This window comes from Elephantulus edwardii, unplaced genomic scaffold (genome assembly GCF_000299155.1).
Source record: "Elephantulus edwardii isolate Elephantulus edwardi_28Jun2011 unplaced genomic scaffold, EleEdw1.0 scaffold00048, whole genome shotgun sequence".
In the NCBI taxonomy this organism is placed as follows: domain Eukaryota; kingdom Metazoa; phylum Chordata; class Mammalia; order Macroscelidea; family Macroscelididae; genus Elephantulus; species Elephantulus edwardii.
The window spans coordinates 3153512-3256058 of NW_006399798.1; the positions used below are offsets into that span (position 1 = coordinate 3153512).

General features: G+C 56.4%; 3 protein-coding genes and 1 pseudogene across 3 annotated transcripts; 2 read left to right on the forward strand and 2 right to left on the reverse strand.

The window, feature by feature from the left end:
- The first annotated feature begins 24170 nt into the window (after positions 1-24170).
- Positions 24171-47532, forward strand: RBFOX3 (RNA binding protein, fox-1 homolog (C. elegans) 3). The gene is made up of 11 exons (XM_006886338.1): positions 24171-24392; positions 29764-29901; positions 31876-31929; positions 32516-32608; positions 34056-34116; positions 38389-38442; positions 39120-39252; positions 39800-39839; positions 40967-41025; positions 41834-41912; positions 47398-47532. Exons 1-11 carry the CDS (start codon positions 24171-24173, stop codon positions 47530-47532), a joined length of 1068 nt encoding a protein of 355 aa, XP_006886400.1.
- A 2825-nt stretch (positions 47533-50357) lies between these two features.
- ENGASE (endo-beta-N-acetylglucosaminidase) lies at positions 50358-58414 on the reverse strand. The gene is made up of 13 exons (XM_006886339.1): positions 58354-58414; positions 58048-58249; positions 57194-57342; positions 56424-56581; positions 55822-55970; positions 55290-55455; positions 52944-53047; positions 52531-52639; positions 52167-52357; positions 51794-51939; positions 51246-51354; positions 50927-51041; positions 50358-50789 (listed from the first exon to the last, which is right to left on the reverse strand). Exons 1-13 carry the CDS (start codon positions 58412-58414, stop codon positions 50358-50360), a joined length of 2091 nt encoding a protein of 696 aa, XP_006886401.1.
- Positions 58415-60656: 2242 nt separating this feature from the next.
- On the forward strand, positions 60657-76969 carry LOC102869426 (annotated as a pseudogene).
- A 5283-nt stretch (positions 76970-82252) lies between these two features.
- C1QTNF1 (C1q and tumor necrosis factor related protein 1) lies at positions 82253-89041 on the reverse strand. Its single transcript, XM_006886340.1, has 3 exons — positions 88860-89041; positions 86641-86780; positions 82253-82803 (listed from the first exon to the last, which is right to left on the reverse strand). The coding sequence occupies exons 1-3, from the start codon at positions 89039-89041 to the stop codon at positions 82253-82255; spliced, it is 873 nt and encodes a 290-aa protein (XP_006886402.1).
- Between the last annotated feature and the right edge of the window lie 13506 nt (positions 89042-102547).

Consider the following 102547-nt stretch of genomic DNA (forward strand, 5'->3'; position numbering starts at 1 on the left):
GACTGTCCAGTTGCCCAGGCCCCTCCAGGCATCTGCAGACTGTCCACTTGCCCAGGCCTCTCCAGGCATCTGCAGACTGTCCAGTTGCCCAGGCCTCTCCAGGCATCTGCAGACTGTCCAGCTGCCCAGGCCTCTCCAGCCAGCTGCAGGCCGCCGGAGCTCCGCAGTCCTGCTTTGTATGGGAAGCACAGCGTTGTGCGTAATGAAATATTCACAGGTCAGTGATTCCGTGAGAAATGACGGGGATCAGTCAATTCCTTTTCAGGGAGTAATTTTCTTCCCCTTCACAGCCTGTTTCATGTTGACAATCATTAGCATGAGAGAGAGCCTGGATCGAAGGTGCTTGTCAGAGCCCAGGCGGCCACCCCCCCCCTCGGGCACAGGGACAGCCGGCAGCTGGTGGCAGGTGGGTGGCCAGCTCAGGTCTTCGGTGCCTCAGTGGTCCCAGCCCCAGACCTTGGTCCTGGTGGTCTGGGCTGGCCTTGCCCCCTGGCATCTGCTTGGGACTTGACAGGATGTGAAGAGGCCCAGGAGAGCGTCACCTGGGAGAGGAGGCCCAGGTGTCCTCAGGTGGCATCAAGTCAAGTCAGGCTGCACAGTACAGTGCAGGAGCCCAGCACGCAACCTCAGGGGGCCACAGGCACGAGAAGGTTTCCAGGGGTTGGGGGACCAGCCTCCTTCACCTCCCACGACTGGGCCCAGGTCTCCCAGGGCTGCCAGCCGCCCACAGAGGGGAGACGGCTGAAGGCAAAAATGTCATCTCTCCAGGCTCTGGAGGTCGGAGCTGATGTACTGTCCCTCTGAAGCCCAGCCCCTTCAAGAGGCTGTTTCTCTCTGTTTTCTGTCCGTTTCTTACTCTCTGTCGGGCTGTGTGTGTGCGTCTGTCTCTCTCCCCTTCTTTATTATCATTCTTGTTCTGTTTCAGGATCGCCCTGCTTCAGTGTCCCCTCATGTCACTCCGTAACATCTTCAGAGACCCTGTTTTCCCAAGGCCTGACTCAGCCGCATCCTTTGGGGGAGATGGTGCGGTCCACAAGCCATTCCCAGAGGCTGGGATCAGATCCCAGCACTAATGCATGCCGGGCCCTTCCCTTTCCACGCCGTGGTTTCCCCTCCTGTGACATGAGCGTGGCAGCCAGGGCGGGGTGAGGGTCGTGGACATGGCAGCGTAGCTGGAGTGTCCGTCAGGCTGGGCGGAGTGCGTCGTCTGCCTTGGGGAAGCCGACACTGCCTGTACTCGGGCCCCCACGGCCAGCACGCCCACCAGCACGTAGATCCGGGTCATCTGTGTCACCATAGACCTGCGCGGCTGCTGAAGGGAGACTGCCAGGCCTTTCTTCTGAGGCACCTCCTGGTGAATAGAACCCAGCAGCCTTTCAGTTAGAAGCCGAGAGCATTCACCAGTGCGTGACTCAGGGAACCCTGGGGTCTGACTTTCCTGCCAATCCTGGGGCATGACCGGCACCCCCATGACCACAGCTGTCTGCTGATTTGGGGTGTCCTGTCTCCATGGAGAACATGTGGCTAGACAGGAGGGGACTGGAAGGAACCCTGGGGGACATGTGTGTGGACAGGTGTGGGTATTGGCATCTGTACAACGGCCTGGGCAGCAGGACCCCTGGATGAGTCTGTAGGTCCAGATGACTGGGTTTTGTGTTTTGTCTGTTAAGAGCAGAAGCAGAGGCGCTGACTGTGTCCCCACAAACCAGCCAGGGTCCCCGGGGTGTCACTAAACCAGGTGGGAACACCCAGCTGATGGGTCATGGGTAGCATAACCCACCCTCCCTGCCCTTCTGGTGGGAGGGAGCCTGTGGGGAGGACCGGCCACCTTCAGAACCAGTCGCCCTGAGACATGCTGGCATCCAGCAGTCAGTCCCATGCTGACCCGCAGACGCCTGGTCCCCAGCCCTTTGGACAGCCTTTCCTGACACCAAGGCAGACATCGCCTGGGCTCTGAGTCTGTGGGGGTGGCAGACCTTGGCCAGGAGGGGCTGAGACACCACAGCCATTGGCAGAGATCCCATCTGTGCACTGATGTCACATGCTTCCCTGACCGCTGTCACACGAGAACCGTCTCCCACTCTCAGGCATGGGCCCTGGAGTTCCTTCTTGGAAAGTGTCCTCAGCTGAGCCCCGAGTGGGTTCAGGCCTTGTCAGTCGGCTCTGCACACACCAGTGAGCTGCGGGCTTTGCTGGACGCGGAACCAGCACCTGAGTGCAGACTGGGTGGGACAGGGACAGCAGAACGAGGTCGTGGTCAGGGGCCTCCAGACCCCTGAAGCCTGGTCAGGAGGCAGTGTCCAGTGGAACCGCATCATAGGATTGGGGCATGCACCTGCCTGGACTCAGCTCACTGCCCCTGTGAGGGAGGGGGAGCTGGCCCGTCTGGCCGTGTGTGGTTCCGTGGTGAGCGTGTGTCACCATGATGCTGGGAGCAGCAGCACAGGCGTTCCAAATCCCAGCAGGGTTCCAGTGTGGACAGGTCAAGGGAGCTTCTATACCAGGATAGAGTAGGAAGAAAGGCCAGGCAATTGACTTCAAAATTCAGCCAGTGGGAGCCCTTTCCATGAATCACTGCAGTATGTTGTCCTATGAAGTGTTGGCGGCAAGCCTCCAGGTTGGACGGCTCTGGAAATGCACCGTGACAGCGTGTGGATGGCACAGGACCTGGTAGTGTCTCTGTGGTGCCCAGGGTCCCCGTGCGTCAGTGTTGAGACCTCCACAGCTTCCCGGGGGGGACACCCGCGTTATGGAGGCCGAGCCGTCCTTGTCCAGCTGGGTGCACGTGGGGAACGTGCACTAAGGCCTGGCCCTCAGCGGGATGGCTGTGCCCTGGGGTCAGTGGAAGCCTGGGGATGTCCTCAGGGAAGGAGGTGGGCGGAGCAGTGCCAAGCTCTGAACGTACAGTTCACATTTCAGGGTGCATGTGTGGAAGTAGGGTGCAGAGCCAGGCTCCTGACCTCGGACTTGACTCTTGGCGAAAGTAAAGTCGTGGGGTGAGGATCTGAAGCAGTGAAGCCCCTCCTGGAGGACAGCTCCCCAGCAGCACCTCTTCCCAAATCCAGACGTCATTTCTGGGGAGCCCCTGGCAGGACTGGGAGGGCAGACACAGTTTTGAGTTTAGAACCCAGGTGGATACCTAGCCCAGCCAGGCAGAGTGGGGGGACAGATCCCCACAGCTCACCCTCCTCACCACACTCAGGGGTGGTCTCCACCTCTGTGCCCTGGGGTCAGGTGGGGTCCGAGCCTCAGGATGGGGCAGTCTAGTCCTGACCAGCCCCTGCAGAGTCAGCAGGAGGGGGTAGCAAGACTAGAAATCCCATTAGTGTTCAGCCATGGGCAACAGGTCTGTTCAAAGAACACATTCAATTAAAAATTGATTTTTCAGTTTAATCTCGGTCGTGATGAGCCACACGCGGCCCCTCCGGCCTTGCCCAGTGGGGCCTGGGCCCCAGACGCTGGCCCTCACCCCCCCCCAGCCTGCAGGCCCACTCCACAGCCTGCCCCAGGCCAGGTGCCGCCCACAGGGGCCAGGGCCACGCTCGACGCTGTGGGAATGATTGCAGGTGGGCGCACGTTAGACAGCGGGCCAGGACCCTAAATCCTGCTTTTATTTACTGAGCTTGTACTGACGGTGTGGCTCGGTTAAAAGCGGCAATATTTAATTTCCCTCGATCCAGACAGTATTTCAGATGCATCGTAAAGTGAGAACAGCACCAACTTTCCCCTCTGTCTTCTCATGAGCAATAAGACCTTGTCCAGATCCCAGGCGCCCAGGCCCCAAGGAAGCAGCGTATGGCGGTGGGGAGGTGGGCGTGCTCCCCACGCCTCCCAGGACGCAGAAATGGAGCCTTTTCCATCTCAGCCATCCCCACTCACGGCCCCTCAGCCCCACCCTGTGTGCCTGGATGCCTGTGTGAACACCTTCCGCCCAGGTGGGCTCTGTTAGGACACCTACTTTCCAGGTGAGGAGGGGGTGTGTCACGGAAGCAAAGGGCCCCGCAGCCTGGCGTGACACCCAGAGCTGTGGTTCTGTCATAAGTGGATTCATCTCACTTACTCTGTGTCGTTAAGTGAGGCTGTTCTTTGGAAAGGGACATCATGTTTGGAAAGGCAGAGGGTCTGCGAGGGAGAGGAAGACCCTCCCCTGGTGGATTGGCACAATAACTGCAGCAGTGGGCTGAGTGTGTCAGAGATTACGAGGATGGCACAGATTAGGGCAAGGCTTGGAACTGTTGTTTGTAGGGTCACAATGGGTCATGGTCAACAACACCTAATAGCAGTCCTCTCTCATCCCCACTCAGGGACTTGCTGTGTGACCTTGAGCCACAGACTCACCCTCTCTGAATCAAGCTTCAGCATCAGCTGCCCAGGGGTGACATGCAGGCCATGGACAGTGCTCCATCTCTGTCCTACCCACTCACCCTCTGAGCCTTGACCCACAGCTTAGCCTTCTGTGGTCCCTCCATGAGACCCCCAGAGAAGACGGGGCCCCGTCTAGCCTCAGACAGTTCCTGATGAAGCAGGCACTGGCCCCAGTTCCCAGTGCTCCGAGTCTTTAACTGATTTCAGCTGTAGTGGTCAGTCCCCTCTGAGTGAATCCCAACCCACCGCGACCCCGTGGACATCAGAAGCAGAAGACTCGGTCTGGCCCTGCACCGTCCTCACAGCCTGACCCCATCGGCAGCCACTGTGTTCATTCATCGAGTGGAAGGTCTTCCTCTTCTGCTGACCCTCTACTGTACGAACCAGGGTCCTTCTCCAGGACTGACCCTTCCTGATCACATGCTCAGAGTACCGAGACCAAGTTTCGCCATCGTGGCCTCTGAGGGGCACGCTGGTGGCACGTCCTTCAAGACAGCCTTGTCCGTTCTTTTCCCGGTCTGTGGGATATTGGGCCGTCTTTGCCAACACTACAGATACAGGACATGAGCTCTTCACTCTGCGTTAGTCATGATCCCGCTTTCACATCCAGCTGAATCAGTTGTAGACATCACACCGCAGCTTGGGTCAGGTGCACCTTAGTCTTGAAAACAACTCCCTTGCTCGTTAGAACTTTAAAGAGTTCCTTGACAGCAGATTTGCCCAGTGTTCACATCTTTTTGTTTGTTTGTTTACCTTTTATATTGGTTTGCTTACGGAGTTTGTATCCATAGTATCTCACAATATTCATTTATTTTGCATTTACTATTTCATACAATCATTCCCATGTATTATGTTTTATAAAATCAGTCACCGTTGGCCCTTGCCCATCTTTACCCAGTCTTTTCAGGTCCTCTCCAGATCCTTCCCGTTTCCTTTTCCCTCACCCTCTAAAACCACAGGGCTGTTCGCATCTCTTGCTTTCTTGACTGTTGCTTTCCTGAGTATGTATCGTGTATCCAGGTAAAAGAAAGCCCGTGGCAACCTCGGTCTCCATGTAGCATGATGTTGTTTCTCGGTCCAATTGTGAGGATTTTTTTCATTTTCTTAATGTTGAAGCATAATCCAAAATAAGGCGGTAGTATTTGATCTTCCTTTTTTTTGTTTTTATTTATTTTAGTGAAAGTTTACATAGACTTTGGATTCCCATTCCTTCATTGCAGCACACTTTCCTCCCTGCCCACCCCTCCCCTCCAGTTTGATTTTCTCTTTGAAAAGTAAAAAAAAAAAAAATTCATTGTAATACAATCCTCCCCTGCCCCCGTCCATTCCACTATGCAGCTTTCATTCTGGACTCTTGTCCTGACAATAATACCTAGTCATATATCCCTCCTAAACAATTCTCTCCCTCATCTGTTTCAATGCAGTACACATTATTTATCCTCTCTTAGTTTTCCCCTAACATCAGTCCTGCTTTACAACAGTGGCACTATGCAGTATTTGTCCTTTTGTGACTGAGATACTTTACTCAGCATAGTGTCCTCCAGGGTCACCTACTTTGTATATTTCATGAGTTCCTTGTTTTTCAGTGCAGCATACTATTCCACTGTGTAAATAAACCAGAGCTTCTCTGTCCATTCGTTTGTTGATGTCTTTGATCTTCTTAAGTCAGTGCTTTGAGTGTTCCTTGTTGTGTTGGTGGTGGTGATGGTGCCATCGTATCGACTACACCGCGTCCAACTCTGAACAACAGACCGTGGCTTCCTGTATCCCATCCTCCCTCTTCTGACAAGCTCGAGTGTTGGTACAGTCACTGTGTCAGTCCGTCTGACTAAAGGTCTTCCAGGCTTTTTCTGACCTTCCACCTTTCCCATTGTGATGTCTTTTTCAAAGGACTTGCCAAAAAAAAAAAAAGTGTCATCTGCATATGGCCAGCCGTTGATGAGTCTTCCTCCAATCCTTCATATAATCCGGGTTCTCAGATTACTTGTTGGTCGTGTAGATTGAATCAGTGTGGAGAAAGCGACTCAGATTATTTGCTGGGCGTATAGATTGACTAGGAATGGAGGAAGGATACCACCTTGAGACGCACACTGTTCCAGTCACTCTCAGGTAGTAGATTAGTCCACTCCTTGTTTAGAACTCCTCAGCTGTTACAGAAGGTCCCCTCCCTCCCCTCCCCTCACCCCTGGTGGTCTCAGCTCTGAGGTTCCATTCAGGTCTCCTCACCTGCACAGAGTCACCCAGCATGCTGCAGAATGGGGTGCTTTGGCCCCAAGTGGATAAAATGGTCCCTGAATTTGGTGTCTGTCACTGGGGAGGCAGCCGGAGGCTTTGCACGCAGCATCCACTCAAGACGTCCTTCTGTCCTGCCCCACTCGCAGCTCTGCCTCCCGGGTCTGGGAACACTGCTCACTCCTCCCAGCAAGGACCCCTCTGCCGGCAGTGAGCAGCTGCGTGAGAGAGCTCTCCCTGCTGGCTCGGTGTCCTGCCTGCTCCCCACGCCTCGCAGTAGAAGCAGGCCTGCGGAAGGGCAGGGCCACGCAGATGCTGTGTCACTGCTGGACCTCTGCGGGGCTGCCCAGCACCTGTAATGTGCGACATGCCCTCTGCGTCCCTGGAGGACAGGGTGTTTCCCAGAGAAGAATGCCCCCAGGAGATTGGTCCAGAACATCCCAGGAGCCCAGGGCCTCGCACCACAGGGGAGGCTTGGTCCAGGGGAGTGCGGGGAGCGGGCTCCTGCATGCTGGGGGCCTGGGGCGCCAACTCCTTGGGCCTCACTTTCCCTCTCAGCAAACACAAGGGACGGTGCCAACCCCCGGGGCCATGGTGGAGGGGCAGGTGGCATAGGTGACAGTGCTGTGTGTGGAAGGTGGTCAGCACAGAGATACCAGGTGTGGAGGGACACGGAAGTGCTGATGTGAGCCGAGTCTTGGTTCCAGGTACCCAGACCTGCCCTGCAGGGGCTAGACTTTGCGTGACTCTGACTTTGTCCCCCACATCCAGGAAGTGCTTTCTGTCCACCCGAGGGCCGGCGTGGGGTTGAGTGTGCTCAGAGCACAGCTACTGCCCAGCCCAACTGTCAGGGCCAAGCTGCCTGGCTCTGAGAGGAGAGAGGCCTCAGTTTCCACATCTGTAAAATGGATGCAGCACATGCTAGAAGCTGTAATGGATCGATTTCTAAGAAAACAGGCAGGAAGTCCGGTCGTGAGGGGTAGATGGCAGCCACCCCTGGGGGTGGTGGGACCCTCTCTGAGGCTCTTTGCTGAGTGATTAGGTGGGACTGTCACACTGAGAATGAGGTGCGGAGCCAGGTGGACTGAGACCCGGCCATTCACTCTGTTTCCTTGTCTCCATCAGTAATGACACCCCCTTGCCCGACTGGGATAAGAGTCTGGGAGATCCTGCCAGTGTTGTGGTGGCAGATAATTTCAAACAGGTTCATCCGGCAGAGGGTGAAGCCGGGCTGCTCCTTGGAGTCAAGGATTCTGAAGCTTCATCTGACATACTTTGGACAAATTGCAAGGAGGGACTGGTCCTTGGAGAGGGACATCATGCTTGGGAGGGTGGAGGGACGGCGCAGGAGGGCAAGACCCTCGATGAGATGGATCGATTCTGTGACTCGGGTATTGGGGAGGTAGGTGTGTTGGAGACAGTGAGATTGGCACAGGATAGAGCAGGGTTTGGGGCTGTTGTACATAGGGTCGCTGTGAGTCGCGATGGCACATAACAACAATGTGTTCTACTACGTGGCAGCCCCCTCTCCAGACTGGCTCCTTGACCTGGAGGTTCCATTTCTGACCCCTTCCCCTCCGGCAGGCCCTCAGTCTCGGACCACTTCCCTCCTATGGGAATGTCTGCCTCTCTCACCTGTTGTCAGGTGTGGGACCCTAGTCACATTCTATCCCCTCCCCTTCCCTGAATCAGGGAAGCGTGTCCTCCTGGCTTCCGGACCATGGCCCTGACTGCCCCACCTCTTCCAGCCTGTGGGGACAGAGGCCAGTGTCCTCGTCAGCAGGGGGAGATGAATGTCTTTAATTCCAACTGTGTTCTTGCACCAATGAAGGGAGTAAATCACCCTCCAGCCCCGGGAGTCAGGCTGCATCCCAGTCAGGGCGGGCTGAGCTCAGGGGGCCAAGCAGTCCCACCCGGGCCTCAGGTGAGCGGGGACAGGGCCAGCAGGCACACAGGGTGCCCACAGCAAGTTCGTCTCCTGGGTGGTGCCTGTCCTCCCTGTGTCCCTCTGTGACTGCCCCCAGCTGGTGAAGGTGCTGTGTGCGTGCGGACTAGGGGGCGGGTTCTTAGTGAACACAGGTTGTATGTGTGAGAGCTGTGCCCTAGAGGTGGGCCTGGGTAGGACAGAGTGTGAACGTGTGTGTGTGTGTGTGTGTGTGTGTCTGTGGGTGTGAGAAAGAGTGTGTGTGCCTGTGGATTGGAGGTGAAGGTGGCACATGCCAGCACAAGTGTGACTAGGTGTGCATGACTGTGTACTGTGTCCGTGTCCACAGCACCTGTGTGTGTGAACATGCCATCTGCGTACATCTGTTCCGGAGTGAGTGTGTCCTGTGTGGGGGTTTGTACACAGCACCTACCTGTGAGCGAGCCGTGTGAAGGGGAGGTGATGCGTGTCTGTGAGTGTGTCCACCTGGATGTGAAGTGTGTGTGTGAGAGTAGACAGTGAGCAGGCTGTGTGCGTGTGGGTGTTGCACACGTGGGTGCCTGCCTCGTGGAAGCGAGTGTGCACGGTGTGTGTCACCTGAGCGGGCAGGGGTGGGCTGCACACAAGCGGAGGGGCCTCTGCCATGTGCACCGCCCGTGCTGGGAGCGGGCCCTGCTGCAGGACCAGCTGTGGGTGGTGCGTGTCCTGCCCCGGCTGTGCGCGCACGTGGATGCCAGGAGCGTGTCCCGCGTGCGCCCACGCGCGTGCGTGTGGCTCTCCGAGAGGAGGGTGTGTAAAATGGAGCTGTCAGCTGGCTGACAGGCGCAGTGGTAAAGTGCAGCGTCGGCAGGAAGTGGCTCCGCCGTCACCCGGAGGGAACAGCCTCACTTTGTGCTGAGGAGGCAGCCAGGCCGGAGCAAGCAAGTGGAGCAGACCCAAAACCTCCATTAATTAAAGAAACTCATTAATGAGGGACATTTAATCAGCCCAAGATTAGATCCTTGCTCGCCTCGGCCAGGAGCTGGCGCCAAATGGGAGAGGAGGCGTCCTCCCCGCCCGGCCCTTCCGCCCAGTGCATAGCTGGAGACGAGGCGTGGAGAGCTGGGGGCAGTGCCCTGTCCTGGGGGCAGCAGGACTGGAGCAGGACAGGTGTGGGGCTGTGGCGTGACAGGGTGGCTTCCAGCCTGTGGTTCAGGGTGAAGGGCCTGTGAGGGGGACCTAGGCCAGCCGTTCTCAGCACAGTGCCCCCCAAGATGTTTGACTATGTACAGGAGATGGGGAGGGTGCTACTGGCATCGAGTGGAGGGAACCAGGGCCACTGCTCGGGACCCTCGAAGACCCAGGACAGCCTCCAGCAGAGAGAGGGGCCCTGCCCGAGTGCATCCAGCTACAGACTCTGAAAGAGAGGGGCCCCTTCGCGTGTGCACCCGGCTACAGCCTCCAGCAGAGAGAGGGGGAGAGGGACCCTTGCCTTTGTGTACCCAGCTATACCCTCCAGCAGAGAGCGGGAGAGGGGCCCTGCCCCAGTGCACCTGGCTGTCAGCTCTTCCAGGGCTGAGAGATCCTGGGCTGGGCTGGTGGGGGGAGGGCATGAGGTTGGGGGTGTGTGTGAGCGTAAGTGTGATGTGAGTCAGTGTGTCTGCATCTGAGTGTGTACTTATGTGTTGGTGTGAGTGTGCCTGTTATGTATGTGAAGTGAACTTGAGAGTGCATGGGTGTACACATCTAGGAGTGTGGGAGGGTTGTGAGGAAGTACACGTGATGCATGTGTGTGTGACATGATCACATGTATATGTGTGTGTGTGTGTGTGTGTGAGAGAGAGAGAGAGAGAATGAGTGTGTTTATATGTCTGGATGGGATCACGTGTGTGAAACTGCATAGGCATCCGTGTGCACTGTGTTAGAATGTGTGTGTACTCGTGTATAAGGGAGCTCTGCTGGCCTTGTGTGTAGGGAGTTGTGCGGCCAGCCCAAAGGCAGGTGGTTTGAATCTGTCTGCCGGTCAGAGGGAGCGAGGTGGAAGAAGACACCTCCTGTGTGGTTGACGGTCCTTGAACACCCTGGAGGGTCAGTTGGGCATCTGTTCCTCCTCAACAGCAGTGGGGCGTGTGAGTGTGTGTGAATGTGATGTGTGGGTTTGAGTGTGTGAGACGGGTGCACATGTGTGTGCATGAGTGTGTGTGCTGGGAATGAGATGCATTTGTGTGTATGCACAGAGGTGCACTTGTGTGTAAGGGTGTGTGTGAATCTGGTGTGTGATGGTGAGCATGTTGTTGTCAAGTGCCATCGAGTCGTCAACAACTCATAGCGACCCTGTGAATGAAAGACCTGGACACTTGGATGACTTTCATCGTTTCTCCAGGTTCATAGAGTTTCCGGAGGCAAGGCATTTTGGAAGTGGACGCCACTCCTGCTTCCAAGCTTGTTTTAATCAGGAAGCTCCACCCAGCACTGCCCACCATGGGTAACCATTATCGCATTTGACACATCAGTGTCACAGTGTTCAGCTTCACAGCCACCACCAGTTACCTCTGTACAGCAATGCCCAGACCAGTGCTGTACCACTTAGAAGAATGTTTGATAAAAAACAATTTAGACCAGGCCTGAGGGCCGCAGATTAAAATCAGCCACCTTGGGCTTGATAGCGTAACTCTGTGCACGAGGCCAACATAACTCTCTCTGTGTGCAGTTGTGTTTTATGGGGTAGGAGTCTCTCGGTGTTGTGTGGGTGTTTATGAATGTGTGTGAGCCTGTGTTGGGCGGTGTCTGTGTGTTGTGGAGGGTGGTGTGAATGTGTACTCTGTGTGTGAGTGTGATCGTGTGCGCTGGGGGTTTGTGTGAGCCTGTGTTTTATGGGGGGAGGTGTGTCCTCTGTAGATGTGATTGTAACCACACGTGTGTGTTGGGGGCCGAGTCCGTGTGTGTGTGTGTGCATCTCAGGAGTGTCCCTGAAGCTGTGCCAGCCACACAGCACAGGATGTGCAAGCCCCTGTGAGATGTGGGCCTGGGGCTGGGGGAGACCAGGGCCCTAGCAGGATGGAGGAGCAGGCTCTGTGGGGTCAGGGCCCCCAGGAGGGCTCTGCATTGAAATGTCGTGAATGGAGAATTCCCGCTGAGGCTGCAGCTGGGAGAGGACTTGGTCCTGGCCGTGGTCCCAGCCATCAAGGTGGGAGGAGGCCTGATTCGGAGACCACCTCAACCTTTGAAGGTCACTAAGACCCCGCCCCACACACAGTCCATACTCCGCACAAGCTGTTGGCCTGTGGCGGGCCAGCCCTGATGCCCAGTCCCTGCAGGCGGCCCAGCACCCTCCTCCCTCCACCCCTGCCAGACACTCCCAGGCACTGCCCGTGTCCAGCACTGGCCCAGTGACTCAGGACTTCTAGAGTGACAGGGACAGACACACCCTGGCAGGACCCAGCTTCTCCCCATTGACCTCACACACCGGAAGTCCAGTTCTTCTTCTGGGGAGGGGGGACCTCTTTCTTCTGCCCTGTCCGGGCCCCCCCTTCCCTCTCCTCCCTCTGCCGTCCTCTCCCTCCTCCCCTCCCTCTCCACAGCCCCAGGCCGCCATCAGCACCAGGGACAGCATCATGGTGTCTTTGTACCCGAAGCTGATGTAACAAAGTGCCACCAGTGATAATTTCAAACAGAAGTTTATTCTCCCATGTTCAGAGGAGGTGGGGGGAGGCTGGAGTCTGAAACGAGGGTGTGGGTGGGCCTAGCTCCTTGAGGGGCGGGGGCGGGGGAGCAGTCCTTGTCCCCTGCTCTGGGGTGGCCGGCCACCCTGGTGTTCCTCAGCTTGTGGACAGTCCACCCCGTCACTGCCTCCATCAGCCATGGCCCTCTCCCTGCCCCTGTGCCCCTTTTTTGGGCGGGGGGGGGCTTGCTTCTCTTCTCTTAAAGACCCCAGTCTTACTGGACAACTTAACCCAGGTAGTTTTATCCCCAGCCACCAGGCCCCCAAGGCCTCACAGTTCCTGGGGAGCATCCGTCCACGCTGGCTGTACTGCCCCCTGCAGAGGAAGGATGCAGAGCTGCAGGTGCCCATCCGTCTCCACCTCCCCCAGGGTGGGCCCCCTCCCTCCTCCCAGGTGTCTGCCCACCTGCAGGCCCCAGGTGGATCCCGGTCCCCTCTGGGGATTAGACTTGGCCGAGCACCCACAGGGCTTCAGGGCGCACCTCAGCATCTGCTGGCTTGTGCCCAGGGTTCCCTCACCTCTGGGGGTGCTCTGGCTAGGATGTGCGTCTGCATTTGGGGTGGGGCTGCATCTCTAACGTGCCTCTGTGGACCCCGCTTTGGGGAGGGAGTCTCAGAGCTCACCTCACAACATGTAGAGGGTCACTTCACACACTGTACCCCTGAGCCAAGTGCACCACCCAGACGTAGTGTGAGGGGCTGTGTCCCCCCCAGACACCCTGCCTGGGGGCCTGGATGTCCCTGGAGAGCAGGGGAGTTATCCCAGGACAGGGACTCACCCAGCCCTCCAGCCTGACTCGCTGGTGGGTGTCTGTCTGCAGGACGCTTACGTAATCTCCCTTTCCAGGAGATTTACCTTCCTAATTACATTTTGCTAATTTTCACCCCAGCCGCCTTCCCAGCCAGCAAGCCCAGGGTGGCTGCAGCAGCTTGGGGGCCACCGTGGGAGGGAGAGCACCCTCTGGGACCTGGGGCTGCCCGGGGCGGGTTCTGCCGCCACCCTCCCCAACCCCCACCCCCACCCACCTTCTGTCTCAGGCTCTGTGCTCACTATCCTGTCCCATTTGCTAAATGAAGCCCACGGGCCATTAATAATGCTAATATCTCTTAATGAATATGCAGGCAGCAAGCAGAGGAGTCCACTGTGGATGGCAGAGCGTGCCTGGGGGACATCGGGCAGCCAGGAGCCCTGGACAGTGGCACCAAGCCAAGGCTTGTCTGAGGTCATCATGGGGGACTTAATGTGGCAGAGTTTCTTTGGGGACTTGCCCTGACAGCCGTCCCCTAGTGTGACCTCACACCGTCTGAGGGATGAGAGCCATTAGCCATGTAGTCAGCCAGCCCTCCCACAAAGAGGAACCTGTGTCCACCCGTCCCCACCCCAGGACGCCCACATGAACCTGCACGTGCTTGAGTTCACAACATCCCCACAGCCTCTTCAAGGGGTGGGAGAGGAGCCAAAGTGGAGGCCACACCGATGTGGAATGGCCTGGACGTCTCCCTGGAGAAGGTGTCCGAGTACCTCTGAGATGGAGAGAGGGATTGGAGACGGGAGCAGAGGCTCAGTCCAAGGCTTTGTTTATCACTGCAGTATCCCTGGAGGTTGGAGTGTTCCACAGACTGAAGGGGTGCTTGGCAAACCTTAGAGGTTCCCAACCAGCAGTTGCTAGCTGACACAGTGGAAAGGTGAAGGTCTGACGTGGGCGAAGGTGAAGCTACAGTGAGGTGTTGCTGGGAGTCTGCAGTGACCAGGTCACTTTCCACGAGGCCTGGACCTGCTCGGGGACCCTCCTTCTGATTTCTCAGCACCATGAACACCTTCGGCCTCATCCTCTTGGTCCTCGCTGGCCCTGCCTGGTGACCCTCAGGCTTCTCTGGTCTCCGATCCCCTCTCTTCCACCACGGCAGCTCCGACCCGCATGAGCAGAGAGGAGCAGGGGCCTACACTGAGCCCCTCTGTCTCTGGGGGTCGGGAGGAGCCTTCAGTTAGTTACCTGTCTGCTGGAGTCTGAAGTCTGCCCAGCCTCGGTCCACTCCCTGTAGCCTCAGGCAAGTTGCTAAGCTCAAGAAGCCGTATTGTCCTCATCTGTAAAATGGGAGAATGGAGAAATGCATGTTGTGAGGTGAAGGAGATAATGGGCAGGGTCACTCCCCACTCAGCGCCATTTCCCAGAGCTGCGTAGCCAGCACCTCCCCGACCCCAGGGGACAGGGTGCTCTCTTCCCAACCCTGAAGCTCCCCTGTCCCCCACACTCCTGTCCCCCTCTTCATTTGCTGCATTCTCCCCAGCTTCGTTGGCCCCCCCAGAAAGAAAGCCAGTGAGCATGCCCGCCAGGGTCTTTTGTGGGGTCACCCGAGTTCACCCAGTTCTGTAGTGGGGAACAGGAGAGTGAGCCCACCAGGTGACTTGGGGCTTGTCCTACTGAGGCAGCAGAGGGGACCTCCTCTCATCCCTTACCTCCTGGCCCCCCAGGGACTCTCCTCCCAACCTGAGTCCTCTACCTGTCCCCCAGCTCCACCCCCACTCAGCGTTTCTGGTGGCTTCCAGGGACACAAACCTGTTTGAACTCTGTCCTACCTGTCCGGGGAAACTGGCTATGCTGGTAGCGCTCACGCGGTGCCTACACGGGACAGACCCTGGCCCCCCGTTACCTCTCTCCTGTCTGAACTTCCACGGACCGCAGCCCACACCCCCTCTAGCCCAGGGCCCCAGGGGGCTTCCAGAGGCCCGGCGTGCCCTCCTGACGGGTATTATGAGCCCAAATCTCAGCTCTCCAGCCCCTCGGCCGCACACCCCCTGCCCACCTCGAGCTAGACGTCCCTGCAGGACCGGAGCCTGGGGAAGGAAGCTGCCCAGGAGGAGGATTTACGGAGCCACAGTATTTATGATGTGTATGTGCTGAGCTTGGAGGGAATTATGGCTTAATCGTGCGAAAATCCGTCCTGCAGCTCCAGGGCTTTTCAGCTGAGATGGCGCCGGCCTGAGGTGGGAGGGGCTGGGGGCCGTGGCAGGTTCTCTTGGGGGTGCAGCACTGTCCATGGAGACCAGAGATTCTTGCTATGACTTGTACCCTGAACCCCTGTAAAATCTGGGGGAACATACGGACTCAGCTCAGAGTGATGGCTTTAAATGTGTAAAGTAAAATTCAGAGGATGAAGAAACCCAATTACACTGAAATACTGTTATCAGAGCAGCGAGTGTCTGCGTGCCATCCTCAGTGGCCGACGTCCTCCCTGACCACCGTCCTCACTGACCAGAATCCTCACCGACCCCCTCACTGTATACTCACTGAACGGCGTCCTCACCGACTGGTGTCCTCCCTGACCACCGTCCTCACCGACTGGTGTCCTCCCTGACCACCATCCTCACCGACCAATGTCCTCACTGACCGACGTCCTCCCCAGACACTGACACCACCCAGTGTGGGGGCTGGTGTCCGGCAGTGGGCTGGGTCAGTGTGAGCATCCCCAGGTTTGTGGGGGCCATGGTGTGACAGGAAGGCCCGAGGCCCCTGGGGAGCTGCTGGGGGGATTCTGCTGTGGGGTGTACAGCCCTTGTCCCCAAGGGAAAGAAACATTAGCTTTTCATGTGAGGAAAGAGGTCAGAAGTCACAGAGACCCCAAGTCCTTCCTGGCACCCCAGCTTCTGCCCAAGTGCAGGGCTTCACCAGGGAGCTGCAAATCCCAGGAGACACACGGACGGACGTAGAGGGAGGGTATGCGGAGCACACGCAGAGGTACGTGGGAGGTGCAGGGGTTCACACAGCATGCACCCAGAGAGTACACACAGGCCACAGACAGCTCACACTGGGTGCCTGTGGAATTGCACGGGGTGTACACACAGTGAGCAGACTCGAGCACACACACAAGACGTGCGCGCAGTGACAGTGGGCACCGGGGTCCTACAGAGCTCAGAGGGCACCGAGCAGCCCAGGGGGCGGACACAGAATGCATGCAGAGCACACATCCAGGGTGCACAGGCACATGTGAAGATCACGCGGGATGTGGGTGCAACACACAGGAGTACACGTACACACACACACACACACACACACACACACACACACACACACACACTCACTCTCCCTGGGCCCTGTGGCCCCCCCCCATCCATGAGGGGCTTCCAGGTCTTCAGGGTCTGGGCGGTGGGTAGTCACTCAAGCTGGCCCATGTCCTCTGAAATGTGCACACTGCCCAGCTCGAGTCCTCCCAGAAACAGAGGGACAAGGGGCGGAAAGATCAGGACCCTCAAACCCAGGGCCATAATGGTCGCCGGATGAAGTCATAAGCGGTGTGACAGGCTGCCTGACAGCCTTCGTCAATAAAGGATATTGAGGTGGCTGGCGGGGCCGGATGGGTGGGAGGGGTGGGCTGGAGGAGAAAGCAGCTCAGATGAGACCTCTAAGCCTGGAGCCCAGGCCTCCCTCCCAGCAGGCCCTGCAGCCCTTCCCCAGCCTCCGTCCCTGGGTTCCCTGCCTCCCAGCCCCCACCTCACAGGTGTGTGCACCTCCAGCTCCCCGGCTGTGGGAGTCCCACCCCAGCGGGCTCTCAGAACGCAGCACTCACTGCTGGTTGTGGTGGGATCCACTCGGAGTCTCCCACGTGTGCAGAGAACAGCTGCCTGGCGGGACCTTCAAGGCTGAGACCTGGAAGCAGAAGGTCTGGGCTGTCTGTGAGGTGCTTCTGGGTAGGTTTGAACCACCCACCGTTTGGGTGACCATTTGCATCACTTAGAACTGTTGTTCATAGAGTCACTGTGAGTCGTCGTGGACTTGATGACACCTAACAACTGACTTCACACTAGCAGCTTGGAACTGGCAGGGCCGGCAGTGTTGACATCCCAGGAATTGACAAACCTCGAGTTTTCCACGGAGCTCACTGCTGCCCCAGGTGGCAGGACCCCTGCATGGCAGGTGGAGAAGGTCAGGGTCAGCCTGGCGGGACCACAGCATCCTCTGTAGACCACACAAAGGCGCCCCATGCACAAGTGAGCAAGTACCCCCTTTCTACTGCTGGCCAGCCCAGCGTCCTGGAGTGACCTGGAGGAAGCCCGGAGACCTCTTCCGTGGCCTCTGAGAACTTGGTGGGGCCTGGGAGTTACCGTTGCTTGTGTGTGTGTGCTTTCATGCACCAGGGAGGAGGAAGATGTGCCGCTCTCCTCGACCCTCTGTGATGAAGTCTCTGTGAATGTCAGTGCCAGGTGGACTTGACTGAGTGGACAAGTGTGCACCCTCCCCACCGGTCAGCAGCCCAGGGACTCACAGGACCCTGAGCCAGCCAGTCCGTGGACGCCTGGAAACCGTGTCCCATGTTTGAAGTCTGTGCTTGTGGGTGGCTGCTGACGTGTGCTCTTCCTGAGGACGGAGCCTCTGTGGTCGTGGCTGTCACAGAAGACTGACTGGCCCCCAGATGTGCACGCAGATGGACGGGCCTCTGCGTGCCCTCGTGTTCCAGGTTGCTGTGTCTGTGTACATGCGAGGAATAGTCACCTCTCTCCTGGACAAGCTCTGACCACGCTGTCCCAGCACACACAGGCCAGCCGGGCAGAAGCCCCACCCTGGACTTGCTCCACGGAGGCTGCAGAGGAGACAGGCCAGGCCATCCTGGAAGCGGCTTGGGTGTCTTTGCGGTCACCTCCGGCTCGGAGACTCGGGAATGGAGGAGGGTTTGGTTTGCTGAAATTGCAGCCGGAGGTGAGGATGTAGACTCAGTGGCGTCCAGGGATGCAGCCTCAGCCACATGGGCTTGGAGCCGGTACAGGAGGTGGTGCGGGGCCACCCCTGGTCCAGGCTGGGGAGGGCCTGCAGTGGGGTCCCCTGATGCGGCCACCACAGGGGCTCCAGCCTGCTGGGTGGGTGAGGAGGATGTCACAGGCTAGGACAGGGTTCAGATCTGTTGTTTGTAGGGTCACTATTAATTGTACTCGACTTAGTGACCCCTCACCACAGTGACTCCTGGTGGACCTTCCTTTGGGGTCCCAGGGCCCCTCTTCTTCATTGCCAGTGAGATAGAAGGTATTTCAGGCCACACACTAGGGGAACCGCGTGTTCGGGGTCAGGGCTCTGCTGGGGTGACATTAAGGGTGTCACATTCTACCCTTAATCTGTTACAAGTACTTGGTTTACCTGTCTTGGGGTCATTATGTAGCTTCTACACCTAATCATTCCATGTTTTTAGAGACACAGTTCAATCCATGGCAAAGCCCCTCAAACACGGGGAACCCTGTCCATGAGCCCTCAGCCCCGTGGTCCCCGGTGAGACTCTGGACCTCCATTCAGTCCCTGGAGGCTCTACGTTTGCAGGACCCAGGGGTCAGTACTTGGACCTCAGAGGTCCGCAGGAGCCCCACCTGTCTGCTCACCTCGTGCACGTTGTGAAAACAGACTGCGGATGCGGTGACGCTGGGCAGCGTTTGGATGGCGGTGGGCAGGGGTGGGGGTGAGTTTGCTCCTGGGATGGACAGGCTGAGTGTTCCCAGGCCATGCCTGGGAAGGGTGGTAGGAAGAGGGCAGGTGCCCAGTGCACCTCTGCGGGTGTGTGGGCTCCCCTCCGAGAGCAGGTGTCCAAGGTGGCGGGGACGTCACACTGCAGCATGATTGGGACCTGACTCCTCTTCCTCCTTCCGCTCTGCCCAGTGGTGGTGGAGAAATGGCCCAGTGCCCAAGCTCTGCTACCAGCTGCCCTCCACTGCAGCCTGGCCTGGGGACCTGGGGCTGTGTGCGGGGCCCTCAGGGACGAGTGAGTCTGAGAGGCAATTAGCTTAATTGTCCTACCGCTTGAGGGGCTGAGAGGCCTGAGGGCATGTGATCTGGGACTGAAGCCAAACAGGGCTCAAGGTTTGGGGCCTGGACAGGTCCCTGAACCTGGGCAGTGGCCAGGCAGGTGCTATCTGCTTGCTGGAGTTCCACTTCCCACTCCCCAAATTCCACATGACCCCCCACCTCACAAACAAGCTGTGGAGACCTCCCCCAGACAGGAATAGGGAGCTGCTAGCCACAGAGCACAGAATCCAGGCCTGGGGGAGACCCTGCCTCTGTGAGGTCACCTGTAGGAGGCAGGTGTGCTGGAGGACGTTTAACACCTGCTCCTGGGAGAGCAGGGAGCATTGGTGGCCTGGCAGTAAGGAGCTGTGCTTCCAATCACAAGTACATGGTTCGAACCTACCACCCGCTCTACAGGAGAAAGATGCCCGGTTCCCTCTCGTGTGGTTTACCGCCTCTGCAGCCCCACTGGAGGGTCAGCTAGGGGTCAGCTCCAGCTCAACAGTGCACGGTGTCAGCACAACCCAGAGGAGAGGGGGCTAATATGTGCGGCACTGACCAGTCCTCAGGGGTCTGTACCCCAGCATGGCTTATTTCACTGAGAATGTGGGGGAAGAGACCCCCCACACCCACCACCTACACTGCAGCCACCGCAAACCCTTTCCAGGTAGATGGCACCTGCTGTCAACGTGCGCCAGCTCCGTCTCAGAACTGAGACCTGCTTCGGAGGGCTTTCTTGGTGTCATCTTGAAGGCTGAAGGGTGCCAGGTCTTTGTTCCACAGCACCTCTGGGTGAGCTTGAACTGCCGACCTTTAGGTTACCATCCAGAAGCGGCTGTGTGCGACTCCCAGGGACCCACTGCCAACGTGTATTGATGACAGTTAGCTGTTGGGTCTGCTCGCCCCGCCCAGCCTGCTAACTGCAGGGTTTGTGCTCCGTTTCACTAGCTGTGAAATGAGGGACGTGGCAGTCCCCGCCTGGCTGGGCTGGAGTGGCGTTAGGAGGACGTCCCGTGGGCTCTGAGGCCTGTGTTCCCTCTGCTGTGTGTGCTCTGAAAGGGGCCCTGAGCACCGTGGCTGCAGGGCTGGGGTGCTCAACAGGAAGTTGATTTGAACCCACTCCATGCTCCAAGGAGGGGCGCTGGTGGCCTAGTGGTAAGGAAATGTGCTGTCAACTCAAAGGCACACGATTCGAATCCACCAACTGCACCGTGGGAGAAAGATGGACAGTCCATTCCCATGTGATTTACTGCTTCTGAACACAACTGGAGGGTCAGCTGTGAGGGCCCAGACTCGATGGCACAACCACAGGAGCAAGAGACGCTTCGAGGGACGAGGACGAGCTGTCTGCGTCCATCAGGGTCACGGCCGCGGAGGCCCTGTGGGGCTGTCCCACCCAAAACTGGAATTGACTTGAGGGCAGTACGTTTGGGGTGTGTTCCTAAAGCCCCACGTCTCACAGCTGCCTCGCTGCCCACTGCAGATCCTCTCAGGTTCTCAGATTTCTTACCGCCCCTCCCCAAGCCCACTGCCTGGCACCTCATTTCATGCCACAGGCACCCCAGTGTTTACCTGGGAGCTGAGCAGTCCTCAGTACCCCAGGGGGAGGGCATGTGTGCCCACGGGAGAGCTGGGGTCAGCGGAGAAGAAAGTGAGGGAAGAGGAGCCTGCCTTTCCTGGGGCCCCGGAGGGGGGCAGAGGGGCGCCAAAGATGGTGTAATTTGGAGAAGCGCTAATCAAATATTTATCAAGTAATTGATCTGAGTGCGGAGGGGCTGACAGCGCTCCTGCCTGCCCTGCTTCTCCGCACAGTCCCCCACCTGCCCTGTGTCTCCACACCGCCCCCCACCACATCTCCACACTGTCCCCCGCATCTCCATACTGTCCCCCAAGCCCACACTGAAGCCCCTTGCTTTGCCTCCACCCCTCCTCGCTCTGCGTCCTGAGTGCTCCCACCTCCACTTCTCCCTCCTCTTCCTCCTCCCCACTTCAAGCCCCTCCCACTCTCACTGGAGCTGGGCTGGACCCTCAACCCCACACCTGCTGATGATGGACAGGGGTTTCTGGGGTGGCGTGGAACAAGGTGGGGAGGGTGTCCAGGTGATGTACTCGTGTGTGATTATCCAGTGTGGAGTGGATGTTTGTGTTTCTGAGCGTGTTACGACTGTGTGTGTTAATTTGTGTGTAGGTGTGTGTCTTTGTGAGTCTGTGAATGAATGTATCGGTGTATGTCTTTGCACACACACATGCGTCTGTGTGTATGTGAGTCTATATGTGAATGTGTGTCTGTGCACATGTGTGAATGTGTACATGTGTGATTATGTAGCTGAGTGGGTGTGCATGAGTGTGAGTCTGTAAAGGTATGTGAACATGTGTGTGTGTGTGTGTGTTCTCACCCACAGGCCTTCCTCACCCTCCTGTGGCCTGAAGTCCGAGTGCAGCCCCGTGTTAGCCTGGAAGAGACCAGGGCTTTGTGGAGGAGAAGGGTTCTGCCCCGGGGTACCTGGCTCATGCTGTTGGGGTGTTGGGGGTCCCCCTCTGTGTCCATTCATGATCTACCCTGCTCACCCATCAATAAGGAAATGCCCCCCACGTGTGTTGTGAGCTCTGTCCACTGCTGCTGAGGCCCTTCCACTGGACACAGGGTGAGGGGGTCCCTGCTCTTTCTGGTGAGGAAAGGGCACCCCTTGAATGCAAACAAGCAGCCTGCCCCAGATCATGCAGGGAAGGACAGATGGACAGGCCCAGAGCCCCTGCCCTCTGCCCTCCAACTCCAACTCCTCCTGGGGCAGGACTTTCCCCTGAGCTGCCTGCTGTAACCCGGTCAGTGGTTCTCAGAATCACCCCAAAAACCATTACCACTGAATCAGTGCTGGCTGTGGTGGCCACGCGTGTCTAAGCAGACTGTGGGCATGGGGTCCTCCCTGGCTCGTTTCTGGGGTGTAGTTCACCAAGCCTTTCTTCTGAGGCATCTCTGGATATACGGGTGTCCCCAAACCCACAGCCATGCTATAGTTAGCCTCTTTCACCCCAGGTCACCCCAGGGGCTGCTTCTGGCTTGAGCTGCTGCTCTCTCATGCCCAGAGCTAGGTCCCAGGGGGTGCAGATGCTGTGGTTTGGGGTGTCACTCTGCGCACCGCTGTCCTGGCGCACTGAGAGACCATACAGGCCCGGGAGTCACTGCAGTCAGGTGCCAGGACATGCTTCTCCTGACTGGATGGATTTTGGAGGCAGCGTCCGTAAGCAGAAGCAAAGCCGAGCTGGCCTGTGCCCCGGCCGCCAGCACCTCCCACTGCTGGCCCTCGCTGGAGGCCATGTTGCATTTTCTGTTTGTTTTGGTTCGGTGTCAGGGTGAGGCTCTGCCCGGTCACCTGGCTGGGTCCACCCTGCAGGAAGCCGCTCTGTTATCCCAGGCTCGCCAACATCAGACTCACCACGACCCTGTAGAGCAGACGGGATCGAGCTGACCTGAGGGTTTCCTACACTGTGGGCTCCCAGGGTCAGATGGCCACATCTGTCCCCCAAGGAAGGAGTGGCTGGAACCATGCACTTCACCCCTGCACCACCAGGGCTCCTTCCAATAAGAGTCTCATGGCCATTGCTGATGAGTCCAGCCACAGTGACCTTGTAGGGTACAAACGGTTCTGTGGGGTCTCCAGGGTGCACATCTTTATGGGGGCAAATGGTCACCCCTTTCTCTCGCAGAGAAACTGGTCTCTTGAACAACTGACCTTTTGCTCAGCACCTGAGCACTTAACCACTGTACCACCAGATGAGAAAACTGGTTTAAAACTTTAAGCAAGGCAGGTGGCGAGTGAGTGTGGTTGTGAAGGGCTGCGGGGGTGGCGGGGAAGGTGTCTCGATACTGATGCGGGCTCTGCTCTGCGTCCCGACTGTAGCCGTGTCAGCATCCCGGTGTGACTGCCGACGGTTTGGTAAGATGTTACCTCTGTGGGGCAGAGCTAAACGATCCCATCTTCTTTCTGCTCTTAAATGCAGAGTCTTTTAGGACAGAAGGCTTTTTTTAAAAAAAATTTTCTTTTTGGGAGGTCTCGAGAAGCTGTCTGCTGGGCACAGAGTTGAACTTGGGGTGATGGAAATGTTTGGGGTTCGACAGTTGGCGTCACCTTTCCAGCCGCGTTCTCGGAGCTGCTGAACTGAAGACTGAGTGTGTGTGAAGTTCAGAAGAACAGTTTTTAACTTGTATTGCAGTTGGTGTGAATGTTTGGGGGTTTTTTAATTTTTTTTAAATTTATTTTATTTCATTATTTTTTGTGTGTACTGTCAAATCGGATCTGACTAGTACAGGAGGAGATTGTCCCTCCTTCTCCAGCAGAGCATCTGGTGGATTTGAACCGTGTATCTCTGAGATTGCAGTTGCAGCTTCTTGCCGCTAGGCCACCAGAGCTCGCCAAGGTGTGAATGTTTGTAAGGACAACACGCATGTCCTCTGGTGGCACTGGTGACCGTCCCCTTGGCTCAGTAGCGCACCCCCCACCTCCTCCTGGGTCCCCACTTCTGCACATCCTTCCTACCTGCACCCTCTTGCCTTCTGAGCTTTGTTTTCAGGCAGAGGCCACCCTTTCAATATCGTGTGGTTTGTGGCTGATTTCTTCTAACAAGTGCTTGTCTCTTGACGTTACTGTCCAGCTGTGGGCCTGTCTGGCTTTGGCCATAGGGAGTGAGTTCAGTGCCAGAGGTGATTGGTGTCTAAGGGCATCTCAGACTTGGGGGTCCATAAGAAGCTATCAAACTTTTAAGTCTGGTGTTTTTTATTATCTTGAGTTCTGTGTCACGTTTTTCTGTGTCCAGGACCTTCTGGCATGGTCCCTCCTGAAGCAGCTGGTGGGCTGGGAGGGCACCATTTAGTTTTTCTGGTCTCAGGGTTGTGGAGAACAGTAAGTTTTCTTGAAACCACTTTGCATTATATACGCAAGGTCTGAGAATTGGTCTTCTTCCTGGACCTTGAGTTGTGCGGGGCTCCCCAGTACCTCCTCCAGCTCCATTTGCCCCACAGTGGAGGCCTCCCCACATTAAGGTAAGGTCCTACCTCCGTCAGCTGGAGCTTCGAGGAGAACCCTGTCACTTGAGATGATGACATCCATGTCCGAGTCAAGACTGGATGTTAATCAGGGCTCTCTCTCTCTCTCCGCAGGGCAATCAGGACGCCACGGCTCCCCCTGAAGCGATGGCCCAGCCCTACCCCCCAGCCCAGTACCCCCCTCCACCACAGAATGGCATCCCCGCCGAGTACGCCCCACCCCCGCCACACCCCGCACAGGACTACTCGGGCCAGACCCCGGTGCCCCCTGAGCACGGCATGGCCTTGTTCACGCCAGCACAGAGCCACCCAGAGCAGCCAGGCACCGACGCCAGCACGCAGGCCATCGCAGGGACACAAACCGTGCCGGTAAGGGCGCCGCGGCCCAGCCAGCCAGGCGCCGGAGGTGGGGGGCCGGACGCTGCTGGGACGTTGTGCCTGGAGGGCTGGTCCACACTGGTCCTCTCCTCCGAATGGTGTGTCCACCCCTGCCTTTCAGCTCCTCCTTATCCAGGCCCAGAATGGTCGAGGGAGGCTGGGCACAGCGAGCTGGGTGGTGACCCCTGCCCCGAGACGCTGTCACCCACTGCCCCCACCTCCTTGAGAGGTGAGAGAGGTCAGATGCGGTGGAATCAGCTGTGACTCCCAGCAGCTGCGTCTCCCAGAACACGGCCCACCTGCTCCTGCTCCAGCTTCACGGCCTCTGATGTGCTTAAGCCTCTGGTTGAACTGTGTCCGGCCGCCTTCCTGAGGGGCTTCATTGCCCTCCGCTTTGCAGAGGACGGTGTCCTTCCCCAGGACCCGGCCTCTCCCAATAAGATGCCCCAAGTCCACGGGACAGAGTCCACCGTCCCTGACTGTTAGCATCCTGGCTGCACTTCTTAGTTTTGTTTGTCCTGCCGGTCACGGTGTATTTCATTTCATTCACCAGCATCACAATTCAAAGGCATCGAGTCCACATCCCCTCATGTGGGAGTGAGGAGTGGCCTTCAGCTGCCCCCTGGTGACCTGTTAGTGGAGAAAGGGACCCAGCCACCAGGACCTGGTGTCCGGGGCAAGCCGGAGGGCTGGTGAGAGGAGACTGACCAGCCCGAAAGCCTCTCCGGTTGCAAGCCTCCTATCATTTCTAATCACTTGTAATCTACCTGCTTGGCTGCCCTCCAATCAGATAGCTTCAATTATGTGGTTGTAATGTAGCTCAGGGAAAGTGCTGAGCCCAGATTCCCCCACATCTCCTGACAGCGGAGAGAGCTCTCCTGAGGATGGATGGACAGACAGACAGGGTGGGTTCTCAGGAAGGCCCCACCCGGGGCCCCACTGCCAGCCCAGCCCCACCTCACCCCCCAGATCTCAGCTGCACCACCTCATCCCCCCACCTCCCCTCCTCTCTGCACATCTCTGCCTCCCCCTCCCTGCTGGCTCTGTCCCAGAAGCTGGCTGCACCGCTGGCAGGCGCTGGGCAGGAGGCCAGCTCGCTCTGCACTGCCCAGGCGTGGCACCACCCTGGCGGCTCCTGGGACTCAGTGTCATTCTCTCACGCAGCATCCCCATGTCATGCCAGGCTGGCCTGAGGCTTCACAGAGCTCCCACCCAGCCCTTCCTCTTGTCCAGAGCCCTGTCCCCAAGCCTGGTGCTGGGACTCTTGCATCCCGTCCCTAAGGAAGCGGGATGCCCGTTGACACCGTGGGGTCCCCACAGGAGAAGGCAAGGCCCACGGGATCCTACAGGGGAGTGGGTCACACTGCCTGGAAGACAGCTCCCCATCCTGGTTCATCAGAGCCGGGGCTGGTTGCTGGGTGTTTAGAAAATAAAGACACCCTGAAACCCACAGCGTCCCTTTTCAGCAGGAAGTAGCTAAGAGAATACGCCATCCCCTTTTCCTTATGACTCAGGGGGAAGTCTCTCTCAGGGAGGAGTGATAGGGAATGGCAAAGGACACACTGACAAAGGAGATTAATCAGAACTGGCTTTGACAAGCACTGTGGCAATTGGACAATTAAAACAGACATGGGGGGAAAGAAGAACGAACTGGGGAGGAGGGTGGAGAAAACAGTGCAACAATGAATGAATGAAAACCCAAAATCTCTGTAAATGTTCATTAAAACTAAAAAAATTTAATAATGAAAAATTTAAAAAAAAAGAAAATAAAGAGGTGACAGGAGCTGCGTGGCCACGTGGTGGCAGACAGCCTCTTCTTCTGATGGAGCGAGTGGCCAGAGGCTCTGTCACACCTCTGAGCACCTCCTAACGGTCAGACGAGGGGCCTCCCGTGGGGCCACAGGGGGACCTGTTCTGAGAAGAAGCAGGAATGATGGTGTGATCCGACTGGCACATGACACCATGTGGAGACAGACAGTGATGAACAGAAGGACAGAAACACATCTGGAGGCCTTCTAGACCCGGTGAGGCCACCGGCGCCGCCACGCTGGGACAAACCGCATCTTCCTCCACTGGGCAGGTGGCCCCCAGCACCCCTGGGTCCTCAGAGCTGAGCTGCTCAGGGGAGGCCGGTGCTGCCCTCTGGTGGCTGCCGTTCCCACATAGCAAGGACATCGGCCGCACACGTGAGTGTCCAGGCCTCGGACAGGATCCAGGACGGAGCCACCGCGGCTGAGGAAGCTGATACTGTGACCGAGAGGCCAAGCGCCGTCGTGAGGCCCAGGTCAAAGGCTGGAGTGTCTACAGGGAGGAGGCCCGCGGCCTGGGGACAGAATGGTCTTGCACTCCTCTTCTGGCCGTTCCCAAGTTTTAAGGAGGGGACAGCGTGGTCTGCAGCCCTTCTCCCCAGGACACCCAGGAGGGTTCTGACCCAGGACCAGAGAGAGGCTGCAAATGGAGGCGCTTGGAGGAAGACGCGAAGACAGGAGCTGTGGGCAAGGGGCCGGCTGCCCTTGGAGACCTTCGACTCTGACCCTGGAGGGCTGTCCACCACAGAGGCCCAGGCCCCATCCGGCTGAGATCCCACCTGAAGATGGGCTGGCACCATCTCTGCAAGGACCTGCCCAGCCTATGAGCGCCTCCTCACGGCCGACTCCATGCAGCCTGCTGTGAAGATTAGGGACCGGACGGGGCAGCAGGCCACTTGACCCGGGGCCCATGTCCAGCTCACTTGCTGGCTCAGCACATGGTGAAGTCTGAGTGCTGCTCTGTTTGGGCCCCTGGACCCTGCCCTCCCTCCAGGGACCCCACTGCAAGCCAAGTCTGGGTGTCGGCCCCCTGAGGACCTGGGATACTGCTCTCTGACCAAAGTCCTGCCTATAACCCTTCAGTGTCCACTCCACTCAGGCTATCCAAGTCATGGGACCATCAGCAGTGCTGTCCTGTCAGAGACCCCACTCCATCACCCTGCAGGCCTCTCAGCCCAACCCCCTGTGGCCAGCAACCACTGCCTTTGCCAGACCCACCAGGAGCTCAAGTCGCTGACAAGAGTGTTCTTGGCTCAAAGAGTTTCAGAGAAGGGACAGAGTGGCCTGTGGCTGGAGTGAGTGAGAGGGCAGAACGATCAGATGCAGACACCACGGAATCTACCGCGGGACCCAGCTGGGACGTGCTGCAGGGACAGAGGCAGAGCCGGCAGGGCAGCTGGGCTCCTGCGCTCTGAGCCCACAGAGGGACCTAACGTGTATCACGTCCCGAGCGCTGTCCAGCTTGTAAAGAAGGCGTTCCTGGTAGAAGATGTGGGCCACACCAGAGACCCTCCCCTGGCAGTCTCCCCACCCGCCATGGGTGATTCTAGGGGAAGACGGCCACAGTGGAGTGGACACAGCCATGTCCAGAGGCTCTTTGTGGGGACCTGATAGAATTCCCTCCTTCTCTTGGATGTGGAAGACCACAGGAAAGGTCTCTGAGAGCCAGGTCATTGTCTGCCACAATGCAGCACTGTCCCTCAGTGGGGGGCCTTGTCCACCAGGACCTAGAACAGTGGTCCCCAGGTCCCAGGGCAGCTCGCCCAGCCCATCTGCATTGGTCTCAGCGAGGCCCAGGGACAGACTGCCAGCTACTCAGAGAAGGGCCACCATCTGGACAGCTCAGGCCGCCAGGGACCAGCTCCAGCCTTGAGTGGTGTGACAGACACAATGACAAAAACAAGGAAAGAATGAAGAAGCTACTGAGATGGGGGGTGTGGAGGGAGCTGCATCTATGACCCAGCGTTGAAGCACTGCGGGCGAAGACGGCTGATTATTGGGAAGGGAGGGGCCCAGGGAATGCCTGGACCGCTGACCACGGGGCAGGACAGCCTAGTCCCCTCCAGCAGCCGGCTCGCTCAGTGGCCTTCCTCAGCGCATCCTATGACCTTACAGAACTCTAACCCGTTTATTGGCCTCTGTCCACAGCTGAGGACACAGGGGGGCTCTCAGCCTGCCGTGTGCATTCCCCCACCAGCCCCGTCACCCCCATGGCTCCCTCTTGAAGGATTTTGGGGTGGGGTACAAGGTGTACAAGGAAGTCTTTAATCCTGGTAACTGCGGACTGCAGCCCTGCTTTTGGGATAGGTCCTGAGCTCCGGCTTCACCACCCACAGCTGGGGGCCCTGCCTCACGCTCCACATGTGGGGGTCTCCTGACCCCTCCTGATGAGCGAGGGTCAGCGCACACAGTCCTGGTCTCCCGGCTGGGCTGACTGACACCCTCTGCTGCTCTGAGGCCAACATTGCATGCCCACTCCCACCTGTATTCCCTAATGAGGCTGATATGTACCAGGACCCCTCTCAGGGGACCCCGTCTAGAGAGCTCACTGTGCCCAGCTCCATCCCTGCACAGATCCCACCAGGGGAGGAGGCCACACTGGGTCTGGTCAAGGGCAGGGGACCGACTGACGGCAGAGTCACCTGGCACGGTGGTCTGGTATGGACTTCTCCCTGTGTGTCACGTGTTGAGTTACCAGTTGAAAGGTAGGCAGTTCGAATCCACCAGCTTCTCCTCTGTAGACAGCCTTGGACTCCTGGTGGACATTCACTGCTGTGGGGAGACCCACACACACTCTGGAAACCTCACCCAAACTCCTGCAAAGTCTACTGGTACCAATTAAAGGGGCTGGTAGAACTGGGCTGCCTAACATTTCCAGGTCTTGCACTCAAGGGGGATTCATCAGAGTCCCACCTCAAGTCTCTCTCTCTCTGGCTCTGGGGGTCAGCTGAGCCCAGTTGGGCCACTGCCAGTGTCAAGCCAGGGTCACAGCCCAGGCCTGTAGGACACACATGGGTGAGCTGTGGACATACACCTTTTGGCGTGTCTGCTAGCCAGCTTGTCGTCCAGAGCAGGGAGAGGCCGCAAGGACTGGGCTGGAGCCCCCCCTGCAGGAGGGGTCTATGAGGTCTGAGTGGTGCCCAGTGGGGCCCAGTGGCGGAGCCTGGGCCTGGACAGTGTCCACCACCCACAGTTGGTTCTAAGGTCTTGATCCGCTTGTCAATCCTAGAAGATTAGGAACTTCTGCCACCAAGCCATCAGGACAGAGAACAAGGGGACTGTGTGGACATGAGGCCCAGTGGCTGGCCCCTCGGAGCTGAGGGGAGGGCCTGATGGCCTCGGGCTGGGCATGTGTCTCAGCCCAGCCTGCACAGAGGGACCCAGGGCCCAGCCAGGACCCGTCTCCTGGGATCCTCAGTGAGTGACAGGAGGGTCCAGTGGTCTGGGGACACCTGGCTTTAGTCCTTCTGGTGGCAAGCATGGGCAGGACCTGGAAAACAGGAAGGGGCGTGGACCCAGGCCCCGACACCTCACAACCTCGGGCCCTCTCCCAGCAGACAGATGAGGCAGCGCAGACGGACAGCCAGACACTGCACCCCAGCGACCCTTCAGAGAAGCAGCAGCCCAAGCGGTTACACGTCTCCAACATCCCCTTCCGGTTCAGGGACCCCGACCTGCGGCAAATGTTCGGGGTGAGTGTGCCTGCCACACCCTGGGGTCCCCATCTTCTTCACAGAGCTTCCTGCTCCTTCTGGGAGGAACAGACCCTCCAGCACCCCCTCCCCAGTCAGGACTCTGGCCTGGACTTGGGGGAGATGGGAGGTAGCTTCAAGCTCAGCGTGGCCTGGTCAGCCCGGCCTCCAGACCCCCGCCCCCCACCTGCTCCCAGCCCTGCCTCCCGCCTGCAGGGGCTTCATGGTCACCACAAACTGAATTACTGCTCTCCTGATCTTCTCTCTGGACAGACTCCAAGCAGCACTGGACCCATCTCAGGGGCGCCCCAGACTTCTAGCCCCACCCCAGCTGCATGCCACCCTCCTGGGTTCCTGGGCCAGGGACTCGGTCCCTCCTGGGTCTTCTGGCTCCATGGTAGGGTGAACCAGCATGAGAGGCAGCAGCAAAGGGGCGCAGGGTGTGGAGGCCCTTGTCCATATTCCCACGGTCCCTAGATTGCTGCTAAATGCAGTGTTTGTGTCAGGATTTTGGGACCTCGCTTCAGTTTCCCTACTGGATTCCAAGTTCTAAAGCAACAAACAGCAGACTGGGTCTCCACCCACATGTCCGGGGTGCCACAGAGTTGGCGGGGGCCCTGACCACTAAGGTCAACATCCGTTTTCCTGTCTGTGTTCACCCACTGGAGGTCTCAGACTCCAAGACCTCTTCGCTGTCCCCAGGTGGGATTTCTCAGTCCAACAGGATGTGGCTCCAGGGTGCCCCCAGATAGTTGAGCCACACACCCACCCAGAGCCTTGCTCCAGGCACGGCCCACCTTCCAGTCCCAGGTGTCCACGATGTGCACCTTAAGAAGCCTGCCCAGGGGACTGATGGTGGTACAGGCACTGAAGGCAGACAGGGGTCATCACCATACCCCTGAGCCACGCTGCCAGGGTCCTGCTGAGCAGCTGGTATCAGGACCCTCTGGTCTCAGCCCCTGACCCTGTCCAGACCCTCAGTAGGCAGGGCTGTCCCACTCCACTCAGTCAGCACAGGGGATATGTGGTCACTGTCCCTGCCGCCCTCAGACACTGCAGAAAGAGGGGCTGACAGTGACAAGGCCTGGAGTCCTCACAGGCTCTGGACAGGATGGGCATCTGCTGTCCGGTGTGGAGGGCGGGGCCAGCGAGGGAGCCGGGCAGGTCCTGCGACCCAAGGGCCCAGGTCACTGTCACCTTCCCAGCTCTGGTCTCAGTGCCCAGGGTACAGGACTCACCCAACTGTCCCTGGCCCTCTCCCCCTGTCCTGCCCCTCCCCTCCTGCTTTCTCCGAGGCCTGGACCCTGGCCTGAGGCCCCGACCTCCAGGACCCCCACATGGCCCTCATCCCCTCCCCACTCATGGTGGACCTGCCTGTGGACCATCCCTCTTCAGTGTGAATGGGGGTTGTCAGGTCTCAGGGTTCCCACCACCTACCTGTAACTGAGTCCTGTCTCCTGTAGATGGGGCTGGGACCAAGAACAAGCCCTCCCCATTTCCAGAGGGCTGAGGTGGGAGGGATGGCCCCCGGATGACACCCTCATCCTACATCAGGACCCTCCGCCCCTGCCACCGTACCTCTGGGTGGGTCAGGAAGGGCGGGTGCCACACTATCCTAAAGCTTATCCCCTCCCACCTGTCTCTGGCCCTCTATTTCCTTCCCTCACCTGCCTCCTTCCCTGTCCCCCATCTCTGGCTCTGCCTCCCACCCTCCCCGCTCCCATCTGCTCCCCCACATCTCCCATTGCCCCCCACACACATCTCCCCCTTATCCACCTCCAACATCTGCTCGCTCCCAACTCCCACTGCCCGCTACCCACCCTCCACCTCCCACCTTCTGCACCCCACCCCGTCCCTCTGTCCTCTTAACACCTGCCTCCTCCCCTCCCACCTCTGCCCTCCCCTACCCCACCTGCCTCCCCCCTCCCCCCGTCTTTCACCCGCCCCCAATCTCTGCCCTCTCTGTCTCTGCAGCAATTCGGAAAAATTTTAGACGTGGAGATCATTTTTAACGAGCGGGGCTCCAAGGTGGGTGCCGCGAGAGGCTGCCCGCGGCTGTAGGCCCCGCCCACCCGGCTAACTGTGAAATGTGCGTCTCCTCCTCCCGGAGCTTCGCGCCCACCCGAGGACCCTGGCGACACGGGTGCTTGTACCCCCGCTCCCCTCCCCAGCTGTCTGTTGTGGCCGCTGCACGGCTTTCTCTGACCTTCCAGGACCTCAGCCTGCACCTGGAGCCCAGGCCGGGGGTCCCCCTCTGCCCGCCAGCCTGGGACGCTGGAACCAGCCTGGGAGACGCTGGGTGGTGGGTGGCCAGGGGAGTGTCAGGTGTAGACACGCCCGGCAGTGCCAGCTCCTGGGGTGAAAGTGTGCTCCTGGGGGGTCCTGAACCCCCAGAGGTCTGGTGTCCAGGTAAGGGACTCGGGTAGCTCCTGCTGTCCCCTCGAGTGGCTGGTGGTCAGCGGCTGGGCTCACTGTCCCCTGCGTTGAGCCGGCACCAGGGCAGAGCTCTGTCCCCCTCTCCTCTCTCTGTCTCCCTCCTGTGCCTGCCCCCCACCCCACGCCTCCCTCTTTGTCCTCCGCTCATCTCTTTCTCTGTCTGTCCTTCCACACACAGGGCTTTGGGTTTGTAACTTTTGAAACTAGCTCGGACGCTGACCGAGCCCGGGAGAAGCTCAACGGGACCATCGTAGAGGGCCGGAAAATCGAGGTGCTCAGATACGCGAAGGGCTCCCCACACCACCCTGACCCTCAGGGCCAGGCCAGGTCTCCTGGGGAGCAAGGCATGGGGGGTGGATGGGAAGGGTCACTAGGGATGTGTCCACCCACGTCCTGTCTCAGCCGAGCCCTCACCCACCACCCCACGTGGGACAAGGTGTCAAATCATGAAGTGGTCTCCTCCTCTGCAGAGAGGGAAGGAGGTGAGGGATGCACCTGACCCTGTACCCCTGTGCTCACCAGGAGCCTCCACGCCAGGTGCCCTGCACTGAGAGGGCCCAGAAATTGGCTTGAGGCACTGCCAACTTCTGAGACTAGTCTGTCTCCAGCCGGCCGCCCCTGGCCCCCTTCACTGCCCAGTACCCCGAGTTTTCCCAGCTCCCACTCTGGGCCAGGTAAGGTGGGAGCAGCAACAGCTAGTGTCCGGGCCATCGAGTGTCCCCCTTCCCTGCTCAGAGGCCCACGTCCCAGAGGGCAGGTGCATCCTGGGCCCAGGGCTAGCCAGCGCTGGCCCACCACAGCAGGGCAGTAGGTGGCTGGAGGGGAGGACAGCTCAGCAGCTGGTGCAGGGGCAGCCGACCAAATGGTGGACCCAGGCTTCAGCCCAGCACCAGATGACCGGTCACCTGAGGCTTCAGCCCAGGGCCTGCTGGACAGATCGTGGACGTAGGCTACAGCGCGGTCCACACTTGTGCTCTCATCCCTCCCTCCTGCGCCCCTCTGCATCTGCCTGGCCTCAACTGCCCTCAAGTGCACAGACCAGGTCTCCCCTCGTGGACTCTCTCATTGTCATCAGAGCTGCCCCTCCCGAGTCTGTAAATCCCACGGGAAGAGATGGTGTATCTTCCTTCCTTGTGGTCACTGGTGGATTTGAACCATCAAAGTGGCTCAGCCTTGGGGCCAGCAGTCCCACTCCTTGTAGACACCACCACCAGAGCTCTCTGGCTCTCTTCTCGGGTGTCTGAAAATAGTCCCCTCAGGGCTCCCCCAGCATGCTTTCTGAGTGCACAGCAGTGGAGGACTTGCCTCTGGGAAGTGGGGCGCACCCACAGGAGTGAAAGCCACCTGCATCCTGTGAGAGCTGGCTCCTGGACAGCCTGTTAGCCAGACTGAGGGCATGGGAAGACCCACCAGGTCCTCCACCGTCCCGGGAGAGGCCGAGCTCACTTCCAGTGAGCAATGCCAGCAGAGCTGGATATAAAGGCTTCTGCTGAAAATCAGGGGTCGGATGTCTGGGTGGGTGTTGACCAACAGGGGGTATATAGCCAAGACTTCGTGGGAGAAGGACACTAGGCGGAGACCCAGGTGGCAGACCATGGAGCCAGGCTGGGTAGCAGAGGCCTTTCTGGAATTTTCCACCCCTCCATGGTGACCAGTAGAGGGATAGCAGCAGGGAAGGAAGGTAAAGGTACCCTCATTCGCACCATCTCTCTGTGCAGGTCAATAACGCCACGGCCCGCGTCATGACCAATAAGAAGACAGTGAACCCCTACACCAATGGTAAGAGCCCTGTCACACATGATTGTCCCTCCTTCATGTCCCAACCTGCACCTGGTCACCTTGCTTCATGTCCCAGCCTATACCTGACCAGAAGAGATAGGGAACTTCTTTATGTCCCAGCCTGCACCTGATCAGGGGAGTTGGGGCTCCCTTCATGTTCCAGTCTTCTCCTGGTCAGGGGAAATAGGACACCCCCTCATGTCCCAGCCTGCACCAGGTCGGGAGAGATGGGACCCCCTCCCTAATATCCCAGCCGTACCTGGAGCAGAGGATAGCTGAGGCTACTTTCCGCGTACTCATAGTGGATTTGTCCTGCCTTGGGGCTCCTCAGTACCCAGAGAGGTCACAGCTGTGGCTATGGAACAGAAAACCAAAAGGCATCCTTGACCTTGATCTCTTTCTCCGTGGACTCCTGTTGGTGGATGCTGGGGTCAGAAGCTGTGCTGGCTTATAGCCAGGAAGGCGAGTGCAGTCAACTTTTAGCCTCTGGCTCCCCTGGGACTCCTCCGGGGCTCAGTCCTCTCATCTGCAAACAGGACAGTGCTTCCCACCTTTCAGGAAAGGACCTGGTGTCCCTGAGTGCCATGCACGGGCCTGAGATGTAGGCTACCTAGGGCATGAGCAGGACAGTGGTGAAAAGGAAGACTTCCCTCAGGCTCTGGAAACGGGAAGAATGCCTCCTTCCTGGTCCCTCAGTCTCGGGGTGCACTCAGCTGACACTCAGTGTCTCACTGAAAGGCTAGAGGTGGATGTCCACCCTGAAGCACTTCAGAAGAAAGGCCTGGAAATCCGCCTTCAGGATCTCATCCAGAGGGCACTATGTGGTGTGGCTCCTCTTGACCACTGGGGTGCTGTGGGACGTGACTCTGCCCAGCCACTGGGGGCCCCTTTGCTCAGCACACAGGCTCGCAGCAGGCCTGAGTTGACTTGAAGGAGGCTGGTTGTGACCGGCTGGATGACCCCTGCCCCCTAACATGCTCGCACTGGTGGACAGAGCTATCTGGAAGCCGGTGGCCGTTCTTCGAAGGTGAAGCTTGCATGGAGCTGACAGTATGTTGGGCATCTTTTCCAGAATGTTCCTTCCCACAGCTTCTCAAGTTGTTATTGTTGTTAGGCCCATCAAGTTGACTAACTCCCAGCAACCCTGTGCACAACAGAGCTTGACCTTCGTGGCCTGCACCCTCCTCTCTGACAGGCCCCAGCATCGCTCCAGTCACGGGGTCAGCCCTTTCTCTCCACAGTCTGTCTCTTCTCGGACCCTTCACCTTTCCCAGCAAGATGCCTTTTGCCATGGGCTGGCCGCTCTTAACAGCACCCCCAAAGTGTGTGAGCTCGAGTTTCACTATCCTTGCCTCTAGGGAACAACCGATTGTACTTCCTCCAGGACAGACTTGTTCTTTTCACGGTCCACGGTATATGCACTACTCTGCCGGCACCACAATTCAGAGGCATCAGTTCTTTAGTTTTCCTTCTTCCTCGTCCAACTTTCAGATGCCAATTGACAATACCATGGCCTAGTGGCAAGAAGCTGCACTGCAATCCCAGAGGTATGTGGTTCAAATCCACCAGATGCTCTGCCGGAAAAGGAGGGGCAGTCCCCTCCTGTACCTGTCAGATCTGATTTGACGGTACAGACACACACAAAGTAATAAAATTTAAAAAAAAAAAGAAAACACCATGACTTGGATCGGGTGCACCTTAGTCTTTAAACTGATATCCTTTCTCTCAAGCTGAACCCCTTAAATATGGCAATGTTTGAACAGACTGAACAGGTCTCCCTTGGACATACGCTTTGGCATTTGATCCTCTGGTGGGGACGAGCTGACCAGAGGTACCCCATTTTCTTACCTGACCCCATGATCAGGCAGTGGACAGAGCAGGCAGCCTGCAGTGGGGCCCGGTGGCAGCACGTGCCTTCCCGTCCTCCCCATCATACCCAGGTCTGAGGCTGGCACATGGCCAGAGCTCTGGCAGGGGTCAAATCTACCACCTGCCTGGCTTTCTGGGGGGGGGGGGCGGGCCTTGGGGAGGGACCAGCAGGCAGACACCTCGCTCCTTTTCTACAGTGTCTGGTTCCTACCATCCAAAACTCTATGAAACCGTTTAAGGTGAGGCGCTCGGGCCTGCTGGGCCAGGCACTGGGGCTAATTGTCTTCAGCAGTGTTGTTCGGAGTAGGTGGAGATTCTTGGAGCTGCGGTGTTGACAAAGCACCGCATACCCCATGGACTGTCAAAAGAACAAACACGCCGTGGAAGGTCAGTGAGAAGGGTCCTAGGAGGCACAGGTGGTAGGACTTTGTCGCACGCACACCAGGCATGTTAAGAGGAGCCACCAGCCCTTGGGGACGTCGAGTTCGGTAACCTGGATCTGCCTGGCAAGAAAGAGAAAGGCCCTCAACAAGGTGGATCGAGGCACTGTGGGTAACAGGAGCCCCACACACCGCAACGACGGGGAGGCTGGTGCCAGGCCGTGCCGTGCCCCTTTCTGGGGCACACGAGGCCGCTGTGAGTCCGATCAGGTCGCCAGTGTCTGATAACAACAGATCTTCACGTGGGCAGCATTGCACCTTCTGAGGAGTGGCGATGGGGTCAGACTCTGGCCAGCATGTGTGATCACGTGCAGGGCTGCAGGACAGCGTCCCAGGAGCATTCCCAGAACAGCTCAGCTGGAAAAGGAGAAACACGATGAGTGAGATGTCACAGTCGTGCTCCACGAGGGAACGTGATGACGGCTTCCGTTGACACTGGAGAGTCAGGCTTCAGTGGTGCTGCTGCTGGTGGGAGGGAGACAGCTGGAGTTGGTTTCTGAATGTGAGCGTCAGGAAGGTTTGTCCAGAGCTGTCCATCCGTCCTGCACGGCCTAGTTGGTTTCTGAATGTGAGCGTCAGGAAGGTTTGTCCAGAGCTGTCCATCCGTCCTGCACGGCCTAGTTGGTTTCTGAATGTGAGCGTCAGGAAGGTTTGTCCAGAGCTGTCCATCCGTCCTGCACGGCCTCGGGGCAGCGGAGGCCCTCCGCACCTGTAGGGACCTTGACCCCCTCTGTGCAGGGAGCTTTTTCTCCTCACTTTGCTGCATTGGGACTAAAGGCTTCAGAAGCTCTTTCATCAAAAGCTTTGGTTCTGGCGTTTCCTGCCCAAGTCTCACGCAGATGCCAGAGAGCCAGAGAGTCAACTGTGGCTCCTGCAGACTCTGTGAACAGCAGAGTGAAACCTGGCCCTGTCCACTCCATCCCCACGGGCTCTGCCACGCTCAGTGAGCTCACCGCTGTGGTCATTCATTGCATTGAGGGTCCGCCTCCTTTTGGCCAGTTCACCACCTTTCCAAGCTCCATGTCGTTTTCCAAAGACTGGCCCATCGTGATGACATGCCCGAAGACGGGGGACAGTCACACAGTCCTTCCTTCTTACGAGCACCCTGCCTGCCCTTCCAGGACTGGTTTGCTGGTTGGCAGTCCATGGACAGTCCCCATTCTCCACCAGCACCACAGTTCAAAGACATCAGTTCCCTTTCCGTCTTCCTGCGCCGTTGTGCACCCTCCACACGCAGGCAAAGCAGCTGAGAACACAGCGGCTCCGCGCGGGTGCAGCCTGGCCGGCCAGTGACTCCATGGCCGCGTTCTGCCCAGAGGACAAGTTCCCAGTCATTGATGGGGATTCTTGTCCAGCTCCAGAGTCACACACCAGGACCATGGGTACAGAGGCGATCAGAGGAAACACACGCCGAATGCCAAGTTAGGGACTCAGCACTGTTCACCAGCCTGTGAACTGTGAACCAGCAACTGGTAGAAGCTGAGGGTGGCCGTCAAGGCCCCAGGAACCATGCCAGGCTTTTGTGAGCGCTGCACAGTCATCCCGGTGCCCTCTGGCACGAACCATTTGTTGTCTTTAATCCTCCTTTGTAATACAGCGGGCATTAGAGCTGTCCCGTTAAGGACCAGGTATCACAGCGGATGTACAGCTTCTAGTACTCCCACCCCCTTCTCTGCGGAGGCACATGCCCTGAGCTGGTACGCCTGGTGTCTCTGGCTGGAGAAGGGCTAATTTGGAAAGCACCCAGAAGACTGGGTCAGTGTGGCCTGTGTCCATTATCAACCATGACAGCAGCCTGGGGAAGGGATCTGGTTTGTGCCAGTGCATGGCTCCCCCTGCCCATGGCAGGAGGGGCTCTATCTGCTGGTGTGGAGGCCACCCCTCCAGAGTGCCCACTCCCTGGCAGGGGAGGCAGAGAAGGCTGAAGGGTGGGGAGAGATTGACGGCTTCACTTCTGTCCTAGGGTGGAAGTTAAACCCAGTGGTGGGCGCAGTCTACGGGCCTGAATTCTATGCAGGTAAGGGCTGGAAGCCTGCTGGTGCAGTGCTTAAAGCGTTGGGCTTCTAACCAGAGCTGGGTGGGACTCAGTGTCCCCTCCTTGGGGGGAAGAGGAGGCAGTGTGGTCCCTGGAGAGCAGGGCCTTGGAACCCCTGGGGGGCTGGTCCGCTCTGCCTTTCAGGTCACTCGGAAACGACTAGATGGCAGTGTGCCTGGGATTGTTTTCGTTTTCTTCTGTTTTAAGGGCTGGTGGTCCCAAGCTGGCTGGGTATTACAAGCCCGCCAATGATTGGAAACTGACTCCTAGCCAACCCTCCAGCGGGTTTTCTGAGGCTTTAAATCCAGGGGAGGAAACTGCCCATCTTTCTTCCACAAAGTAGCTGGTGGATTCGAACCACCGGCTTTAGGGTTGGCCATACAGGCTGTCATGAGACTGTTGCCAAGGGAGGGTCTGCTGTGAGGTGTGGCCACCTGGGGGCGGGGCCAAGTGGGAGGGTCAGGCCCGGTGAGGGCGGGACCAGGCGATAGGGTCAGGTCTGTCGGGGCAGGACCAGATTCTAGTGTCTGTAGAAGGTGCGGTCTGGTGGGAGGTGGGGCCAGGTGAGAGGCAGTAGGCATCACCTGGGCAGGTGAGAGGAGAAGACAGGTGTGGCTGGCCTGGTGCGGCTGTCACACTCTGGGCTCTCGTCCCTGCAGTTACGGGGTTCCCCTACCCCACTACGGGCACCGCGGTTGCCTACCGGGGCGCGCACCTCCGGGGCCGGGGCCGGGCCGTGTATAACACCTTTCGGGCTGCGCCACCCCCGCCCCCCATCCCAACATACGGAGCGTGAGTACCTGGGGTGTCCCGGGGGGGGGCACAGGTAGGGGGCACAGAGACAGATCCCGGGAGGGTGGGGGCGGGGAGCCTTTCCAGAAGGTCTAGGGCCTGGAAGGGACTCACTGCAGCCACCTCCCCCTCTTGGGCCCCCCTCCACCCCGCCACGTGACACTTAGGTGGGGCCAGGTCCACTCTGGCCCAGCAGCTCGGCTTCTCTCAGCCCTTGTTGGTCTGTTTCTTGGGGGTCCCGGGGTGGTCAGGGCCAGGTGAGGGCAGTCACCCCAGGGCGCAGTGTCCTCCCCCACAGGATGGGGCAGCAGCTGCAGGGGTGGTCATAGGGGCAGCGAGGCTGGGGCCCCGGACCTGGGGGATCATGGCCGAAGGAGCTGACCAGCAAGGGTGTTGCTCTATTGAACAGGGCCCTGGAGCACAGGTTTATTAAAATGCCCGTCTCGTGGGCCGGGCTGGCCCCGTGCCCCCGCCCCCAGCAGACGCCGGAGCCGGCCCACCCCGCCTCTCCAGCCTTCCCCCCACTCTCTTGTCCGTTTGCTTCCAGGGTCGTGTATCAGGACGGCTTCTACGGTGCTGAGATTTACGTAAGTGGAGCCCGGGAGGGAGGGAGGGCCCAGGGGTCCACCCCACCACCCCCAAACTGGAGGGGCGGGTCCTTGGAGCACCACCTCCAACCTCTGAAGATCTGGGGGTCTGAGCAGGAAGTCCCTGGTCATGCCACCCAGAGGTGCCACATAGGAAAAGCCTGGTCATCTCCTCAGTGTTCAGCCCTGAAGGGAGCATGGCTCTGCTCTGATGCACATGGGCTCCCAGGTGTTGGACTCCACTCTGTGACCACTGACCAGTGGTTTGGACCTCACAAGAGTAGCCAACAGAGGAGAGCTTGGTGGCCTAGTGGCAAGAAGCTCTACTGCAATCCCAGAGGTGTGCGGTTTGAATCCACCAGATGCTCTGCTAGAGAAGGGACAGTTTCCTCTTGTACTAGTCAGATCCGACTTGACACACACAAAATAATAAATCTTTTTAAAAAACCAACAAGAGTAGCCAAAGGGGTACTCAAAGAGCTCCCAGCAGGCCTCAGACCAAACACTACGAGGTGCCTTCTCTGTGGGAGAAAGGACTTTCCAAGCCACTAGGAGGGATCTTGGGTCAGTGGGTGAGCTCCATGGGCACCCCATGACCAGTCCTGCAGAGGCCCCGAGAGGGCCAGGAGGGGTTGCCCTGGGCAGCAGGCTGTGTGGATCCGGGGTCCTCACACCTCTTGGGGTGAGGACTTCCCAGGTGAGGCTTCCTCAGATGGGGCTCTCCTGTGACTGCCCCCCCCACTCAGTCCTGTAATCCAACCACCGCAAGCTCGTCCAGGACCAGGATACCAGAGCCAGTGTCCCTCCAGTGGCTTCCCTAGTCCCGTCAGCTCCAGAGTCGGGGACGCTGGCTGGGTGGCAGTCCCCTCCTGCGAGCAGTGTCACGTGAGCCTTGAACTGCAGTATGTGTTGCGTGCACACGTGGATACGTGAATGAACGAGGTTTCCAGGCACTTCCATCCCTTCCCCCGCTCCCCACACCCACCTCACTTTGAAACTTTTGAACTTGGTCGGCAGCTCTAAGCCCCCAGGCCAGGAGCAAATGGTCCACAGAGTGGTCTCTCTCCTCACCAGGCCCCTGGGCTGAGCCTCACTAAGTGCTGTCCCTTCCTGTCCCTCTCCTACAGGGAGGCTATGCAGCCTACAGATATGCTCAGCCCGCGGCAGCCGCCGCTTACAGTGACAGGTGAGGCTCGGTGACTTGGGGTACTGGGGGGTGCGGGCAGGAAGGTGGTAGAAGTCTCACCTGATCAGAGGCAGAGGAGCAAGTATGTGGGTTTGGAGGCCCTGACCTTGTGGGTCCCACCTTCTTCAGTCACACCTGGTCAGCCTGAAGGAATGTGGGTGACTGGGCCCCCCAGCCCCCGGGCTGTAGATGGAGCCAAGTGCCAGCCCTTACGGCCTGAAATGACCCTCCATTACCACCAAGGCCCACAAAAGGGTCCTGAGGAGCACTCCTGGGGATCGGAGGAGGCCAGCCAGGGGATGCCCCAAAAGCGGCTGGCTGTCCACTCAGCTGTAAGCCCCAGAGCATGCCTGTGAAGTGGCCACGCCTTCCTCCTGGGGAACCCCAGTTCCTGTGCGGGGCCATGAGATGGGCCATCCTAAAGTCAGTGCTTGCATAGGCCTGGGCACTGCGGGGCCTTCTACCCGTGGCCAAGGGACCCTCCCACACACCCTCCCTGCAGCCTCTTGCTTCACGCTGAGTCCAGCTGAGGCCCTCCTCTGAAGAGCTGATGTGATAAACTGGGCTGAGGAGGGTCACTGAGGGGACAGCTCTGCCCCCTCTGACCCTGTGGTCTGTCTTCCCCAGTCCAGCTGTCAGGGCTCCCCTCTGTCCCGCCCTGTGGCTCTCAGTACACTGCCTGCACCCAGCATTGCCTTCCACACTGGCCAGATTGGGGAAGCCCGAGTGGGGGCCACACTGGGGGAGGGGCAGGGAAGCTGCTGATGCCCCTCACCCACCTTCCTGCTGCCCCCCATATTCTTCCCAGTTACGGCAGAGTGTATGCGGCCGCTGACCCCTATCATCACACGGTCGGCCCTGCAGCCACCTACAGCATTGGAACCATGGTAAGGAGGAGGCCGGTCAGGGGAGGGGGCCTGGCGTGGCTGGGGAGGGGCACGGCTGTCAGAGGAGCTCAGACCTCTGCCCTAAATCCTGCGTGATGCCTCGGACACCAGCTTTCCACCCAAGGCCAAGGCTAAGGCTGCCCATTTGTGCCATTTAAGGAAGATTAGGGTAAGAAATGGGCTGGTTCAGGGATGTGTCCTGGAACCTGTGTTCTGAAACCCCAGACTTAAGGCCCTGCCCTACACCCCATTCTCACAGCAAGAAGACACACTCATAGTCACACGTCCTCCTGTTGATGATCTGGGGGTGTCTGAGCCACTGTCCATGCCTGTCTTGTTCTGGTCACTCCATTCTGTGCCCTGCCCACGCTTCCTCACCCAGCACTCACAGTCCTTCTGGACTGAGCCAGTCAGACACTTCTGTGGGGAAGGGGAACTTGACCCCAGCCTTGAGGGGCAGGTTGTTGTGTAGATAGCATCATGATAGAGGAGGGGGTACCCACTGCCAGAGGGGTGTGGACCAGCATGTGTGTGTGTGTGTGTGTGTGTGTGTGTGCGCGCGCGCGCGTTGCCAGCTGTGGACACATACAGCCCAGCTCACTCTGCACCCGAGAATCTCCTTCCAGTGCCCATGCCTCCCTGCACGCCCCCACCCCCACCAGGGCCACACTGGTTTTCAGTTAGCTTGATCCAGCATCAAAGATGGAAACATCTAGGGGGCAGGGCACGAGGGGGTCCAGAGCCTGTGCGCACCTCTGTCTGCCCAGGCTTCGATTGTTGGCCCTTTCCTGGAGTTTTGGCGTGCTCCTTGGCAGCCCTGGGGTATGGGCAGAGTCTGCATCGGGGCCGCCCTGCATCTCCGCGCAGCTCCTGGAGGAAGGTGCTATTACCCACAGGGCACCTGGTCTGTCTGTTCACTTTGTATTTTTATAAGATTTTCCTTCTCCTCTCAGTTTTTCCAATTACAGTTCCTTTTTCTTTCAATGAGAAACTAATAGAGTGGGAGATTCTGGGGTGTTTCCTAAATAGGGGAGACTCCCCAGGGGCAGGAGAGAGAGGAGGAGCCCCCTTCAGGCCTGTCCTGCAAGCAGGAGGCCACAGAGGCTGGACCAGGAAAGTTGGAACCCCCATTGTGAGTCCCTTGGGCTGGGCTTGGTGAACTGACTTGGCCCCATGGAGGAATAGTCCTGCCCACACCCAGGCCTGCCCTAGACTGGCCCCTGGACTCCAGTGCAGAGGAGTGGCCCCAGAGGACTCTAGAGCTCATCGCCAGCAGGACTGTTGGCCAGCAGCCCAGAGTACCACCTTCCCACCGAGACCACCCGATCAGAAGCAGTTCTAGGGCCTCACAGACCTGGTCCCTGTGGCGGCCAGCCCAGTCCCATGCTCGTCCCCTTGTGATAAGAAGCAGGCAGATAGAGCCATTTCTCTTTCGGATTTCTTCCTTTTTCGTTTCGCCTGGCTTTGACCTGAGGCTCACTGACTGTCTATTCCATCTTTGATGTTGCAGGCAGGCCTCGGTCGAGTAGGGTACAGCTGCTTTGCCCCCTACTAGTAAGAGACCCAGCCCCTAGCAGCATCCTCTCTGATGCCTTTTACACACACCCCAGCTCCAGGAGGCAGTGCGTCCCTCCCAGTCAGCCCCACCCTGCACTGACCCTCGACCCTAGACCCTTAGGGCTTCTTCTGTCCACCCCACCTCACCCACGGGGTGTGTGTGTCTCTGGCCCTGTGGCCCCCATGTGCCCAGGTATGGTATGTCCAGGACTCAGTGGAAGGCCAGCCAGATGTGAGGGGCAGTGGCCACTCTCATGGGTCAGGACCTAGGGTCCACAGAGCTACAGAGGAGGCTCAGCCTGGCCTGGGCTCGTCTCTGCCCATCCCTAGGATGCCACCCCCACGCAGCCCTCAGCATGATACAGCCTTGCCCCTAGTGTCAGGAGCCTTGTGCCAAGTCTCCTGCCAGTGGCCGTGTCCAGTCTACACCCACTAACCAGGCCCATGGACCTCCTGGCCTCTTGTTCAGCTGAAGCCTTTTTATTGATGTTTCCTGTGAAAGTTGTCACAGATTGGGGGCGGGGGGTTGGGAGAGAGCAGAGTGGACGGTGAAGACCGACCAGCCAGCGATGCTTTGCCTCTGCTGTGCACATGGGGTGTGGGGGGCTCCTCCTCGGCCCAGGATCCTCCCAGCCACCAAGGAGCAGGGCCTGAGTGTCCCAACAGCTCCCTCTCCCAGTCACCACCTAGAGGGCCAGGGCCATGAGGTGAGGACGGGGTGCTCCAGTAACACGTCCTGACCCCTACGCTTGTCCAGAAGGGCTTTGGACAGGTGCAAGGGAAGGAGAAACTCGGTGGATAAGGACCTTCCCTGGTGGTCCCACAGGACCACCCCCAGTGCTGGGCCTCAAGGTCCTTAAAGCAATCCGTGGGGTCCCCTGGAGAGCTGTGAGTCCCCTGGGGAAGAGTCCACCAAGCTGGCCAGGGTCCCTCCAGCTCCACTGCAAGGCAGAGGGGCGGTGGGCATCCCCTCCCCAAAATACACAAACACTGAGGGCTCCCCTGCCAGTGGGGACACGATGCCCCTCAATGGGGGCGCTGCCAGTTGGAGCCTGCCCCTCCTCTCCTACTCTCCATCAAGGCAGAGAGGTCTGGGAGGGTCCTCAGAGCTGAAGGCCAGTGTCCACCACCTTGCCCTCACAGCTAGGCCCAGCTCTACCCACTTCTGCATCCCCACTTGACCCTCAGCTACGCCCACCACACCACCCCTAACACACCAGACCCTGGAGGGTGGGAGCCTGCCTTGAACATAGCCTTCCCTGGTACAGCGGGGTGGTGGGCGCAGGGTGGTGGCCAGCCCCACAGCCCCACTCGCTGGCCACGTGTCCAGCCTGCCCAGGGCCGAGTCGCCCGCCCCCCCCGGGCCCCGGGCCCAGCCTGCCCGGGGCCGAGTCCCCCCCCCCCCCCCCCAGGCCGTGGCTTTTGTGAAACCACAAGTTTCCTTTTGTTTCTGTTGTAGTGAAAACTTCCTCCGTCTCCTCCTTGGACCGTGAAGGGCAAAAACAAAAACAAAAAAACAAAAAAAATTCACAAAACAACACACACAAAAAAACCCCACAAAAACAAAATAAAAAATAAAAAAAGATGTTACAATCCAAGCAAGCAGCCAGCCAGCCAATCCAAGAGGCATCCACAGAGAGCAGCGCCGACGGAGCGCCGCCTGCAGGAGGCACTGTGCCACCCGCCGGATGGAGAGAGGCGCCCGGCCGCCAGCCCCCCTGCCCCGCCGGCCGAAGCCCCTGTCCATCCCGGCAGCAGTGGAGAGTTGGAAGGGCGTGGGCCCATTTTCTATCAAGTCTTCCTTTCTGGGGCCTCGGCCCCGTCCAGTGTGGGCCTTACAGAGGTGTGGCCAGCTGTGTGGAGGCCAAGGAGAGGAGCTGAGGTGGGGTGTGCAACAGGGCAGCTTGTCGTATGTGGGAGCTCTGCGTGGGCCAGCGTCCAGCCCCCGTGTCTCATCCCAGTGCCAACCTGTGCCTGGGGTCCTGATCCTGTCCCGTTGGGGTCGCAGGTTCCCAGAGGGCAGCTGTCCAGTGGGTGGCCCTGGAGTGGGCGCCGGCCCTGCACAAGAGCTGACATTAGGCCAGAACTGGGGGCTCAGGCCACTGCTCCTATGCAGAATGGAAGGCCAGGGAGGACTGAGGCCTGGAAGGTGGGGCCCAGTGGTCATTTCCTTCTTGGAAGTAGCCCTGGGAGAGGGGATGGGGCCCGCCCTGCGCAGGGAGGCCCGGGGCTCAGCCCAGCCCTGCCAGGCCCAGAGCAGGAAGGTTGAGGGCCAAGGCAACGCAGGGCTGGGGTAGGCATCTCGGTGCTATAGACCAGAGCCGGCGCCCCAGAGCATGGGGTACCCACATGGGAGGAGAAGGCTTGGGTGACCCTATCCTGCAAGGGGGGTGCAGCTTGGCTGTGGCCATCTCCCCGCTGGATGGCCAGGGCTCCAGAGAGGGAGAGAAGCCTTCAGTCCCCGTGGGTGGGCAGATGGGTCACAGAGGAGAGGTGCGAGGTGCAGGGGCAACAGAGGGAGGGGAGGCGAGGGAAAAACCCAATAATCCACACACATCTGCAGCTCCCAGCGCGGCCCGCTGTCCGTGAACGTGACCGTGAGAGGGACACCTCACTTTCTACGCCGGCATCAGCTCCCGAAGCTACGACCGAGATCCTTTTCTATTCCCATGTACATAGACTCGCCCGCCTCTGGCAGCTCCCGGCCACACACTGGCCGGACCCTTTTCTGCAGCAGCTCTGCCCCCCCTCCCAGTGCCCCCAGGACGGGAGCCGCCCGGCGCCCTTTCTTACCATTCTGTATGCTTCCCAGGTGTGGTCGTTCCAATCAGCAGTGTTATTATTAAGGTTATTAATAAAGATTTCTTTCTTCAAACCAGGATGACTCTCTAAGTTGGGCGGCTCCTGCATCCAGGGGATGGAGGCCACCCAGGGGGTCTGCCTCCAAACCAGATAGCAAAAACGTGCATTGGAGACCCCCATGCCTGAGGCAGGGAGAGTTAACCATTCCCTCCACATAGTCCCAGGGCAAGCACAAAGGGGGACTCCCCTCCCTCAAATGGGGTGCAACCCTTGGGAGTCAGAGCCCCCACCCACAGTGTGGTCGACCCAGTGGGGCCTGGGAGGAATGGCAACGCCTGTGGTCCAATGGCTGGTGCCCACAGGCAAGAAAGGCTGCATGGCCCTCTCTCTGAGGTTAACTGTTCCCTCGCCATGGCCCTAAAGCCCTCCCAAGGGGCAGCACTGAAGGCAAACCCACTTCAGCAACCCTCCTTCTTGACCTCATACCCCAGGGAGGTTAGGCGGTGGCCTGCATTGCCCCACCGAAGCTGGGGTGCAGTGGTGAGGTGGAGGACCAGGCCGAGGTGGCTGACCTCAAGCTGAAAGCTGGAAAAATCTAAGCCCCAGTGGGCTGCAGAGGCAGGACCCAGAAATGGAACCAGCCAGGCCCCTTAGCCAGAGCTGAGTTCTCTGTTTCTCAAGCCACCAGATAACCCTAGAGAAGGGCGGGGATTTAAATGCCGCCTATCTGTTCCCTGCCCTCAAGACTTTCTGTTGGTGGGCCTGGGGACCAAGCTCTCAGGAGCTGGGGTGTGTGTTTCTGCCACACGCCATGCACTGCTAACCCCTGCCTTGTAATTGCTTGCTCACCAGACTGTGAGAAAATAATTGCCACTATAAATTCCCTCTTCTGCGTAAAATATTTGGGGGACCAGCACTTTTCAAAGTCTCCATGAAATAAGGGCTGCCGGGGAGGGGTGGCAGTCCCCCGGCTTCAGGGAGATCCAGGACTTATCAGGACAGAAAACCAGGGCTCTGAATCGACTCAGCCATGGTTGATAATGACACTAGGACAGATTCAAATTCTTTAAATTTGGGAGAAGTGGAACAGTAACCAGATCACAAAGATGCGGAGTCCAAGCCCTAGATGGGAGACGTGAGGGAGCATGGCGAGCCCTTCCAGGAGCGGATGCAGGAGACCGAACCACTGGCAGGACGAGCGGGCCACAGACACGCAGAAACGGAGTCTGCCGCCCTCTTTGAGCCAGGCACCCGTGTCTGATTGTGTTGGTCCAGAGCTTTGATCGCTGTGCAACTCAAATGTTACACTTGCTTTCCAGTAGGAGAATCAGGTTCCTCGCAGGGACTGACCTATACTTTTCCCCCTTCTGGTTATGGTTCCCTTTCACTCATATTTTAAAAATCTCAAAGCCCCACCAAAAACAGACTGGAAGGAGGGTGGACTTGGGCTGGAGTTAGCAGAAAGACCTGCATGAGGTACCCTCTCCTGGTCAGCAAGTAAGCCCCAGAAAGCCTACTTCTTGCTCTGGTGCAGGGGGCCCCTCGAGCTCCACAGAGTGGAGAGAGAAGATGGCTTATTTAAGAGTGGATCTATCCAAGATTCCCAGGCTGTCCACCTGTCACGCAGCTCTGGGGGCAGGCCAGAAGGAACCAGGAGAGTGGAGATGAGGTACCGGCTAATGCCAGCTGCAGGAATGAGTGCCCAGCCCCTACCCTTTACGGCACACAAGCAGCTGAGTACTTTTCCCCGAAAACACAAGCTCACAAGGAACCTCACCAGCTGTGAGGGCCGAAGGTTGGAAAGGGAAAGAACAAGGTGGCCACCTGGTGGCAGCTCTTGCTATGACAGATGAGAGGCTTTGCGTGCATTTGCTGGGACCTGGGGTCCTGGAGGTGCGGTGAGCACTCACTGTAAACCAGGAGGTTGGCAGTTCAAATCAACCAGCTGCTCCACAGAAGAAAGATGTGACAATCTTCCCCATAAAGACTGTTGTTGTCAGGAGCTGTCAAGTCCTCCTACACTTTTTTGTTGCTGTGTCCCAGAGACAGGACTGATCCATGGGTGACCCTCGGTGGGTTTTCAGAGGCAGTGAATGGCGTGGGAGGAGACGGCCCACCTTTCTACCGCAGAGCAGGTGGTGGCTTTGAACCTTGTGCCTTTAGGTTGGCAGCGTAACTCCTTACTACCAAGCCACCAGAGCTGACTCACAGCGAGCTTACACTCATCAGAAGGAAGCCATGGCCAACCCCGCCATCTCTGCTCTGCACCCACCGTGTCCACCTTGAAGGTCTTTTCCTTGGCTCCCCTTTACCAAGCATGCTACCCTTCTCCAGGGACTGGTTCGTCTTGACAGCACGTCCAAACGACGTGAAAGGAAGTCCCGCCACTTTTTCTTTAAGAAGCATGAAAGGCTACACTTCATCCAAGACAGACGTGTCCTGTTAAAGGCGGAATTCCACCTTGACCAACCTCGCAGTTCACAGCCACTGATTCTTCCTGCATATTCCGTTCATTACCCAACTTTCAGACACATACACAGCAAGTGAAAATACCAAGGTTCGGGTCACTGCACCGGGGTCTACAAGGTGGTATCTTTGTTGTAAGGAGTCCTTTGCAGCCAGTGCGCCCACTGCAGTGTGTCCCTTGATTTCTTGATTGGCGGTTCTGTGGATGCTGATTGTGGAACCAAGGACAGGAAATCCTTACACCTCTGGGTCTTCATCACGGTGTTCTTCCTGGTGTGGGGTTTGTCTTCTTGATGTTGAGGGGTCACCCAGCCTGCAGGCTGTACCCACATCTTCAACCAGCCGGTGCTTCAAGTCTTGTTTTCAGCAAGTAAGTGGTATTGTTGGAACAAGTCGTGGACGAGACCTGCAGCAATCTCAGCGCCACGTTCTTCCTCCTATCATCCAGATTCTTGGGTTATTTACTCAGCAGACTGAATGGTGTGGTGGAAGGATCCAACCCTGCTGCCCACCTCTCCTGATCTTAAACTCTGCAGTGTTCCTTGCTCTGCTTAAACAACTGCTTCTTGGTCTACATACGGATTCTGCAGTAGCACAATGAAGTGTTCCGGAATTCCCATTCATCTACAGTGTGATCCACACAGTCAAATGCCTGTTTTTTTAGTCAAGGAAACAGAATTAACAGCCTGGGGAACCCTGTCAGCAGTCTGCTCTGTCACGTGGGTCTCTATGTGTGGAAAAGCTGATTCACCATCAATTAACAGCAGCTGGGGCCAGGGCGGCCCTGAGGTGAGACACCAGCCTGTGCACGTGTCCAATCCCGCAGTCCCCGGGGCCTCAAGGAGGGCTGGAGGCCTCGGACGCTGCTGGGGGAGCACGCACCCTCCTGGGCCTGTCAGGACGGCTCAGCCATCGGGTCAGGTCTCATGTTGGGGTGCTTTCCTCTGCTATCCCCATGCCCCAGCAGCCCTGGCACCCACTCATTTGTCACTATTCAGGCTGAAGCACATGGACAGATGCCCACCCCACAGTACACAGTAAGCCTAGGAGGAAATGTCTTCTGTGGAGTTTTCTACAGTTCCCCCAAGGGCGGTGTAGTCCATAGGGAGTTGCCCTGCTGACCCCCAAGTCCTGACACTGAACCCACTAGCTGTTCCAAGGGGGAAGATGGGCGATCCCTCCCAGGCAGTTTACAGAGCCTCTGACACCAGCTGGACGGTCAGTGTCAGTCAGTTCTGGCTTGACAATAATGCAATCCCAAGGGAGCTCTGGTGGCCTACTGGCAAGACGCTGCACTGCAATCCCAGAGGAGTGCGGTTCAAATCCACCAGATGCTCTGCTGGAGATGGAGGGACAATCTCCTCCTGTACCAGTCAGACCTGATTTGACAGTACACATAAAAATAATACAATAAAAAAAATTTAAAAATAATGCGATCCCCCCACCGACCCCCCTCCCCATTTTACTTTTTCCCCAAATGCATTAACTTCTCTCTGGGAACTGCATACAGAGAAGGACAGGGCAAGGCTAGAGTACCACCTCCAAGGCCCCCACCAAAGCCACGCCCACCCAGGGGCTGCCCTCGGGAGAGAGGACACTGGACGCCGTGGAGAACCGTGTTTAATGTCCATCACGCTCAGGGCTGCTGTAGAGGAGGGTGGCCCGGCCCCACTCGGTCTGAGGCACCAAAAACCCCTCCCTGGGGACCGGCTGCACCAGAAACTCCACCCGGCTGTCCTGGCCAGGCCCCGGGGCCACCACCGGAAGGTCCACAACACGGTACTGGTTGGTGAAGGCCAGTCCAAGGGCAGTGGGCTTCTCGGGGTCCAGAGGCCCCCCACGGTGAGGGCTCCCCAGGCCCCTCTGGCAGTGGACCCAGAAGCAGCGGACCTGAGGGAGTGGGAAGGTCCAGTGCAGGGTGCAGCTGAGCTGGAGCCGTGTGGGCACAGGGGCACCACCAGGCTCAGAGGCCGCCGGCCGCCAACAGACCTGTGACACGGTGATGGCCTGGACCTGGGGCAGGGGGCTCAGCAGGCTCTTGGCATCCACCACCTAGAGAGAGGGGTGTTCAGCACACAGGGAACCCCAGAGCACCTCCCCACACCCACCAACTCTGCACCAGAACAAGGAACAGGCGGACACCCAGCGTCAGCGCGGCCCAGCCCCACAGGCCAGTCCCACAGCGTCACCTGGATCTCTCCGAGGCGGCAGACGAAGGTCTCCTCCTGGCGGCTGCCTGGGGGCCGGGAGAAGCTGACAAAGAGGTCCTGCAGCAGGCAGTCCCGAAGGCTCACCTCATAGCAGCTGGGAGGAGGGAGACAGGCGGTCACCGGCACGCGGGAAGGACAAAGGTCCGGGGCACACAGGACACTATGGGCGAGACCTCCGGGCCTGTGGGCTCGAGTCCTGCACACGCCGACCACCGGCTCAAGGGGACCGTCATGCCCTCATCCACCACCCCGGTGTCAATGCCCTCGCCATGACATCGGAAGGATGAGGGGCACTCACCGCTGGACCCAGCCCCCACTGAGTGGTTGGCCACATCGGCCGGCCCACCTGGCCAGCTTGGTGGGGGGTACCCGGAGGGGCCGGACGCTATGTCTCTGGCTTGTCTCTGCTGCAGGAGGAGATGGGGTCAATTCAGGCTGCAGCTAAGCCTTGTGGTGGTCTCAGGGTACACCTGAGCGAGGGGAACCTCTGGGCAGTGGCTGTGAATTCCAGAGGACCAGGGGGAACAGAAATTTTGAGGATGTGGGCCACGTGTTCAGGAAGGATTGGGGATAGGGTAGACAGTGACCACATCCAGACAAGACTTGGGGGGACACTGCAACCTCAGAGATGGGAGCAGACACCTTCTGGGAGATGAGGACAAAGGCGTGGGTCCTCCACAGGCCACCCCTCTACCCTCTGCCTATTTCAGGCTTGAACCCTGTGGCCAGGCCTGGAGGCCCATCTTGGTGGTGTCACAGCCCGAGTCCTGGATGCCTCGGGGGGCAGCGGGGGGAGAGGAATCAGCAAGGAGCAGAGGGAGGGGCCTAGGAAGACCATCTCCTCACCATTCAGTGCTGAAATGCCACCGATGTGACAACTGGAGTCCCCTGTGCTGAGCTCCAAGGTCACCGTGACAGCCGACGGCCCTTCGAGTTTATACACCAGCGACAGGAAAAGTTTGGGCGGCACTGGGACCTGCAGGGAGAATAACCTGGAGGAGGGAGTGGCAGTCAGGGGCCGGCGACATGCTCTGCTGAGGCCTCGGTCCGGTCACTGTCCCTGTCCACTCCAGCCTGCCCTCAGGGGGAGTGCAGACCAGCCCCAGGCCAGGCCCCGTGCAGGCGACCCTCAGGTCTGTCCTGAGCTCCACGTGTCCATCACACACAGGGCAGGGGTCGCCGACCATGCCCACTCCGTTCACCCCTGTCACTCACCTACCTCACAGCCACATGTCCTACGTCGGGAGGGATGGCCCCCCGGACAAGCAGGGAGCTGCCCCCATTCCAGGCGTCAGCCAGGCAGCAGTGGGTTTTCACCCAGCCCTGGCCGTCCCCCTCCAGCCGGTGCTCCCCAAACAAGGGCTGCAGCTCCTGGGCGCCAGGGTGGTACCAAGGCCCCACGGCTGCCTCCTGCAGGAAGGGCAGAGTGGACAGCACGGTGAGTCGGCCGGAGGGGCAGGATGTGTGGAGGCCAGGCCTCCCGGTCCACACTGCTCGTCCTCCACCCCCCACGGACCCCAGGACCCCATGAGAGGCATCTCCCCAGCCACTCCCTGCCCACTGGCCAGGAAGTCACCACACACCTGTCCATAGCACACTCTCCGAGTTCCCAGGCCCAGGCAGAAAGACGTGACAAAGGGCAGCGAGCAGATGCTGTGAGTGGGGAGGTAGCGTTCCAGCAAGTTCCAGAACCTGCCGAGCAATGGGGGGGACAACCACTAGGTCGGGGGTCCACTGTGTCCCAGCGTCCCCCCAGCTCACGCCTCGTGCCTCACTGCAGTCCCCCCCAGAGCTGGCAGCGTCCCCACCACATACAGACCCAGGAGGCTGTCCTGGGGGCGTGGCCCGTGGGGACCTGGCCAGCTGTCTTTCCTGCTTGGCTGATCTCCAGGCCCATCCTCTCCTTGCCCTGAACCACACCCTCAGAGAGGGTCACAAGGAGCAAGTTCCAGAGCCATGGAAGTCCCTCCCTGTTCCTCCGGCCAGAGAAACGCACTTGTCTTGGTTCTGGAAGAAATCCTTCTTCTCCAAACACTCGTACACCCAGCCAGGGGCAAAGAGCGCCGCCGAGAAACCGAATTTCCGGATCAGCTGCAGAGACTGCAAGAGAGAAGTCAGGGCAGGACGTTCTGGGCCTCAGTAACGTGGGGCTCCCGGAGTGCAGTGTGGATGTCACAGGTGGGCAGCTGTACAGACCCGCCCATCCAGATACATCTGTTGCTGCCACAAGTTGCCATCAGCCCCCGACTCCAGCCATGCCCACGCCAGTCCTGTGCCATCCATCATTCCCACGCTGGTCCTGTGCTGTCCATCCATCCCCACTCCAGTCCTGTGCCATCCACCCATCCACCCATCCACCACCACACCAGTCCTGCACCATGAATCCCCACAGTGGGCTAGGGATTTAACTGCAGGGACCTGCAGGGTTTTCACTGGCTGATTTTAGGAACCAGACTGCCAGGCTTTTCTTCCACTGACAGGTGGGTGGCACACGCGTGTCAGGTGCCTTGGCCAGGAGTGGAACCTGTGTCTCCTGCCCGGGATGTGAAGATGCTACCACTGAGCCACGGTGGCCCCTCACCTGCACCCCTCTACCATCAGCAGCTGTCCAGTCCACTCCGACTCGGGCTGCTCTCTCGCGGCACCTGGGGTGGCTTAGCACCTCCAATCTTGTGCTAGACACCTGTGTATCAACCATCTGCACACCAGGGACTGAACCTGACGGCGGTGAGGTGAACCCATCTCTCGTTGCTGTTCTGTGCTGCAGTCAACTACGACTCACAGCGACCCTGTGAACGATGGCTCTGGACCATGGCCCACCTGTGCCAGCCTCAGTCACTGTGTCATTTCGTCCTCTCTCGCGCTGGCCTTCTACCCTTCCGAGCACGATGTCCTTCTCCAAACACCGGCCCCTCCTGACAACATGCCCCAAGCAGGTGGAGTTTCAACATTCTTGTGTCCAAGAGTAACCAGCTTTCACTTTCTCCAGGACAAACTCATTGTTGCCGGTGCCTCTGAGTCGAGTATGACTCACAGCAACTCTTTGCACCACAGATCCGAGCCCCGTCCTGTCCTTGCCGCCTTGTCATCGCTGACACATCCGAGCCCACTGCTGCGGTCACCGTGTTAATCCATCTCACGGACGGTCTCCCTCCTTTCTTTGATCCTACACCTTCCAGAGCATGAGGCCCCTTTCCAAGGAATAGCCTCTCCTAACATCTTGCCCAAAGGCTTTGTTCTTCATTCGTCCACAGTTCTGGACACTCACCCGGAGAGGGCGTGCCGCGGGCAGCGGGAGGAAGGGAGCGGAGGAGGGAAGGATCCTGGACACTACCTAGCCTCACATCCCTCCACGCCCCTCTCACTGTAGTGCCAGGATCACAGGTGAAGAGAATCGCCAGTTATCAGACTGATGATCACCTCAGTATTTCACGGATGACAGAGGGCCTCCCTCTGGCCCAGAATGGGCAGGACTGAGGCACAGTCCTGACACCAGGAGGTCAGGGCAGCACTGTCCTTCCTCACTGACAGACAGCATGACCGTCCCGCCAGGAAAGGCTCGCTACTCATTAAACTACAGCCCCAAAGCTGTGGCTGCTTCACCGTGGACCTTCACCCCCAAGAAGGGAAGGAAACGACCCCAGGGGCTCCCAAGCCTGAGGTCCCCAAACCCAAAATCCCCTGTGGCACAATGTTTGCACTCGACCCCGAAGGGGAAGGTTGGCCGTTGGAAGCCACCCATCTGTCCTGAGGAAGAAAGACCTAGCAATCTGCACACCAAGAAAACATGCAGAGCAGTTCTACCCTGTGACACACGTGGCCACCAGGGGAGGAATGCACCTGACAGCTACAGGTTTGAGGGTTTCTGGTCCCCCAAGCTTGTCCCAGCAGGTCGGAGGGCACCGTGGCTGCTAACTCAAAGTCAGAGACTTGAACCCACCACATGGAGAAAGACAAAGCCGTCTGCCTCCATAAACAAGGAAGCCTTCAAAGCCTAAGGGGCAGTTCTGCGTGGACATAAACGGTCACCACGAGTCAGAACCGACTGAGCAGCAGTGAGCGGTCCTTGGAAGCAGCGATGGCCCACAATGTGACCATGGGCTCTCACTGCGGGCAGTCCAGAGGGGCCGTGCTGGCTGGACAGGTGGGATGAGAGGCTGCACCGCCTGGGCACAGGGACGGGCTGGAAGTCAGCATCTATGTAGGACACACCTGCCTCAGACAACCCCCCAGGCACGCAGAGCCTCAGTTTCCCCACTCCGGGGTCAAGGCCCTTGGCTCTCTAGATGACAGGAAGGACAGGTCAGCGGGGGACCCAAATGCCACAGCCAGTTCTGCTCACCTTGTCAGTATCGAATCGGCCCCCAACGACAACGCTGCGTGCGAACACGTCCACCCCCACGTACACGTCGGCCCGGCGCTCCCCGGCCTGCGCCAGCGTCCGCTCCAAGTGCTCCTCCCGCCAGTTGTAGTTGGTGAAGAAGCCATCGCAGGCGTCGAAGAAGGCCCTGTGTGTGGCCAGGGCGGGGTGAGGGTGTGGGGGGCACCCCGCGTCCCCAGCTGTTCACCCCACCGGCGTCACCTTGGGGCTCACAGCTCAGCCTGTCCTCCGGTCTCTGCAGACACCTTTGCTTGCACAGGTGACTCCCAGGATGCCAGGACTCATCCCCACCTGCCTGTTCCTTTCCCCACGTGGGAACACCTCTGGGGGCTGGAGGTGCCCCTTCACTTGTCTGGTCCGCAGGACCGTCCGTATGAACCTCCGTGAGACTGGGCCGCTTCCCAGCACCCCCTCCCCTCCCTCATCTGGTCCCTGGGGCCCACCCACCCCCTGGGTGTAGTCCCTCCTGGCCCCACCCAGCCCCAGGACTCACCTGTTCTGTTCATTGAGCTCGTCCTGCCATTTGAGCTGTCCGCTGCGCAGCACGCTGTCATACCAGAGCACCAGGCCCCCCGGCACCGCCCGGTGCAGCTCCTCGGTCAGGTACTGGAGGAATAGGGGCATGTTCCCCACCGCGGCCACCTGCGGGGGACAGGACAGGACACTCACTCAGCACAGCCCAGGCGTGTCTTTGGCTCAGCTGGGCTCACACAGATCCAATGCAGAGCAGACAGCAAACCAGGAATAAACACCCACAAGGTCAGGCCTGGTCACTGGGGGTCCCAGACCCACAGAACTGGAGGAGGGCCAACTGGGAAAAGGGGGCACCCAGAAGAGGACACAGGAGACTTTCTGAGGCAGGCAGGATGCACCGAGGGGACAAAATGCAGTGGACAGAGCGTGGACAGCAGAGGCAGCCCCAGGCCCTGCAGAGCAGAGTGGAGCTGGAGCCTGAGGGAAGGGCGGGGGTTCAGCAGGTCGGGGTCTGCACACACGGGGAGCTCTGAGCCCCCGGGACTGCGTCACCGGGGGAGGGACAGCCTGGTCCGCGGTGGGGCAGACGGCGGCAGGGGCTGAGGGACAGGCCATGCTCACACTCAAGGAGTTCTCGATGTTGATAAGCCAGCCATCGAAGCGGAAAAACTGGGCGATTCGGACCAGCTGGTCGGCCACGGCTCGGAAGGAGCGCTCATCGCCGGCCAGGAAGGCCTCACAGAGCTTAGCACCCTCGCTCCACTCGGTGATGAAGGTCCCTGCAGGAGAGGCCAGCTCAGGGAAACGCCCCACCATCCTGTGGGGGCCCAGGGAGGACACTGACCAGGAGTGGGGGGCCCACTCCACCAGACATTCTGAACCACCCAGGTATCTATGAGCCAGACACTGGGGTGGGGGCCCCGAAATGGGAGCAATAGACTGTCCCAAGCATCTCAAGAGCACTGATGTCTGCACCCCAAAGCCAGTGTCCCCCACCTGACTGTGTAAACAGTCACTGAAACACCACCGGTGAGGTGATGCCCAGTCGAGGTGGCCCGTGTTAGAGCAGAGCTGGGCTCTGGGGGGCTCGGCGGGGCGACTCTTTGGAAACAGGCAGCCAGGCCTTCCTTCCCAGGTGCCTGTGGGTGGGTGGACTGGGTGTCCTGGAGGACACGGCCGCAGCATGCTTCACTGCCCCGGCTGTGTCTGCTTGCATGGTGATGACAGTAGAGGGCCCACTAGCTACAAAGCTAAATATGTTTCCTATCCGGCCCTTTCCAGAACAATCTACCAGCATCTGTTCTAACTGATCAAGGAGTGCCAGGCAAGGTGCCCTGTTCACCACACAGATGACATCTCCAGGTCCCCAGTGCCCCTCGTTCAGGCCTTACCCAGCACGCTGACCCCGTGCCTGTGGGCCGCGTTGGTCCAGCACACGGGGGGGATGGTGACCGTGTGGTGACTGAAGTACACGAAGATGTCTACACACTGCCAGTGGTAGAAGGAGTAAGGCTCCTGGGCCGCAGAGCCCTGGATGAACCTGGGAGGAGAGCAGAGTCAGGCCCACGGGCTCAGGACACTCCGAGGAGGGACGTTTCTGGGTCTCAGTAGCCACCCTTGCTCAGTGCTGGCCGGCACCCGAGGTCCTGATCCTGGGTTAGGGGAACAAGCCATGGGTTCTCAGAGACCAGGACACGAAGCACCATCGCCAGCGTGTGCTCCAGGGCCGAGCGCACAGTGTCTGAGAGCAGAGGAAAGGTGACAGGTGGAAGGGAGAGCGGAGGGGCTGGGAAGAGCCTGTCGCTGGGGGTCGTTCCGGGGGCCGGTCTCCCCACACGGCTGCCCCAGGATCCTGTCAGTGGCTAACTTCACACCTTCCCTCAGCCACCAGCCTCAAGGTTGTGCAAAGTTTCTCAGCTGCCCCATGGCCACTCCAGACAGAGTCTCTGACCAGGCATGGGAAGGACACCAGAGCCAACAGATGGAGCACAGGAGGGAGCTAAGAGGCGGCCAACACGGCAGCTTGAGGGGACAGTCTCGCGGGCTGTGGACACCACCCTGCTTGCTCACAAGGACCGAGAGCTCCCTCAGTAACGAGGTAAAGAGGCATCAGGGGCCACCAAGCCCAGCCCACACCCTCCGCACAGGACACCGAGGCCACGCTTCTGTCCGGCAAGCAGAGGCCCCGGGACCAGCGTCCTCTGACATCCCCCTGGGCTCGGTGAGTGAGGGCCAAGTCAGTCACCTGTCCTCCAGGTACCCGCCCATCATGTCATGGCACAGCAGGGTGCGGGGCCGCCGGCTGCTCAGAGGGGGCTGGCGGCACGCAGCAGGCTCCAGGGCCACATTGAAGCTGTCCTCTGCGCTGGGCGCCCAGGCCAGGAGCTCCTCCAGTGAAGACAGGTAGAAGCTGACCGGGGTGCTGGTGTCCGGGTCGTAATATCTAACTGGGCGGAGGAGGGAGGCACACAAGAGTCACAACGGCGGGGAAAGGCAGGGGGTACCCTGCCAGGAGACCCCTAGAACAGAATTGAGTGCTGACCCTTCTCACCTGGCAGAGGGCTCGGGGAGAAGCTGACGACTTCTCGGAACACGGCCTCCTCCTCGTCCATTCTAGGCAAAGAGGGAACTGACGTTTTAAAATTAAAAGGTAAAGAAAAAGAACACACATCTGCAAATGGACTAGGACCCACCCAGGCAGCATATCAAACCCACACCCACGGATGGCCCTCAGCGGGACCCGCGACCCTGGACCAAGCAGAAGGCCCCAGGTGTCCTCTACAACTGTAACCTCTACAGAAGCAGACTGACAGGGCTTTCTCCAGATCTGACGGCCAGCCTCCTGGTTGGTCCACTGCGCCACCAGGGCTGCCTGCAGGGGAAACATTTCCCCAGTGTACCGTCTACAACTCGACGGCATCAAACGACATTAACAATGACGACGACAGAGAGAGAGCTATGTTGACCTAGTGGAAGGAAGCTGTGCTACCAAGCCGAAGGTGGGTGATTTTCCTCTGTGGCCCTCGGCCAGGTTCAAATTGTTTTCCTGTCAAACATTCTCCTAGGTGGTATAGCACTGGTCTGTGCGTTGCTGTACAGAGGTAACTCGTGGTTGCTGTGATGCTGAACACGGAGACAGTGATGTGCCAAACATGGTGGGCACCCATGGTGGACAGTGTTGGGTGGAGCTTCCCGACTAAATCAAGCCTGGAAGCAGGAGCGGCATCCACTTCCGAAATGGCTTGTCTCCGGAAACTCTATGTACAAACAGTGCTCAGGTCGTTCGTTCATAGGGTCGCTATGAGTCATCTACGACTCAACGGCATCAAACAACATCTGGTTTACTACTCAATCAATGACAGACACCACATGGGTAGTTCAGGGCTAGAATCCGCTCCTTCCAAGTGAGAGACCAGGTTCAACTGCCAGCCAAGGCAACTGAGGAGAGTAGAGCTTGCATGCGGCTAGGAAGTGGCCAGGACCTGAACAGGTATCAGTGATGCTTCCAGACGAAGACAGACCAGGAAGAAAGGCCTGGAAATCTCCTTCCACAGGCAGCCAGCGAAAGCCCCGTGGGTCACAACAGTCCAGTCCCGATGTGGGTAAGTGCCTACTCCAGAGTAGCGCTGACAAGGGCTGCAGGGCAGGAGGAGGGGTGGGCAGAGGATGGTGGGAACGTGAAGGGGACAGAGCTGAGGCCTTTCCCCACCACGCTCCTCTTCCCAGCCCCTCCTCCCTGTCTTCCCTGAGCTCTAGGCCCCTCTCAGCTCTTCTTCATCACATCACTTTCCTCCAAACTCTTTGCTGTGGCTGCGACACTGCCTCATGGAGACCTCACGCTCCAGAGGGTTTTCCTGGCTGGCATCTTTGTGGAAGATTTACCAGGCCTTTCTTCCATGGTGCGGCTGGGTGGGTCCTCAAATCAACTTGAGTTTAGTGCTGTCGTTAGGTGCTGTCCAACCAGCTCTGACCCGTGGTGACCTCGTGCACAACAGAAGGAAACCCTGCCTGGTCCTGCACGGTCTTCAACGTCACTGCTGTGTGGGAGCCGGTGGTTACAGCCACCGCAGTGCCTTCTGCTGGTTCAGTGACTCTCTCTACCTTACGAAGCAGAGGCCCTTCTGCAGGAACTGGTCCTTCCTGTTAATGTGCCCTAAGTCTCAGTGTTCTGGCCTCTAAGAAACATAATGACTGTACTTCCTCCAAAACTGAGTACAAGTTATTCCCACCACCCAGCCCCTACCAGGAGGTAGAGACCATCCCAGCGTTCCTACCAGCCACCCCCGGCTCGCCTCCCTGTCCAGTCAGAAGAACCCTCAGAATCATTTCTTTGGCCTTAAAAGCACAGGCAGACAAGGATGGCAGACAGGGATGTTGTTCCAGAAGGCCCTGTCCGTGCTAACTTTCCCTGCAGCCCGGTGACCAGGAGTTTACTCCAAAAACACATACAAGTCTCGTTCTTAGTTCTGTTCTCCCCACTGCTTCTCCCTCCTTCCTCCATTCTCACTTTAAATATCACCCCCTCCAGAAATCAGCCTCATTTCAACCCGGTTCAAACATTAGTTCTCTTAATTACATGGTCAGCAAGCATTTAACAATTCCTAGGATCTGAGCAGAGGTCAGCAGCCCTAGGGGACAGGTGCTAATTAAGCCATTTCACAGACAAGGTAGGATCCAGTAAGTACACAGGTCCGAATCCTGGAAGGAAGGCGTCATTGACCCACTTCTCAGATGAAAGCTAGGGTCCCGCGCAGAGAAGGGCAGCCGGAGGGGACGGGTATTAATCATCAGATCAAAGCGGGCATCGGTCCGCAGATCAGCCTGGGGAGACAGGCTCGCTGACCCATTTCCCAGATGAGGAAGCTGAGGCTGGTGATCAGCCTGCAGGAAGCAGCGTGCGCCCCGGGCTCCCAGCGCGGCCACGTGGGTCAGCCTTCTGACAGGTCTGACCGGAGGTGGACCCCGACTTCAGTGCGAGGTCTGCACAGCCCCCACGACCAGGAGGGGCAGACAGGGGGTGACAGCGGCTGTCCTCGCGCTGTGGACGCTCCGATCCGGCAGCCCTCGCTCCTGCACCCCGCGGCGGAGGTCACCGGCCCGGGTCCACGAGTCCCACCCGGGGTCCCGGGGGTTCGGAGGGCAGCCCCGGGCCAGTTCGCTCACCTTGTCTCGGGCCGCGGACGGCGCCGCTTCGGAGCCCGCCCTGGCCGGCCCTCGGGGTCCTCGGGGTCCGCCTTCCGCTGGGTCCCCCCGCGCAGCCGCCGCTCGCCCCGCCTCGCAGCCCCCCGAGTCGCCGGGGCCTCCATTGCTGGGTCAACCAGGAGCAAAGGAGCCGTCCAATCGCAGGAAAGACCCCGCCCCTCCCCGGTCTCCAACCAATAGGAGCTGAGCAGCACGGCCGCCTCTCTCGGATTGGCTCAGCCCCACCTCTACTCGGCTCTGAGCCCGCAGCGCACAGCGAGGACTTTGTACCCACGGAGGCCCTGGGGGCGGAGTCTGGGGAGGGGCCTGGGGTGGGGCCAGTGGACTATGCGGTGGCGGGGGGCGGGACCTTGGCGGAGAACTGGACCCATAAGAGGCGTGAAGCCGCTGGCGGGGGCGTGGCCTTGGGCGAGGGGCGGAGCCTGCCCCTGCGGTTCCGGGAGGCTCTGTCCTGCAGGTTTCTAGTCTTTCTTGTCCAGAAAAGCTCATCAAGGTTCATCTCAGCGATTAGGCAATTTCCTCAGGGTGAAAAGGCCCCAACTCAGTCCACTCTCGTCTCCCAAAGTCATGTGTTGAAATTCTAACCCCTATAGTTGTGCACCCATTTCCTAAATAACATGAAACTCCATGAACTTTGATAAGTGTCCATAGTTGTAGAGGGACTTCAGGCCTTTTGTTCACAGGGTCACTATGAGTCGTGCTGGGCTCGAAGACAATCAACAATAACATCGTAGTTGTGAAGGTGACTCTACCTGGAAATAGAGATTTTCGTTTGTGATGACCTTGTACTGCCTCTCTAGAGAAAGCTGGTTCGAATCCACCATCCACTTCGTGGGAGAAAGATGTGATTTACAAACTCCGAAAGCCCGCTGGGAGCTATGAGTTAGTTCCCCCTCCACCACGATGAGTGAGTGAGTAGAATAAACAAGAGCTAACCCTGAACCCATCAGCGAATGAGTGCATAAAAAAACTATGGTCATTCACATAATGGAATATTATGCAGCACTGAAAAACAATGAACTCATCAAACATTACACATATTGGGGGGAACCTGACGATATTATGCCGAGTGAAATGTCCCAGTCACAAAATGACAAACACCACATAGCACCACTATTCCAAAAAAGGGCAGACGTGGAGAGATTGGGGCGAGAATGGGAAAAGAGTGGATAGATAATGACCATTGCAGTAGAACAGATGAGGGAAGAACTGTCCAAAAGGGGCACATGATCAGACATTATATGTATGACAATAATCTGGAACAGGGGTGCATTGTGGGGTGCGCTGGGGGAGAGGGAGGAGGGAAGAAAATCTGCAACAATGGGGGGAAATAGTTTTAAAAAGAGAGAGAGAGAGATCCTGGGGCAGACCATGTTGGTCCATAGCAGGTACAGCCAGGAACCCAAGGACTGCTGCAGCTGTTGGAAGTTGGGATAAATGGAGAAGACTCTCGCTCCAGAGTCAGACCCTGAAGTCTCGGGCTCCTGGATTGAGAGAATCACCTCATCTCTGTTCTCAGAGTGGCCTCCGTGTAGTATTCTGAGTGGTGATATAGCAGCTCTGGGTAATCAGGATGACCACTGCCTAAAAACCTGCAGTTCCAGCCCCCAGCCCCCAGGTGGGGAAAGATGAGGCTGTCTCCTTCCAACGATTTGCAGCCTTAGAAACCCACGCGCAGTGCTGTCCTGCCCTATCACCCTGGTTGTTGTTTGCCATCGAGTCAGAACTGACCCATAGCTGACTCTCCAGCAGGTTTTCAGAGACAATTAATCCCAAGGGAGGAGACTGTGCATCCTTTTCTTGTGGAGCAGCTGGTGGATTCGAACCATGTGCCTTTGGGATTGCAGCACAGCTTGTTACCTCTAGGCCACTAAAGCTCCCCTTTATAATATCTAGTAATTGGAATCAACTAGGTAAGAACAGGTTTGGTTAGGTCTAGGTTTAGGGAAATAAGACAATTAGGTCTAGGTTTAGGGAAATAAGACAATTTGTCTAGTCTCTATTAAAAAATAATTTCCTATTATTAAAAAAGATAAATATCAGTCTTCTCAGACAGATATAAATGTGAACAAGTGATAAAGATCTTAGTGGGCTGTGAGCCAGACAATGTCTTAACACACTTAGAAGATTAGAATGGCTACGTTTCCTAGGAGAGTGAGGATCGTTGAAGTTCAAGCAGACAAGACAATTTTTACGTTTATCCGTTTCCTCCCCCGCCCGGTATGGCCAGAACACAGAGAAAGACAAGGACCAGACCCTGGAGCTGGTGGTAGGGAGGCAGAGTGTCTCCTCAGATCGCACTCTCAGATCTGAGCACTGCGGCCACCACGCTGGCCCCAAGCTTAGAGGCGAGGGATGTGTCAGGATGAGATGGGGTGAGGGGTGGGGACCTCACGTCCTGGACCTGGAAGACATTCAAAACCAAGCTGAGTGGAGATCTGCGGAGGGGAAGCAGGACACTCAAGGACAGCGGCCTGGGAAGATGGGCCTCTGCGGAGCGGTCTTTCTCTCTCTCTCTCCCCCACCCCCTCTCTCCTTCTCTCTCTTTCTGTCACAAAGCTCCTTCCTGCCTCTGGAGGTCCCTGCCCTAAAAATGCTGTGTGTGATCTCTACTTTTTGTTTTTCTTAATAGTCTACAGCCCCATTTGCAGAAGCCCTTATAAAGAGGACACACACACACACACACACACACACACACACACACACACACACGGAGCCCCAAACTCGATGTCATCGAGCTCCTTCCCCAGAACTATGACTGTTTTGAACTGTGTCTGTGAGGGCTCTATTCCGGTGTTCAGTTAGACTGTAAGTTTGACTTGGTAAATTATCTTATGGGTTTAAGAAGCCTCAGAAAATTCTTCACACATGAATGAATGATACCTGTGTCTTACCTTTACTGAATTCTGGCTTACAAGTTTTCATGGAATTTTCTACATTTACACTGATAACACCTAAATCTCCCTGACTCAGTATTCCCAGTGGAGACTCAGAAGTAGCCCCAGCAGCTGTCCTCGTCCCCCGCAGGCCAAGTCGCGGTTGCCAAGCATGCTGGAAGCCGCCTTGGTATTGCCTCAAATTTTGAACTTGAGGAGACCCCAAGCACCCATTAACCCGGAAGGCGGGGATGCGTGGTCAGGCCTGGCTACAGACTGCCAGCTATCAGGATCCTCACACCAGGTCAGTCTCATGGGTGTGGGGGCGTGCAAGACCTCACAAAGCCCCCTTCTCCTTGTGGGGCTCCAGCCTCTGGGCAGTTGGAAAGGGGTGGCATTCCACCTCACCCATGTGACAGAGTAGAACAGTCCCTAGGCTGTCACTGCTAAGGAAGTGGATTGCAGGGCAGGGAGGACACCACTGGGTCATGCAGCTTCTCCCCTGTGGCCAGGTGAGGACAGGAAATGCCACTCTGTTTCATCTGCCTTGAACTAGGTCTTCCCAAGCCAGCAGCAGCAGCTGACTCAGCGTCTAACAACATACATATACATATGTTCCAAGAGGGATAAAACACACCCTAGATTCAAATTCATCAAAACATTAAAGGCACCTCTTCAAAGTGCCAATGCACAAAGGCGTTCGTTTAAAGACTGAGGTGTGTCTGATCTAAGCCACGATATTTTCAGTTGCTTCAACTGCATGTGAGCGTTAGAAAATGAGTAAGAAAGACCAAAGAAGAATCGGTGCCTTGGAATCGCGGTGTTGATGAAGAACACTGAACGTGCACGGATTGCCAAGGGAACAAACTGCTCTCAGAAGACACACAGCCAGGATACGGCTTGGAAGCGAGGCTGGTGGGATTGTCTCATAACGTGGGCACGGGATTGTTGTCATTGTTGTTGTGAACCACCAGGCTGGAACTGACCCCTCGCTGACCCTCTCAGAGGCAGTAAATCTGTGGCAGTCAGTCTGTGGTACGGAGAGGGAACTGACCCAACACACATTCCAGGGTCTTCTACACCAAACCCACTACCTCCACGTGGGTTCTGGGACATCTTCCTCACTCAGAACCACAGGTGGCTTTGAACCACTGATCTTTCAGTTAGCAGTCAAGAACTTTTACCCACAGCACCTCGTGGTGGTGGTGGTGGTGCGTGCCACTGAATTGGAACTAACCCACAGCTGACCCTCCGGTGGGTTTTCAGAGGCTGTAAATCACATGAAAGGAAATTGCTCATAATTCTTCCATGGGTGGATTTGAACCATGTGCCTTTGAGATTGCAGCATAGCTTCTTATTAGGAGGCCACCAGAGCACCTGGAGAGCTCTTTTTTTTTCCTATAATTATATTTTATTAATTTTCATAAACATTTACAGAGATTTTGGGTTTCCATTCATTCACCGCTGCACCATTCTCTCTACCCTCCTCCCAGTTTGTTCTTGTCCAAATGCCACAGTGCTTGTCAAAGCCAGTTCTGATTAATCTTCTTTGTCAGTGTGTCCTTTGCCATTCCCTATCACTCCTCCCTGAGAGAGACTTCACCCTGAGTCATAAGGAAAAGGGGATGGCGCATTCTCTTAGCTACTTCCTGCTGAAAAGGGAAGCTGTGGACAGCTCTTAAACATATTCTATGGAGGCCTTTAATTAAGCTTTAAACAGGACAAAGAGAAATCATCCTGTATTGAGGAAGATCATGGTGTCCAGACCCCCTAAACCTCTGACATGAGGACAAAGGAAGCCACCCTGAGACCCTATTGGTCATGGGCACAGTCTATCACTGTGGTAAACAGGTCTACAGAGAGAGCAAAGGGCTGCGACCAGGACACAGGGGAAGACTCTCAATGAGATGGCTTGACTCCATCCATCGATGGGCTCACGTGTCAGAGATTATGAGGGTCATTGTGGGTCTTGCTCAACTTGATGGCACCTGCAACAGACAAAGGCTTATAGGGTTGGTCTGGGGCTCAGGCTACTTGGCCATTAGGCCCATGGCCATGAGGTTATTTTTAGTTTTTTTTAATTACACTAATTAATTTACAAAATTCTAGTACATTGTTTTCCAGAACAGATTCTTCCAGACGGCTATTTTTCATAAATCATTAAGGACACCCAGATGAGTTGACTGCTCCTTGGTTCAAGTGTAGAGGTCAAGTTGCTCCTCCCTACTTTCAATGACATTCTTCCCGCAGGCAATGTAAAAGGCAAATGTCACGTGAACTTACATCAAGAACGGAAATGGAGCTACGGCTCTGCTACAGATGTCAGCTTTCCACAACCAAGTGTTTGGTATTTTAAGTTCTAATACATCGGGGACACTGGTGGAATCGTGTGTAATGTGTCAGGCTGTTAACTGAAAAGTCAGTGGTTTGAATCTACCAGTTGCTCCAAATCCACCAGCCAGGTCTCCATCTCAGAGTTTCAACCTCAGAATCCCCCTGGAGGGTCCTCTCAGCCGCTGTGGGGTTGTTGTTTGTCTGACACATACAGAGACGTTCCTGCCTGGCCAGTTGTCATCAAGTCAATGCCAATTCCTGAGGACCCACCTGTGCAGATGGAGATGTGCCCCGGGGGGTATTGTAGTGGATGATTTTTCAAAAGCAAATTGCCACAACTTTCTTCTGTGGCACACCTGGGTGGACTCAAACCTTCAATCTTCTAGTGTGTTAACCATTGCATCATCAGGATCTTCAGTTCCTTCCCAGCCAGGTGAAAACATAGTTCTTGGATAGAACATGAACAGTGTTTGAGTGATGCTAAGCCTCTGGGGAAAGTATGCCCAGGCCCCCTCTGCTCCTTCTCACACAGGTCTCCTTGGTCGGGGGCAGCAGGAGGTGCAGGGGCTGCACGTCTCCCATGGACAGGGACTGGTCAGGGATGGGGACCTACACTGTGGCCCTCAGCGTGGTCCTCACAGACACTGCCTGCTCCCCGGGGTCCCTGTGGTTCCTGGTCTCTCTGGAGTCAGGCTGACCCTGGAGATCCCCATGTCTGCCTCTGCGTCTCCAGGCCTCCTAAGGCCTGGCTAAGCCTCTTAAACTCTCACCCTGTAGGGTTTCCAGATAAAATACAGCAGGCCCGGCTGAATTTGAATTCCAAATAAACAACAAATGGGATATTCTTATACTGAAAATTACTCCTTGCTTATTTGAAATTCAAATGTAACTGGGCCCTTGTGTTTTTTATTTGCTGAATCTGGCAACTCCATGTCTACACGGTGGTCAAGCTATGCCACTAGGCTGGTGTTGGGGGTGGCCTCCTGTTACCTCGTGTTACCTCTGCCATGCCAGAGGGAAACCTGGGCTCCCACCAGCCTGCTTGGCTTTCTGCCGCCCCCTCCCTTCAGTCCCCCCAGTGCTGCCGGTGCCAGCACAGCTTCTAAACTAAGACAGACTAGGAAGAAAGGCCTGGCACTCTGCTTCCAGTGAAGACACTGCAGAGCACGACGGAAGGGCATTCCCCCAGGGACCCCCAGGCCCCTCTTGGGGCATCTTCATCTGAGCATGGTGCAGTGTGTGGTGGTGCCCCCACGTCCTGCACTCTTTTCTCTTGGCCATGAAGCTTGTCCCTGCACTCAGGTCAGGGAGAGAGCTCTCCAGTCCTGCCAAGCGTGGCGTCTTTGTTCTGAGCGGGGTTCCGGCTCATGCAGCACCAAGAATTCTTCGGGAGGAAGAATTTTACTATTTCACGATCTTTTTGCTTAGTGATCTGTTCAGATTTCTCTCCTTATTCTTGGTCTGGTTTGAGAACCACAGTTTTGCAAGAGCAATGTCCACTTCATGGAGCTTTTTAAATGTGAAGAATCTGTTTGTCACCATATTTTTATTTTAATTTTTTTGGTGAGAAAAATTTATATTTAGAATTAGCCCGCTGGACTCAGTTTAGATGATCCCAATTTTGTTGGCAACATCCAAAGCATCACAATCAGGAGCAAGTAGAACACAGGCCTTCTTCTCTCCATCAGGCCTAATCAAAGTGTTGACCTTAGCCACATCAATGTCACAGAGCTTCTTTACAGCTTGTTTGATCTGGTGCTTGTTGGCCTTGACATCCACAATGAACACAAATGTGTTATCTTCTGTCTCCTTCGCGGCTGACTCAGCGGTCAGGGGAAACTTGATGACGGCATAGTGGTCAAGCTTGTTTCTCCAGGGGTCATTCTTCTGGGGGTATTTGGGCTGTTTTCAGAGTCTCAGCATCTTAGGCTGCCGGAAGGTGGGTGACGTGCGGATCTTCTTTTTTTTTGTGGCTGTGGATGCCCTTCAGGACGCCTTCTTGGCCTTTAATGCCTTTGCTTTGGCTTCAGTTTTGGGAGGGGCAGGGGCTTCCTTCTTGGCTTTCGGCGCCATCTTCGTAGAAAGGCTGTAACCATATTTTAAAATCTCTTTTATGTCCCTCTCTTTAATTATCCTCCTTTTGGATCCTAAAAAACTGTCAATTTTGTCTTTAAAAAAAAAAAAAAAACACCAAACCACACTCTCGATTTAGTTTTCTTTGTATTTGTTTTCTGTCCCTCCAATTTCTACTTTCATCTTCTCTGCACCTGTTTTCCTTGGAACTGTTTTGTTGTTCTTTTCCTGGTATGAAAATTAGACTGCTTGGTTGACTTACCTTTGAATCTTTCTGGTTTCCATGTAAATGCAGTTAAGAGGATCTGCTTCCCTCTGAGAATGACTTTCCTTCAATCCCACAGGTTTTCACGCGTGGCACTTGCGTTTTCATCAGGTTGCATGTAACTGTAATTTCCGGGTCCTCATCAGCCCTGCGGAGGGGCCACTGGGGGCTCTGTAGGAAGGACTCTCCCTTTCTGAGCAGGAGACGTGGGATTCAATCCCTGGCCAACACACCTCACACAACACCATCACACGTCTGTCGGTGGTGACACTCACGTCCCAGGCAGCCCGAGTGACACGGTCGGTAAACACACAGTCGCTAACCAGAAGGTTGGTGGTTTGAACCCACCCAGCATCTCCTCAGGAGAAAGAAAATCACGTCTCAACAACCTGGTGCTGAACAACTTACAGCAGAACTTCCAGACTAAGATGGGTGTGGATGAAAGGCCTGGCGATCTCTTCCCGAAGTCAGCCGGCGAAACCCTTACAGATTCCAACGATCTGGTCCCCAGCTGGTCGCAGGAACGCTGTGGCTCTTGGTCCTGTTCTGGTGACCCTGTATGTTGGAGGCAACTGGTGGCAGCAGCCCTTCTGCAGGCGACGCTGCTCTTGTCTTCCGCTTGGTCTCCAATTTAATCGCACGTTGGTTTGTCACTTCTGGCTGGAAAATCCTAAAGACGAATGCCTCCGTGGCCCACGCTGTGGTATTTACAGTTGCTCCCTCTGCATCTGAAAGTTGGACAATAAGGAAGGGAGACTGAGGACGAACCAATGCCTAGGATCACGGTGTGGATGAGGAGGGCTGAGCTTCCGGAACAACACACAGGTCCCTCTCGGACAAAGTCCAACCCCAGGGTCCTTAGCGGCAGGAGGAGGAGGTGCCAGGCCTTGGGACAGACATCGTGCTGGGGAAGCTCGAAGTTCAGCCAAAGAGGAATCCCTTCACCAGGCAGGACAGACACAGGGCCTAGAATGGGCTTGAACAGGGTGAGGATGGGAAATGGGGCCAGGCTTCAATCTGCCTCCATGAACTCTGATGGCCTAGTGGGTGACGAGGTGTGCTGACAACCACAAGCAGGAGGTTCGAATCCACCCGCTGCTTGTAGGAAAAAAGATGGACTCTTGACAGCAGCCTCTGAAAATGCGCTGGAGGATGGGCCACGAGTCGGTTCCCACTTGACAGCACCGAACAGCAACCAGGAGGCCCAGTGAGCTCGGCAACAAGTATCAGCCTTGATTGGAAACACCGCTTTCAAGGAGTCCTTGCCATATTTGTTGCTTATGTGCTTGGAACGCAATATGCAGCTGTCCATTAATGGAGTCATTGTGTCATTCAAAGTTCCCATTCTGACATTTCTTGGAAGCTCAAGTGATTTCTGTTTTAAAAAGAAGTGCGTGTCACGGTCTTTCTAGATCTCTTTCCGTGTGACGATATCGCCTCTCAGCGAACTGTGCCTTCTCCCTGAACAAAATTCTCCTCCCTGTCCTCTTTACTGCTTTCTGCTTTGGATTCTCCTTTAGTCAACGGTTCCCTTGACCACAGTGTACTCAGCTGGCTCTGGGGCAACATGTGCTTCTACCCCTTTATTTTTCACAGGCCTGCGTCATTCCAGTGTGCAGTTATCTCATAAAGATCGAGGGTGGAGCCGCTTTCCTTCCTCCAGCCCTGCGTCTTCGTCTTCGCTGTGGGGCAGACGCCCTCAGGCCGCTCCCAGGGCGAGGACTGACCAGCCCACAGGGAATTACAGAGAATCCTAAAAGCCCATGACCCCATGTCTTCCAGTCTGAACTGCCGCTTCCCACTGTGGTCCTATTTCTCTCCTTTTCTTTAACCTCCTTTTAGAGTAAACTCCAGCCTATGGAGAGAAAAGATTACAAAGCAGAAACATAGGCCTGACACATTATCACAAAGGAAACACCCCGGTAACCACCAGCCCAGGCAAGAAGTAGAGCGTGGCCCAGCGTTCCCACTGAAGCCCCCTAATCTCAATGCTCATCCTTCCTGAGAAGGGAAGTTCTGGTGGGGTAGGGCTGCCAAGCCAAAGGTACCACTTTTCCGGTGGCTCCAATCCACCAGCCGCCGCAGGTGAGAAAGACAGGCAATCTCCTGAAAACAAGAGCCAGCTGTGAGTGCTCCAACTCAACAGGAACGTGCTTTCCAGCTTCAACGCAACTGCTTCCCATCTTCCCTTAATAATCCACACCTTAAAATCATCATTCGGCCCTGCCTGTTTACTAAAATGGATGTAAATGGAATAATGCGGTAGGTACACTTATACATTCCAGTTCCCCCTCCTTCCCCTCTCTCCCTATTTCCCATCACATCTGAGAGCGCCATCCTGTTGCTAAGTGTAGTTGAAATTTGCTCATTTTTAAGGCTGGGACTAAGACGCACCTGACCCTGACCATGGTCTTCACAATTGTCATGTACGAGAGAGCTGGACGTAACTAAGGATGACTTAAGCCTGCCTTTGAGCTGTGGTGCTGGAGAGGAGTGTTGAACACACCGTGGACAGCCGGGAGAACAAACAGGTCTGTCCTTGAGACGGAGAAAACAAGTTTATCCCTGGAGGTGAGGATTTTGAAGATCCGTCTCACAGACTTTGAGCACGTGGCCAGGAGGGACAAGTCCTTGGAGAAGGACATCATGCTTGGAAGAGTGGAGGGACAGAGCAGGAGAGGAAGACCTGGATGAGATGCATTGACACGGTAACTGGGGTTAAGGGGGTTGGTGGGTCAGAGACAGCGACTGACTCAGGACGGGGCAGGGTTCAGAGCCGTTGTACACAGGGTCACTATGAGTCGACGGCACATTAACAACAACAATATTCTCTATTGGTTACAGTGCTGCTGAGTCAACTCCGACTCACAGGGACCCCAGGCGACAGAACAGAACCGCCCCAGAGGGGTTTTTGGGCTATAAGCTTCACCAAAGCAAAGTACCAGGCCTTTGTTTCCGGGAACCACGGGGTGGATTCAAACCAATAACCATTTGATTGGCAGACAAATAAGAGTTTAACCATGTTTCACGATACGGCAATTTATCTGCATTCCGGTTGACAGACCGTTGGACTGGTTTTTGTTTGGGGCTAAAAGGGGGGAAAATGCTATTTAAATGTTTTGTGTGGCTCTTGTGGTCCAGTTTTGATAACAGTTTTGTTCACAATCTGTGCCTCTTCAGTGGCAGATAACTCAAGTGAAGTCTATGTGTACAGCCACCATTACGGTTGTTGTGCTGTGTTGTGTTTTGTTTTTTTGAGAATAGCATTTGCGGTGAATGAATCATTTCTTGTCAAAGGGTCTGTCATGCCATCTCTGGCCTCATCTCCGTCGCCAAGGCCACTGCTTCTACTTACCAGCCCTTTGATTCCAGCCACCAATTATTGTTAGTGTATCTTGATCGCATGGTTGATGCAAAAGGTGGTAGAAATTCTCCATTTCTTCCCCTTTGGCTTTTGTGGGTGGTGCGCACATTTGAATAATACTCGTGTTAACAGGTTTTCCTTGACAATGAATCATCTCCTTTACTCACAGCTTTGTACTTCAGGAGAGATCTTGAAAAGCTCTTTTTTGGCAATGAATGCCGTACCATTCCCCTTCAATTTGTGATTTCTGGCATAGCAGGTCATGTGACTGATTCAAAACGGCCAATCCTAGTCTATCTCCACTCACTATAATGTTGTTGATCTTTACGTGTTCCGTTTCGCTTTCGACAACTTCCAATTGTCCTACAGTCCTGCTTCGTGCATTGTATTAACAGATGTTTGCAGCGGTTTCTCTTCTCTTTGGGTCTGACCTCATCAATGAATGGAGGCCCCTCACTGGGTGCAGGCTTTGCTTCATTGGCCTCATTACACAAGACTCTGCTTTGAGGAGTCAGTTCGTGCCCGTTGCATTTTTAGTGCTTCTCAAGCTGAGGGGGCTAGTCGTCTGGCCCTGCATCCAGCCATGCTCTCCCACTGCCCATCGTGTTTTCACAGGCCTGATGTTCCAGAAGCGGACGGCCTGTCCTTTTTCCTACTTGTCATTGTTGTTGTACATCAGTGAGTCAAATCCAACGCAGAGCTGACGCCCAGTGGATTTTCAGAGGCGGTCAATCATACGGGAGGAGATTGCAAATCCTTCTCATGTGGAGCAGCTGGTGGATTCGAACCACGTGCCTTTGGAATTTTGCGCAGCTTCTTACCACTGGATCATCGGAGCTCCCTCCCTCGTCTGTCTTACTCTGGAAGCTCCCCTGTAAGCTGCTCACCCTGGGTGACCCTGCTGGTAGTTGGAACATTGGTGGTCCACCTTCCAGCATCACAGCAACCCACGAACGGCAGTAAGGCAGACGGACAGACGTGTGGTGCTCATTTGTAACAGCACCAAATTGTTACTGTTGTCCTATATAGGGCGGGGATCCAGAAAGACAGGGAAATGGTGGGCATAGTTCCATGCTGGTTAATTTTATAAAACATAATTATTTGGACTCAAGAGCAACAGTGTCTCTCTAGAGACTAAGGTCCGCCTGATACAGGCCATGGTTTTTGCAATCAGTTGTTATGCATCAGAGAGTTGGACAATGACTAGGGAGGATAGAAGGAGAATTGAGGCCTTTGAGCTGAGGTGCTGGAGAAGAGTATTGAGGGTACCATGGACTGCTAGGAAACAGATTCATCCTGGAGAGGGTCAAACCAGGCTGCTCCTTGGAGGCAAGGATTCTGAGGCTCCGTCTAACATACTTTGGACATGTTGTAAGGAGAGACAGGTCCTTGGAGAGGGACGTCATGCTTGGGAGGGTGGAGGGTCAGCGCAGGAGGGGAAGACCCTCTATGAGGTGGATTGATTCAGTGACTGGGGTAATGGGGGTGGGTGTGTCAGAGACAGTGCGATTGGCACAGGACAGAGCAGGATTTAGGGCTGCTGTACATGGGGTCACTATGAGTCGCAAGTGACTCAACGGCACATAACAACAACAACATATCAAAATATTTACCTTTTCATAACTGCTATTCCTCAGTCATATGTTAACTAAGTGTCTGTTTACCAGTAAACTGTCTTTTTAAAAAAAACACAGATAACAAACAGAAAAATTCTTGCCTGATGCTCTTTCTTACACTGACACTGTCGGCTTTTAGAATAATTTTAATTCTGTTATATGTATCCACAAAGTCTTCAATTCTTTTGTTTTTCACATCTTGAGTCTGCTTGGCTCTTCGAGAGTCATGTCCTCCACCCACCCTTATCTCTTGGAACATCAAAAGCATAGTTATTAGATTTTTTTTCTGATAACTCTAGCATGGGTTTCCCATAAACACTTCTTTTTTTAAAAAAATTTTTTTAAAATTTTATTATTTTGTGTGTGTGTGCCTTCAAATCAGATCTGACTGGTACAGGAGGAGATTGCCCCTCCTTCTCCAGCAGAGCATCTGGTGGATTTGAACTGCGTACCTCTGGAATTGCAGTATAGCTTCTTGCCACTAGGCCACCAGAGCTCCCTTCCCATCAATACTTCTTACGACTTGGCATCTTTCTTCCTCCATCTTAGCTTCTTTATTCATTTTTTATGTCTCCTTTATACCTTAAAATGCTGGTCTGTTGGCCTAGTGGTCAAGGAATTATGGAGCCAAGCACAGACCAGGTGGTTCGAACCCACCAGGTGCTCTGTGGAAGATGGGCAATCTCTTCCTTATGATTTACAGCCTCTGAAACTTGCTGGAGGGTCAGCTATGATTCAGCTCCAAAATGAGTTATTTGTTACACCTTGAAACACACATGTAGCCCTCCACCATGAACCTAACAAAAATAATCCATTCCCAAACAGGATTGTAACCACCTGAATACAGAGGATAGGATTTACAGCATATCTTATGAGAGGACACAGTTCAATCTGTTACATGAAGAAAAGTAGAAATTCCCTGTTCTCTGGTGGCTGGCTACATAACGAGAAATTTGCTGTGCTCCTTCCCACCCTGGGAGGGGCTGGTTACCAGGGCCAGCTGAGATTGGGACGCTTGAGGTCAACACGCCTTTTCCAACGCCTAGCCCAGCTGTGAAGGGAATTCAGAAAAGCAAGCGTGCTCCTTGATTGGGCTGTTCCTTCTGGAATGTTCCCCATGGCACCTGAGTCAGCCTTTTTGCACTTAAGTGATCTCATCTGCTGGCGATTGCAGACTGTTTGCTCAATAATGCTCTTGGAAAAACTAGCTCTGACCCTCCCAGCTCATGTCTCTGGTCCCTGACTCTTGGCCTCGTCCGAAGCCCAGCCTGGTCCTGGAGGTCAGGCCCTAGGAGCTGCAAGCCTTCCTTGCTCTACACAGAGAAGTCACTGTGCATTCTTATTTTGTTTAGTTTTATCTGTATTTCTCTATAGAACTATATGTAACTTCTTCCTAGTCTGTCTCAATCTGGGATCTCGGCTTTAATACAATATCTGACAGACAAGCGTTCTACCTAAGACAGCAGATGACAGACAAGCAAACATATTTAAGCTACTAAGAGCAGCAACACGCAAAGACACTTCCCCAGTACAAGCAAATGGCAGGTAAATGATACCCCTAGGAATATACCTTAGGACAAGCAAACATACAGATGTAATGGCTTGGGTGGCTGGGGTTCCCACATCCTGCCAAGGCCCAGAAGGCCTGATAGTTGCCAGCTCTTGGTCACTCTGGACGTCAGTCTCCCACAGTGAGGTGGGCTATGAGGCCAGGCCAGGGGTTGCCAGGCCTTGTCCCGGTGCAGGGCAGTGACTCCGTTACCCCCAGAGAGACAAAGTGCAAGAGAACACAACCCTGGGTGAGATAGATTAACACAGTGACTGGGGCAAGAGGGGAGGTGTGTTGGAGAGAGTGAAGCTGGTTCAGGGCAGGGCAGGGTTCACAGCCACTGTTCACAGGGTGGAGATGAGTCATAGTGGACTCGACAGCACATAACAACAACATATAACTTCACTGATACATAAGTTATGTAACATACAGCTCACCTATTTAAAGTGTACAAAGCACTGGTTTTTAGTATAGTTACAGAGCTGTGAAGTCATCGCTATAACCATTTACAACATTGTCATTACTTTGTGTCATAGTGGCCTCTGTTCATTCTCCCCAACCCACAGTACTTGGTAGCTGCTAAGCTACTCTATGAACTGCCTGTCCTGGGCGTTTCCTAGAAACAGAATCACACGGTTTGTGTTTTCCTGTGACTACCGTCCTGCACACCCCACAGTCTCTCCAAGATCGATCATAGCACGTGTCCATCACAACTCCTTGCCTTCTGATCACTAATATTCCGGCGAGTGTCTATATTCAACTCTGTTTATCCACCCATCCGCTGTTGAACGTTTGGGTTTTTTCCACTTTCTCGTTACTGTGAATAACACCGCTATGAAAATGCCTGTGCCAGTTTTTGCGTGAACACATGGTTTCATTTTTCTTGAGTAAAATATCTAGGAGTGGAATTTCTGGGTCATATGGTTCGCTTTCTGCTTGGCCTTTCGAGAAGCCTTCCAGTTGTTTTCCTGTGTGCTGCAGCATTTTGCAATCGTCCCAGGAATGTGTGGAAATCTTCGTGGCGGGCAGCACTTGTCATCGTGGGCCTGACTGGAGTCATCGTTGGGTGTGAGATCTCGCTTAGATTTTGTTCTGTTTGCTTAACTTTTGCTTGTGATTTGAGTGAAAAGTCTCACTGGGTTTGATTTGCATTTCCCAAGTGGTTAAAGGAGTACTGGTGGCTCAGTGGTAAGAAGCCACCCTGCAATCCCAAAGGCACGTGGTTCAAATCCACTAGCTGCCCTGCTGGAGAAAAATGGGCAATCTCCTCTCGTATAATTAATTGTCTCTGAAAACCTGCCGGAGGCTCAGCTATGAGTCATTTTCAACTCAACAGCACACAATGATTAAGAGTCCATGGGGCAGTCATGGGTGAAGAGGCCTTGTAGCCATGGCACCAGCAGATAGAAGCAGGAAGTTTGAGTGTCACTGTCCGGAGAGAGAAGCTGCCGCAGACCCCATCCCGGACCTCAGCGCGCCACCGCCGCTGGGCCTTCAGCTGTGCCAAGGACGTCCTGGGTGAGGCAGGGCTGCACTGGTGAGCTGAACAAGCTGAGGGTGCTGGGCCCAGAGGTCACCCCGCAGACAACAGAGCTCCAGGAAGAAGGCAAGGACTTTGTGGGCAGAAGCAGCCAGTTTCAAAAAATAGTTGGTGGTTTAATCTGCCTCATTGACCAACTTGTAAAAGAAGCAGAAAACGAAAAGGTGAAGGCTATCAGTGCCGAGAACATGCTCAAATCTACAGCAAAGCAGAGAGCAGCCCAGCAACAGGAACTTCAAGCACTGATAACAAAAGAAAATTCCGCTGGAAAGGCATCAGGTTGAATGTGAAGCTTTGTGTAAAGTAAAAGCAGAACAAAAGGAATTGATTGACCTTTTTTGTTTGTAAATGAGCTTAAATGTTTCATTTTATGACGGGAGGACAAAACAAAACCCCAAATCAAGCTCTATCATTCCAGTGATTTGCTGATCCTGGTGAGATGGTGGGTGAGGAGTAGGGAATACATCTCTAGAAGCATCCAGACAAACTTGGGGGAGTGTCAGGGCATCTCGGCCGGCAAACTCGGGTGCATCAGCCGACAACCACCACGGAGGCCCATTCTCCTCTGACCTGCAGACTGAACTGAGCTATCTGTACATTTTGATTCTTTTTTTATGTGTGTAAATCCACAAAACTTTGGGAGAAAAAGCAATGAATTGTTTTCAAATGGAAAAAAAAAGTCCATGGGACAATGGGATTTCGTAAGGCTTAATTATATTGAGCATAATTTTGTACACTAATTGCTCATTTGTATACCTTTGGAGAAATAGCTGTTCAGATCTTTTATCCATTTGTTAATTGGGTTCTTTTTATTACTAAGCCATAATACGTCCATTGTTATCGCTGTTGTGACTACCATCAAGTCAAGTATGGCTCACAGCAACCCCATGAACAGAAGACCTGAAGCCTTTTGATAACTATCGTTTCTCAAAGTCCAGAGAGTTTCCAGAGGCATGTTGTTTAGGAAGCGGATGCCACTCCTATAGTCTACATAAAAATCACTTCTCGAATGTGTGGTTTCTAAATTTTTCCCCACTCCCTGGATTGTCCTTCACTTGTAATCTTGTCTTCTGAAGCACATTTTTAATTGTGTCCAATGTATCCATATTTTTTTTTATTTTGTGGCTGTGCTTTTGATTTTAAATCTAAAACCCAACCCATGAGCATAAAGATTTATTGTTACATTTTCTCCTAAATACTTTATAGGTTTAGATCTCTGATCCACCTGAAGTTCATTATTTATATGTTACGAGCTAGGAGTCCGGCTTCATTCTTTTGCACGAAGGGGAATTTTTATTTTCCTTATTCTTTTCTATAGCCATCTTTCTTTTTCATGTGACACAGTGATCCCAAGGTGAGCTCGACAGAAAGTTGTTCTGGCCCATGACACACGCACCCCTCGTAGGTGGAAACTAAAAGATTAATTTTCTTGGGGGTACATACCCCACCACTCCTGCCACAGACACCAATACTCGCCAAATCTCACATAAGCAATTGTTTTCTTTGGCTGGATCGTTAGTCTTTTGTTAAAAAGCACTATCATGTCTCACAAACGGGTCCATCAGGTCTCCTCCAGGGACTGGGGTCCAATCCCCGACTAGCTGAAGCAGGAGAGGAGGGTAAGAGGACTTTGCCTGGCAACAGCTTCCCGGGGAGAGAGTCAGACAGAGCAGATAACTCGGTGCCGACCTGCTGACATCAGAGCTTACAGTTCTTCTAGGAGGCTGATTCTTGTGCCACCTTGTTGAACAGGTAGAACTTTATCTATCACCCCATTGGCTACTTCACAGCCTGGCACAAAGCAGCTGTGGGTAGGTATTTGATGAGCATAGCAGTGGCGATCTACTTGCCAGGATGAAGGAGGTGAGAGGGACACGTGCCGAAAGGGAGGGACACTGGAAGGACGCCTCTGCAGGCGGCAGCATGTCCTTCCCCACCATGCCTACAGCGGGCAGTGAGGCAGTGGCAACTTCATACCCCACCTGTGTCCTCAGAGAGCAGACAGTGGACCCCTGGACATGGCTGGCCCAGCCAGCGGGGGGGGGGGGGGGGGGGGGGGGGGGGGGGGGGGGGGGGGGGGGGGGGGGGGGGGGGGGGGGGGGGGGGGGGGGGCAGGTGCTGCACAGCCCACCTGATTCTGTCCCTGGGGAGCGGGCAGACAGTGGACACCTGGATGGAGCTGACTCAGTGTTCAGTGGGACAGCTGGTGCATGTCCATCCAGTCTCTGTCCCCAGGGAGAGGCCAGATGGTGGACAGCTGGACAAAGCTGGCTCATCATGTACCTTGAACGACAGTGGGAAGTCCTGTTCCTATCTGTTTGGAAAGCTCTGCCCGTTGATGTGGGGACCAGCCCTGGTCCCTCTGAGAACAGGATCGTAGCCCGGGCCTGTTTCAGTCCGGGTCCAGCCTGAGGCTGAAGACAACAGCTGGGCTCCCCCACAACCACAGGCAAAGGAAGGGGGACAGCTGCTTGTCAACCTGTTGGCACCCGAAGGGCCACTGGGACGGAGAGAGGATGAAGTGTCCATTCATGCTGGCGCAGCCATGAACTGCACTCAGAGTCCGAGGACAGCAGGCAGGTACACTCGAAGCTGCTCCCCCACTAGTGTGCCCTGACCCCCGCCCTGGAACCTGTCCACACCTCATGCCCTGGGGCCTCACCTAGAAATGGGATCTTTGCAGATATAACTTCTAGAACCCGAGATGAGATGGTCCTGGCTCACTGAGGCAGGTTACACCCAGTGCAGGTGTCTTCACGAGAGGGACCCCTACCTCCAGTGCAGGGGGAAGACGTGGAGAAGGCCAGGTGAGGACAGAGACAGCAGTGGTGGATGCGTCACACACCAAGGAGCCACCAGAGCCTGGACGAGCTGGAAGGACCGTCCCTGGAGGCCTCGGAGGTGGTGTGGCCCCACCGCCACTCTGATTCCAGTCAGTCTTTCAGCCCCTGGACCATGAAGGGACTTCAGTCCCTGGACCATGAAGGGACAAGCTTCAGTTGCTCTGTGCCCATCTCACACCAGCATGAGAGCTCACTGCTCTTCCAGGCTCAGGTACTGCCTCCTTCACTCCATCCAGGTCGCTGGGTCCTGCTCAGGAGATAGCCTCGTCCCTTCTGCCCACATCTCCTAGCCTTGTCAGAACCCTGGGCCATGCAACCCCCCAGGGGTCCAGCTCTGTCCCTGGCCTCCCAGCTGCAGGAGGACAAGCAGTTGGGAGCCACACTCTGACCTGCTGGATCCCACATCCCAGATACTGGCCCGAGGCCCCAGGAGATGGGGTGAGGAGTGAAAACAGGAGGGTTCAGTTCAATAATCACGCAGGCAAGACCTCTCTGCAGAGGAACACGGGTCCAGGTTTAATGATTTCTGAAGACAGCGTCAGCAGGAGTGCGGGCGGCGGGCAGGGGCCTGCTCGAGGCATGCCTGGGAAACAGGATTTCAGGAGTCTTTCCTGGGAAGGGCACGAGACCTGGCCTAAGGGCTGGCCCACGGCAGCCAGGGAGGATGTAGGATGACCATGACCAAAGGATTCCTCAGACTCCACGGGGAAAGACCATTGTCACGGGCGTGGGGACCCCAGTAGGCAGTGGGGTCAGTCAGGCCCTTGGGTTAGGGTGAGGTGGACAGGGAGGACCACGTGGAGCCCTGACCAAGCCTGGACCCTCTTCCCTCCACCCTGGACGGCCGTGGTGGTGCAGGAAAGTTGCCTTTAGTGTGAATCGATAAACTGGCTCAAAGTGTCATTTAGACAAAGCCCCAGAAGCACAGCCAACAAGGGCCCCGTCGACCTGCTAGAGCTCTCACGGGGTCCCTGCCCTGAGAGAGCTCTCTGGTTGTGCAGGGTCAGGCCTGAGTTGAGGACAGCGGGGCACCAGGGAGAGGGCACAGCACTCCCGGTGCCCCAGCTCTGAACCCCTGGCTCCCCACCTGTCCAGGTGTGTCTGACACCTTTAGTGACGGTGTGGGTCTCCTCTATTCCTGTGGGGGGACCACGCCCTCTGGAGCCAGGGACACAGAAAATTCGGCCCCTTCCAGCTCTCCCTGTCCTCCCCAGCGTGCAGCAGGTTAAAGAGGGCCTGGTGAGGGTGGGGTGTCGGCCATGGATGCAGGGTCAGGGATGACAAAGCCAGGGGGCGGTAGGGCCCTGACCGGCGGAAGAGGCTGCTTCGTCGAGATCATTCTGTCCCACGCTTCACAAGGATGGCGGGCAGACTGTACAGGGTTTTGGAAACCTTGCAATTCCTGCACCTGCCATACAAGATTTGTGCAAAACTACGTGATTCTGAGGGGCTCCCACAGTCAGGGCCTGGACCCTCTGAGGCTGACCTGCATGGGGAGTCCCAGGAAGCTGACATGGGGTCAGGGAGCAGGTGTGGGGCCCTCACAGGGGCCTGAGAGCAGCGCTGAGGAGTGAAACAGAACAGTGCCTGGGTGGCCGTGAACTTGGCTCTGCTTTAGAGGGGCCTTTGCGTCTTATGTAATCTCTAGTGGCCCAGCGGGTCCACGTTGCCCTGTTAACCGGAAGGCAGACAGATGGAACCCACCAGCTGCTCGGTGGAAGAAGGGGTGGCCTCAAGCCCCAAGGGAGGGTCCCCATGAGTGAGCTGAGTCGAGGGCAGTGCGTCAAGTTTGGGTGCCTGTCATGAAGCCCCAGTGCAGCATTCACCATCGGTTAATGTGCCGTGCTGCTAAACATGAGGCTGGCGGTTCAAATCTACACAGAGGTGCCTCGCAGGTGAGGCCTGGCAACCTGTGTTCAAAAACAAGCCCTTGAAAGTGTCATGGAGCCCAGTTCTGCCCTGGCACACCCGGGGTCACTGTCAGAATCAACTCGGCCACGGTGGGCTTTGGGATCTCCTGGGCAGTGTAAACGGCTGCTGGGGGCAGGGAGGCAAAGCCTGGGAACCTTGGGCAAGGACCAGGGAGCCCCTCGAGTTGCTTCGGCTAGGACACAGCACGCATCACTGGGAGCTGCGGTCAGCTCCACCAGGGCGACTGTCCAATCCTTGTTCCTTAGAAGCGCCTGCAGGTCTGGGGACCCCTGCAGCCGCCGAGCAGCCCAGATCAAACCACAGGGCCTGGATGTGCCCCGTGGGAGCTGATGGTGGTTTCTCAGCCCAAGCCCAGTCAGCGCTGCAGCTTAGAGAGACAGTGGGGCCAGGCCTCAGGGGTGTGGGCCGGACATGGAGTCAGTCCAGCTACCCCCGGGGGGTTCAGGCATGCCAGATGTGGACACTGTTTCTGCATCCTGGCCCCCACCCCGCTGCGCACGGCTTCACTGACACCCCACTTAATGAGGGCTGCATGGGAAGGCGTGAAGAATGAGTTCTACTTCCCTGTGCTCCCGCGAGAACCTAGCCAGGGACGAGGCGGGGACTGGGCACAGAGACGCCCTGCCCCGTCCTGGGGTCACTTGAGGATATGTACACAGAGGGGAGCGGGAGGTCCCCACATCCGAATGGGCGCCCTGCCCGGTGACCTCGCCCATCCGCAGCGTCCACGGAGTCGCAGATCTGGACCACGAAGCAGGAGGAGTGTGGCTGCTCCCTGGCCGTGAGGGCCTTTGCCAAAGCCGGGAAGCGGGGGCGGCGGCGCGGCGGGGGCGCGGAGGACGGCCGGGGGCGGCGGCTAGGGCTCCGCGGCCGGCTTGACCAGGTAGCCGCTGAAGGTGATGTAGGTGTCGAACTCGTCGCTGAAGACGGCGTTGTCGCGCTCGCCCTTGAAGAGGCGCACCCACACGGCGTCCTGCTCGCGCAGCTCCAGCAGCAGGCTCTGGCTCTGCATGATGCTGCGCTCGCTCACCTGCGCGTACAGGATCACCACCTCCTCCGCGTTGCGCATGATGTGCAGGTACGTCTCCTTCTGGTTCCACGTGTGCACGTTGAGGCTGAAGAAGTAGATGCCCGGCACGTAGCAGTAGAACTTGCCCATGAACATGTTGAAGTGGCCGTAGAGGTTGACGAACTCCGTGTCAAAGACCACGGTCTGGTAGTAGTCATTGCTGTGCAGCGGCTTCCTCCTGCCCACCGAGAAGGCCGCGTAGTGGCTCTTGCAGCGGTCCCCCGGGGCGCCCACCGAGCCCTTCTGCCCCTTGGGGCCCGTGTGGCCCCGGGCGCCCGCCGAGCCTGTCTTGCCGAACTTCCCCTGGAGGCCTCGATCCCCTCGGTCACCCTTCTCACCTGAAAGGAGACACGGACAGGAGGGACAGCTAGCGGCCACCTGCACTGAGGGCTCCCGCCACACGCTGTCCCCTGGATGCCACATGCGAGGGGCTGGCCCTGCGGTCCTCATTTCTTACTGTTGTCATTATGTGCCGTCAAGTCGCCTGCAACTCATAGCGACCCTATGTACAACAGCCCTAAACCCTGCTCTATCCTGTGCCAATCGCACTGCCTCTGGCACACCCATCCCGATTACCCCAGTCACTGAATCAATCCACCTCACAGAGGGCCTTCCCCTCCTGTGCGGTCCCTCCACCCTCCCAAGCATGACGTCCCTCTCCAAGGACCCGTCCCTCCTTGCAACATGTCCAAAATATGTCAGACCAAGCTTCAGAATCCTTGCCTCCAAAGAGCAGCCTGGCTTCACCCTCTCCAGGGTGAACCTGTTCGTTCTCCTCACAGTCCATGGTATAGTCAACACTCTTCTCCAGCATCACAGCTCAAAGGCATCAATTCTCCTCCTATCCTCCCTAGTCATTGTCCAGCGCTCTGACGCATAGCTGTGGGGCACTAAAAGTCAGCGGTTCAAACCCACCAGCCACCCCCAGGGGAAGGTGAGACAGTCCACTCCCGTGAAGGTCCACAGGCTCTGGGACAGCAGCGGCTGAAGTCAGGATCAGCTCAACGGCACTAGATTTTTGTTGTGTACATTGGGTCGGACCCGTAGCTGACCTGCCGGCGGGTTTTCAGAGATGGCCACCTTTCTTCTGAGGAGCAGCTGCTGGGTTCGAACTACACGCCTTCAGGATTGTAGCGCAGTTTCTTGCCACTAGGCCTCCAGAGCTCCCCAGTGGCAGATAATTTTGGGTGGTTTTTTCTTAACTGCTACCTCTATAACTCTATAAAGAGCAAGAGTGGCACAGTGTATAATTTATCGGGCTGCTGACTGAGAGGTCAGCGGTTCGGGTCCACCAGCTGCTCTGCAGGAGAAAGACGGGCATCTATTTGGTGAAGATTTACAGCCTTGGACACTCAGTGGAGGATCACAAAGCGTTGAAACCAATTAGATGGCAGTGGTTTTGGTTCATTACGATCTCTGTATCTACCTACCGATCTGTGGTGGTGGTGACTGCTGTCGAGTCCAGCACAACTCATAGTGACCCTATGAACAACAGGCCTAAAGCCTTTCTATAACTGTTGTCATTTATCAAAGTTCATAGAGTTTCCAGAGGCCTGGTGTTTAGGAAGTGGATGCCACTCTTGTTTCCAAACTGTATTACCCATCTATTATCTGGGGTGGCTTAGTGGTAAGAAGCTGCACTGCAATCCCAAAGGCATGCAGTTCAAGTCTACCAGCTGCTCTGTGGGAGAAGGGCAATCTCCCCTTGTGAGATTACCTGCCTCTGAACAGCCGCCAGAGGGTCAGCTATGGGTCAGTTTCGACTTGACGGCACCCAAAAGCAACAGTCCAGCGATCCATGTTACCTACCTACTATCTGTCTACGTGAAAGGAGCGTGGGTGGCCTAGCAGGTAAGGGGTGGCACAGCCAACCCAGAGGCACACAGTTCCAATCCACTGCCTGCTCCTCAGGAGAAAGGTGGACACTCTCCTTTTGTGCGATTGACAGCCCCTGACGTCCACTGGAGGGTCAGCTACGGGGGGTCCAGCTGGGCGGCACACAACAGCGTCTGCCTGAAATGGGAACTGTTCCACCATTTGAACGTTTTTAAGTGTACAACTTAGTGGCATGAAGACAGTAAGGTCTGGTTATGAACGCCTAATTCAACAAACAGCTACCACCGCTCCTTTGTTGTTGTTAGGTGTCATCAAGTCGAGGGCAACCCACAGTTACCCAATTAACAGATCTGAACCCTATTGAGCCTACAGTGACAATCACCATGTCAGTCCACCTGGTTGAGGGTCTTCCTCTCCTTCAGCAACTCTCCACCCTTCCCATCATGTCCCTCTCCAAGGAATAACACCTCCTAGCAACATACCCTAAGTATATGAGGCAGAGCCTCAGCATCTTTGCCTCCAAAGAGCACTTTGGCTGCACCCTTTCCAAGATATATTTGCTCTTTCAACAGTCCATGGGATGTTCAGCGCTCTTCTCCAACACCACAGCTCAAAGCATCACTTCTTCTTCTGTCATCCTTATTCACTGACCAGCTCTCAGATGCATAGCAAGCAGGTGGAAAGACCATGGCCTGGATCAGACACAGCTTAGTCCTCAAACTGACATCATCACTCCTCAATAATTTAGAGAGGTTCCTAACTGCAGACTTCCCCAATGTAATACATCTCCTGATTTCCTGACTGCTGGTACCAAGGGTGTTATCTGTAGATCCAAGTAAGAAGTTGTTGACAGTTTCAATCTTTTTTTCTATCTATCATGATGTTGCCTATCGGTCCAGTAAGAATCTTTGTCGTCTTGACATTGAGATGCAATCCATATTGAAGGCTGTATTTTTTTTTATCCTCTGCAACAAGTGCTTCAAGTCCTCCTCACTTTCAGCAAGCAAGGTTTTGTCATCTGCATAAGACAGGTTATTGATGAGTCTCCCTCCAGTCCCAATGCCATAATCCTCTTCATAGAGTCCAGCTTCTTGAATAATTTCCTCAGCATACAGATTGAATACGTATGGAGACAGACTATAAGCCTGACACACTCCCTTTTTAATTGTAAGCCATGCAGTATTTCTTTGTTCTGTTCACACAACAGCTTCCTGGTCTAGGTACAGGTTTCACATGAGCCAAATTAAGTCTCTGGGATTCCCATTCTTCGCAATGGTTATGATATCACTGGTTATGATCCACACAGTCAAACGCCTCTGCATAGTCAATAAAGCATAAGTCTGTCCTTTAAGACTAGGTAAACTCCCCTCACCTTGAAACAGCTGGTCCCTCCCCTCAAGCCCACAGACTCGCTGCCTTCTGATTCACAGGCCTCCAGTGGTTTCGAACCATCACACACTCAGGCTGCCTACTCTGCCCCCCAGAGCTCCTTGACAACCCTGCTCACAAGAAATCCCTCCCCACAATCATCTCCACTTGTTGTACACGCAGCCTTCAAGTCAAGTGCCACAGCGTCTGACCCTTCACTACGTGATGTTCTCGGGTCCCCACATGTCATAGCATGCAGCAGAGCTGAGTCTATTCCACAGGGGAGTGGACTATATTCCATCACAGGGCAGATCCCTATGCTTGTCCACCCAGTGAGATGCCTCCGTCTCCTGGCTACTGTCAACCATGCAGCAGTGAATATGGGGGTGCACATGTCTGTCCCAGCTTTCTCATCTGGAGCTGGTACCTCGGAGCAGGGCAGCTGGGCCGTAGAATGACCCAGGCCAGCCTTCTTCCTGGTTCTCACTGCTGCCCCCGTGCCAGGACCCCACCCTGGGCACAGGGTGTTTCAAGTCACCACTCAGTCAAGCCAGCAGACTCTGCTTCAAAGGCTTCTCTGCTGCCACCCAGAAGCAGTCATTATTTCCCCTCTGGAAAGCCTGGAGAAGCAGAGGGGACAAATGGGCCTGCCCAGAGGCGTGTCCCCTGCAGCCAGGCCCACTGCCCGCCGGGCAGATGGAGAGCAGATGTAGGCACAGGAAGTGGTTGCATGCTTCCTGCCAGGGCTGCCAAGCTTCTGCTCCATGCAGCCATGCAGTGGTGGTCTGCGCTCTGTGAAGCCCCCTCTGCTATCCTGGGTTCTGTGGCCCCTGGCCAGTCCCTCACGTCCACTAGCCCCAGGGTCCCAGCAAAGGCCTTCCCTCCTCTCTTTCCCCTGGAGCTGACAGTGGCCTCTGCTCCATCCCTGTCCCTCCCCGCTCGTGCCCCACCTCCTCCAGGCCGCGGCTGACCTTTCAGAATGGTGATGTTGATCTGGGGCACCGGCAGCGGCTGGTACACGGGGGCCCCGGGGTCACAGCAGCGGAAGCATCTAGAAGCAGGCAGCTCTGCGTTCCGGTGGGCGCCGTATCGCTCACGGTCTTCTTCAGTCCTGAGGGATTGAGGTTCTCACGATCAATGCCGTGCACGCTCAGGGCCTAGAACCTTCTTCCGCCTCCCCGCCGCACTGACAAGCCCTCTGCAGCAGGGCTGGGGGCTGGGCGCAGTGTCCAGGAGGGGGGAGGGGGCTGGGCGCAGTGGGGAGACAAGGCCCGCACTGAGTTCTGGGGTCCTGAGTGAGAGTGGAGGACTAGCCCCCTGCCCTTTGGAAACAGCAGTGAAAGAAACAGCGACAGCAAATCCAGCCACAATCTGAGGGCCACACGGGACACAGCCGCCCAGGAGAAGCCCACACCCTCAGCTGAGTCTGTAGGGAAGCCTCGTGGCACAGCGGTTAACATGGACTGCTAACCAAAAGGTCGTCAGTTCAGATCCACCAAACGCTCCTTGGAAGAAAGACGTGGCAGCCTGGTTCTGTACGGATCTCAACCCCGGGATTCCTACGGGGCGGCTAGGCCCTGCCTCGTGCTCACCGTGGCTGAATATCTACCGGACGGCAGTGGGGTTAGCAGCCTTGGTGCGCAGTGAGTGGCTGAACACAGTGGTCACGCACTTGGTTGCCAGGCAGTCATTTGGCAGTTCAGGCCTAGCAGCCTCTTGGTGGGAAGAAGCCCTGGCAGTCGGATCCCCTCCCCGGGGCAGCCCTCCTGCCTTCCAGGGTGGCGATGAGCCTGAAGCCGCCATCGGCGAGGGGCTGAGGCTCTGGGTGGCGTGAACAATTAGCACTCTTCAGTCACTTAATCCACATCAGAGAGCTGGACAATGAAGGATGACAAAAGAATCGCTGGCTTTGAGCTGTGGTGCTGAGAAGAGCGCGGAACACCCCACGGACGCCAGGAGAACAGATCTTGGAAAGGGTGCAGCCAGAGTGCTCTCTGGAGGCTGGGATGGTGACGCGTGTCTCGCGTGCTTTGGGCATGTGGCCGGAAGAGGCTACTCCGTGGAAAGGGGCACTGGGCCAGGAAAGGTGGGGATCAGCAGACAAGAGGGAGACCCTCAATGAGACGGACTGACACAGGGAGTGCGGCTCACGCCCGCCAGAGGTGAGGACAGCACAGGACGGGGTTCAGGCCTGTTATTCGTAGGGTCGCTGTGAGTCATCTCAGCTTGATGGCACGGACAGCAGCAATGATTAACCTCAGGGCTGGCGGTTCACACACTAGGCATCGGCCAAGGCCTAGCGGTCGGCTTGTGTAGACTCGAAGACCAAGATCATCCTGGGAAGCTGTCCTCCTCTGTGAACCCCGCCCAGCGGTGCCCCGGCAGAGAGGTCTGCCAGTCGCCCTCCATCACTGCCAAGAAAACCCAGGAAGCCCCTCAACTCCGCACCCATGGGGCCGCCGGGGTCAGATCAGCCCTGCAGCAGGGGGTCGGGGCTTGTCGCTTGGCCACTAGTGGCCATGGGTCTGTTCTGACCCCTGAACAAGCTCCGCTCCAAAGGGGCCTTCAGGGCGGTGACGTTCAGAAGCAGATGGCTATGCCTGTCTTCCTAGGAGCCTATGCGTGGGTTTGAACCACCAACCTCTTGGAGAGTAGTCAGTGCCACACAGGAACTCCCCACACACATCCACAGTTCTAGAAACTACTCCTGAGCTGATACTTCCCAAAGTAAAGAGCTGGACAGCCCTCGTGGACACCTTGTCCCTGCAGCACCAGCGTCTGAGCGTCCGTCCGCAGCCACCATGCAGGACGGAGAATGGACGCCTGGTGGCGCGGTGACAGCTCCATCGCTCCACCTTGTGGCACCTCCCTGAACTGCACCTAGCTGGCCATTATCTGCGACTGACACTTTCCAAGGTCCCCTGTCCCTGCCTCTCCCTACAGGCTGTCCTCTGGACCACGCAGATGTTTCCCAGGGACAGAGCAGGCGTGGAAGGACAGACGGAAAGGCAGGGCTCTGAGGAAACGGCTGTGAAGCCTTCCAAGGCTCACGCACCTCGGGGGTCAGGGTGAGGCTGGCTCGTGTCCTTGGTCCCAGATAAGGCTCCTGAAGCCTGGTCCTGACCCCCAGAGCTCCCTGCTGCCCCAGGAGCCTCCCAGCCTGGCCAGCGTGGATGACCACAGCCCTCACCTCTCAGTGGGGTCCAGTGGGGGCGGTGGTTCCTTGGTCCCCTCTGCCGTGGTGTCTTCTGGGGTCACCTCGTGTTCCTGTTCAGTTTGCTGATCACGGGGCACTCGGCCCAGCGCTGGGCCACAGACGAGGGTCAGCAGCAGACAGCAGCCCAGCAGGGGTCCCAGGGCCCGAGCACCCATCTTCCCGCCGAGGTCTGGGAGACACAGGGAAGGGGCAGTGAAGGAGGGACAGTGAAGGAGGGAGGGACAGGTGAGGAAGGAGGCTGGCGAGCAAGGTGAGGAACAGGGTGGGGGAAGGACCCAGCACAGAGGATCAGACATGTGCCTGGATCATCAATGGAACATTTGAGTCCCAGCTCCGCTTGGAGACCTGTGTGCGCGGGTGTGTACACATATCCTCACACTTACCAACAGGGACCTGTACACGGTCATGTCACACACAATCATGCCATCACACACCTTCACATACACTCACATTACCACCTACACACACACACACACTCTCTCTCACACACAAGTGCGTTCTGACACACGTGCACACCCACAGTGCACTCACACTCATTCCCGTCCTCTCTCCCACGTGCTCACTGTATGCACCACCAGGGGCCCCGCCCCTTTCTCCTCTCTTCTAGAAGTTCAGGTGACAGACAAGGCCACAGAGGGTCTCATTTATTGACCCCCTCCCAACCCCACACTTTACCACCTTTGATATGTGAGAAGACAGATGCTTCAAGAACTCCGCCCAGCTGCCCTACTCACAGAAAACCGTGACCAAAAGCAGCAGGCGCTGGCCCTGCCGGTGCCACCTCCGTGTCTGCCCGTCAGACGGAGCCACGGGGTTCTCACGGACCTTAGGAGGGGGATCACCAGACCTTTCTTCCTTTCTTCTCAGCCTGGAAGCTCTGAAACCCACTCGGCATCCTAACATCACACAAGCATCCGGCGACAGCAGCGGCTGCACGTGAGGTGCAGTGCGCTGGCCGGGAATCGAACCAGGGTCTCCTATGTGGAAGGCAAGATTTCTACCACTGAGCCACCACTGCCTCTTAGCTTATGACTATCCAATTAGGCAAGGAGCTGGTGACATAGTTGTTACACATTGTGTTGCTAATCAGATCATCAGTGGTTCAAATCCACCAGCTGCTCTGAGGGGGAAAAGATGGACAGTCTGCTCCCAAAAACATTTCCAGCCTTGGAAACGGCATCAGTGTGAAAGCAGGGCTTATGGGCATCCAATTAGACAAGGCCATTTTTAAGAGGTGGGGCTGGACTCAGAGGCTGCCCTTGAAACACATCACAATCTACGCCAACTGCAAGGTTATCTCAAGTGTTTCAAGTTCAGGTTGTTACCCTTTGCCTCTCAGTGGGGAAAACACCACCCTTTGTCTGTGGCACTTTGTTCTCCATATCTCCACATGAGAGAGAGGCTCTGTGGGCCCTGAGGTGTCCCGGAGCCCAGGCCGCAGACCAGGCCATGGCCAGCACCTCCACGTGGCGCCGCTGCTGACCCACCCAGATTCTTCGGATTCTCTCTGTTTGCTTACTTCTCCATTTCTGTATTTCCTCTGCTTTTCTTTGGCACCCTAGTAATTACTCTTTTTTTAATTTTATTTTAAATTACAAACTTGCATCAGGTGAAAGGAAAATAAACCTTCCTTTCTTTAAGCATATTTTCTTTCCTGAATCCAAACCATATTGATTTTGGAAAAGCTAAAAGCACAAGACAACTCAGTAAAAACCTACTTGATCCTTCTACCTGAGCCTGTCTCATCATCACCTTGGGCCAGATGATTCCCTGTCATGAGGAGAAGGCTGCGCATCAAGCTAGGTCTCCCCAGGAAAGTGAGAACATACACAGACCCACAGGGCCTGAGCAAGGGGTGGGGCATGGGGACCCGCAGAGGGTAAGAGGTGCCAGGCCGACAGTGAGGGCAGCACGGCTGATGGTGGCGTGCCACAGAAATCAGAAATCTCCTCTTTGGAGCCAAAGCAAATCCAGAGTGAGACTTTTTCTTCTCTGAAACTATCATTAGAGCCGTTTCCTCCTAGCAAAGTCAGCATCCTGGTACTGTGATCATTTTAGCCACTTCTGGGCAAAACCAGTATTTCCCAACATCTCTTCACCCCTGGAGCCAGCTCGCTCGCAGCCACTGCCAGTGAAATGAGGTCCAAGGAGGGTGAAGTTTGCGCCCGGGGAGGCTGCTCTGGGAACAGACTCGCCACAGACAGAGCAAGTCCAGCAAAGTCGATCAGGACATCCTGACCAGTGGCGTGTCACCCTTCCAAAGCGGGACCCATGGGGTCCAATCTCTGGGCTGCCCTGTGGTCACGGCCATGGAAGGTGACCCCAGCATGACTCAGGTGCTGCTGCTTTCCTCCTTTTATGTTCTTTAGATGAAGCCTGAGCCACATGGAGTGTTTAGCTCCAGGCTCGAGGGGTGACAAGGACCGTAGCCTCGGGCCCCCCCCCCAGTCTCTTTCAGGCCATCAAGCCAGGCTGGTTTGCACTCTTCTCCTGCGTGTTTGCCCGACTCTGTGGGTCTTCTATTAGGATCCTTGTTGGAGCCGTCGGCATGGGGAGAGAGTTCTCGGTGGTGGTGGTGTTGAGAACAACTCACAGTGACCCTCCGGACAGATCTGAACCCTGTCCCGTCCCGTGCCATCCTCATCAGCTCTGACACACACGTGCCCACTGCTGCTGTCACGAGTCAATCCACCTTGTTGTGAGTCTCTCCTTCACTGACCCTCTGTCCTTCCAAGCACGATGGCCCTTTCCAAGGAATAGCCTCTCCCAGCAACACGTCCAAAAACACGTGATGATTAGATCATTTCAAACACTTCCCACACATCTGAGAGCTGGACGACGAATAAAGAAAACCAAAGAAGGATGGACGCCTTGGAGCTGTGGTCTGGAGAAGAGGCCAAGTGCGCCGTGGAAGCCAACAGAACGAACAAGGCCGTCTCAGGGAGTGCGGCTGGGGCGCTCTGTGGAGGTGAGGACGGCGAAGCCTCGTCCGTGCTCCTGGGCATGTCCTCAGGAGGGGCTGGTCATGCTGGGAAAGCTGGGCAGTCTGAGGGCGAGGAAGACGCCACTGGATGGGCTGGCATAGCGATGATGGCTCTAGCCTAGGACAGTGTGAGAAAATACAGTACAGGACGAGGGTCGGGTCTGTTGACGACAGGGTTGCTGCGAGGGACTGTCCGCCCGACGTCATCTTCCCACAAGGCGGCAGGTGCCAAGCACTGAGCACCGTCTAGCCCTGGCTCCACGGTTATGGAGACGGGGTTCTGTGCTCCACCAGTGGGCCTGGTCCACGGTTATGAAGACGGGGTTCTGTGCTCCACCGGCGGGCCTGGTCCACGGTTATGGAGACGGGGTTCTGTGCTCCACCGGCGGGCCTGGTCGCTCCCTGCACCTCGGCTTTCTTCTACCCCTCCTTTTGTTAGACACGGGGAGAGATGTGCAGTTGCACCGTAGACACTGACGTTGTTTACGTGCGTTCAAACCCTGAGAAGCAGGCTGACTCCACGGGAACCCTGCGGACACCGTTCCCTCCCACCGTGTCCCTGGGACCCGCAGTCCTGCAGACCCCCCTCCTCGGCCGCCTCCTGCTGCGGGCTCTGGAGGAAGTGGGGAGGCTGAGAACACCTCTTCATTGACGTATTTTAAAATGCTCACGAGACATCATCGGCGCTGTGTCAGCGTTCTCGAGGGGACTCTGAGATCGGGGGAACGGCGGGGCTCCGGCCCAAGTCATCCACTTGATCTCTGTTCTCTTCTCTCCTTCTTGTCTCACTGAAAACTGCATCTCCGCTGCTTTTACAAATGAATGCACTTGGCATAGAAGTTTCAACATCTTCACATGCAGGTGGAGGGGGCTGAGCACACTCACTATACTGTAACGTCGCTGGCACGATCTGTTCTCCAAATGTGGTCATCACTCCAGGCAGACTTGCGGATCATTTCAGAACCGTGGTGACTCCTTCAGGCCCTGTGGACACAGGCGGGTGAGAGGACAGTGCCCCATAGAGATGTCAGTGGCTCAGATTTCAGAAAGCACCTGTGGGTGGACTCAAACCTTCAACCTTTCCCTCAGCAGCCAAGCATGTTAGCCATTGCCCCACATCGGGCCTCCTGGCAAACCCTTTTTTTGTTGTTAGGCGTCATCAGTCCTCTGAACTCTTAGTGGCCCTGTGAACAGCAGGTAGCAGGCTTGCCCTCTCCGTGCCACCGTCGCCTCCCTGACACGCCCTGACCGTGGCCACAGTCGCCGTGGCTCGGTGAGGACCTTCCTCCCTGTCACGGAACCTCCACGAATCCCCGCAGGATGCCTTCTCCCAGGGACCGCCCTGTGGTGACTCCTTTGAGAAGACCATGTTCATACCCTCAAGTTCTAGTTTCTTTCAAAACTGGCCCAGATGGGTCATGGTCCCGGGGCTCCCGTTACGAGTGGATTCCTGGAACTCCAGGAGCATGTGTTTGGGATTTCCTTCAGGATGCCCCACCCGGCCCAGGCCACCAGCGGGTGCGCCCTCGCGCGGGTCCTCATCCGGCCCACAGCTGTTGTGAACAAGGAGAAACCTCCAATTTCCTGACTTGGAAAGCAGGTCCACGCCCACGGAACTCTGGAATTCCCTCTGCACAGACAACGGGGCCCAGGCCTGGGTTCTGGGGTGCCCGGGGTCTGCACGGCATCGTGCAGGAGCGAGGGAGGAAATGACTCAGCTGTGAGCTCATGAGGCAGACAGATGTGTGCTCAGCTCCAACGCACGTGGGACCAGAATGCTGACGGAAGGACGGTCGGACCTTCGCTGGCGGGCACGGATGTCACTCTCCACACGTAACCATTTCAGTTTAAATTCATGAAAAACACAAAGAAGACTTAAAAGTCCACTCTTCAGTCTCACGAGCCCCATTCAAGTGCCGGTTCAAGCACGAAGTCACCACCCATGGCTGCTGAGTTGGTTAACTGCTCATGATGGCCCCCATCTTTCTGCAGGGCGTGAGCCCCACAGGGGGAGCCTGGTTCTTCTGCAGAGTAGCCGGGAGTCAAACCCCCAGCCCTTTAGCTCCTAGCCCCACCTGTGACCCTCTTTGCCATCGGGTCTCCTCCACGTGTGGACTGTTGCTGGGTTCCCGTCAGGTCTGATCCAAGTGGCTCTCATGCAGCACACGAGACACTGCCCGACGTGGCACGCACCCCCCCCCGGCTGTGCCCAGTCCCACGCGGCAGTCAGGGGGTCACTGCATCTCAGTGAGCGTCCTCCTGGCCGCAGTGGTCACCAAGGCTCCGCTGGACAGCCCTGCTCTCAGTTATAGTTAATGCGGTGGGCAGTGGGCGGCGGGACCGTGAACAAGAACAGGACAGAAGCCTGGGGGGGCATGTAGCTCCTTCCCCTCAGGTATTGCCCCATCTCCCCAGTCGTCAACCTTCCTCAGTGCCTCCTGAGGCCTCCCCTCATCCGGGCCCCCATTTGTCTGCACCCAGTGCTTTCCAGGAGGGCTGGCCGGCTCCCAGGCCCCACCCACCCTTTGGTGCAGCAGCTGCCACCCCGTGTCGACCACCCCTCAGTGGCCCTTCCACATCCTCGCAGCCAGCAGAACCTGGACTCTGCACCCCCACTTTGATGCCACGTGGCATTCTCTGGAGCAACAGGTCTGCCAGGTGCCAGGAGTGGGAAGTGCCCACCGGGGTGTCCCGGCCCTGATGGCTGGCAGGGTCTCTAGCACAGGACACCAGCTAAGGGTGCCCCCTTCCTTCCCCAGAGCTGTCAGTCAGAGCGAGTGCCCATTCAGGTCCGGAGTGGGCAGAATGAGTGAAAGGAGGGTGGGTTTCACCTGACAGGTGATGAGTGCCCGTGTGATGTCTAATTTCCCTCTGTAACTGAGAGAAGCCAGGCTCCAAGAAAGGCCCAGCGGTCAACTCCCGAAATTAGCCAGTGAAAACCCCAGACCACAGAGCACTGTCCGAGTCCTCAACTCCACAACCCTGCGTGCTTTTCAGGAGGGACTGATCGCTGGAGAAGATGAGGTTGGGTTGAGTGGAGGGCCGGGGGTTGAGGGAGGGCGGACCGGTTGATGTGATGTCTGCAACAAAGGACTCAGACTTTCCAGTGGTGGTGGAGACCCTGCACTGTGCTCCAGGGTCACCACAAGGCAGAGTCACAGAGAGGGGCAGCAGCCACATGGCTCCCGGGCAGCTTCAGCTGGACCTCTGCACCCCCAGAAGCAGTAACACTGGGAGATGGGCACCCCCTGGTCAGGCAGCCAAGTGGTGCCTTTCTCAGAGCTGAGGGGAGCCTGAAGCCTGCTGCTGTGCCTTGGGGAAGGGGATTGATTGTTTAAGGGTTTGGAGATTGATTTGGTTCCTTCCAGAGGCCAAGCCTGTGGTGCCTCCTTTCCTCTGCATGTGATGGGCTTTGTTCATTGCCATCAAGTCAGAACTAACTCATAGCTGACGTTACAGAGGGTTTTCAGAGGCTGAAAATCATGAGAGGAGATTATCTAGCTTTCTCCCGCAGAGCAGCTGGTGGATTCAAACCACTGGCCTTTGGGTTGGCGGCAGAGACCCTATCCACCAGGCCACCAGTGCTCCCTTTCTCTGCCTAGCAGTGAGATTTAGCTTAGTAAAGCCAAGAGGCAAAGAGGCAGAGAACCCGCCCCCTCCTGAAACACTCCCCGGCTCCCCAGGCCCGGCCTCCAGCCAGTAGCAGCTCACCTGGAGCGGAGAACAGACCCAACCCAGGTTCCTCCAGGCCTTGCAAACAAGGAGGCCGCCAGGCATGGAGCCCCACGAGCAGCGGCCAGCCTGGCTGCAGGGCTCCGGCTCTGTCCACAGGAACAAAGCTTTCCTTGAGCGGAGGCGTCCTCAGATCACCTCCCAGCTGGGAGTGCTCGGGCGGCAGCTGCCCGTTTCCAGAAGGGTTGAGAGAGAAGACGCTGTGACCACGAGCCCGCTCTGCAGGTGGCCTGGCCCACGGCCACTGTCCCGGCGCCCTCGGGGCTGACCAGAGTGAGGAAGGAGAGAACCTGAGAACTGCACGGCCCTGGGTGTGCCTACCTGAGAACCACATAGCCCTGTGCTCACCCGAGAACCGCATGGCCCTGGGCCCACCTCATCCAGGCCCTTTACACCCAGGACAAACGTCTGTCTGTCTTTCCTAGGGCTCAGACGTCACTCCAACATGTCCATGCTTCTGAGGAAACTTGGCAGGAGCTAAACCTCCATCCCACACCTGACGGCTTCAAGGTCACGAGCATCCTTTCCAGCCTGAGCCCAGACACCTCTCAGTGAGGTCGCTGGGAAACCTCATGACCCCTGGCATTTCCACCTTCACACGTCTGCCAACCTTGACCTCCCTCTCCTCCCGCCCCGGGTTCTCATCCTCCCCATCTCCTAGCATTTATCCTTTTTCATCTCCTCTTTGAAGGAGCCCTGCTGGTGTAGTATACTACGTGTTGTGCTGCTAACCAGAAGGTCACTGGTTCGAATCCACTAGCCGCTGTGCAGGAGACTGATGGGCAGTGTCCTCCTACAAAGACTTGCAGCCTCCAGGAAACCCAGGGAAGGCCACTGTGAGGCAGAAGCGACTCAAATCAGTGAGGTTTGGGTTTTACTTGTGTTCATCTCCTCCTCACTGTCTGGGTGACATTCCCAGCTCCCAGGGTCTCCGTCTGTCTCCGTTTCATATGTTCTCTCTGTCTGCATCAGCACCGTGACATCTGCTACCTCCCACGAGTCCATGTCCCCATCTCGGACCTGCCTCCCAAGGGCTAGAGCTGTGCTGTCCACTACAGTAGCCACTAGCCACCAGGACTGGTCACACCTACCGGGGGTCCTCCACTTACGGGGGGGTCCTCCCGAGTACTCCGTTGTACATTTCTGATGTAAGTCAAATATCCCCTTTTTAAGATGTTTCCTTTCATCACTGTTGTCTTTTATTAGCAGTATCTTTATAAATCTGATCTTTATTAGCCAGCATTAGAGGCCTAACAAAACAATCAGAGTCATACGACTACTGAGTGGGGCGTGTGCTCAGTTTAACTGTCCTTAGAGTTGAGTGTTGTCCAACTTTCTAGTCCTTGCAATTCCTGCGAGGGCAGTGTTTCAAACAGTAACTGAGGCGGTGTTGGTCCTCACAGGGCACCTCTGAGGACAGTAACGTCACTGATCACACATGACAACATCTATCCAGTAGGTATCACTAAAGGTGAGCTGTGCAAACAACAATGGATGGATCGGAAGTGCAGTCAGTCCTCTGACATCTCACAGAGAGATGACTACCTAAATGTGAATGAGGATGGAAAAAAACATTAAAAGCTTAGGTTCCATCTTACAAACCAGCTTGTGAGTGTCCATGTGGCTACTGGCTACCACGTTGGACAGCCCAAATGAGAGATTCCCATCCCTGGAGAAGAACATTCTACCAGCTAAGGGGGGAAAAAGTTCTAGATCCATGTATCCACTCTCTCCTGAACACCTCCTCTTTGATCTGCCTTCAAGTCAGCTAGGAAGCCCACAGGGCCCTGTACCAGCCTCACTCACGTCCATCGCTGCAGCGTCTGGGGACTCTCAGTGTCCTCCTACCTAGAGCCTCACCCCGACTCCAGCCACATCAGACAACGCTCCGGGGTGACCCACGGAGTCTGGGAGTGGGTCGATAGGCCTTTCTTCTTACTGCAGAAGCTGTTCTGAGACCCGCTCACTTGTATGTGACATCCTGCTGACATACATTCCAACATCACAGCAATATGACAGCCACCGCAGAACACCACCCTGATAGACCCTTGAACTCCCAGCTAACACGTCACCTTCTCCCCTGCTCCTTATACAGCCGTTCCTCTGCTGAGGTCCACAGCTGGGAACCATTTATACCCCTAACCCCCATGCACCCCACACTTACTCGGTCACTAACGCTCATTAGTACCCCCAAAGTGCTCTTCATTGATTTTCTCTAGAGAACCCAACATAACATCAGGCTACTAAATGTCCAACAAAAAGACTCCGATTACCTGAATTATGCGGTGTCCTCACAACAGAATACGGTGATCAGGTGGCAAACTCAAATGCCCTTCTGCCATCCAACATCAAGAAGACAGAGTAAGACAATAAGGAGGGGTGGGGTTGCGGTGAACTAAGAAGCACACGCTCTGTCCGAAGGTACTGCCCGGGACTGAATGGTGCCGCCCCAGATCTGTGTCGTCTTGGCTGGGCCACATGGCAGTTGTGTCATGGTGCAATATATCAGTTGTGTGATGATGTCATCTGACAACTCTGTAATCATTTCATCAGCCTGTGAGAGGATTCGGGTGATATAACTCCCTTACCCAGCTCACAGCCCTGATCTAACAGGAGTTTCCCTGGGGTGTAGTCTGTATCTTCTTTCATCTCATAAGGGAAAAAAGAGCCAAGAAGTCGGAACAGGAGGGACCTCAGAACTGCCAACAAGGAAAAGCCAGAGTGGAGCATGTTCTCTGGATGTGGGGTCCCTGTGCTGAGAACCTCCCAGACCTGGGAACACCCATACCAAGACCCACAGAGCCCTCCACAGGACAGAAGGTCCACAGATGCTGGAAGGAGATAAGACCTCCCCTGGAGCTGGGGCCCTGAAGGTGGACTCCTTGTCTCCAAAGCAGAGAGGGAACTTGTGTGTGCTGTGTTCACCCACGTATGGTGTCTCTGCCCCAGCAACACGAAAGAGCTAAGACAGATCTTCAGAACAGACTCACAGCTGACCCATCCGCTGGCTTCAGGGGATATAAATCATGAGGAGGAGATGGCCCTTTCTTCCTTGGAGCCACCGGTGAAGTCAAACCACCCACAGGCATCGTCTTTGGGTGAGCAATACAGATCCCTGTGGTCCACACCACCAGAGGTGGTGGTATTACGTGCCGTTGAGTCCAAATGACCCATAGCTAACCGTCAGTGGGTTTTCAGAGACAGTCAGATCACATGGGAGAAGACTGTTCAAAGCGCTTGTTTGCGGTGTCAGTGCAGGTCCTCCCCACTAGGCCACCAGAGCTCCCTCCTGGTAGACAGACAGATAGGTAAGTGAATGGATGGAAAGATGATGGATAGATAGATAGATACATAGATAGATAGATAGATAGATAGATAGATAGATAGATAGATAGATAGATAGATAGATACAGTTGATGGAGAGAGGGAGGGGAAGAGTGGAAGGTTAGATGGACGAATGACCAAAGCGATGGACAGAAGGATAGGTGGGTAAATGGATCGACTGATGATGGATAGACGGTCAGATGATGGCTAGCTGGGTGACTAGACAGTAGAAGCAGTTGTGAGAGAAGCAAATTCAGGCAGCGGCTGCCATGGGGCACAAGGCACTGACGCTGGAGAAGCTGGTGAAAGCAGGGCGGTGGGGCTGCCAGGTGTGGACACACCCGCACACAGCCTGACGTCACCCATCTGGCTGCCGTGTCAATCACCTTGGCTGCTGGGATGACACATGTTGAAGTTTTTCTAGTCTTGGCATCACTTGCTGTTTTCTTGTAAGAGTGGTTTTTTTTTTTATTTCTTTCACAATAAGCACACATTACTTCTCACTTAGAAACACGACAACAAGCCCCACCCTGAAGAAGGGGCGAGCACTTTGTCCTGGAGCTTGATGCCACCCGCAAACAGAAGGACAGAGGGCCAGGCGAGGCTCAGGAGGCCAGCTCCATGGGCCTGCGCTGAGCTGAAGCCGACCGAGGGCCAAGGGCCTGGGCCAGTTCCCTCACTCTCTCAGCCTGCACGGGCTTCTTCCCGCATGCCAGGTCATGTTCCTGGGCTCACAGCCGCCCAAAGGTCTAGGAAGAAAGGCCTGGTGCTGTGCTCCTAAAAGTCCAGCCACTGAAGCCCAGAGTCTACACAGCACATGGCCTAGATATTCTGAATTAGATGGGGGTTGCTCACTTCCACCATCTGCTCAAGACAGGACCACAGGAGGGAAAACAGAACAGAACATCAGATCACTTAAAGGAGAAAGACTTACCAGGCTGGTTAAGGTTGGAAGACTTCCTTAGATTACTGCCCTAAGATGCTCTTAAAATCTTTGACCAAAACTTACCCTTGAGGCCATCTTGTAACCAAATAACGGGGTAACTCATGACGTCCTATCACCCATAAGCCCTGTGCTCCCTTCAGAACTCATCAAGGAGACCAAGTAGGCAACAGGGACTTTAAAACGAAGATGAGACTGTGAGGGGCAGGGAAACTAGACTAACAAAAACAGAACCATCAGAATGGAAATGAGGCCACTCAAGAGCCATGAAGATTTTTTTTAAAAAAAAAAAAAAGGTAAAATTAATTGCCATCAACTCAGGGCTTATTTGTAGCTGTCTATCTTGGGTTCATGGGAGGCCGGGAAGGGCAGGGGAGGGGAGGCCAGTGAGGTGGCCCGTAGGCTGAGCTACAGGCGTGGGAGGCCGCCAATCATAGCAAAGGGTTCAGCCCCACACACAGCGCCCGCTGTCCTCCCTTCTGGACAGTGCTGCCCAGGAGGGTCCACGAGAGAAGGGGATGGAGCCAAGGCCTTGGGCCCGGGCAGTGACAGCCAGGTGAGCTGAGGGGTTGGAGCAGCCCCGGCATTCATCAGAGACCCGTTCCCATGACGTTCTGGGTTAATCCACTACTATGAGGCCAGCTTTTTCCGTGCCCCCACTTCACAGGAAGTGGGATCAGCCTGACCATGTCCCTGTAACAGGAGAAGCAGGACCCCGGCACGATGGCTCCTCGCACGTCCCCTCAGTGGGTGGCTCAGCCGTCGGGCCAGCCCTGGCTCTGTGAGACATTTGTGCGTGGTCACCTCTGGGCCTGCAGCGCTGTGTCCTTGAGGAACTCACTGTGCTAGCCCGCCCGTGTGCTCACCAGCACACAAGCGTCAGAGGAGAACTGGGCTCCAGACTTCCCAGTGGCTGCTTATTCCTGAAGCAGATAGCCAGGCCTTTCTTCCGAGGTACATCTGCGTAGGTTCAAATCTCCGGGCTTTGGGCAAGCAGTCACTGAACAGAAGTGACCGTGAGTTGACAATGAAAAGCCAGCGGGTGGTGAGGGTCCTTCACGGCTGCTGGGTGACCGCCATCCACCCCTGGACTTTGATCTCTGGGTTCAGGGACAGAATTGGCTGGAAGCTTGGCCTCCGATGGTGGTGCCCAGCGGCACTGCCCGTGTGGTTGTTCTGAGAGGCTGCTTTGCAGGAGGAGAGGTGCCCACAGATGGAGGGACTAACGTAGACAACGGGAAACTGGCTTAATGGGAGCCTGGGGCCGAGTCCCCCCAGAGGGCCCGTGTGTTCGAGGGGAACAGGCAGCATCGTGTCTGCCTGCCCGACCCTTGAGGGCTGCGGGGGGCCGAGCTTGGGGGTGCACACAGGACCTTAAGGAGAGAGAACAGGAAGCAAGACGCAGGGTGGGGTGGGGAGAAAAACGGGGGGCAGTGGGCTGCCAGCAACCATTCTCCGATGGACCCACAGACAGCTGAGCACCCACAGAAATACAGAGCTGGGCTCTCCTCTCACAGACACACCTGCATGGGTGGGAGTGGGTGCTCTGCACCCCCATTCTCATCAGTACCCCCAGACCATCTGCACCTCTGTCATAACCATGGCCTCAAATCCACCTGTATCTTCAACTTTCACCCAGACCCTCAGGCACCCCTACTCTCACCAGGTACCCTAACCCACCTGCACATCCACTCTTAGGTCCATCTGCCCCCCCCCCAAATCTTACCAGGATTCCCCAGGCCCAGCTGTACTCCCACTCTCATTGGCACCCTCTGTAGACTCTTCACAAGGAGAATGAGGTCAAGCAGGTCAGAGGCCCTGGGTCCCAGCCTCAGAAGACCAGCCCCAACCCTGAAGGGCCCCACATGGCCCCACTCTGGCCTCCCCATCCTGCCTGCAGACCCACCCGAGCTGGCAGTCATCCCACGTAAGCTCCCCAGGGCAGAGGGGCCTGGCAGCCAGATGTCCCCACTGGGGTGGGGGTGGGGGAGAGTTGGCAACCAAAGGCAGAAGGGAAGGGAGCTGGTGAATTTCCCACTGTGGTCTGTGCCAGGCCCCCGTCATGTGTGGCCCAGCGCAGGGTATCTCCCTGTCCTGCCTCCAGGCTCCGATGCCCACTGGCCCCTTCCCCTGGCCTGTCCTCTCCACTACCTTGCCCACCACTCATCTCCAGGAACAGGACAATGGAGAGCCACAGATCAGCACCGCAGGGAGGACCCTTTATAGAGCAAAATGTTCACACTCAGCCCACAGGAACTCTGGCGGCCTAGTGGTCAGGAGCTGCTCTGCAAGCCCAAAGTCACATGGTTCAAATCCACCAGCTGCTCCATGGGAGAAGAATGGGCAATCTCCTCCTGTACGATTTACCGCCCCTCAAAACCCGCTAGGTGGTCAGCCACGAGTCAACTCCAACTTGACAGCACACAACAACAACTAGTCTAAAGACTGGCTCTTTGAATCTACTCAGGGGTCCAGCGGAAGCAAGGCCTGGTAATCGGCTTCCATAAAGATTCCCCCTTTCTACGAAGATGGCACCAAAGGTGAAGAAGGAAGCCCCTGCCCCTCCCAAAATTGAGGCCAAAGCAAAGATGTTAAAGGCCAAGAAGGCGTCCTGAAGGGCATCCACAGCCACAAAAAAAAAGAAGATCCGCACGTCACCCACCTTCCGGCAGCCTAAGA

Excerpts from the sequence above, each read along its gene's own strand:
- RBFOX3 (XM_006886338.1), top strand. The coding sequence starts at position 24,171 with ATGGCCCAGCCCTACCCCCCAGCCCAGTACCCCCCTCCACCACAGAAT. Across the intron at positions 34,117-38,388 it reads AGTGAACCCCTACACCAATG|GGTGGAAGTTAAACCCAGTG; the intron begins GTAAGAGCCCTG and ends CTTCTGTCCTAG. Across the intron at positions 39,253-39,799 it reads CCCATCCCAACATACGGAGC|GGTCGTGTATCAGGACGGCT; the intron begins GTGAGTACCTGG and ends GTTTGCTTCCAG.
- C1QTNF1 (XM_006886340.1), bottom strand. The coding sequence starts at position 89,041 with ATGGGTGCTCGGGCCCTGGGACCCCTGCTGGGCTGCTGTCTGCTGCTG. Across the intron at positions 86,781-88,859 it reads CCACTGGACCCCACTGAGAG|GACTGAAGAAGACCGTGAGC; the intron begins GTGAGGGCTGTG and ends TCAATCCCTCAG. Across the intron at positions 82,804-86,640 it reads CAACATCACCATTCTGAAAG|GTGAGAAGGGTGACCGAGGG; the intron begins GTCAGCCGCGGC and ends GTCTCCTTTCAG.
- ENGASE (XM_006886339.1), bottom strand. The coding sequence starts at position 58,414 with ATGGACGAGGAGGAGGCCGTGTTCCGAGAAGTCGTCAGCTTCTCCCCG. Across the intron at positions 52,640-52,943 it reads TTCTTCCAGAACCAAGACAA|GTTCTGGAACTTGCTGGAAC; the intron begins GTGCGTTTCTCT and ends ATTGCTCGGCAG. Across the intron at positions 51,042-51,245 it reads AGTGGGGGCTGGGTCCAGCG|CTGCTATGAGGTGAGCCTTC; the intron begins GTGAGTGCCCCT and ends CCCTCCTCCCAG.